This window comes from Rattus rattus, chromosome 15, assembly GCF_011064425.1.
Source record: "Rattus rattus isolate New Zealand chromosome 15, Rrattus_CSIRO_v1, whole genome shotgun sequence".
Lineage (NCBI taxonomy): Eukaryota > Metazoa > Chordata > Mammalia > Rodentia > Muridae > Rattus > Rattus rattus.
The window spans coordinates 3216680-3360858 of record NC_046168.1 but is presented as its reverse complement, the minus strand read 5'-3'; the positions used below and the strand labels follow the sequence as shown (position 1 = coordinate 3360858).

The window sequence follows — 144179 nt, the reverse complement described above, 5'->3', positions numbered from 1 at the left end:
TTGTGGTTTGGATGAGGATGTCCCCCATAGGCTCATATGTTTGAATGTTTGGCACGTCATTTGGTAGAATTTTTGGGAAGGATTGGAGGTGTGGCTTTGTTGGAAGAAGAGTTACTGTTTTTTTAGGGGTATGAGCTTTGAGGTTTCAAAAATCCACATCATTCCCAGTTAGCTCCCTCTCTGCCTCTTATTTGTGGGTCAGACATAAGCTCTCAGATACTGCTCTAGTTCCATGTCTGTCTGTCTACCCCTGTGCTCTCTACCGTGTTAAATAAGGACTTTAACATTCTAGAACATGAGACCTCAAATTAAATGCTTTCTTTTATAAGTTACCGAGGTCATAATGTTTTATCACCTCAGTAGAAAAGTAAGACAAATATCTAAAAAGCACACTTACATAGCATGACTTTCTGACAGAAAGATTAATAATAATAAATTTTTAAAAAGCAGATTTTCTTTTCTGTGCTGCTCAGGGATAGGTCCATACAGCATCATTCTTGATTCCCCATGTAACTTAAAGGGAAACTTACACAATGTCTGGAGCCCTTGATGTCCTGCAGATGAAGGAGAAGAATGTTCTCAAATTCTTTGCTGCAGAAACCCACTTAGGTGGCACCAACCTTGACTTTCAGATGGAGCAGTACATCTATAAAAGGAAAAGTGACTGAATCTACATCATAAAACTGAAGAGGACCTGGGAGAAGCTGTTACTTGTCTCATTATTGTTGCCATTGAGAACCCTGCTGATGTCACTGTCATCTCCAGGACCACTGGCCAGCGAGCTGTGCTGAAGTTTGCTGCTGCTGCTGGAGCCACACCCATTGCTGGTATTTCACACCTTGGATCTTCCTAACCAGATCCAAGCTGCCTTCAGGGAGCCACAGCTTCTAGTGGTGACAGATTCCAGGGCTGTTCCCCAGCCCCTCATGGTAGCCTCTTATGTCAGCCTGCCCACCATTGCTCGGTGTAACACAGATTCTTCCCTGCGCTATGTGGACATTGCCATACCATGCAAGGGAGCTCACTCAGTGGGTCTGATGTGGATGCTGGCCCGGGAAGTTCTCCGCATTCGAGATACTATTTCCCAAGAGCACCCATGAGAGGTTATGCCTGATCTTCATTTCCACAGAGACCCAGAGGAGGTTGAGAAGGAGGAGCGACTGCTGCTGAGAAGGCTGTGACCAAGGAGGAATTTCAGGGCAACAGAACCGCACCAGCTCCTGAGTTCAGTACTGTTCAGCCTGAGGTGACTGACTGGTCTGAGGGTGTGCAGATGCCCTCTGTGCCCATCCAGAAGTTCCCCACACAAGACTGGAGTGCGCAGCCAGCCGCTGAGGACTGGTCAGCAGCCCCCACAGTACAGACCACCAAATGGGTTGGAGCTGCCACTAAGCGGGCCTGAGCTTCCCTGCAGACACCTGAGCAGAGGGAAAAGGTGGAAAGAAAAGAAAGTTCCTAAAATCTGAAAAAACAAAACAACCGCCCGCCCCAGCAGCTTCTGGGTCCTCACAATGAGGCCCAGAAGTACTAAGGCATAATGAGCTTTACGGTGTGCTTACAGCTTAGAGACGTGTAAACAGAATCGATCAGGTGCTTAATTTGTCAGCTTTACAATTAAGCAAATTTTAATTAATTGCCTTATTTGTGGGAGTTTGCAGTATTTCATAATCTTCACCGAACGTGCCATTGATTTCAAATTGCCCTAATTCAAGGTTGCTGACGCTAGGAGCCCTCTGTTCTCGCTGTAAATCTTGCTAGTTTCTTTGTTGTTCAGACTAGTTGTCAGTAGAAAGTTGAGTCTCCTCATGTGCTTGGAGATTATTTTTCATTGCTGGGGACTGATCCTTGTCTATTCTACAAACACACTACCACAGATCCCTATCTCCAGTTGGGATTTTTTTTTTTAAAAATTCAGATTAAAATGTCTCAGAATGGGGTTGGGGATTTAGCTCAGTGGTAGAGCGCTTGCCTAGCAAGCTCAAGGCCCTGGGTTCGGTCCTCAGCTCCAAAAAAAAAAAAAAAAAAAAAAAAAAGTCTCAGAATTACTTGAAGCTACACTCAGTTTGCTCTCAGCTACATGGTTCCTACCATACCTTTGTTTCTGGTGCACCAGAAGCTGCAGTGACTAACACTGTACACAGGCTACCATGGCTCAAATAAAAACTCCGACGATAGTAAACGATGGTGATGATGTCAAGTCATCAGAAGTCTCGGACGTTGTTGGAGGGGATATGAAATGGTCCAAATGCTTTGGATGATTGTTCATCTATATTTGTAGAATTAAACATGTGTATTTATAAGAAACTACCCAAATAAAAGGAAACATATATCCTAATATAGAATTAGAGGTATGACCATATAAAGACTTAAATGTCCATATAAACGCATACATACACATAAAGCATAGTGGTATTAATATAAAAAGTGGAGCTATAAAATGTCAATTAGTGGGAGAATAGATCAATAATTTGTAGATTATCATACAGTAAAATGCTATTTATCCAACAACAAAAACTATAGATTCATTTAACATGAGTAAATTTAAAACAAAACAAAAACAACCCCCCCCCCAAATACTTGATACCATACAAAACCAAAATAGTTATAAAAGTAACTGTGATTCCCTTGAGATGAGAGATGAGAGGGGGCAAAACTTACTTATGGGGATAAAAGTCACGGGTGGGAAGGATGGGATTTACTGCGTAGAAACATGACGAACACTGGGGGAGAGCAACGATCCATGTTTCCTGATGCATAGGTGAACACAATTATTAAACTCAAAGTGAACACTTAAGGTTTGTTCACTTGTTTGGTTTTTTTTTTTTTTTTTCTTTTTTTTCGGAGCTGGGGACTGAGCCCAGGGCCTTGCGCTTGCTGGGCAAGCACTCTACCACTGAACTAAATCCCCAACCCCAGGTATGTTCACTCGTGAATCGAGAATTACTCTTGCTTAGGATGTGTGCTGAATAGTTTTATGCCAACCTGACACAAGCTAAAGTCTCTAAGAAAGGAACCTCAATTAAGAAAATACCTTTGTAAGATGGGGCTGTAGACACAAGCTTGTAGGGCATTTTCTTAATTAGTAATTAATGGGAGAGGGTCCAGCACATTGTAGGTGAGACCATCCCTTGGCTGGTGGCCCTGGGTTCTATAAGAAGGCAGGCTGAACAAGCCAGGGAAAACAAGCCTGTAAGCAGCACCCCTCCATGGGTTCTGCATCAGCAGCAGCTCCTGTCTCCAAGTTCCTGCCCTGCTTGAGTTTCCATTCTGACTTCAATGATGAACAGTTATTTGAAAGCATAAGCCAAAGACTCTCCCCCCAAGTTGCTTTGGTCATGGTGTTTCATCACAGTGGTGATAACCACGACTAAGACAATGTTTCCAAAGACTGGTCATCGTGGCATTCTTGATGGTTCATAGTCTCCACTATTTGAAATCACCATGGTTCTCATCTTGTGATGTTAGATGATGTAACGTCCAAACTGCAGATCGGGATCTCTTAACCTGTGACTCATTAATAGTTTTCAGTGGCTCTGTGAATGCCATGACAGGGAATGCACAGTTTGCCTGCCCATGTGTGAGTACTTCCATTTTCCCTCTGAACAAGTTCACAACAGCTGTTATATTCTCAAAAGGCTCTGTGGCCTCAAACATCTTTAGAATAGAATTCCTGTTAGAGAGTCCGTTTAGGCTGTGTAGCAACCCATATCAATAGTTAACAGCCAATGAACTAATAAGTGGAAACTGTTTCCAGTCAACACTCATGGGTCTGATCACCTAATAGTTTACAGATTAAAATGGAAAATGTCAGTGGCTCTGTGAAGCTAACAAAAAATTAGAATAACCTCTGACCCAAGAAATAGAATAAAATCCTGGTAAAAATAGGAAATAGTCAGTGTACACCCAAAAGATTTTCTGTCATTATTATAGAAAGGGATGTCTGTTTTTCAAGAATATTCTAGTATTCTTGAATTCTAGTATTCGTGTTAAATACTGAAATTGGAAGAACATAAGAAGCATTAATTATTTCAAAAATTACCATTTTTGACAAGGGAGTAAAAGCCAGTTGCCATAATCCATGCTAACAGAATTGTGTCTGGTTCAGCTTTGGCAATATTCAACAAAGAACTCAATTCAGCTGTGGGTAGGTAATGGCGATTTTCTAACTCCGAGTTTTGAGAATTATTTATCCATTCCCTGTCCCTGGCTGTGGGTAGACAAGGCGGTGTTGAAATTGATGGCACAGGGTTGTGAATCTATTTAAGATATGAAGTTGTTCCCCAAATATCTGAGAATGCTGGTTTACTTTTATGTGCAATTGACAGGTTTCTGGGGTCTGTTTTGTCCCATGTGTCTTGAGTGTGACATTGCCAGGCATTATGGAGAGTGTCTCTGTTGGCCACTGTTACCAGGGTCCTCCTTTGCATTGAGAATTGGCACCAGAGAAAGACATAAGATACAGGTAAGGGTAATTGAGGTATGTATGAATCTCAATCTTCATGAAAATTTGGATGCTTTTCAAACCTATGATTTCCCAAAGTGATGGGGGAAGGGAGAGAGAGAGAGAGAGAGAGAGAGAGAGAGAGAGAGAGAGAGAGAGAGGGAGGTGTATTGATGAAGATGGCTACCAATTTTAATTTCATACTTAATGGAAAACTGTGGGGGAAGAAAGTTCTGATTTCATTATTTACTAGGAGTTATTATTTAACTAAAACGCTGTATAGTAAGGGATGTTTCCTAGAAGAAATTATAACGAAGACTGTTGGTCAGCAGGCTTGGTCAAACTGTTGGCCAATTTATACTTCTGAGATGTGCTTTGATGCATAGAAATAGGTTATAGCTGTTCTCCCTGCCCATCTACAAAAATAAAACCACACATATGTCTCTTATTACTTCACGACAGGACAGATGGAATAAAACTTTATTTGGAGGATACACTCGTGAGGTCTGACTTAACGTGTAGCCTGTGTGGCACATGGAGACTTTACTTATAAGGTTCTCTGGGGTCTTTATCTTTCAGTAGATCCAAGATGCACAGACACAGATGGTCTTCAAAAAGGAACCTTTTGTGTTGGGCACAGACACAGATGCAGACAGACAGACAGACTGACTGACTCTCACACATAAATCTAGGTATTTTGTGGGATGCTCTCTAAAATATATTTTTACATTAAAAAAACAAGACATAGACTTACATAACTATTCAAATAAAAGGAATATACACATACATGCATGCATGCATACACACACACACACACACACACACACACACACACACACACACACACACACACTTGTACTGGCAAAGTTTGCCTGGAAATGTAACCAATGATTGTCTCCATGCAGGTAGTTGGATGACTAGGGCCAGCTCTGGGGGAAGGGAAGGGAGGTTTATTTTTTACTTCCCATCCCTTTTTACAATGGGTATTTGGGGCCATTTTAAGTTGTTATCTACTACAAAATGTTAAGTATAACGAGTCTAAGAGACACTATAATGAAAAATAGGAGATTTCAGTAAGAGGCACATATCAAGATTGAAGGGGCATGACTGTGAACTGTAGTTCTTGACCAGTCTCTGCTGGATACTTGGGCCACCTAGTGTCCGAAGTGTTAAGTGTCTTGGTGTCTTGGAAGCAGAGGGTGGGATGGGCCAACATTACACAGGTTCTTAGAGACAGAAACGGTCCTATATAATTTGCTCTTGCCCTAGGGGACCCTCTGTGAAGACTGGGTGATGGTGCATTGCTGCTGGCCTTTCTCCATCTGTCAGGTGGCCCGAGAACTTAAGATGAGAACCTCTCAACTCTACGAAATCTGTGAAGTCCCCGAACTCAAGGACACCCTGGTCTGATAGTTCCTCCTCCTCCCCCCCACTCTCCTACACCTTCCTCCCAAAGTCGTCTCAAAAAGATTGTTCTTTTGTTTGTTTTGTTTTCCATAGGTTTTCACTGGACTAGGAGAATAAATGATTTGCTCACTAGTGTATCTACTGTGTTATGATTTCACTGAGGTCTTTAGTATTTTCTGACTTTGCTATTTCAGTCCAGCCATGCACAGTGCCTTCTCCAGGTGAGTGATGTGTGCTCCCATCCCATGGGTTTTGGGAAGTTGACTTTTCTCTAGTGCCATCCTTTTACTTTTATTCTTTTGTTTTTTTTTTTTTAAATTGTGTATTTTGTCTTGAGTGTGCATGTGTGCGTGCGTGCGTGCGTCAGTGTGTGTGTGTGTGTGTGTGTGTGTGTGTGTGTGTGTGTGTGTGTGTTTGCACCATGTGCATGCTAATGCCACAGACTTCCTGGAACTGAAGTTACAGACAATTGTGAGCTTCCATATGGATGTTGCAAGTTGAACTTGGCTCCTTTAGAGAAGCAGCCAGTGCTCAGCCATTTCTCCAGATGCCATTCTTTCTATAAGAGGTGCCTGTGCAGCTGGAAAAATTACTCTGTATCTATTGTAACAACCCACTTTCCTCAATGTATCAGTGACAGGTGGGCATGATTAACTAAGCACCATCATCTTTGAAACAGTGAGTCACTGCCCTTCCTCTGATCCAAAACACTCATCATAGTTGCACAAGAAGAAATTCTGAAGTTCATGGTGGTCTTGAACTCTTCTTCAACACTTGTAGTATCTTTACTCTAGGCTCAAAATCACAATTGGGCAAAACTTGTGGGTTAAATTGTGCTTTCTGTTTTTCCTACACTCCACGAAAATGTGTTGCAACCCAACCTCTGGTATCTGTGAAGGAGATCTTATCTGGAAACAGTCTTTGCAAACATGATGAAATTAAGATGTCAATAGGGCAGGACCTAATGCGGCATGGTAATAGGTGACCTTTAAAGAAAATGTAGAGGCAGAGACACACAGGATGGTTATGGGAAGATGGGTGGAGATTGGAGTGATGATGTCATCAGGCAAAGACTGCTTAGGGACGCTGAAGCTGGAAGAGGAAAGGGAGAACCCTCCCCTCAGAGTTTTGAAGAGAACATGGTCCTGCCAATATTTTGCTTTTGGACTTTAGCTTCTAGAAAAGCGATAGAATAAGTCTCTGTTGTTTTAAGACACCAAGTTTGTGGCAATTTATAAAACAGCCCTAGGAAGCTAGTACAGCAGCCACCTACCTCTCGAAGTGAGTATGCCCTCCATCCAGGTCTTGCCAGGTCAAGGGCACATGGCTGAAGAGCCTGGATGTCTTTAATTGTGCATCTGTAGGCAGTTTGCTACCTCCGGTATCTCAGTTCCTCATGGTTAAAGGAGTGGTGGCAGCACCAATCTTATAGGGATGCGAGGTTGTGACAAGTCAAGCCACTGTGCTGAGTGCTGAGTATCAAGGACTTAGTAAGTGCACTCTTGATATTTTATATTTGTAGTAAATTTACTAGTGTTCTATTTACCATTGGCATATAAAGTTAACTGCTGATGTAAAGTTTCCTTTAAAATTAAAAAAAAAATCTTATGTGTATGGGTGCTTTTCCTGCACGTACCTCTGTGCACCGTTTGCATGCATGATGCCTACAGAGACTAGAAGACCCATCAGATCCCCCAGGAATAGAGTTATGGTTGGTTGTGAGCCACCATGTGAGTACTGGGAAATGAACCTTGGTCCTCTGTAAGAGTGGCCAACGCCTTTAACTGCTGAGCCCTCTCTCCAGACCTGTAGAGTTTCTTTTAAAATTAAATTCTAGATGAAAATTGAGTCAGTTAAATAGGAATGGTAGCTGACATCTACAATCCCAGCACTTGGGGGATTGAGGCAGGAGAGTGGCCATTATTCAAAATAAAATAAGTCCCTAGGACGCCTGGTATGTAGATGTAGCAAACAAGCTGAAGGGGTAAAAACTATTCAAAAAAAAATTGTGTTTACTGTTATCATTGTGTGCTGTGTTGTGTATTTACTCACAGTGCTTGTGTGCCGTGGAGTGCATTTGGAGATCAGAGGGCAACTTCTGGGAGTCAGTTTTCTCCTCTTACCATGGGTGACAGGGATCGAACTCAAATCCTCAGGCTTGCACAGCAAGTGTCATTATTGACTGAGCCATCTCAACGGCCCAACTTTAACATGTTAAAAGTGTTTTGCATATTCTGAGCTACTCAGTCCTCAACATTTCTTCCTGATGAACACTTCATAGAAGAGGTCTGAGCCCCGGAAATGCAAGTGACCTTCTCAAGGCCCTCCATGTTGTTTGCAGAGGAGAATTCAACATGGTCAGCCTTGCCAATGTTACTTGTTCCTGTCTGGGTCCCTAATCATTTCTACACACACACACACACACACACACACACACACACACACACACACACACACTCTTTTGAATGCTCAAAGCAGTTGCTAGGAGCTAGACTTCTTGAGAAAAAAATTAAATACTCCATGCTGATATTTACATTGTGATCAATTAACAACAGAAAAAAAAAAGCAGGCCTGATTGATAAGATGGTTAAATGAAGATAAATCTGGTTTTATTGTCTTGTGTTAAAACACATATTAGGCGTCACAGGCTCAAATTGGCAACAATACTTCATCTTGGTGAGGAAGCCTGGAGGTAATTCTGCCCTTTCACAATGGACCCTGTCTGAGGGAAGCAAAGATGGAGGCCCATGTATGAGACTCTGGCCCAGGCTGCCTCTCTGCTGATATGAAGGGTGGGTGTGCGTGGGAGTCCTGAGGGACTCCCTTTCCATATGCTGCTTCCAATCAGTAAAGAGCAAACAGTGATTGGTCAGACAGGTCTAGGCAAGTCAAACTCTGGGCTCTGAAAACATGTCTACCATAGGCTCATAGCACACAAAGCAGAATCTATAGGACAGTTCTTCACACATAGTACAGAGTCATGACTGAAGGGAGATGGCTTCTGGCCACAAGTTATGATTTTCTCCAAAAGGACATGTCAAGGCCAAGAAAAGGAACTTGGCAAAAATGTGTGCTCCCAAGAGCACCATTATCCAGTGCCAGACACTCAAGTGATAGATAAAGCTGACATAAGACATCGGTAGCCGCAGGCGCCCACCAGCTATGTGAGCTGGACAGAACAGAGACCCTGGTATGGCCTTAGGGAACAGTGTGTGTAGATTGGCTGGTCCTACTGTTGGCTTTTTCCCATCTGTCAGGTGTCCAGAGAATACAAGACAAGAACTTCCCAACTCTGTAATCTGCGGAGACTGTGAAATTTGTGGTACAAATCTGAAAATTATCCAGCGGTGGGCTTATCATATTAGAGAAATCCCTTTTGGTTTACCAGGATGCAGACTCTGGAGCGAAGCTCAGTGGCTCCCTGTGGGTCTGTGATTCCAACACAGAGACATTCCAAAGTAACCTGTACAGAATGTCATGCATCGTGAACCCAGGACACAAGCCAGCAGAAAGCTCCTCGGCACTCTTCTCTTTACAGAGCAAGCTAAGGACATCAGTTACATTCTGGAAATACTCTAATTTTTTTGGAACAAAGATATGAAAAATTTGAATGTCCTTGAGTGTCCATTTTTCCATGCAATCATTTTTATCTGTTTACATATTTTATACAGCTAGAATTTATTTCATATTCCATAATGACTTTTGCATAACACCCTGTTATGAACATTATTTACAAACGTATTAACTCAAAATATTCTATTCTATAGGTTCATTTCCACCTAAGTGATACCACTCTGCCTGACCAAATGCAGAAATAAGAAGCAATGGTTTTAGATGGCATTCAGACTGTCAAAGTTAGAAATCTATAATAAGCTAAATCATGGCTGACTTTATTACAATATTCAAACATTCCCCTTTGCTGTTGCCTCCACCACCTTTTGACCATGACTACTTGTGATTTGTGTAATGGAACTGAGTCCAGATATGAACACTTTAGAAAGCAGGGAGATTTTTCTAAGCTACTAGATTGGGTAAGGAAGAAAGGATTTTCCATCTTGTGTGTTCTTTGCTTTGGTTTACTGGATAACCAGGTTCAAAAGATTAGCTAGATCCCCATGAAACCCTTCATTCGAGCCATAGAAAGTTTCTAGAGACAACAAAACAAAACAAAACAAAACAAAGGCACATGTAAAAATGTGGAGAAAATTTCTGTTGCTCACATGGTCGAGAGTTGGCAGTCATCTTTGTTTCTGGAAAAGCAGGAGATGTGAACAATAGAGCCAGAAAGACAAGGCCCTATAGAAATATGATCACTGACTCTTGGGGACTAACTTATATTGTCTCTTAATTTTTATGTGGACCGCTTGTTTGACCTCAACTTTTCCATACACCATTTATAAAATTAAATTATCTCCCAAATGTGGAGTTCTGTTGATGGTACCCTGGTGAGCTCACTCACTGAGACGCATGTGGCTCGCACATGCTGCAGGGGCTGGTGTCATGTTGAAGGAAACTTTCTGTGAAAGGCTATCCCTTCCCCTAATCGCACTTTGGCTGGTGCTCACTCTTGTTCAGAATCAGGACCAGATGGAAGACTGAGCAGGATGCTTCAGTGTCAAATTAGAATCCCCCGACTTATAAATAATGAATGTACTCCATAGTCATCTCTGATAGGCAGGGTACTGTGTCCTTTTAAAGCCATCATCCTTAGCAATGTTTTAAAAGGCAGGGAATAGAAATGTATGGTTCAAAAAGACCTCATACAATTAATGTGGAAATTGTATTTTATAGTTTTGCACAAACGTGCACATGGATGCTCGTGCATGAATAGACTCTCTCCCAATGGCTTGCCTTTATGGTAGCTTTATAAACACACAGTTGCTTCTACTTAAAAAGCCTCTCTCAAGACACAATACTCCGTGGGATCTGTCTTGTGCAATTCTGGGGTTTTCTATAGGAGGTTCTTGGACACAGTTCTTTATTTCCTTGACCATTATGTTGTAACACCCAGCTTCTTTTTTTTTTTTCCGGAGCTAGGGACCGAACCCAGGGCCTTGCGCCTCCTAGGCAAGAGCTCTACCACTGAGCTAAATCCCCAACCCCCAACACCCAGCTTCTTAAGCTGTTGGCTGCCAACCCGTGTGGGCTTATGTAACTGAATGTCAGAGGTTATGAAATGCAGCAAATACAAATGGTTTCCATGCCCATGATGCATTCATGGTGTGACCTCAGTGGAGCTTCAGTTCTGAGCGTGCGTCTGTGCACTGAGTACATAGACATGCCATGTAATGCTGCATGGGCATCTTTGCTTAGAGAATATTAGTGAATTTCAGCATTTTCAATTCACATGGAAAGTTTCCTGCTCTCCTTGAATATGGAAAGCAAAGACTTGATCTTTTCTTATCCCCCCTCTGTATACAAACATCAAAGCTGCACATTTTTGGGTTGTTTTCTGTTGGAATGTTTCATTTTAAAATTTCTGTATAGTACAGCTTGAGGCCAGGGTTGTTGATTCCTCCAGAAGTTCTTTTATTATTGAGAATTGTTTTTGCTATCCTGGGCTTTTTGTTTCTCCATATGAAATTGAGAATTGCTCTTTCCATGCCTATGAAGAATTGTGTTGGAATTTTGATGGGGATTGCATGGAATCTATAGATTGCTTTTGGTAGGATGGTCATTTTTACTATGCTAATCCTACCAATCCATGTGCATGGGATTCTGAGATCTTCTCCAATTTCTCTCTTCAGATACTTGAAGTTCTTGTCATACAGATCCTTCACTGGTTTGGTTACAGATACACCAAGATATTTTAAATTATTTGTGACTATTGTGAAGGGTGCTATTTCTCTATTTCCTTTCTCATCCCATTTATCATTTGTATAAAGGAAGGCTACTGATTTGATTGAGTTAATTCTATATCCAGTCACTTTGCTGGAGTTGTTTATCAGCTGCAAATGCTCTCTGGTAGGAGATTTGGAGTTGCTTATGTATACTCTCTTATTATCCATAAATAGTGATACCCTAACCTCTTCCTTTCTAAGCTGTATCCCCTTGATCTCCTTTTGTTGTCTCACTGTTCTGGTTCTAACTTCAAGCAGTATATTGAACAGATACAGAGAGAGTGGGCAGCCTTGTCTTGTCCCTGATTTTAGTTGGATTGCTTCAAGTTTCTCTCCATTTATTTTGGTATTGGTTGTTGGTTTGCCGTATATTACTTTTATTATGCTGAGGTATGGGCTTTGAATTTCTGATCTCTCCAAGACTTTTAACATGAAATGTTGGATTTTGTCAAAGGCTTTTTCAGCATCTAATGAGATGATCATGTGATTTTTTTCCTTTGAGTTTGTTTATATAGTGGATTATGTTGATGGATTTTCCCATATTCATCCCTAGTATGAAGCCTATTTCATTGTGGAGAATTATTGATGATGGTTTTGATGTGTTCTTACATTCCATTTGCAAGAATTTTACTGAGTATTTTTGTATCAATATTCATAAGCTAAATTGGTCTGAAATTCTCTTTCTTTGTTAAGTCTTTGTGTGGTTTAGATATCAGAGTAACTGTGGCTTCATAGAATGAATTAGTGCTTCTTCTGTTTCTATTTTGTGGAGTAGTTTGAATTTTGATATTAGCTCTTCTTTGAAGGTCTGTAGAATTCTACATTAAAGCCATCTGACCCTGGGCTTTTTTAGTTGGGAGGCAATAGTGATAAAAACTGGATGATATTGGTATAAAGACAGACAGGTTGATCAAGATCAAGAGTAGAATAGAAGACCCAGAAATAAACCCATACACCTATGGTCACTTGATCATTGACAACAAAGCCAAAACTATACAAGGGAAAAAAGAAAACATCTTCAACAAATGGTGTTGGTCTACCTGCATGTAGAAGAATGCAAATTGATCCATATTTATATCCTTGTACAAAGCGTAAGTCCAAGTTGATCAAGGACCTCTTGTAAAACCAGATACACTGAATCTAATAGAAGTTAAAGTGGAAATAGCCCCAAACACATTGGCACAGGAGAAAATTTCCTGAACAGAACATCAGTGGCTTAGGTTCTGAGATTGGCAATTGACAAATGGGACCTCATGAAACTGCAAAGCTTCTGTAAGGCAAAGGACACTGTTGTTAGGGCAAAACAGCAACAAACAGATTGGGAAAAGATCTTTACCAATCCTACATCTGATAGAGGGCTAATATCCAAAATGTACAAAGAATTTAAGAAGTTAGACTCCAGAAAATCAAATAACTCTATTAAATATGGGGTATAGAGCTAAATAAAGAGTTCTCAACTGAGGCATATAGAATAGCCAATAAGCACCTAAAGAAAGTGTTCAACATCCTTAGTCATCAGGAGATGCAAATCAAAACAACCCTGAGATTCTATCTCATACCAGTCAGAATGGCTAAGAAAAAAACTCAGGTGACAGCAGATGCTGGCAAGGATGTGGAGAAAGAGGAATACTCCTCTATTGCTGGTAGGATTGCAAACTAGTACAACCACTCTGGAAATCAATCTGGCAGTTCCTCAGAAAACTGGAAATAGCTCTACTTGAAGACCCAGCTGCACCACTCCAGGGAATATACCCAAAAGATGCTCCACTATACCACTAGGGCACATGTTCCACTATGTTCATAGCAGGCTTACTAAAAATAGCCAGAAACTGGAAACCCAGATGTCCCTCAACTGAAGAATAGACACAGAAAATGTGGTTCATTTACACAATGGAATACTATTCAGCTATTAAAAATGAGGACATTATGAACTTTGCAGGCAAATGGATGGAACTGGAAAATATCATCCTGAGTGTGGTAACCCAGACCCAAAATGACAAGCATGGTATGTACTCACTGATTAGTGGATATTAGCCAAAAAATACAGAATACCCATGATACACCCCACAGACCATAAGAATTTTAACAAGCAGGAAGGCCCAAGTGTGGATGCTTCAATCCTACTTAGAAGGGGGAAGAAAATAATCATGGGAGGTAGAGGGAATGAGGAACCTGGATGGGTGAGGAGCCAGATAGGGGAGAGGGGAGGGGAGATGGAGTAGCAGACAAAAGAGAAGCCCAGAGGGCCAGGAGAATGAATGTAAATATGCAGCCTCTGGGTGTGGGAGGTGGGGGAACCCTCTAGAAAGTACCAGAGACCTGGGAGGTAAGAGACTCTCAGGGCTCAGAGGGGGTGACCTTAGCTAAAATTCCCAACAGTGGGGAGAGGGAACTTGAAGAGTCCACCTCCAGTAAATAGAAAGGGCCTCACGTGGAGGGATGGGGTTATCAACCCACAGTCAAAATCTCTGACCCAGAATCGTTCCTGTTTAAAAGAAATGCAGGGACAAAAATGGAGCAGAAACTGAAAGAAAGGCCACCCAGTGACTGAACTAACTTGGGATCCATCCCATGTGCACACACCAAATCCTGACACTATTACTGAAGCCATATTGTTCGTGCAGACAGGAGCCTGGCATGACTGTCCTCTGAGAGGCTCTAGCAGCAACTGACTGAGACAAAAGCAAATACTTACAGACAGCCATTGGACTGAGTTTGGGGACCCCTGTGGAAGAGATAGAGGAAGAAGTGAAGGAGTTGAAGGGGATGGCAAACACATAGGAAGAACAACAGTGTCAACTAACACAATCCCTCAGAGCTTCTAGAGACGAAGCCAAAAACCAAAGAGTTTAGCAGAGGACTGCCTTGTCTGGTCTCAGAGGGAGATGATGTGCTTAGTTCTGTGGAAACTTAATGCCACAGGGATGAGGGATACTGGTGGGGGTGAGGTGAAGGTAAGTGGGCAGGTGGGGGAGCACCTTCTCAGAGGTCGGGGGGATGGAGTGAAGAACTCAGGGAGGGGGATCAGGAAGAGGGCAAGTTTTGGAATGTAAATAAATAAAATAATTTAATAAAAAATAAATTGCTCTGCGGGTTGCTGATAGCTTCATAAAAATCATTAAATTAATTTTGGTTTGGGATTAGGACAGCATTTCTAACAGTTTATGAAGTGAGGCAAACATAGTTCTCTCACTGTGTACTGTGTATTTTTGCACAAAACAACACAAAATATGTGATGATCATAAAATCAAGATATGGATCAACTCAGAAAACACCGAAGATACTTTGTCATCCACTATCAAATTTTAATCCAAAATTAATTACTTTTTTGTTTTGTGTTGTTTTGACGACAGGGTCTCAGGTATCCCAGACTGGCCTTGAACTCATTATAGCTAAGCACGACCATGAATTCCTGATGCTCCAAGTCCTTTCACTTCCCAGGTTCTGGAATTACAGACATGAGCCACCATGCCTGGTACAATTCAATTCTTTATGTAACAAGACACACATCCATCTGAGTAGTATGCAAGTTTGCTTTAGCTTTTAACAAAGAGTAAAATTATATGTATACTAACTGTTTTAAAACACATTTCTTAATGATTTATTACCAGTGTCTGCTTCATACTTCTATTTACCTCTCTACCTGGAGTTGCATAAACATTTCTCAAGCAAAGAGGATTTAAGTAGAAAAAATTAACAAAGCAGTTTCCTAACAGATACCCTCTGAGTCAGGAGTTACCGCAGGAAAAGATGGAGTGGAAAAATATGGAGGAAAAGATGCTGGCTTCAGGGTAGGGAGTCATGGGTGGGGTGACACCATGTATGAGTGGCACCCTCTCTGGATCAAACCCGAGAGACAAGTATGCCAGTCCCTGCATTACCCTCAGTCACGAGCTGCAGAGACAGGCAGACACAAGGTTGGAAGGCATAGGATGAGAATTTTTCATTTGTTGGTGAGGTGCCAAGCATTGACAGCAGACAAGGTGGAGTATCCCTTTGACGACAGAGCTAGTAAAACAGGAGGGATGGGATGTGCAACCCATGGTCTTATGTGACCCACTTGCTTTTCTTCCTCCTGGCTCACCACCCAACACGGGTAAAGACAGATGTCCCCTGTCTTGGAGGCTGGACTCTTGCTTTCCGGTGCCATCTCCGATGTTCAGAGACTCTCATGGCCCACCCACCTTCCAGGGATTTCTTCTGTCTGGAAGGTCATTTGCTTCCTTCAGCTTCCTAAGCATCCCTAGCCTTTCCGGAGCTGATCGCCAAGGCATCTGTGAAGGTCAAAATAGATTGCAGAATCTATTAGGGCAGGGACACAGCCTGGAAGGACTGGCAAGCACTCTGGGCAGGAGATGGTGCTTTCTTCCTGCAGAAGAAAGTCTATGTCTGTCTGTGTCATCAGAAGGGGCTTAGGCTCGCGTTTCCTCAGTGCTGGCGATATTGACGAACCTTTTGATCCCTGAACTATAAAGTTGCCATCCCTCCCTCTATGATTGATAAACATCTTGGGAGGAGATGTTCCCTGCTTCTTCTAGTTGTAACCCAACTAGAGCTAACATCCATTGATGGTTCCTGTCTGAACCAGCTATTACTGCAGTGGCTGCCAAGAAGGGGTGTCTCAGTTCTACCCATTTCTCTTCACTTAGCATATGTATTTTATAGCAAAGCACTTTTTTCTTTATATCAGTACAGATATAGAGATCCCATTTGATCCATTGGATTAGTTCGTTGTCATCCAAAGTGACAATTGTGTCTAATGTCAAGGACATAAAAGAAAAATCCCAAATGAGAGATGTCCTATAAAATGGAGGGCGTTTTTCAAAATACCACGACAATCTCGAGCTGTAACAGATTGAAAGAGACTGTGGAGCTATGACAGTCGCCCTCCATACGTGAATCTGGAAGGGATCGGAGACAAGAGCTTTGTAAAGAAGATTCTATAAAGAAAAATGGGACAATTGGAAAAAGAAACGTAGTGCACCAACTGAGTAAGATCTGCAGACTAGTTAATAGAACCACGTGAAGCCTGCGCCTCACTTCCTGCTGAGGTTGTATATGTGCATACCCTTGTCTCTGGGAAATGACCTCTGGAAGGTTCAACCACAACTCACCATTTGTTCTCCAACCACCTCTCCAATGCTTCAGGAAGAAAAAAGAAACAGAATCAAACCCAGCAGAGTAAAATGTTAATGTTTAGGAACCTACTGGCAGGGTGCACGGAAATATTTTGTACATTTTTAGAAAACATTTATATAAGCCTGAAATTATTTTGGAAATAAGTTAAAATTCATGAGCTTCTAGCACTTCCCCGAGGCCGTAAGCGGTTCATTTTGAGTACTAAACCGGACCTGCCTCTTAGCCATCTTCTGTAACCAACGGGGCTCTGCTCAGCTCTTCCCTTGCTGCCCAGTCTTTTTCAGACTTTTCCTTAGGAAAAACGCCACCATGCCCTCTGCTGTTCTCTTACGCAGAGAGGGTAAGTGGCGTGGATTGGCGTGAATCAGCTGGTACCTAGGACTGTACCAGGGCATGCAACAAACCCATCAAACCTGGTAGGGCAGGCAAAGTCTAAACTCACCATGCCGAAAGGAAGGGACAGGCCTGCAGTCTGGTGACTTCTAAGACTTGCCTTCTCATATGCCTAGCCTTGGTTTGTCCACAAGATTCCATGAAAACACAACAGAGCAGAAGTAAGTAGTTTTCCAGGTCCCTGCCTACTTTTACCTAAAGCTTGACTTTAAATCAGGAAACATTAACTCATGTTAATGTAACGGGCTAGTTTGGCTCGACAGGCTAGTTTGGCTTAATTTTGGAAGACGTAGCAAGGACAGATGTTGAAAGCCGAGTTTGTGGGTGGTCTTATCACATTTACATCTGGAATTCTTACCCAAATCCCTTCTCTCTAGAGAACTATAATCCATGGCTCCAGAGACTGGAGGGACTAAGGTAGCCCACGTTCCAAACCTCCATCTGGTTCAAACCCAAGCTGCTTGGAGTTCTCACTGAGCATGCTCAGTGGAGCCCTTGGTCATCAGCAAACATCTCTACTCAGCACAATGGTGGTCAGAGCAACAGACATGCCGGGTGGCTTCTTCACATTTAGCAGAAGAAGCAGGTGTGAGCGTCCCCAGCTGAATTCTGTGCCACTGTGTCACTGAATCACATAGGAGTTGTCTTCACTACTCAACAAAGGCAGTTGTTACTTTCCCTTTCCCTGTCCCTTCATACACCCTCCTTCATTTGTTTGTGTTTTTGACACAGGATTTCTCTGTGTATCCCTGGCTGTCCTGCAACTCTCTCTGTAGACCAGGCTGGCCTTAAACTCACAAAGATCTGTCTGCCTCTGAGTGCTGGGACTAAAGGAGTTGTGGCACCACACCAGGCAAAGTTTAGCTCTTATAGAAGAACTTGTCAGTCTCAGGTACATCCTGACTCTAAGGTACATCCTGCCTCAGGCCAGAACAGTCTGCACATCAGTCATCTGAGGGAAGAGTGTCCTTCTGAGAGGGAAGGCAAGGTGACTCGAGATCACTGTGTGTGCATCCCATGAGAACCTTGTTGGTTTGTTTGCCTTTTTAACGGCATTGATTGTGATGTAATGCTTCTGGGGGTTCACGAGGGTTCATGCGAGGCCTGGGAAGCCAAAAGGAGGGGCTGTCAACGGAAGGCCACTGCCACACTAACTTGACATTCCAGGTTGTACTAAGTTATGTAGAAAGAATTCCAAAGCTGAGAGCAATTGACATTTTAATAGGTACCTGAAAATCCCATTAATTTAGGCGATGTGCATGTTCCTAGGCTAAACTCAGGAAGGAAGCTGCCCTTGCTAGTGCTACAGGCCAGGGCCCTCAGAGCTAGGCAGGTAGTGGTCTTCTTCCTGGGTGCTCAGGCTCATTGAGATGAGGTGGGAAACAGCTGTCATACACTGGATTCAGGCTGCTGTTTATTCCCCCCTAAACTTCATCAGTCACTGGCCTGTGACCCTGTGGGTATTAATGTCTGTAATCCTAAGATTCGCTATTGGTAACACAGAGATTGTCATAGCACTTAGCTGTGGGGGAGAATTTTAAAGAGCCAATACTAGTAAAGCACACAGAACAATGGCCCAAAGCAGGGGTTCTGGAATTATTGGCTCAAAGGTTTTATTATGTCATAAGAGACTCCTTGAAGGCTACTCGTCATGACGTCACTCCTTGATTAAAGGATGTCAAATCTGATACATGGGAACAGACCACTGCATGGTGGCTCCTTGTTACATGTATAACCAGAGACCCTTTCTCCATTAAAAAGAAAATACCCTGTGTTCGCTTCCTGGAGTTCTTAAAATCACACATTTTAATTTCTAAAACAGAGATACTAACAGCTAGGTATCTCTCTCTTGTATATGTGTATGTGTATATGTATCCTGTATTATTAATCCTGTTACATCGATGAATTGTCAGAGAGGTAAAGTGACTGCCTGGATTCACACAGCCAGTCGCACTTACAATCCAGGCTTTCTAGCTCTACAGCCGGGGCTCTTATGTGCAATGCCAGAGAACCTGGGGGAAGAGGAGGAGGAGGAAGAGAAGTGGGAGGAGGAGAGGACAGAAGAAAAGCAAGGGAGGGCAAAGACTCATCACTGGTATTTTCTGAGTGCACTGGTAGGTGTGGAACACCAGTAATTCATCTTGATGAAAGAGATGACATTTCAAGCCTGTCTACCCAATTCTAAATCACCATCTCACAGTTTTTGAACCCCAAACAGAGTTGTGCAGCCATTGCTTTAAGGAGAGCTTGGAGAGTAGGCTTCTTTGGGAAATGAGCACCTAAGACCCTGAAGATCTGGAATTCTGGTGCCTGAGGCCCACCCTTTGTTTTTAGAGATGGAGACTAGAGTTTCATGGAGGTGGGGGAGAAGAAAGGGGAAGCAACTTTTGTGTTGCCATGGTAACTCAAGACTGGCTCTAGAGTCATTTCCTACAAAGGCCTCTTTGGTCCCACTGTCCTTTCAAGATGTAATTACTGAAGTCAGGCGGTGGTGGCACATGCCTTTGATCCCAGCACTCAGCAGGGAAACTCAGGCAGATATATCTGTGAGTTCAAGGCCAACCTGGTCTATACAGAGAGTTCTAGAACATCCTGGGCTACATAGAGAGAACCTGTCTCAAAAAAAAAATAAGAATAGAAAGAAAGAAAGAGGGGCTGGAGAGATGGCTCAGAGGTTAAGAGCACTGTCTGCTCTTCCAGAGGTCCTGAGTTCAATTCCCAGCAGCCACATGGTGGCTCACAACCACCTATAATCAGGTCTGTAAACTACTTCTGGCCTGTAGTTGCATACATGCAAGCAGAAAGCTGTATGATGTATACATAATAAATAAATAAATAAATAAATGTAAAAAAAGAAAGAAAGAAGGGAAGAAAAAAGAGAAAAGGAAGAAAAGAAAAGAAAAATAGAAATCACTCTTGTGTGCTCAAAGGTGCTTGCTGAGTAGAGGATGGTGAGTGGGACCCAGCCCGGGAGCCTCCTGGCACCGTGAGCTACACTTGTTCTCTTCTCATGCCGCACGTCTGCTTCCTTCCAAGCCTCCACATTTAAATTAAGATGTCACTTTTTTGGAGACATCCCTGGCAACGCCGCAGCTCACACCTCTCAGCCATCCTCTGTCCCACCTCTCTGCTTCCTTCTTGACCTCTGTCCTGTTAACAGCTGTGTGTGTTCCCTGTGTGCTCCCTTCATGGATGTGAAAAGCTTGTTCACCGAGGTGTCCTAACCGTATACAACAATTCCTGGCACAGGGGAGATGGCCAGGGTATGGGTGAATGAAAAGCGACATTGGCGTTTACCTAGGAAGCAGGTGTCCTGGCTCCAAGTGGGAATAGGAAGCTAACAACTTCCAGCCAGATTCCACAGGCTAGGACGGTATCCCCCGCACAGTTATCTAATGAGCGCATGTGTTTTCTGAGCTATGCAGCATGCCAGAGACATATGATTTCTGTTACTTGGCACCAAAGAGGAGGAGTTGCTATTAAAACCATCAGCCAGCTGGAAGCTTGTCCTGTCAGACCTATTTGCAAATCAGAATGGACATTTCATAAGTCTTGTCGATCCTATAAAACTGCAAGTCCCCAGGGCAGATAACGCCAGTGAGACTACTGGCTGTACTGGGGGCTACGGACAGCTGCCCTAAACATTAATGCTCCATCAGATGAGGTGGTGACGGGGCAGAGATAACTGGAAAAGACTGGTGAGGGCGACGGTGTAAAACTCATTTGAGGTTAACTGTCCTATTTGTTACAGAGAATCTCATTTACTGGCTTATCTGAGAGGTAAAACAAGGTCGCCTGCTGTTCCCTAACTGTGACCTCGGATGAACGAATGGTTTATCCCCTTCAGTGGTTTGATGTGTGAACAGGGAGTGTGGTGCTTAATTCATGGGATGGTTCTGAGGATTAGATGAGAAAGTGCTTATGGGTAATAATGACAGCATTGCAGGGTGCTTTCTGTGTGCTGGGCACAGTGCTAATGACATTAGACCCATTACCATACTTATCCCGCCAGGCCATTCAAGGACAGCACTCTACACTTGCATTTTATAGCTGTCTCGCGCTTATTTGTGTAGGTCTCCTGAATGCCAATAAATAGCTTTGACAATCCCCTCCTCTGGTCTAGGAGTCTCTATTTTCATGGGAAGGCCCTTAGGATGCCTCTAGCATGCAACACCAGAGTGATCTATGGTAGTGAAAACCCTGACGTCACAGTGGCTCCCATTAAGGCCGTCCATTAAGCTAGCATTGGTTCCAAGGTGTCCACACAAACTGCACAGTCTGCAAAAAGAGGCCTCTGTAAATGCTGCTGCTTTCTCCCTGAGAGTCCTGGCTGACATCCTCTCTGTCCTTAGCAGACTGCAGTTCTTGTCCGTCAGCAGTGACCCTGTTTGCATAATCAGCTTGCATCTGTGGGAGCTGCCTTTGAACTTTGTATAAACACCAGCGCGGAACCACTGCAAGATGCCACCTCCGTGAACCATCTTGTTCCCTGAGATGAGAAGAGGATTTCTTTGGAAATCATATCCCTCTTGTTCTGGGAACTTGCTTTATGCCATTTAGCACAAGGACAGGCAAAAGCAGAATACTGTCAGGGAGAGGATGATTTGGGGAATGCAAAATGACCATTGTGCTTTGATGTTCGTACTGCTTCGTGCGCTCTGCTGTGGTTGGCTGCTCTGACGGAGGGTGGAGCTGTTTTCAGGATTACTTTTGGTAAAACCCTCTCAGTTAATTCCTTTCAGCTCAGACTTCTTAGAGAAGTCAGCTTAATGCTCACTGTTATTCCACCAGTGCCACACCTCATTCCTGCCTCTTGGACACGATCCCCCCCCCTCCCGGAAGGCTTGGCTTGCTGAGATGTACCCTCTAACTCGATCCTCGTGATCTCAGCACTACAGACCCTTGGACTCTCCTTTCCAACCTCAACCATATTAGAAGTATGTTTATAGCTGCCATCGAAGAAAAGGGAGGCTGTGACTTAAGATTTAGAGTTGCGGATTACGGTTTTTGTGGCCTTGAACAGGTCACTTGAGCTCTGATCCTTAATTCCTCATCCTATAATAGTATATATCAAATAGACAGCTCTCATCAGGTAGGCTAGGTTTAAAGGGAATGCACGAAACACATAAAGCCCTTGGCACGTCATAGGAACTAAGCGATGACATCATCAAATTCTCTCATTAGGTGCTACTTTTGTTTGCTTGGTTTTTTGCTTTTTTAATTTCTATTCCACATCCAACTGATTTTGTGGCCTTCCACAAGGAACCACATCATTCTGAGTCTCAGTGTTCTGATCTGCAGTTTCGGACCAAAATAGATGTTCTCTGCATGCTTCACAGGGTTCTGATGGGCACCAGTCCTTGTCACTGTCATCATGGAACTCAACAGCATTGTCTGTGTCGTCATCTGCATCATCTCAGCGGCACCACCACCAAGACACTTTTCGTCTCCGATTCCAGCAAGCCCCTTTGGTTTTCATAGTTGGTCATTGAGAGGTGCTAGGCAAAGGCTTGGGAAGGAGGTGTCAAAAAAATCCCATCCTCAAACAGTCTGGGCACAGCCTCAACTTAGAAGCAACAAACAGCTGTTCTTGGAAGAGTCCTTGAAAAACCGCCATGTCCAGCGTCATGTCAAAACTAGACGTGTCAGTTCATCTGTTCCCAGCAGCAAATTAAAGCCCTGGAACCCCAGGTGGGAGCCAGACAGGGTTGCAAATCCTCGGAATGTTTACAGCATGGTGCTGTGGCGGTCACTTGACTGTTTACTGAGCATGTCTACAGGGAGAGCTGAGAACTCTATAGAGCCCACGTGCAGGAACATTACTAGGCGAAGAGAAGCATGAAATTTCAGGACTGTTAGGTGGGATAGAGTAGGGAGAGGCACGTGGGATCTCAATAGCATTGGCAATTATTTAAGAAGCTGTGTGCAACATATAGTCGTTTTATGATCATATATAATCATAACACTGCTTAAGTATATTTTATATATGTAACATTTAATAATTAAAAGGGGAAGTAACAAAAGAAGCCCCCAATCTAGAAACATCAAGGAATCCCACACCGTGAGGGCCACCTGTATTTTTGCCTCTAGTTAACTAGTGTGTCCCTATCACTTCTCCTAAAGCCTGCTTCAAGGTGACTGATGGCTACTCTCGCTGTATGCCACACTGTTTCCAGCTCCGACTTGCCTGCCTTTGATTTGAAGGGATACCCTGAATCCCACCTCTGCTGTTTTCTATTTGTCAGAGTGTAGATCAGTGGACTGAGGGCCTCCTGGGAACATTTTGTTTCTGCTCTGGTCTAGGACATAACTCTGGCAGACAGCTTGATCATTTACGATTGCTCTATTTTAAGCAAAATGTCCTTGCGTGATTTATTCCCAGTGACACCAACCTGCAGCAAGAATCTTTGGCTTGGACTGGTCTAGGGCTTCCTCCTAAACACACACCCTAAGAGCTGTCCTTCATAGTCACGCCAGAAGCTGCTGCATCTGTCAATATTCTCTTCTCCCAATAAAAGGGAAGACTGGAGTCCTTCCTTCCAAGGCATAAACAAGGGAAGCATCTGTGGGGTCTTGGCGGGGGAGCTGTGAGGGCATATTTGCTATTCTTGTCCCAGTTCCTCACTTCCCAGGAATGGAGTCCAGAGGTGTGTGGCAGGCCTGTGACCGTCAGGGTTGAATACCAGTAGACGCCTGGTGAACTCTTTGAGACAAATGATTTCTTCACCTGCCAATACCATGTGTGAACAGGAGCTGGCCAGCACCCAAGCATTGTTTATGTCTATGGGAGGAAGTGTTAGCCGGAGGAGGCAGGCTCAAGGGCAGAGGTCGTCTTCACTCAGTCAGCTCCTTTCCTGAGCCAGGATATGGTTGGGAAGAATCCAGGGCTTTCTGGCAGTGTTCTCTGCTTGTGAGTGACCTCATTGGCCCTGTTCTGTATCATAGGGCAACAGTTAGACTTTCAGTAATCAGACATAGGCACTAGCCAATCAGAAGAAAAAAGGGCTTTTTGGTGGAGATTTCCATGTATTTAGCTAGCTGCTGGGTGATGGAGTGGAGGAGACGATCTGGGGTAAAATCTGGGTGTGGGGTGTGGCTGTAACTCACTTATTAGTACAGAGCTATTTTAATAGTGTAAGAACAAGTGTGGCCATGCTCCTGCTGGATGCCATTTCTGCTGTGCCCCTGACAGAGGGAGAGGAAATCCTCTTGCTTTATGTGCTTCTGAGCCACTGGAAGGAGCTTGTGAAAAACTTAAGAGTGCCTGGTCTTGATCTAAAGATCGCCAAATATGACTCCCAAGGTTCCAGATTAAGACCAGTATACTAGATTTGAGAATTCCAGGGCGACTAATCTTTAGTAATTTAGCTCAAACTTTGGAGGGGTTTATGACTTGAGAGGTGGAGTCCAAGGGGGAACTGTGCCTAAAGCAAGCATGGATCATGTGCATGGATGGAGTGGGCCTGTGGGATTGACTAGCTGACAGATTCCTGGCTATTTTATTGAAGCTGCCTTGATTCCCACCCAGTTACTCTAGGCTGCCAAAGCACCTGGTGTGAATGGTCATACTGACTTTTCAAGAGCTGTCGAGACTCAGAGTCCTTGGGTCTGTTTCTTGACTTACCAAGTCGACACTGCTTCAAATTCTTCTGCTCCAAGAGACACTCTTGGAGATGGGTGAAGGATGGGGATGCGGATGAACCCATGTAAGAAAGGAAGATGAGCGCAGATGGAAGATCTTTATGCTTAGTTCCTTTTCTCAGTGTGGAACTCGGTTGGTTGGGGCTCACTGCCATCTCTTAGCTGTCCTCCCTTTTCCTCCAAAGAAATCCTACCATTAACCCCTTTGGTGCTAGGGTCTGAGCCTGAGGCAATGAGGCACCTTCCAGGGCCTGTGAGTCTTACCCGGGAGGTTTGTGTATGTAACAGGAGAGCACTTTTTACTTGAGACTTGGGAGTGTTGCATCCCTGGAATGTTCTACTAAGGAGTGGATTTGTCAGTGGAAGTTAGCTTGATTGCTACATTTAAGGCCAGTTGCCAAAGCTTTCTGTCTACTTGGAAGCTTGTTTTCTCCATTGCCCGTTCTTTCTGACTCTTGCTTTTCTTTCAGGACTCAGTCTGTGTTCTGACCTCAAAGACCAGGCTGTGTGCATTTCCTTTTAACTCCACAGTGCCGGACAGACTTTCAGTTTAAAAATTCCCACCTGAGATTTTAAAGTTCCTTTCTGGTTTGCTTTGTTTTGAGATAGGGTGTCACTATGTGGCCTTGGTTGGCCTGGAACTTGCTATATAGGCCAGGTTAGTTTTGAACTCATATAGAGATCCTCCTGCCTCTGCCTCCCCAAGTAGTGGGATTAAAGGCCACCATATCCAGCAAGACAAAACAAAACAAAACAAAAACCCCCAGCCAACTCTAGCATTTGTAGGTATTCATTAAGCTTCGAGTTGTTTTATCATCTCAGGCAATCCTCACAATAGTTTAGTGAGGTTTGAGAATGGCTGCCTTTGAGTGAGATAGCCTTCCCACAAAGAGATAACGAAGGCCAGAATTGCCCAGCAGGGCCTTCTCTGCATTTGGAGCCAGAATTGCACTACGCTCTGGAGTCAAGGGAGGGCATCTGACTTCCTACACTACAGTTCCCAAGCAGGCTACATTATCAGGGATGCTTGCCTCAGCCAGTTTGTGGCCAGTTTTCAAGCTTCCATTTCCTTGGCTCTGTAACAGGAACAGTTATAGTTGCCCTACAAAATTTTACAGGAAGTGCACAGCCCTCATTGCTGTGTCTAGCTAGCACGGAGGTAAACGTCAGACACAAGTTGGTGGAATAAAGGAATGGAAGGTTCTCGTGAAATCAACGTTTACTTAGAAATATCAGCCCATCCTGTTCAAGCCCTCCCAAAGCTCTACAAGATAAAGGATGCTCTGGGAAGCATTTGGTTCTGGGAATGGATGAAAGGTTTGGTGCCATGGAGCTACCCCTTTGATGTCTTCTAAACAACCTGTTTGATAGCCACAAACATTAAAAAAAATATCTGGACCTGCTGCAGATGAAGAGTGGGCTAAGCATTTGGTTGGCTCATTATGATGGTGTATGTCTGCTCTACTTAATGAGAATGGTTTTCTGGGGTAAAGGTGAGGCATAGATTCTCATACTTGGACAAATCATAGTGTCTTTCTGTCCTTTTGAGTATCCCACTTCTCCATCTCCATGGCTGTCCTGAGTTCAAGGAGGCAGAGTTGAGTGTGTTGATTTCATGACCTACACATCTCTCAGAAGCGCAAGAACAACATGCTACTATGGACTCCACCGGTTCCAAAATTCTGGCACAAATGTCATATTTCTTGGCAGGATTATGGTTTCATTTTATTCTATTAATGGAAAAGCCTACAGATAATTCAGTTTGCCAAGTGTGTGGGTGGGTAAAAGATGTATGTTCACAATCCAGAGACCTGCAAGAACGGTCTGTAGGAAACGTCCAATTAGATCTGTCTTTTTTCTTTTAAGTGGCACCCAGCTTTAGTAGCAAACCACATTTATGCATCAAAGTGTCCACATTGATGGACATGCGATGAATGCTAAGTCACAACAATTACATTTAATGAGAACTAATGGGCTGTCCTAGATCGTGGCCCTGGCTCTCAGAGCTGCCTCCCACCACCGATTCCTCACCCTTTCACCAGGCTCCCTGGCTGGACCTGCTCCTTCCATCCCATCTGTATGGAGTCATCTAGTTTTGACCCTTTCTCCACTGCAGACTCTGGTCCTTTTTCCACCTTCTGTCAGTGTAAACATTGCTTCCACCAGACCTGTTTATATTCTTCCCTGAGAACTCCACTCTTTCCCCTTTCCAGCCTCTTTTCATCTATTTGTTTCATGCATGATTCTTCCTCTGTTCCTATCTCCCTCCCCCACCCCCAGCCTTCTCAGTACACTTCTTTTAGTAGCACTCTCCATGAAGCACTCCTTTCTGCCCTCTCCCATTGTCCTATAAGGAAAACTAGTTCCCTGCCCCACATGACTAAGAACCAGAAAGAACAAAAAATGCTGGGATACAGGCAGAATAGAGATCTGAACCCACTGCCTGTTCAAGGTCCCTTCAAGCAGGCTTTGAGAGGAAGGATGAAGTCTACAATACCACACACATCCTATCTGCCTTGCCAGCTCCCTGCTTATCTACCATGTAGAAATATATGGAAAGGGTCAGGCCAAGACGCTTAATGCATGATAATCTTTGGGCATTTGGTAGTCAACATTAGACTCTCTGGTCTTGGGGCAGCAAACTCAGAAAGTCACTCTCTTCAGTTTCAGTGGATGTCATAATGTTGAAAATGTCCATCTCATACCAAATTCCCCCTTTGTGACTGGAGTTGTGATTCTGTGGAGTGAAGAAGATATGGCCTCAGCAGATGGCAGAGAATGTTCTAGTGTGATGAGAAGAAAGGGGGATGGTGATGAGGTCAAAGAAGTCCTGAGAACAATTTCACCACTGTCACACTCTGGCTGTCTTTTAGGCTACAAAGAGGTTTTAGATTGAGGGCATAGGAAGAGAGGCCAAATCCTGAGTCCTGGAGGTGCAGGTATTGACACTTGCCTCATTCTTTGGCTTTAAGCAATGGGCTTGACTGTATTAACATTAAGTTTAGAAACATGCTGGTTGGTGATGCTGCATGCTTTTAATCCCAGCACTAGGGAGGGAGAGGCAGGCAGATCTCTGAGTTCAAGGCCAGCCTGGTCTGCAGTGAAAGTTCCAGGACAGCCAGGGTTGAAGTGAAAGGAGAAGGCCAGCCCTTCCTGCAAGTTAAAAAGGGAGACTCAACCTTCAAAGAACCATAGGACATTTGTGGTGGAGGCAGACTGTATTTATATGCAATTTACCCCTTTTGTGACTAAGAAAAGCCACTTGAAGAATCATTTGGTGGGAAATAAGGTCTGTGAGACTGAAGCAGTGGACACTGGGGGTGTGGTCTTGCTAAAGGCTGACTTTCTCCGAAGGTCTGTCTGTTGCCCGGAGTGGCAGCCACTTCGGTGGGCAAATAGAATGGTCATCTCTCCTTCTGAGGAGACTGCTTCAGGTTGAGACCCCTTCAAGGTGGCTGGCAGTTCATGCTTTCCAGAGGTGGGACCGGAGGCAGAGTGTTTGGTGGGCGGAGGGCTGTAATTCTGAAATCTCACGGTTTTGACTTGCTGTAAAATAGAAAGAAGAGCAAGGGACCATGGGTAAGATGTGTGCTCTGTCCCCAACCCTTTGATGATAGTATTTGTGTGGTCCCGCTACAGTTGTCTCCATTCAAAACACCTCATTGACGTGGAATTCATTCAGCAAATACTTATGTCTACTACTATGCAATGATGTAATGTCCCCCGTCAGGTGCTGTTGATCTGAGAGTGAACAAACTCAGACTGCCCAACAGGAAACACATGTTCACTTTTCCCTCTCACCTCTGTTTTTCCTTAAGGTCTATTTCAAGGCCTGGCTCTTCCTCATGAATTCTACTAATGACCCCACTCTGAGGTCTCCACAATTGCTCAAGAAATGCTCATCACAGACTTAGTGTCTGAACACCTGCTGCTGCCGTGTAGCCTTCCGAATGTTGACTGACTCCCCCATGCAGCAAGACCGTAAGATGAATATGCAGACCAGGCTTTACACACAGTATAAAGCTCTTTAAAAGGTGGAAGATTCAGAGCTAGCTGAGGTGGTAGTGTAAGCATTTGGAGGCTGTCCGTTTGAGGCCAGCTTGAACGATACAGTGAAAAATCTGTCTCCAAACCAAAATAAAAACCAAAAGCAAATATACAAAGAATCTAAGAGCTGGAACTGGGCCTATACCAATTCTGGCAGCACCAGACTGGGTTGAGGAATTGCTCCCTTCTTATTAGACTGTGTGTCTAACTTGCTTCAGGCTCTACCTCACTTTGCTTCCTCTGGTGCCTCCGAGGTGGTTATGTATTCTGCTCAGCAATTGCAGGTGTTTTAGCCAGTCGCTATTCCAGCACTTTCTGTGGTACTGCCTGGGAATTGCCCCTTGGTTCCATTGAATTCTATCGCTTTTGTTTTCAAGTTTCCCATACTTCCTGTTTCTCACTGATTCCTGTGGGACCTTGTGACTTGCTGAATGACTTCAGAGATTGGGGGCTGTGTCTGATGAATGGGGTACTGGACATCTGGGGCATGGAATCCTTTAGATCACATGAACCAGAAACTGGAAGACATTCTCCCAACCCCTCTGTCAGTCACCGTGACCTTTTCCAAATGCCTTTCCTTCTGAGCTTAGCAGGAAGCCTGGGCTTTCTTATAGGATACAGATGTCAGCTGTGTGGCTTTGGGCAATTTTGTTTAACTCCCCAAGCCTCTGTTCCCTCATCTGAATGAGGATGAAAAGACTATCTACCTCAGAGGGTTGTTGTCAGGGTTCGATGAGATGGAATCCATGGCGTACTGTGCACGGTGTCTTTAACACTTAACGAATAGGAGGAACGTCATCCTGTCCAGTTTGTAGGGAATGAGTATTGGTGGGATGGTGATGAGGATGCTAGTGTGGGGGATGATTGATGGGTGTGGTGACGCTCAGTAAGCTGAAGGCGTGTGATGAACATCACAGGACTCCTTTAACGTCACCTTCTCCATTTCATTACCTCTCTTGCTGGACCTTATGAGGATCCAAGCCTTCTAGGGGCAAATTGTCCAGACTAGATGTTAACATATCTGATGATGGATACCACAGAGGTCAAGTCAGCTGTTACAATAATCATTCGATGTGACTTTGATATCACCCAAATTCTCCTGTGTTTAGTTGTTCCTGCCATCTGATGAAAAAGCATGTGCAAAGCCTGTGCCAACACACCACACATCTTACACCATTCACTCTCATCTCCTAGCCTACGTGTGGCCATTATTATTTACTCATCATGGTTTGATTTATTTTTATTTTATGTATATAGGTGTGCTCTGTTTGCACATCTGTATGTGCACCATGTGTGTGCCTGCAGAGGTCAGAAGAGGGTGTCAGACCTCTCGGAATTGGAATCATGGGTGATCATGAGTCATCATGAGGGACCGAATCCAGAGAACAGGAAGTACTCTTAACTGCTGAGGCATCTCCCTAGTTCCTATATTATAATTTCTGTGGACTAGGTAAGCAAGTAAACAATGGATAAACAAAGGCATGGAGCAGTGAAGCATTTTGGCCAGAGCCACCTAACCAGAGTGGCAATTTAAATTGAGCCATGGTTTCTGCAGGCTGTCTCTGGCTCTCAAAAGAAGCGTGGATGGAGGCACACGGCTAGCAAGGAGAAGGCATGCTTGGTGTTAGCGGGATGAAAGTGTGTTGGCTGTGAGGATTTTGTTGGAGGCTGCCGGTGTGGTTGCCAATGTCCACCAACATGGCAGTCTTGTGATGTGCAAAGCGGGGAGGCTAAAGGGTCAGGCTTTCAATGTCACTTCATACCAAGTGTCACGCATTCCCAGTCATTCATAACTAATGCCATTCATGCCCAGTGTCACTCATTCTTAGTCGCTCACTCCCAATGTCACTCACGCCCAGTGTCACTCATTCCCAGTGTCAGACATTCTCAGTCACTCACTCCCAGTGTCACATATTCCCAGTGTCACTCATTCCCAGTGTCAGTCATTCTCAGTCACCCACTCCCAGTGTCACATATTCCCAGTGTCACTCCTTCCCAGTGTCAGCCATTTCCAGTGTCAGTCATTCCAGTGTCAGTCATTTCCAGTAATACTCATTCCCAGTGTCAGTCATTCCCAGTGTCAGGTCATTCCAGTGTCAGTCATTCCAGTGTCAGTCATTTCCAGTAATAGTCACTCCCAGTGTCAGTCACTCCCAGTGTCAGTCATTCCCAGTGTCACTCCATTCCTACCTTTTCAATACCATTTTTTGAATTTTCTGGTTTCACAAGGATGGAGGGTGGTGCAGACACAGGCGGCTTGGGTGGGGGCTCACTCTTGATGGGTGTTTCTTTGCCTTCCATGATGATGGAATTGCCTGCGGAGTGGGTCCTGGTCTTGCCACCTCTGTTGATGCAGGTCAGGACAGGTTCCCCAGTGGAAATAGATTTAGACCCTATCTCCACCATTATGGGTGTTGGGGAAGGGGTCATCCCCTGTGGCTGATAAAACTGGAACTTCTGAGGCCGGATCACCATGCCAGGACTGCACCTGAGGGAGCCCACCATGAAAGTGGGGATCCCTGATTGAACTGGTCTCTGCAGGGATCCATCTGGGGGATGACAGAGCAGGTATCAGCAATAGGGTGGATGACATCATTTTGCATTTAGGTTGCAAGGTGTTGGGTTTTCCCCAATAGATAGATAAATGATTTCCGAATGTGACTGTACTTAATCTCTCCTGGGGGCTTTCAAAGGTGACCTATCCTTTATTTGGTATTATTTGGGATGCTGGTAAAGGGTAACAGTCTAGCTGAATGCTATGTGAGGTGTCGGAAAGTATATTGCTTCAATTTACATTCCCCTCTCCTCTTCTCTCCAGTCCCCTCCCCTCCCCTCCCCCCTTCTTTTCTTTTCCTCTAGCCTTTTAAGATGGCTAGAGAAACAGACACAGTTTCACAGTGAGAAGCAGACACAGAGGCAGACAGGCCAGAGAGGAAGAAAGACAGAGAAACACAAAGTGCGCAGACAACAGAGAAGGAAAGCTAAACAAGAAAAAGATTACGGTCTGCTTGCTGAAGAAAGTGCTAATAGACACGATAAGCTTGTGGCTTAGGACAGCAGCTGGGAAAGCCACCTGTGCTCAGTGTCCATGTTTATTTCCTGCTTGGTGACGGCTCGGAATCACAGCAGTGTGTGAATTGCGTCTTACAAGATACACAAACTTCCAGACAGCACCTGAAGTCACTTATGTTTACTGGCCATCATTATTATATGAAGGACAGCACGGTGTGCCTGCCCTAGCAACACTAAGTCTGACGGTGTGGGTCTGTGCCTCACTGAGATAGTCCTTCCTCCAAGTCCTCCCTGAGAGGCTCTAAGGAGGAAGTACCATCCCTTAGACATAAATCATAGAGGTGACCATGGGAGTGGGAGGCTCTTTGTCTTTGGGGAAAAGATTGGGAGTTACTTTTGCGAAGCATTGTGGGACATCTCTCAAAGGGTCTCTAAGCATTTAGAGAACCACATATTATCCGTGATGGCCTTTCCTAACACCTCTTGCAGAGGTGTAAATCAAAGCCATTTGTGTCTAGCATAGAGGGCCCAGCCAAGTCCACACCCTCTGTGTGGTTACAACCACAGGAAGTAAACTTGGACAATGAGCCCAGGTTGTCTCAGTAGCTTGCTGCAAGCATGTTGCCACTTGCAGAGTTTGACCTTTGCATTTAGACATTCACTCTTTTCACTGACAGCTCCTTGAATGGCATGGGCCTTTGGGAAGACTGACAGCCTGACCTGTGTCACCTTGGAAAAAGGGAGAAAGGAAAGCTTCTGGAACTAGGGAAGGCAAAATAACACCAGGCCAATGTGTCCTTAGCTTTGGTGGATATGAGGGAAATTTGGCTTATTGCCTGTTTATCTGGTCAGTTTCCAATTTTCAAAAGATTCAATGCTCTCTTACTCTGTAGGCATATAACAAAAGCAGTCAAAGGTCCAGGTCAATCAAGACTTACACAGCAACACAGAAGGAGTGTATTTTTAAAATGTGAGCTGTTAAAAGTATACTTAATGCCATTCTCTGCATTACTAAGTGATCTTGGCTGAGGGAACATCTCAATCCTAAACAAGCCCATTCATGATATAGATGGGCATGTGTCATTATACTAGTAATGAACTGATTTATTTACTAATAATTAATGTTTATATACATATATATGTAGATATATGCGCCATGTTCTTGAGCACTTGTTATGTGGTAGACATGGTATTGTTATTTGTTAAATTTGTCTGTTAGTTAAATCTAAGGGGGGTACAATGCTCTTGCTAGCTAGCATAGGGATGGTGATAAGGTGAGTTTTATTATTTCCATTTTATAAGTGAGGAGAATAAAGAGAGTGGTAACTTATACAAGACTGTTATGGTGAATTCTAGGGGGCAGGAGCAGCAGGAAAGAAGGGGCTGAAGGCTGAGGCAGGAGGGTCCATTTAAGAGGCTACGCAGGTTGTGAGATGCAAGGACTGGGACATGGGTAGGTGAAGACAGTGTTTTCTTTTGTTTTTGATGTATACATATATTATGGATAATATATAACATATATAAACATAATGCCATATATAATGTCATATATATTACATATAATTATTTCTGTGTGGCACACTGTCCCTCGTGCCACTCTTATGTTTGCAAGGCTGCATCTCACATTTAGTCATTTGTTGAGTTTGTAGGAGAGACTGCAGGGCCTGCTTGATGAAGGGATGTTCCACACTTGGATTGTGACAGGGAGGAATCTTTGATGTCTTGTACAATGAGGTTTCAAGATTTTTTATCTCCAGAGGAAATGTCGTGCAGTTTAGTATAGTGAGATACTAATGACAGCACGGTGTTGCTGACAGCTCTGTGTGACCACCACGCCTTCAGTGTGGATGTTATAGAGGAGAAAGGAAGTCACAGGGCAGTGCAGACAGTGTAACCACTGGGTACCTCTATTAATCTTGAAAACTTTGGGCTTGGTGGGTTCAGGCTCCGAGTCTTGCTTTTGTATAACCTTTTCAAGAAGAACCCCTCTGCACACATTACACAAATAGTGTAGTAGAAAACAGGATTTTAGTACCGTCCCTAGCATTTCATCTTTGACCCCCAGCCCCTGCCCATGCAAGGGTTTCTCTAGAACACAGAGAAGCACTGAGCAGTATATCAGCCTTTGGCTGGTTTTTAATAAAAATCAATATAACTTGGCTATAATTCAATTACAAACCAGCCCTCAGCTTGGTATCATCCCATTTACCATATTATGTTTGAGTGGATCTGGACAGTGGCCTTCGGGTGGTCTGAGCTTCCCTCAATAAAAGCACTTGTCCCTTAGGACTTACCATTTGCAGAGGCTGAGTTCAAAACAAACACATCGTTCTAGTGACAAACTTCCAGTGTGTCCCAGTTGGCACCGCCATCATTAGCTCTAAGCTCGTACCTCTCGGTCAGTACTTACTCTTTCTCATGCTGCTCCGCACTTTCCTAAGAGACCCTTGTCCAGAAGTCCCAGGGCCAGGTGTGCTCCTTGGAGGGTTAACGGCAGTGGGCACAAAGACAGATTTGAAGGGTCCACTCTGCCGGGGATCACCTTCTGAAAAGCTACCCTGGGAGGACACAGAGGAGGTGGATAACGCCCATGTGGTGCAGACAGTGGGGTTCCGGGAATCAGGAAAACTAGATGTCTTTCTAGCTGTTGAGCTATTGTTTTTTAAAAAGAGAAGACATGGAGAAAGAAAATGTTCAGTCAAGAGTCTTTTTTTTTTTTTTAAGTCAGCTTCCTCATATGAATATAGCTTTCTCAACTACCCATCCCCACTCCTTTACCAGAGGCCTGACTAAATTGATCCCACTTCCCCACACCTTAATAACTATGTGGGCTCTGATAGCAAGGAAGGGCTCACAAGATCGGGTAGAACTTGCACACCCAGGCTTCATTCCTTTGTATGGCCCTGGTACCCCCTCATTCCACACTCCGTCAGACTGATTCAGGGCACAGATTGTACACGAGTTCACTGTTCTTTGCTTATTTTGTTTATCGAGTCTTCGTTTATTCAGTGGCTTCCTCACTAGATGTTGAACGCTTTGAAGGTGAAGATTTCTCAGGCTCATTTTGTAGCCTCTGTGTTCTGTGTGGACTGATGATTAATGTGTTTGTCCACTGGCGGCCACAGTGCTTTCAGAACTCCCTTCTAGTCATTTTGGCTAATACATGATGAGTGCTCACACTGGCCAGGTACTTCACCCATATTAGTGTGGGTTTTTCATAATGGTTTTCTGTGGTAGCACCAGTATGGCCATGGCTTTAGAGATGTAGAGATTAAACAGAGTATACGGGACTGGAGAGAGAGCTCAGTTGGTAACGTGCTTCGTGCAAAACCATGAGGACCCAAGTTCAGTCTCCATCATCCATATTCAAAATAGCCAGTTGTGCTGGTATCATGTAATCCCAGTTCAGGGAGGCTGAGACAGGCAGATCCATGGAGCTTGCTGGCTAGCCAGACTCCAGCCTAGCCTAATTGTTGAGTTCTAGGTCCCAGTGAGAGACCTCTGTTCAAAAGACACAGTGATGATTCCAAAGGAATGACACTTGAAGTTGACCTCTGGCCTCTATACCTACTTATATATAAATGTGGCTTCTCTTACACACACACACACACACACACACACACACACACACACACACACAGAGAGAGAGAGAGAGAGAGAGGCAGACAGACAGACAGACAGATACAAACAGACACAGACAGAAAGATACACACACATATACATACACATACAGACAGACAGATATAAAGACTGAGAGACAAACAGAGACTCATGGTTACTTGTCTAAGCAATTGCCAGACGGGAGGTTTGAAACCAGGTCAAGCCAGCTCTCTGCCCTACTTCTGACTATACCATCTCCAGGGCTAGTTAGAGAAGCAAAGAAAAAAATTTTTTTTCACCCAAAATAAATTAATGTGGCTGGTAGCCCTGAAGTGACTTTGTAAGATGCTATCACTTCAGTCTTAGCTGTGAGATCACCATCAACACTAACATTTTATAAACAGCAAGCTCATGGACACTGTTTCCACCCAGTGGAGCCTGAGGCAGTGGCCTGACATCCCCTTCTCTCACTCCCACTGATTCAGACCTGGTAGAAAGCCCTCCTAGTCCTGCCACCCAGTGACCTTCATGGCTTTCTTTAGGCTGTTTCTCCTTGCTCTTCCTTGTCCTCTTCCATTGGTTAGCTCATTATAAACCACAATGTGTATTATAATGAGCCATGGCTGAATGAAGGTAGGCTAGCTATTGTTTTACTGTGGCTAATGCTACGAGAAGCATAGGCTACCACAAGCTCTAGGACCTGACACCTGCTGCAAGGGACCTTTGATGCAGATCTGTCAACCTGCTCTGGTCTCCATGGCGTGGTCAATGAAGAATGGAGTAGTTCACCAGTGATTAAAAACAAGACTACATTCTAGATATGTGGCCTGGGTACTAAAGAAGATCTCTAGAAACTGGCTAACACCCCAGAGCGTGGCTGACTGTCTTTTGAACAAGAGGCCATTAGGAATTGCTTGCTGCGAAGTGCATAAGCAACAGGCAAGATTGGTTCCCAAATTGTTTCCCAGCAGAAGCAACAAAAGCAAGGACAGAATGCAGCTAATTAGGCTCAAGTCAATCTTATTCCACCGGTCCCTTTTCTGAGTGATGGTTTATGGCACCAGCTATAAGCTCATCACCGGGCTTGATTCCAGCAACTCCCGTATTGTGATTTTCCCACCCAGTTCTGACTCCCTCTATGTCTTTTGGCAAAAAGCTTACCACTTACCTAGTGTTTTCTTTCAACATCAAAGCACTTTGCTAACACGTATTAATTAATCCCCAGGAAACCCCAAACTTGAAGACATTATGATCCTTGTTTTCCAGAGGAGACTAGAAGACATTCTGGGCTTAAGTGGGAGGAGTGGATATTCTGGTTTGCTCTGCTAACAGGCCCCTATGTCCTTTTCTCTCTGTAATATTAGAGCTTATCCTATTTTCCAAGTGAACATTTCTCACAGTAGTTCTATTGGGCTTGCCACAGAAGCAGCCTCCTGTGAAGGAGAAAGGTTGACCCTTGGCCAACTTTGTAGAGTCTGTGTGGAGAATGAAAGGCCAGGCAGTGGTGGCCCTTGTTACTTTCCTCCACCCATAAGGCACAAGGCAGGCATATGTGTCTATGAAGGTTACAATAAAGAACTTCCTGCATAATTACATGGGAGGAATTTCTTGGGAGGACAGGAGTCAGGTGGAAAGGACTGGGAACAGGATTTGAGTGAGTACTTGAAGATTCAATTGTGGATTTGACATCGGAGTGTTGATGTCATTTGCTGGACTCACCATAAAGATCTTTAGCTTTCTGCATTCTTTTCTCCCTGGCTCCAGTTTCAAAGTCAGAAATAGGACTGTAAGATTGGCCAAGCTAAACTACCACGTGGCACATACGTGCAATCCCAGGTAGGGAGATATCTAGGGAGATAGAAGGAGGAGGGTACGTGTCTTAGGGTTTCTATTGCTGTGAAAAGATACCGTGACCATAGCAACTCTTATAAAGAAAAACATCTGATTGGGGCTGGCTTACAGCTTCAGAGGTTTAGTCCATTATCGTCATGGCAGGAAGCGTGGCAGTGTAGAGGGGAGACATGGTGTTAGAGAAGAAGCTGAGAGTTCTATATCTAGATCCTCAGGCAGCAGGAACACACAGAGAGAAATACTGGGCCTGGCTTGAGCATTTGAAACCTCAAAGACTACCCCCCAGTGACCTACTTCCTCTAAGGCCACACCTACTCCAACAATGCCACACCTATAGTGCCATTCTCTACGAGCATATGGGGGATTGTTCAAACCATCACAATAAGAAACTCGAGATGAGCTTCATCTATACAATAATATCAAGCCAGTCTAGGCAACACAAGACCCTATCTCATGCACTGACAACCTCCAAGAAAGGAAAACTAGTTGTGGTTGGAATGGGAAAGTTGAGGATCACCACCTACTGAGACTACACAGGAAAAGAGGCAAGTGGATGCCGATGCATGAAGGGGTTTGGATGCTGGACAGATGGATGCATGACAACTGCTTTGTAAGCCTGAGCCTGCTTATGTCTTCAGGGTCTAGGAGGAGAAGAGGCTTCATGGAAGCAGAGGTTTAGCCGAGATTAATAGGAACTAGATGTGTTGGTAGCTGAAAAAAAATATATATATTTCGGTATGAGTAGTTAAAATGTCCCACATATTGAATTATAAATAGAAATCTTTTTTTTTCATTTCTTTTGAGACAGTCTTGCTGTGTAGCTCTGGCTGGCTTGATATTTGCTATATAGCCTAGCCTTGTCCCAAACTCATGCCAATCCTCTTATCTTAGCTTCCCGGAGTGCTGGGATTACAGGCATGTGTCACAATGCCCAGTTCTGGTCAGTTCTTATCTGTAGTTAATCCCTAAACTCTGTCTCAGTTTGTAGGGCATGATGCTACAAGAGCAAAGGTGTCAGAGCCCAGGGGGGCATCTCCCATCTCAGAGCCATGGCTGTTAGCATTATACACCAAGGGAGTTAAAGGCACCACAGAGCTAGTATTGTAAACAGGAAACAGACAAGGGAGGCAGAAAGAGCAGAAAGGAGCCTTGCATGCATTGTCTCTCACATAGAGCCTGATGATAATAGCAGATACAGAGCTGACAATGGACAGCCTTTTTTTCAGTCTGAGAAACGGGAGGATGAAACTTACAACGATGGAAAGGTAGATATGAATAAGGGCCAGCTGTACCTGGCTGGACAAACTTGGCATACATCATCTACCTCTAAGCTTAGTGGAGTCAGAAGCTTCTTTGTATGAGAAATAGCATCAAGGAAGCAACACTTGGATCCTCTCTATCCTAATAGCATTTAGGGACAGAGAAAGGGACTTGTTCTTGTGCATGCCACTTCCCCATGAGAAAACTTCACCCCAGCCTTAGCACTTCATTATCTGCTAATGTTCATATTTCTGTGGACTTGGAGGTGGGAATCAGCTCACTGTCAGTCTGTGGTGCTAGAACCCCAACCCTGTCTGGCATGCACCCATTTCAGAAGGTTGAGCACAGATATGCATGACCTACTTGAGGGCACTGGGTGCTTACCCAAGAGAAGACCAAAGAGGGAGAATGGAAGAAGGCGCATTGGGAAGCTGGAATCCCACAAACGCGGTGGCCACACATCCCGATTGTCTCCGGAAATGGAGAGCTTTTCTCAGTTTATACTTCCTCAAAAATATTCATGTATGGATGGTAAATATACGACCACTCTTATCCATACTAATTCTTTGATGATCCATTTCAGACTCTGGGCTAACCCTGGCATATAAGCAGAGTTATTGGCAGTCAGCATGGGCCCTGGACTACTTAGGTCAGAGTCTATAGAAGAAAATGTTCTCTGGTGGGAATAGGTACCTTTCCTTGTCCATTATTAACCATTCATGGTTACTCCACATTCTTCTTAATACCTTCTAGCTCTGGTTCAGCTTACTACACTCTGCCATCCATGGCAGCTGTTGTAATCACTTTACCCTCTAGGTCGGACTCTCCTTTTACTCCTTGTGGATTTTTGTTTCTAGCTGCCTATTAGTCTCCTGACCCCTCATCACACCGAAAATGATCTCATCTAATCTCATGGCTTTAGTAAGCATCACAAGACCAGGGCTCTCTCTTCAATGCTTGACGTATACTTCGTGGCTTGCCAGCACTTTTACTTGGGTTACAAACAGGCACCTCACAATCTGCTGTGATGTAAGTGTTTGCTTGCCCACAGCTCAAGCCCATCTGCTAATGTTTTCATCACTGGCATCCTAATAAAGCAGATGCTCTATTGGTTAACCAGAGGAACAAACTCACACTCACCTTTAATCCTCTACCCATTCACACTTAATAGTTAATGTCAGAAAAGCCATGAAGCCTCTAGCTTTAAGGTATCTGTGGAATCTACAGCTTCCAATCGCCACCCTGTAAGCTGAAGACCTGGCGACTTACCCTCGCAGCAGGGTTGGTGTGGTGTTCTCTTAGCTAGATTTTCTGGCTCTACCCTTTCTTTTCTACAGTTTATTCTCAACCCAGCAAACAGAGAGATTATGGTTAAATGTAGATTAGATCATATTACTTTACTGCTGAAAAACTCTGGAGTTAAAACCAAACCCTTCATTATGACTTAAGAATTCTAGATGAGTTGGCCCCATTTGCCATTCTGACCTCATCTTCAATCGGCCTACCCATCATTTGCTCTAACCCAGTCTAGTTGGTTTTCATGTCGGGTACATTCCTACCCCAGGCCCTTTGAACTTGCGGTTCCTATGACCCGGAAAGTTCTTCTCTCCAAAATCATCTTGGCTAATTCCAAGATTTCCCCCATCCTCTCCCTTCTCCATAAGGCCAAATTCTTACGTGTGTGTGTGTGTGTGTGTGTGTGTGTGTGTGTGTGTGTGTGTGATTTACTAAAAATTTCCCAGGCTCAGGAAAGGTATGATAGCTGACATATAGTGAACATTAAGAGACTGGAGAGATGGCTCAGTAGTTAAAAATACTTGCTCTTAAAGAGGTCCAGATTTTGGTTCCTAGCCCCCATAAGGTGATTCACAACTATCTGTAACTCCAGCTCCAGGAGATCTAATGCTGCCTTCTGGTCTCTAGACCAGCACACGGTGCACATACATACATACATGCAAAACATCCATAGACACTAAATCTAAAAAAAATTCAATAAATGTTTAAAGAGATGAAAACATCAGTTATGCAGACTTTTAATTTGCTATTCTTCGAACAAATTCTAGGGATCTTACATCGAAAGGAATGATTATAATATCTTATCCCAACTTCTGTCATTCATATATATATGTTATATATGTATGTATATGTTATATATATGTATATATGACATATATACATAATCGCTTTCTTGAGGTGCTCAAGGACCTCATTTTTGCCTGTATTCTTCTTAAACCGGGACCATCTCCCTGGCCAGCCAGCTGCTGTATCCTTTTTTGGAAGCCAAGTCATCTAAGTTGTATCCCCTGCCCTCCTCCTCTGCTCCCTCATGGTCTCTGTCTAGCTCCTGGCACACACATCACTCACACCTTCTGTGTTCTACAGGTTAAAGCAGCCTACGTCATCAGTTTCTCCAATGCTGCAGTTCTTTCTTTTCTCACCATTATTGCTGCCCTCCTCTGGACACAGGGCCCCACCTAAAGGATGGTCTGCCAAAATGTCTCATGGAGTCTGCTGCTCTTGGGGTTTTTGACCCTCTGACATGTCACAAAGACAGGGTTTGACATGTGATAAGGGTCTCATTGCCTCATGGCTGGGCAGGTGATGGTGCAGGTAGGAGGAGTTGCAATAGATTTGAGGTCTGAATGAGTTTGTGGGCACAGTGTTGAAGAGGCAGGGCGGTTTGGTAGGTCACTGGGAGATCTGGGAGGGAAGGGCTCCTCCAGGGTAACTAGTCCTTCACCTGGGCATGGCTGGACAAGAATGGGTCTGAATGTATGGAAAATTTGCCTCTCAGTCGTGTCCTGAGAACCCTTCTGAGATGCCTCGGGGAGGCATTTAACCACAGTTTCCAATTGGTCTAACCGATGGTATTGTTTTGGTGTCAGATGTGATGAGGGAAATGTGGGACGTAGTCTCAAACCCAGTCCTAAGCAAGTCATTCACTGTGTATCAGTGACTTCATGTGGGGAATAAGACAGGTCAGGCTCTTCGGCATGGCCAGGGCATTAATGGGGGCAAAGCTGGGCAGTGTGGTTCACACCTGTAGTCCTAGCACCTGGGAATCTGAGGCAGGAGGACTGTGAGTTTGAGGCCGACTTGGCTAAGTTCCAGGCCAGCCTATAAATACATGGTGAGACCTCGGGGGTGGGACTTATAAATATTTTGTGTGTAAGTTAATGGGATGGGAAGGCAAAAGCTATTTCTTGGCTTATATTCTGAAAAGACACTGGGTCCGCCATCATCAGTTCTATGCACAGATGGGCCCTGGAGATGTACCTGAAAACGGGGATGACATAGTCGCTTGGAAAGACGCCAGTTCGTCCAGTGACTAAGGAGACGCCCCTCAGCCAGCCATCCTGATGCTTGCCCAGAACCCTGATACCTTCTCCCTTCTTCAGGTCCAGCTCTTCGGGTCCTTGGGCTGAGTAAGTGTGCAGGGCTACAAACCTAGAAACAGAAGGAGCTGGTGAGGGAAGTGGAACATGGTGGAGGAGGGCACAGAACCAGTGAAGGACTAAGGGGAGGCCATCCCCGTAGCTCACCTGCCAGCACCTAGCAACAAAAATCACTAAAAATGGAAACTTAAGTATGAAAGGCAGATGGAAGTGAAGCAACCTGGCTGGAATGCTGGGGGAGGAAGCAGGCCTTGGTCTCTCCACTCCATGTAGGTGGAAATCACAGATAGGTCTACATGGGCACTGTGACAATGAGGAACTGACCTCCAGCAGAGAAACGGCTTGAAGGTCAGGATCAGTGGCAGAGGTGTCTGACAATCTACCTAGAGCCGTCTCAGTTCTGTCTGCTGTGGGTCTGAAGACAGGCAGGCTCTCGAGACCAGAGTCATCACAGAAACGGAAACATTCTTTGGGCTGAGAGCAGGGTTTCTTTGACTTCTGGGAACAGCCTGGGAGACAGCTGGGCGCCGTAAAGTGTACTTTAGGAAGTGGGAGGCAGAGGTGATTCTCATTAGTATTTTCACACATAACGATTCCACTGGTGACTGGTGGGTGGAGGGGAATCGGGTTTGTGTCTTACAGAAATGAGTGAGAAGAAAGACGCTATTCTAAAGTTCACCCAGGAATCAGGTAGGTGGTGTCCAGGTATGAGTCACGGTTGTGAGGACAACAGGGAACGGTGAGGCTGAGCTGTGAGAAGAGCTGCCTCAGGAATGGCATTGAAGGAAGAATTTAATAGCTGTGCTGGATCCGGAGTCACCTGGGCCTGGCATGTCCAAGCTTATGACATTGTGACATGAGGTTGTCATCATCAAATCGTAAGCCCCAGGACTGTTTAGATCTGTATAGCAAAATAGATCTGGCAATGTTTTAAGTTAGCTTATGATTTTGTGGTGGGCTGCATCCTTAGCTGTGTTTGGCTTCAAGAAACATGTAGGCTACAGGTTAGACATGCCAGTAGTCCTCTGAGATCCTAAGGACTGTGAGATGCTCCTAAACTCTTTATCAAAGTAGTTATTTGCAAGTGTTTTTCTTACCCCAATGCCAAATATACTTTTTTTTGTTTTTGTTTTTTATTTTGCTGACTATAGCAAGTCAATATTCACTAGTGAGCCAATATTTGAAACCTGGAGTGAGACAATAGAGACCTCTCCATACCCATCTCCTAGCAATGTTGTGCTTTCTAATCTGTCGTTTTCTCATCCATGCTCACCATCAGTGGAAGAGAAGGAAGGGGTGTCGTTAGCTGTTTGTATGTTTTGGGTTGGGCATGGAGACTAGGTGGCAGAGGGGATTGCAAAGATGAGACCTCCATGCCAGAGACTGAGGGCAGGTTGACTCTGAACCTTTTACTCACATGTTCGTTGAGAGGTGTTGCTGGGAGCTGGGCACACTGACCATGGCTGTGGAATGTCCCGGGGAGGCAGGAGCAGGGTGAGAAGTGCTGACCTGTACAGGCAGAAGAGACAGCCAAGCAGAACCAGTGAGCACTACAAGCCAGGTGCATGAACAAGACACAGACCAGCTTAAGCCAGCTGAAAAAACCAACAGCCATGCCTGGCACTGCCCGTCCTGCCGCCCGTCCTGCAATTTCTCTGGTTTGCGGCTTTGGGCAGAGTGAGGTGGAGCAGATATCTTATGACCCGTCCAGGTAGTGTTCCAGGGCTGGGTTCCCAAAGGAGGGTAGTGGAGTCTGGCAGGCTGTCAACACAGAGCCAGCAGGGCCGTAAGCTTCTTCTGTCCCACCCCACCTAGGTCTTATCTATGTGGGAAGACCTATACGTGGAAAGTAGCAAGATAACTAGGAGGAACTCAGGACTTAGCTTCCCCTGCACACTTTATAAGTGCCTTATAAGTATCAACAAATTTAGTTCTTATCAAAGGTAGCTTATTAATTAGAGGGGACATTGTGGGGGACAAGAGTTACTTAACTAGGACAAACACAGTTTAAAATTGAGTCTATGATCCGAGTCTGCCTGCTCATTAACTACTGATAGTATTAAAACACACACACACACACACACACACACACACACACACACACACACACACACACACACGTCTAAGCAGAGTACTCAATAACTCACAGAACATGAATCTGAATCCCTTTCATTTTTCCCAGATAAAAACACAACAGCAAAGAGAGAAGCCTCTGAACTCTACCTGCTCTCTTAGGAAAAAAAGTTATTCTATCATCTATTTATCATCTATCTATCTATCTATCTATCTATCTATCTATCTATCTATCTATCTATCTATCTATCTATCTACCTATTCTCTCCTCCCTCCTCCTCCCTCTCCCCCTCCTTCCTCCTTTTCTCTCTCTCTCTCTCTCTCTCTCTCTCTCTCTCTCTGTGTGAGTGTGTGTGTGTGTGTGTGTGTGTGTGTGTGTGTGTCTGTGTGTGTACATGTGGAGGTCAGCTCTCTCTGCCTTATAGCTCCTGGGGGATAGACTTCAGAACTCAGATCCTCAGGTTTGGCAGCAAGCACTTTTACCTGCTGAGCTATCTCATCAGCCTTTATCTTGTTTTCCCTCCCCAATTTTGTTCTTTTGTGAGTCAGGATCTTTCATCGGGACCTGGGCCTTGCTGATCGTGCTAGGCTGACCAGTCAGTGAACTATGTCTGGGATTACAAGTCCATACCACTCTGTCTGGGTCTTTGATCTGGATTCTGGGGATTGACTTCAAGTCATCTCATTTGTGTAGCAAACATTTTAAAGGCTGAGTTACCTTAGAATATTTCCCTGCTTGCCTTTCCAGCCTTGCTTTCTGTTTTAGCAATAGAAACCCATTGCTTCAGTGAAACACCATGAACAAAAAGTAAGTTGGTGAGGAAAGGGGTGATGTGGCTTCCACATCACTGATCATCATTGAAGGGACTCAGGACAGGAGCTCAAACAAGGTAGGAACCTGGAGGCAGGAGCTGATGCAGAAGCCACGAGGGGTGCTGTTTCCTGGCTTATTCCTCATGGCTAACTCAGCCTGCTTTCGAATAGAGCCCAGGGCTACCAGTCCATAAGTAGAACCACCTACAGTGGGGTAGGCCCTTCCCCATACATCACTAATTAAGAAAATGCCCTACAGGCTTGTTTACAGCCCTCATCTTATGGGGACATCTTTTTTGTTTGTTTTGTTTTTAGGGATAGATGTTCACTACCTTTGATTATTATACAGTACGTGTAAGTACAAAGTTATTACAATATACCCCACAAAACTCATACAAATATATCCCAACAAAAACAAAGAAGAAAAGTACCACAATATGATATCTTCTTATCACAGAGTGGATGTTATTTACTGAAAATGGGATCCAAGTGAGGCGAACACCTGGGCAGTAAAGTGTCCCCTGGAGTAAGAGCAGGACTGGGAGATTAGAGGGATGTCTGGATGTACTGTTTCTTTCTGGTTCGGTACACAATATACACCAGTTGCTGTCTGTCTGTCTGTCTGTCCATCCCTCCCTCTCCTGTTAAAGAGTACACCAGCCTATTTGGGGGGTTAAGCCAGGCAGGAACAAAGCATATCCCTTATGCTTCGTGTCTCAGCTTCATTTAGGGGCTCTCTGCTCTTTTTTTTCTTTTTAGATTGTGTGTGTGTGTGTGTGTGTGTGTGTGTGTGTGTGTGTGTGTGTGTGTACATGTGTCTGAGGGGACTAAAGGAGCATGTGGGAACCCTCTGGAGATGGTGGTTGTGGGTCCTCCACAAGAGCATCGAAAGTTAACCACTGAGCCAGCTACCTGGTGCAGGCATTGTCTTCATTGAGGGTTCCTCTTCCCGAATGACTTTAGCTTGTGTCAAGTTGACACAAACCTATCCAGCACAATTGACCCCTTGTCAACTTGACACACAAGCACACCACTGTCAAGCCACAACTTTTCCTTTTTTCTTCATCCCCAAGATGAGACATTAATATCATTATCACAACATAAAACATTTTACAAACTTAAAAAGCCCCAGTCTTTACACATTCAAACACTTTAAATTCATTCTATTTAAAACATTCGAAGTCTCTTTTAAAGCCTAAAATCCACTTCAAAATTTAGTCTTTCAGGTGTGGGATCCTGTAAAATCAAAAATAAATTAAACACACTTTTACTTGGAGAGGGAAATACCAGGACACAGTCACAATTAGATCAGTATCTGGGCTCCTCCTAAAAGCTGGAGTCACTTCTCTAGCTCCAGCTTCTGTATCACACACAGCTTGTCTTCTAGGCTTGGACAGGATCTTCTTCCCACTGCTGCTGCTGTTCTTAGTGGTTGGCCTATGGCAGTGGCATCTCCAAAACGCTGGGGCCTTCTGCTATAACTTGGCAGCACTTTCACCAATGGGCTCTCTTCATGGTACAAAGCGTCAACTTTTTGTATGGCCTTTGGATCATGGGGTGTCAATGGCAACTGAGGCTCCCTCTTCACCCATCCTCTCCTCAGCTCTTACAGTACCAAGACTCAGCTGTTTCCATGAACCTTAAATGCCTTCAAAATAGTGCCATCTGAGCGACTTTAAACACTACCAAGTTTGGCTACCAACTTGAGGTACAACCATGGCCACCTCTGGAACACAGCTTCTGTGTGCTGACTTTCAGGAAACACTTCCTAGAATTCCCCTAGCGATGCTGGTCTTTTCTTAATCACCACTGATTTCTCAGCTTCAGCTGACCAGCATCAATTATCCCACTAAAACAAAGATGATTTAGTGGTTCTGCTCTCTTGTTAATCGGGGCCAATGCTTCAGCCCCAGCCGAGCAGAACCACGGAGCCTCATACGAATGGCTCCGGTAGAATCTTTGCTTCCCTTTGAAACTTGGTAAACCAGGCTTCCATCATCTGCACTGCTTCCAACATTCTTGTCTTCCAATCTCTGACAAAGCAGCCCGCTGAGCTCACAATACTTAATGGCTCTTCAAGTCCAAAGTTTCAGAGTCCTTGCACAATCCTCCCCAAAACCTTGTTAAGACTGTCACAGCGATACCTACAGTCCTGGCACTGACTTCTGTCTTAGTTAGGGACTTATCACTGTGAAGGGACACCATGACCACAGCAACTCTTAAAACGAAACATTTAATTGGGGCTGACTTACTATTTAGAGGTTTAGTTCATTATTGCTATGTTGGGAACCATGGTGACATACAGGTAGACATGGTACTATAGAGGTAACAGAGTTCTACATCTGAATCTGCAGGCAACTGGAAGAGAGCAATTACTGGGCCTGGCTTAGGTATATAGAACCCTAAAGTCCACCTCAGGAGACACACTTCCTCCAACAAAGCCACACCTTCTTGAACAAGGCTACACTTCCCAATGCCACGACCCAAGCATTTAAGTATGAATGAGTCTATGGGGGCCATTCTCATTCAAACCACCTTTCTCTACTCCTGCTCTTTATGTCTGTTGTGTGATCTTTTTGGTCATGCTGTTTTAGTCATTTACTTCTCACATCTTTCTTCTTCTATTTTCTATAAAAAAAATCTGAATCATAAATAATCATGCGCAAGGCAAGTGCATATGTAATTTTATGCATCACTTACATAACAGTGAAGTAATTCGTGTATCCATACCGCTCAACTCCGAATACAGATAGAAATAGGACACTGTGCAGCTCTCTGCATCTCCCTCAGTAACCAACCACATGGCTTCCCTCCTAGAGCAACAAAAACTTTTATGGTTGGGGTTGTGGTGGTTTGAATATGCTTAGCCCATGGGAAGTGACTTTATTAGGAGGTGTAGCTTTGTTGGAATAGGTGTGGCTTTTTGGAGGAAGTACGTCACTGTATAGGCAGACCCTAGATGGTTCCTATGCTCAAGCTCTACCCAATGTGGAAATGAGAGTTCCTCCTGGCTGCCTTCTGTTCAAGATGTGGAGCTCTCGGCTCCTCCAGCACAAGTCTGCCTGCACAATGCCATGTTTCTCACTGTGATGATAATGGACTGAACCTCTGAAACTGTAAGCCAGCCCCAATTAAATGCTTGCCTTTATATGCGTTGCCTTGGTCATGATGTCTCTTCACAGCAATGAAACCCTTATTAAGATAAGGGTCCCCGCAATACAAAGAACTGTTTTAAAGGGTCACAGCATTAGGAATGTTGAGAAACACTGCTCTAATCATTGTGCTAAAATGTGCGCTAGTCATCCCAGGACTTTTTGTGTAGTTTCTCCCACTCTGGCATACATCCTTACACAGACTTCTCTGTTTTGTCTGCTATGAACATCATAAGAAAGTACATGGGGCTGGAGAGATGGCTCAGCAGTTAAGAGCTCTGATTGCTCTTCCAGAGGACCTGACTTCAAATCCTAGCAATCTCATGTTGGCTCACAACCATCTGTAATGGAATCCGACTGAAGAGAGAGTGTACTCTCTTATAGAAAATAAATTAATTAATTAAAAAAGAAGAGAAAGTACATACAATAAGTATATTCTGTGACATGGAGGTTTGCTGGATATTTGTGGTTCTTGCCTCCTCTTTCACGGCAGAGTATAGCACCATGGGACTAATCAATCGCTTATCTGTCATTTGGGTGGCTTTTAGTTTGGGGCTATTATAAACAGTGTTGATATGAACATTCCCGTACATGTCCCCTGTGCCCATGTACAAGAGTTTCTCCAGGATATACACCCAGGAATGGAACTGATGGGCCGTAGGGTAGGAGCCTGGTCAGGTTTATTAGGTAATAACGAATTGTTTCCCAGTGTGGCTGTAACAATTTACAAGTCTGCCAGCGACATTGACAATCCCTGTTACTTTAGAGTCTTGCCAGCCCGAGGTAACATGCTCTTTAATACCTGCTCGTGTGGTGGTATGAAAGGCTAACGCATCGTGGCTTCACATTCATGTCTGTGGATGCCAGTGCAGTGGAACTCATTCTTTTCCCCTGGTTTCAAAAGTTTACTGACCATTCTTAGTACATGCAATGCCTGTTCCAGATCCTTCCTTATCCCACAGTTCTTGGGCTATTTATTATTTTTGCATTAAGTTGTGGAATTCTATTATTTTTTAGAAATAATTCCTTGCAGCATGCATATATATATGTATATACATATATACATATATATATATACATATATATATATATATATGATCCCATGTGGGATCTTTTGATGGACAAAATTATTTATATAATATATTCCTACACAGTCAGCACTTTTGAAAAATCTTGGGTAAAATGTGTTTTAATTTCAAGGTTGTGAGGTGTGCTTCTATGTTGCCTTTTGAAAGTTTTATAGTTTCACCTTTCATCTATATGTTCTTTAGTCCACATGGAATTGATTTTTGACGAGTGAGGAATCCAATTTCATCATCCTTTCCCCACACAGATACCCAATTAGCCCAGCGTCATAGCTCATTCTTCCCTTGTGACCTGCGGAGCTGTTTGCCATAAATCAAGTCTCCACACTGTCTGTTTCCAGGTTTTCTAGCATGTTCCATTGGTTTAAAAGAGGCTGGTGCTGAGTCCCAACCAAGTTAGTGACAGTAGTTTTAACTTAAGATGCGTGATATCTGATCAGCAGGCGAGTCACTCCGAACGAACCCCGCCCCCTCACTTTAGAAGTCATTTGACCCCTGGCGTTTTAAATGTTTCGTTTGAAACTTAGGGTTATTTTTTGCGTTTCATGAAGACAACTCCAGAGCTGTTGAATTTGGGGATACATTTTGGGGAGAATAAGTACTTTAAGATATTGAAATGTGTGGTGAGATCGGAGGAGTATGACTGAAGGCCAGCTCCTGCCTTTCGACTCCTAACCCCTCTTCCCAGGGGCATAGTTCATTCTTCCCTTCCACCGTTTGCCATAAATCACATCTCCACACTGATTTTCTTCTGGCGTTTCTAGCAAATTACATTGACTTAAAAGAAGCTGGAGCTAAGCCTTCCTCTCTCCCTCCCTCCTTTCTTATTTAATTTTCTGAGACGTCATACATCCCTGTTGCTCTGGATGGCCTAGAACTTGCTATGTGATGAGGTCGATCACATGCTTCAGCCACCTCAGTGGTCACACGGGTGGGCCGCCACACCTGGACCAGACACCATTTAAAGAGAGATACTGAGTTTTCTGGTCTAAAAGCCTGACATATTTCACTATCTATTTTGTCTTTTTTAGAAAACTTGACACAACAGTGCCTATCCTTAATTCCAGCACTGGGAAAAGCAGAGTCAAGAGGATCAGAAATTCAAGGTCACATTCTGCAACATACCCCGTTCAAGGCCAACCTGGGCTGCATGACATCCTGTCTGAGATATAAATCCTCTAACTTTACACCCAGTACTTGGGAGGCTGAGGCAGGAGGATTGCCATTTGAGGGCAACCTCCATTCCATGGTGAGTTCCAAGTCAACCTGAGGTAAAAAGTGAAACAATGAAAACAAAACAAAATAAAAAGCAATAGAAAATTACCTTCCTAGTTTTCTTTTTGGTGGATGGACATGCACGTTTATGATTGCCAGTTTGAGACTGTAACCTTGACAACGACACACCTGCTACAGTGAGTTATTCTGTATTCGTTTGCGTTTTGCATACAGACCATCGTATAAGATCAGTTTAACGATTCTTTTCTTCAAATATTCAACCTTTACTTCTTCCTACTTAGTTTGATGGCCAGGCCTCTAGGCAGGGTTGATCAGAAATACGCAGGGTCTCGTTCTAACCTTCAAGGACCCAGCATTTCACCATTAAGCAAGATGTTTGCTGTAGAGTTCAGATAGATCCCTCTCACTGAATTCTATTAAGGATTTTATTCTTAGCTTGATAAATTTTCTAGTGTATAATAAGTAGATATAGAATTCTGTCAAATATTTCCATATGTTATTTTTCCATACTATATTTTCTCTATATTCTTTAGGATGTTATATAAGCTTTTTTCTTTAACTAGTTAACGTGACACATTAGTGGAATTACCTTTCTTTTTGCTTATTTATATTTTATATGTATGGGAGTTTTGCCTGCATGTCTGTACATCATCTGCATACAGTTTCCACAAGGGTCAGAAGAGGGCATCAGGTCTACGTATGTATGTTAGCCATCATGTAGGTGCTGGGAATTGAACTCAGAGCTTCTGTAAGAGCCATTTCTCCAACCCTGTGTTTTTATTGTTATTTTTTATTTATAATATAAAGAATATCCTAGGATCCATGAAATACATGGAGCTTTTTTTCCCTTCTCATGTTTGGAAGAGTTTAAACATTATCTCCTCAAAATTATGAAAGAACTTAAACACACACCTCTCTGGGTTTTTTTCTGTTTGTTTTGTTTTATTTTATGGAAACTTGTGTAGAGGAATCTTTCCTTGATGCTAGGGTGGGCTATTCTCATTCACTTGAACTTCTAAGGAAGGTGGGGTCCAGTGCTTCTCTATAGCTGTGGTTTGAATTGGTGTATTGGGAAAAAGTACCAAATCCAGCCCATAGTCAAAGAGCAAAGGAAAAAAATCCTTTGCTGTGAGCTGAGTTGGCTCATTTGGTCAGGTACACTCCACCCTTTGCCTTTGTCTTTCTTAGGCTTTTCTGAGTCCACATATTTGCTGCCTTTAAAGCAAGCTTTGTGTCCCAAGACAGAGATGGTGGCTACTATAGTACATTTGAAAGATAAGGGCATATCATTACTTAATTGTATGTATGTATGTATGTATGTATGTATGTATGTATGTATGTATATATGCATGCATGTACGTATGTATTATGTATTTATTGTCTTTGAGACAGGGTTTCTCTGTGCTTCCTTGGCTGTCCTGGAACTTGCTCTGTATACCAGGCTAGCCTTGAACCCATAGATCTGCCTGTCTCTGCCTTCTGAGTGTTGGGATTACAGGCATGGGCCCCCAGCTACCATCGTCTGGCCCTTTAGCTACTTTAAGTGTTACAATTTATAGTGTAACCATGTTTCAGTAAGCAAAGTTCCTGTTGTGTCTGCTTTGAGTCCCCCTAGTGGTATTTATTCACCAACTATTATTGCTAAGGATCTCTGATGTCATGAAGATTTATGACAGGGTCATTAGTCTCATGCATAGGATAGACTATGTGCTAATATGACATCTGCCTGCGCAGGATCTCGTCCATATTTTTCAGACAGACCAATCCCAAGATATGACGTGTCAGAACATCTAGTGAGTCCAATGATTTACCCTCCCCTGACCCAAACAAGAGTACCCTCTATCCTGAGAAAGTAGCTTTTGTGTTAGAGTGGTGCCAAAGTACATTTCTCCAGTGGAGAGTTGGACCAAACCAGTCAAGGGACTACAAAGTTTTTTTTTCTCCTAGAAACTGGTTCTGAATTGCTAGGGAATGGGACTTTTCTGTTGCTCTTTTACCAAGCAATCCCAGGCAAGTGGATCTGTTTGTCCCTGAATTCTTCCATCTGCTTAGGTGTACTTTAATAGTTTTTTTCTGTAATGACTTATCAAGAGTTCATAAGTCTTAGAGTCTCACTTCAGGAGAGATAGTTGGGGAGGTAAACCAAAGTTAGTTAAAAAGAAAAATTAATTGAAAAAAATTGTTTTGGAGAAATTCAGAGAGCCCAGACGTCCTTTGGCAATACTGTGTCCATCTTTGTGATCTTTACAGAATTTACTATTTATAGTGTATCTATTGACACAGGAAAAAAACAAAAAGAACCAACCACAACTCCCTATGTTATCAAATCAGTTGTCCCTGTTCCCTTGGGGGATTTGAGTTCCCTCAAGAAAAGTGAGCTCGACCCGTAGAGGAGGGCCCAGGAGCAGCAGGTCCACCGCGTCTGAGACACCGCACCTGAAGGGACTGACCGGATAAACAGTTCTCTGCACCCAAATCCCGTGGGAGGGAGAGCTAAACCTTCAGAGAGGCGGACACGCCTGGGAAACCAGAAGAGACTGCACGCTGCACACAGTACTGATCCCAGAGGAAAACACCAAAAGATATCTGGAACCCTGGTGCACGGAACCTCCCGGAAGGGGCGGCGCAGATCTTCCTGGTTGCTGCCGCCGCGGAGAGCCCGTGGGCAGCACCCCGCGAGCGAACTTGAGCCTCGGGTCCACAGGTAAGACCAACTTTTCTGCTACAAACGACTTGCCTGGTGAACTCAGGTCTCACAGAGGCGGAGTTCCTCTGGGACCGGACACTTCCGGTGTTTGGCCAGACTCCGGGGCCGGCGGATCCCTGCCCTCAGCAGCTCTCTGCTCCCAGACCCCCTGGAGGGGAGTTCTCGCCGCCTGGTCGGGCGGGCTCTCCTGAGGCAGCAGAGCGGAGGAGACCACCAACACTGCCCACCCCTGCCCACATCCCTGGCCCAGGAGGAAACTGTTAACGGCCTCTGGGTACCCGTAGAGGAGGGCCCAGGAGCAGCAGGTCCACTGCGTCTGAGACACCGCACCTGAAGGGACCGACCGGATAAACAGTTCTCTGCACCCAAATCCCGTGGGAGGGAGAGCTAAACCTTCAGAGAGGCGGACACGCCTGGGAAACCAGAAGAAACTGCACGCTGCACACAGTACTGATCCCAGAGGAAAACACTAAAAGATATCTGGAACCCTGGTGCACGGAACCTCCCGGAAGGGGCGGCGCAGATCTTCCTGGTTGCTGCCTCCGCGGAGAGCCCGTGGACAGCACCCCGCGAGCAAACTCAAGACACAGGCCCACAGGAACAGCTGAAGACCTGTAGAGAGGAAAAACTACACGCCCGAAAGCAGAACACTCTGTCCCCATAACTGGCAGAAAGAAAACAGGAAAACAGGTCTACAGCACTCCTGACATACAGGCTTATAGGACAGTTTAGCCACTGTCAGAAATAGCAGAACAAAGTAACACTAGAGATAATCTGATGGCGAGAGGCAAGCGCAGGAACCCAAGCAACAGAAACCAAGACTACCTGGCACCATCGGAGCCCAATTCTCCCATCAAAACAAACATGGAATATCCAAACACACCAGAAAAGCAAGATCTAGATTCAAAATCATATTTGACCATGATGCTGGAGGACTTCAAGAAAGACATGACGAACTCCCTTAGAGAACAAGTAGAAGCCTACAGAGAGGAATCGCAAAAATGCATGAAAGAATTCCAGGAAAACATAAATAAACAAGTAGAAGCCCATAGAGAGGAGACACAAAAATCCCTGAAAGAATTCCAGGAAAACACAATCAAACAGTTGAAGGAATTAAAAATGGAAATAGAAGCAATCAAGAAAGAACACATGGAAACAACCCTGGATATAGAAAACCAAAAGAAGAGACAAGGAGCTGTAGATACACGCTTCACCAACAGAATACAAGAGATGGAAGAGAGAATCTCAGGAGCAGAAGATTCCATAGAAATCATTGACTCAACTGTCAAAGATAATGTAAAGCGGAAAAAAGCTACTGGTCCAAAACATACAGGAAATCCAGGACTCAATGAGAAGATCAAACCTAAGGATAATAGGTATAGAAGAGAGTGAAGACTCCCAGCTCAAAGGACCAGTAAATATCTTCAACAAAATCATAGAAGAAAACTTCCCTAACCTAAAGAAAGAGATACCCATAGGCATACAAGAAGCCTACAGAACTCCAAATAGATTGGACCAGAAAAGAAACACCTCCGTCACATAATAGTCAAAACACCAAACGCACAAAATAAAGAAAGAATATTAAAAGCAGTAAGGGAAAAAGGTCAAAGTAACATATAAAGGCAGACCTATCAGAATCACACCAGACTTTTCGCCAGAAACTATGAAGGCCAGAAGATCCTGGACTGATGTCATACAGACCTAAGAGAACACAAATGCCAGCCCAGGTTACTGTATCCTGCAAAACTCTCAATCAACATAGATGGAGAAACCAAGATATTCCATGACAAAACCAAATTTACACAATATCTTTCTACAAATCCAGCACTACAAAGGATAATAAATGGTAAAGCCCAACATAAGGAGGCAAGCTATACCCTAGAAGAAGCAAGAAACTAATCGTCTTGGCAACAAAACAAAGAGAAGAAAAGCACACAAACATAACCTCACATCCAAATATGAATACAACCGGAAGCAATAATCACTATTCCTTAATATCTCTCAACATCAATGGCCTCAACTCTCCAATAAAAAAAAGACATAGATTAACAAACTGGATATACAAGCAGGACCCTGCATTCTGCTGCCTACAGGAAACACACCTCAGAGACAAAGACAGACACTACCTCAGAGTGAAAGGCTGGAAAACAACTTTCCAAGCAAATGGTCAGAAGAAGCAAGCTGGAGTAGCCATTCTAATATCAGATAAAATCAATTTTCAACTAAAAGTCATCAAAAAAGATAAGGAAGGACACTTCATATTCATCAAAGGAAAAATCCACCAAGATGAACTCTCAATCCTAAATATCTATGCCCCAAATACAAGGGCACCTACATACGTAAAAGAAACCTTACTAAAGCTCAAAACACACATTGCACCTCATACAATAATAGTGGGAGATTTCAACACCCCACTCTCATCAATGGACAGATCATGGAAACAAAAATTAAACAGAGATGTAGACAGACTAAGAGAAGTCATGAGCCAAATGGACTTAATGGATATTTATAGAACATTCTATCCTAAAGTAAAAGGATATACCTTCTTCTCAGCTCCTCATGGCACTTTCTCCAAAATTGACCATATAATTGGTCAAAAAACGGGCCTCAACAGGTACAGAAAGATAGAAATAATCCCATGTGTGCTATCAGACCACCACGGCCCAAAACTGGTCTTCAATAACAATAAGGAAGAATGCCCACATATACGTGGAAATTGAACAATGCTCTACTCAATGATAACCTGGTCAAGGAAGAAATAAAGAAAAGAAATTAAAAACTTTTTAGAATTTAATGAAAATGAAGGTACAACATACCCAAACTTATGGGACACAATGAAAGCTGTGCTAAGAGGAAAACTCATAGCGCTGAGTGCCTGTAGAAAGAAACAGGAAAGAGCATATGTCAGCAGCTTGACAGCACACCTAAAAGCTCTAGAACAAAAAGAAGCAAATACACCCAGGAGGAGTAGAAGGCAGGAAATAATCAAACTCAGAGCCGAAATCAACCAAGTAGAAACAAAAGGACCATAGAAAGAATCAACAGAACCAAAAGTTGGTTCTTTGAGAAAATCAACAAGATAGATAAACCCTTAGCCAGACTAACGAGAGGACACAGAGAGTGTGTCCAAATTAACAAAATCAGAAATGAAAAGGGAGACATAACTACAGATTCAGAGGAAATTCAAAAAATCATCAGATCTTACTATAAAAGCCTATATTCAACAAAACTTGAAAATCTGCAGGAAATGGACAATTTCCTAGACAGATACCAGGTACCGAAGTTAAATCAGGAACAGATAAACCAGTTAAACAACCCTATAACTCCTAAGGAAATAGAAGAAGTCATTAAAGGTCTCCCAACCAAAAAGAGCCCAGGTCCAGACGGGTTTAGTGCAGAATTCTATCAGACCTTCATGGAAGACCTCGTACCAATATTATCCAAACTATTCCACAAAATTGAAACAGATGGAGCACTACCGAATTCCTTCTATGAAGCCACAATTACTCTTATACCTAAACCACATAAAAGACCCAACAAAGAAAGAGAACTTCAGACCAATTTCCCTTATGAATATCGATGCAAAAATACTCAATAAAATTCTGGCAAACCAAATCCAAGAGCACATCAAAACAATCATCCACCATGATCAAGTAGGCTTCATCCCAGGCATGCAGGGATGGTTTAATATACGGAAAACCATCAACGTGATCCATTATATAAACAAACTGAAAGAGCAAAACCACATGATCATTTCATTAGATGCTGAGAAAGCATTTGACAAAATTCAACACCCCTTCATGATAAAAGTCCTGGAAAGAATAGGAATTCAAGGCCCATACCTAAACATAGTAAAAGCCATATACAGCAAACCAGTTGCTAACATTAAACTAAATGGAGAGAAACTTGAAGCAATCCCACTAAAATCAGGGACTAGACAAGGCTGCCCACTCTCTCCCTACTTATTCAATATAGTTCTTGAAGTTCTAGCCAGAGCAATCAGACAACAAAAGGAGGTCAAGGGGCTACAGATCGGAAAAGAAGAAGTCAAAATATCACTATTTGCAGATGATATGATAGTATATTTAAGTGATCCCAAAAGTTCCACCAGAGAACTACTAAAGCTGATAAACAACTTCAGCAAAGTGGCTGGGTATAAAATTAACTCAAATAAATCAGTAGCCTTCCTCTACACAAAAGAGAAACAGGCTGAGAAAGAAATTAGGGAAATGACACCCTTCATAATAGATCCAAATAATATAAAGTACCTCGGGGTGACTTTAACCAAGCAAGGGAAAGATCTGTACAATAAGAACTTCAAGACTCTGAAGAAAGAAATTGAAGAAGATCTCAGAAGATGGAAAGATCTCCCATGCTCATGGATTGGCAGGATTAATATAGTAAAAATGGCCATTCTACCAAAAGAGATCTACAGATTCAATGCAATCCCCATCAAAATACCAATCCAATTCTTCAAAGAGTTAGACAGAACAATTGGCAAATTCATCTGGAATAACAAAAAACCCAGGATAGCTAAAACTATCCTCAACAATAAAAGGACTTCAGGGGGAATCACTATCCCAGAACTCAAGCAGTATTACAGAGCAATAGTGATAAAAACTGCATGGTATTGGTACAGAGACAGACAGATAGACCAATGGAACAGAATTGAAGACCCAGAAATGAACCCACACACCTATGGGCACTTGATTTTTGACAAAGGAGCCAAAACCATCCACTGGAAAAAAGATAGCATTTTCAGCAAATGGTGCTGGTTCAACTGGAGGTCAACATGTAGAAGAATGCAGACCGATCCATGCTTATCACCCTGTACAAAGCTTAAGTCCAAGTGGATCAAGGACCTCCACATCAAACCAGATACACTCAAACTAATAGAAGAAAAACTAGGGAAGCATTTGGAACACATGGGCACTGGAAAAAATTTCCTGAACAAAACACCAATGGCTTATGCTCTAAGATCAAGAATCGACAAATGGGATCTCATAAAACTGCAAAGCTTCTGTAAGGCAAAGGACACTGTGGTTAGGACAAAACGGCAACCAACAGATTGGGAAAAGATCTTTACCAATCCTACAACAGATAGAGGCCTTATATCCAAAATATACAAAGAACTCAAAAAGTTAGACCGCAGGGAGACAAATAACCCTATTAAAAATGGGGTTCAGAGCTAAACAAAGAATTCACAGCTGAGGAATACCGAATGGCCGAGAAACACCTAAAGAAATGTTCAACATCATTAGTCATAAGGAAAATGCAAATCAAAACAACCCTGAGATTTCACCTCACACCAGTGAGAATGGCTAAGATCAAAAACTCAGGTGACAGCAAATGCTGGCGAGGATGTGGAGAAAGGGAACACTCCTCCATTGTTGGTGGGGTTGCAGACTGCTACAACCATTCTGGAAATCAGTCTGGAGGTTCCTCAGAAAATTGGACATTGAACTGCCTGAGGATCCAGCTATACCTCTCCTGGCATATACCCAAAAGATGCCCCAACATATAAAAAAGACACGTGCTCCACTATGTTCATCGCAGCCTTATTTATAATAGCCAGAAGCTGGAAAGAACCCAGATGCCCTTCAATAGAGGAATGGATACAGAAAATGTGGTACATCTACACAATGGAATATTACTCAGCTATCAGAAACAATGACTTTATGAAATTCGTAGGCAAATGGTTGGAACTGGAAAATATCATCCTGAGTGAGCTAACCCAATCACAGAAAGACATACATGGTATGTACTCATTGATAAGTGGCTATTAGCCCAAATGCTCGAATTACCCTAGATGCCTAGAACAAATGAAACTCAAGACAGATGATCAAAATGTGAATGCATATAAGCTCCTGAGAGACACAGCCAGAATACAGCAAATACAGAGGCGTATGCCAGCAGGAAACCACTGAACTGAGAACAGGACCCCGTTGAAGGAATCAGAGAAAGAACTGGAAGAGCTTGAAGGAGCTCGAGACCCCATATGTACAGCAATGCCAACCAAACAGAGCTTCCAGGGACTAAGCCACTACCCAAAGACTATACATGGACTGACCCTGGACTCTGACCTCATAGGTAGCAATGAATATCCTAGTAAGAGCACCAGTGGAAGGGGAAGCCCTGGGTCCTGCTAAGACTGAACCCCAGTGAACTAGACTGTTGGGGAGAGGGGAAGCAAGGGGGAGGGTTGGGAGGAACACCCATAAGGAAGGGGAGGGAGGGATGTTTGCCCGGAAACCGGGAAAGGGAATAACACTCGAAATGTATATAAGAAATACTCAAGTTAATAATAATAAAAAATATATAAAAAAAGTCAATTTATAAATACAAGTGCTCAGTGTCCTCAATTTAATCCTCAAGGACTTATCTTAATAAATAATATCTTAACTATATCTTAATAAATAAAAAAGGGGAGTTATCCCTGTATGCTAAAAAAAAAAAAAAAGAAAAGTGAGCTCACAGCCTTTGAAATCATAGACATATTTTTCCCTGCAACCTGAAGCTGCCTGATACCTTCTTGGTGGCAGGACAGCTTTCCTCTTTGAATTATTTTATGGGAGGCCATTAGAAAAACACCCCGTATTCAGGCTGAGACCTTGGTTGGTTGTGAAATCTTTCCTTCTTCTGAGACTAAATAGAGATCAGGGATTCGAGGCTCATTAACAGCCTGGCACACTCTCTAGAGACAAGCCTGGGTGTAGACATGGAAGGACTTTTAGCATTTTCTCCAAAGCCATCTCTTAAAGTCTCTTTCTGCAAGCGTAAGGTGGTTTTGTGCGACTCTGAAGTGCAGGAGAAGCCCATGCTCCACGTTTCTAACTGGATTTAAGCAGCTTGAATCAGCTGTCCCACAGACCCACCATCTTCGCCTCGATGGTCCAGCCTGTGGCAACTCTGCAGGTAAATTTCTGCTGTCTTTTCTGTCACTGAGATTACTCCATGAGCTCAGAGCCCAAGGCTTTTTGGACAATGGCTACCTCTCACCTTCCAGAGTTCTTCTGTAACCGATAGGCATAAAGGGAGCCTGGAACATTTTGGACCATCTGTTTCCAAATGTTCTTACCTCATTGTGCTAAAAAGGCATGAGAATGTGGATCTGACTCAAGAGGAGGAAATCTATAGAACAGATAAGTAGCTTTGCTGTCTGTACCCCAGCTTGCAGAGCATACCTGAGCACCCCACAGACGTTCACGGAGTTCTTCCAAGAAGACGTGTCTAAAGCATCTGGGTTTAGATGCTTTCTCTTTCCCAGTTATTTTGTCTATCAGTGTTAAGGACTCAGCAACACCAGATAATTGAGGTGCATTGGAAGTTAGGTAGTGTTGTTCTTTGTTTTGATTTTTTTTCCTGAATATTCTCTGACTAGGCTTCTTTCTCCAGTGGATGATTTCCAACAAACACGGGTATTATTTCTCTCAACCATGGACCTGGTCTGGTACTCAAGGATTCAAACAGATAGGCATTTGATAATATATGGTGTCACCTGGGCATGTCTGATCCCTTCCAGTCAGCAAGTGCTCTGAGTGTCTGAGTTCTAGGTGACATCATCTGTGAATGAAAAGGGTTTGAAAAGAAAGATCCAGTTCCCTTGTTTTAAGGGTTGTGTAATCTCACTGAGATAAAATGGGAGGAACCAAAATATATCTCTGAGAATGCACCTGCCACAAGAGCTGGTATTCATAGAGGCCACACATTCCTAATTTATTTTCTCATGTAATCTTTATAGTAAGTAAAAAAAAAAAAACCCAAATGCTATTTGTGTGTGTGTCCCTGGGTATATATAGATGTTCATGTGGAGGTCTGAGGTCAAACTTGGGTGTTATATCTCAGAAACCATCCCCACCTCTCTTTTAGATAGGTTCTCTGTGATATGAATCTGGTCCAATAGGCTAAGCTGGTTGACCAGGGAGCTCCAGGGACCCACTTGTCTCTGCTCCTCTTACTTTGGAAGACTAAGCATTACTATGTCTTCCTCATTCCCATTTTGCTGACAGGATTGTTAAGCAAACACGTATTACAATAATTTGCCAAGGGCCACAGGGCCAGGTAGTTGGAAGAGGTGGGATCTGAACTCGAACAGTCTGGTACAGAGTCCATTCCTTTAGCCTCACTTGCAATGAATAAGGCAGCGAGTTTATTTTGGAGGTAGGATCAAGGTACCAGTGATAGGGCTGGAGGGTTCTAGGAGGACAGGCAACAGTGAGGGCGGGACCTACAGGCAACTCACCAGCCTCTGGGATCCTCGGAATCTCTCAGTTCCTTATTTGTGAGGCTGAGCTAGGACGGGTTTGCCCAGTTCCTGAGAGACCTACAAAGGCACCTGAGAAATTTCCCAGCCATCTCTCCCCTGTAAATTTTATGAGTAGATTTCACAAGACAGAGGCAACAGAGCAGAGCCTGAGGGAGAAGGGCGGCAGCCTTTGAGTTGGTTCGTACACTGTGCTCACTGGTCAAAGCAGATGCCACCACACCTAGGGCCACTTTGCTCCTGGTCAATGGCCAGGTTAGATGGTCCTCCCTGTCTAATCGTCAGATACTATTTTTTAAGAATTGTGGCCAAGGGCCTTTGGCTTTTATTAATTATATGAATCTTGAAAAACCTAAAGCCCCTGGCTTGCGAGCCATACAATGTGGGTACTGGGACTAAGCTTGGGTGCTCTGCAGGAAATAATCTTAACCCTAGAGCCATATCTCTAGGCCCAGCCTCTGGTTTTAGAGACTCAGGATGTGAGAGCTGGAATGAACCTTAAAGTCAATTTAATCCCCAAGCCTCAAAGAAGGCAAGTGGCATGCTGACGGTCACTGGCAGAGTTTAACATCAGTCAGGCAAGGCCTACCACAGCGGGAGGGACCATGTCCCAGGAGCTGTTTGAGGCAGGTGCTATATATTCCTAACACTTAATATTCCTATCAAACCCTTGGGGACTTTCCCTGTGCACACCTCTGCTTTCCTGGTACCTAAGCTCTAGAGAGCACAGGCAGCACAACAAAGCGACTAGAAGGGACTGAGGCTAGGTAAAGGCTTTCTCTAAAGGATCTGGAGATGGAGAATGAGTGAGAACTGTTTCTGATGATCTTTTCCCTTTTGACTGTTTTATTCTCTGGCTGGAATGAACTTGGCTAGACTCGCCTGGCCTGAGGCCCAGGGTAACAGGTGACTTTGTCTGTCTGGGGACAGAACCCAAATATAAAGAAAGCATCAAAGCATGGGCACACTGTCCTCAAGGGAGGGCATAGATTAGGCTCAAAATTGCTGGCAAGGCATGAGCCAGGAAGGCAAAATTGATGAGATGGGCTGAATGGAGCACCAACACCCTTATCTCCTGTGTGGCCCACAAAGCCTACATTCACTTGGCGCTCATCTGCCCTAGGTGGAGACTTCTCTTCTTTATTGCCTTATCTCTTATCCAAGTCCTCGTCCATACAAGAATTTCCTCACTCATCCACATCTCTCTCTTATCCAATCTCTCCATCACTAAGTGTCCCTTCATTCTGCCTCTTGCTCATGTTCCGTGGTTCACTCCACAGATACATTCAAGAGGCTCCACTCAGTTGTCTATTTGTGTATTCAACTCACATTTATTAAACGTCTTGCTGGGCCAGGTTTGGCTGGACTTAACCCTGGTGAAGTTCCAGTTACCCTGGCCTTGTGGAGTTAAAATCAGAAAGAAAGCACCTAGGCAAACTCTCAAACGAGGTGGATAGTAAGAGAGATGTCTAGTGTGTGTAGTCAGCCTGTGAGTGTGGGGTATTGACTGTTCCTTCCTCCCTACAGGGTTCAAAGTGACCAGACACACATGCTCACAAAGCCTTATAGAAGAAGAAAGATCAAGGTCTGGGGCCAACCAACTTTTTCTGTAAAGGGTCAGAGGGCAAGTATTTTAGGTTTTTCATTTAGTTTCAGTCACAATCACCCAACTCTGTCATTGTGGTGTGAAATTGGCCACAGACAATACACAGAGTGAGCCTACCTGTATGACAATAAACTTTATTTTCTGAGCAGCGAAAATGAGATTATTCTTGCCTGTTATAGAGTATTATTCTTTTGATCTCCTCTGCACCACAGCTCCAAACCAGGGAGCAGGCAGTACTTGTCCCATAAGCTGTAGATCGTTGGTATTATTTTAGGTCAAAGAAACAGGTGATTTGCAGTGCAACAGTGAGGTGATCAGTTCTTCCCCGGGGACCCTGTTTTTCAGGTTGGTGGCTGTAAAGTATCTGATACTCAGGAATGAAGGCCAGGAAGTCCCCAGTTATATTCTGCTGCTTGAACTAAGGTAGTTGCGTGATTAAACCAGTAGACTGCTCCAGTGTACACCTGCTCACATCTGTCCAGGGACTGCTTTCCTGTCTGTACATCCAAGTGTGGCACGTCACCAGGCCTCAGTCACTTGTAACCAGATGAAGACCTGATTAGCACATGTCTAATGAAGAAAGTGCCCCATTTTTTTTTTCTGGGAAATTTCTCTATCTTTTTTTTTTTCTTAGAATATTGTTACTCACCGAAAGTAAGATTGCTAAGTTATTAACAAGGGACTGTGGTGGAGAACATGTTTATTCTTTCCTAAGAATAACAATAGAAAGTCATGCCCATCTTTTACCCCATAGAAGTGCCACCCTCAAAGAAGGTCCTCCCAGAGAACCTTGTTTGCTAAACAAACTTTCATGCACCCCCTAACTCAGTATGGCCACTGCAAAATGACAAAGAAAATGATTGTAGCCTTAGAGAATCTTAGATTATAGACTTTTCACATGGCACATATAATTCATTTCCTATGTCTGGGCATGACAGACATTACTAATCAATCCCATAATTTTTCCCACTGTGCCTGTCTACTTCCCAAGAGTCTTTTAAAAGCCATTTCTGTGGACAGTTTGAGCTTCCCACTTCTGTTGCTGGTGTAGGGAAAGACTTGGAAGATAGCCAACGTGGGTTGAATAACCCTGAGCTAATTATGGGTTATTTAACGAGGGGTCTCTCAGTTCATTTAAAATAAAAGCAATGCTATTTATTAGCAACATCCAGAGGTTGGGGGCGGAATTTGGGACCATAGCACTGAATCTGTCATAAAAGGCGTTCCCTTTCCTCTGGGTTGAGCTGAAGTGGAAAGTGAACCCATTTTGGTGACTCAAGCTTTCAATTCTTTCAGCTTCTTTCAGGCCTGGGGTAGTCTGCTTGCCCATTTCCTGGGACAGGACACTGACAAACCTACTTGTCTCACCTTTAAAAACTTCAGGTTTCTCCAACACCCCCTGCCCCCTGCCCGGTCTCTCAGTGTGTATTTGAGATGCATGGCTGTCTGGGGTATTCAGAATAGGGCACTGTCTCCACACAGGCCTTGCCTTAGCTGCTGTTTATATCACATTTGTTACACATCTGGTCTATACTTTGCCCATCTGGGGAGACTGTTTCCAGGGAATGTCTAACAATATCTGGAGAGATTTTTTTTTTTTAAAGTGCCACAGGAGGGTGACCAGGTCTGCAGAGAGAAGGTGTGTGCATCTCAGGTCCCTGGGGGACGAGCCCTGAGTTCAGCCTCAGAGTTCAAGAATCTCTGTCAAAATGCTGAGGTGCAGACCGGGCCACTCCCTCTTTCACCCAGACAGGGTTGGGTCTCCTTAGTGGTTCACCGGCCAGGATTAATTGGGCAAAGTAATGATGTAACGTTTAACCACTCGTTGGAGAAGTGCTGAATCAAGGAAGCCAGGGAGAGGTTAATTATGGAACCTGCTTTAGTCACCAGAAACCAGGCTTTCTCTAGAGTGTCTTGGGGAGCTGGGGCAGGGCTGGGGATGGAAGTGTACAGAAGTAACTGTGTACCAGGAGCCCTGTACTGCTCGGAGACCAGGCTGCTGGCAGGGTTGGCTGTAGCTCCTGGCTTGCCTCCTTCATTTACCTGTTTGACAGCTATTGACCTCCAGGTGTCCATCTGCACACCGTTTCTCCTAGGTGACCTTCTTGCCTCCCCGACCAGGTGGACCTTTCATCTCAGATTTTCTTCATGCCTCACCTTCAAACCTTATAGCATTTTGCATACTTATAACTATGAAATCAATATTCAATACTTTAGTATGTGTCTGCCTTGAAACCTTGCAGCTTTCTTAAGTGTGGTGACCAAGTGCCTCATTTGCTGAGTGTCTGGCTCAAGTGTTTTGGGCATAGTGGATACCTAACAACTCTTTATTGACTGTTCCACTGACAATGTAAGAAAAAACAGGGCTCATTCTTGGCTTAGGGTACCTATCATCAGGTGAGGACAGGATTCCCAGAAAGAGCTAAAAGGGGTGTGTGTGTGTGTGTGTGTGTGTGTGTGTGTGTGTGTGTGTGTGTGTGTGTGTGTGTAGAATAGTGGACAGGGAGATGGCCCTACCTCGGCCATTTTCCAGTCTTTTCTCTTATGTGTATTTTTACTTTCTTCACATGTGTTTGTATGGGATTATAGGTGAGGGTCTGAGTTTAGCACTGCAATTGTTCCAGGAGACACATGGCTAGGATATCAAATTAGACTCCTGCACTTTTGGAATTATCATTGCCTGTCAAGGAAGCAAAGGGGCTTTTGGAAGCCTTCATACTCCCAACTCCAGCAGGTCATTCTTCTGAACGACTCACTCCTAGCAAGGCTGGTCTGTATAGGTCAACCCTGGGGCAGCAGAGAGGATGCTTACAGTTTCCTGGTTTGACCTAATAAAAACAACAGAGGACATTTACTGGGTTAGTTACCATTGCTAAATCCAGGTCACCGTTCCTGTACACGGAAAACTGAGGCTCTGAGACAGGAAATATTTTTCTGAAAGTCCTTCTGTTCAGGAAGGAGCAGTGAATCCCTTCTCAGCGTCTAAGGATCCCAAAGCCCATAGCTTTGCACAGCTCTTTGTCTCAGGGAAGAAGCCTTTCTGAACCTCACCGCTCTGAGGCTGAGAACACTGCGTTGCTGGGAACGGAATCAGATGTGACTGCCTGTAAAGCTGCGTGTGAGCAGGAGAGAGGAGGCTCCCAGCAATGGCCGTCCTAACCTAGATAACAGTAGCAGCTCCTCTCAGGTCTGTCTTCAGAACGTGTTATCAAGTAGTTCAGCCATCACTCTCTGTCAGGTAAACGTCAGCAGTCTCCTTAGCAGAGGAGACCAGGATGAGCTGGACACCCGGAGGGCCACACACTGACAGGATCCCATGTGACTAGTGTCACATCCGTCATGCTTCTTGTGCAGACAATCACCACTGCCACTTGGGATCGTGCCAGGCACCAGATTTTACACACGAAGACTCTTATTTCTGTTTTGAATTGCAACTCACTGTCTATTTGATGAGTTGGGGAGGCTGAGTCTGTCAAGACAGGACCACTTCCTGCCTGTTTTCTTACACGTAAAACAAGATTAAGCTGCACTCCCACCTGATTAAACTCCTTTGACCCACCACCCACCTGATTTTACTAGCGGTTTCAGGGATCTCTTCAGTTTTACAGATGACAGTAGCTACAGCGTGTCCAGCCACTGAACACCTTTGCAAGAGATTCTTCAGGGAAAGACTTAGTCAATTTTGCAAATGAAAACACAGATACCATTTAGTTTGTAGCTGGAAAAGCCATGATAAGAAACTTAGACTGAGTCAAAACCTTTACCTTTAACTCCTTAGCTGCCATTCTACAATCAGTCAATCAATCAATCAATCAATCAATAAAAAAGGAGGAAACCAAAACACAATAGTACCGAGTGCCCAGGTTCCTCTAGGTTTTCTATATGTGGTGCCCAATAGACCATGGGATAGTAGAGCTTTCTCACTATCCCTGCAGCCTGTATACTTTGATTTATGTTCCTTTTTGCTGCTGAGCACACTAACATAATTCTAATATGCAAACCCACATTTGGAAAATAGAAGCTCATCCCTCATCCCCACATCAACCTTGAAGCCAGTTCATCTCCAGATTGCACAAGCTCAGATCTCTTTCTCCTGGTCTTGGCCCAAACATGGAAACCAGACCTTGGGGAGGGTACAGGAATGCACACATAGCCAAGGAACCTGGGACACTTGGGCCAGCCTGAGGGCAATGATAAGGATGTAAACAAGGAGATTGGCACAGATGGTCAGGGCAATGTTAGTCCAGCTGGCAGCAGCCAGTGGAAAAAAGGGTTAGCAGTTCAGTTGTGGCAAACATGCCAGGCGGGACACTGGTGAGAAGTGAGTCTTGTTTTTGAGCTAGAGAACGCTCAGGAACAGATTGGGGGCAGAGATCAAGGATATGAACTTTGGAGTTCCTCATGTATGAGCTTTGGATGCAGGTGTGGGGTCTGGGTTTTTAGCTCAGAGAAAGGTCTCTGTGTAGTGTCTGACACACAAATGCTCTCGAAAGCGAAAGTCAATACTACAGAAGTGCTGCAGTTTAATAAGAAATCCAGCAGGAAGTATGGTGACATCAAGAAGGTGGTGAAGCAGGCATTGGAGGACCCACTAAAGGGCACCCTGGGCTACACTGAGGACCAGGTTGTCTCCTGCAACTTCAACAGCAACTCCCACTCTTCCACCTTTGATGCTGGGGCTGACAATGACAACTTTGTAAAGCTCATTTCCTGTTATGACAATGAATACGGCTACAGCAACAGGGTGGTGGACCTCATGGCCTACATGACCTCCAAGGAGTAAGAAACCCTGGACCACCCACCCCAGCCCAGCAAGGATACTGAGAGCAAGAGAGAGGCCCTCAGTTGCTGAGGAGTCCCCAACCCAATTCAACCCCCAACACTGAGCACCTCCCTCACAATTCCACCCCAGACCCCCATAATAACAGGAGGGGCCTAGGAGCCCTCCCTTCTCTCTTGAATACCATCAATTAAGTTCCGCTGCACCCTCCAAAAAAAGAAAGAAAAAAAGAAAGAAAGAAGAAAGATGGATGGATGGATCTGGAATGTCACCAAGAATGAAACAATGTTCAAATCATTAGGAAGAAAGACTGATGGGGAATTTGGGAACCAGTGGAGCAGGCTGGTGGCATCTCCATTTGAAGTCATTTTAATGCAAAAGGAGATGCAGTCAAACATATTGAACCTCTTGATGTGTTGTGATAAGTATTTAAGTTTTGACAAGAGTGTCAAGTTAACAGAATGAGAATGTGATGCCCTTTTCAATAAATGCTGCTGGGACAACTGGATATCTACATGAATAAGAATGAATTTGAACCCCAATCTCATAACATATACAGAACCCAACTGCAGTTGGGTCCTAGACACAAGAGTAAAACATAACATGGTAAACACCATAAGTTAAATCTTACATTTTGTTTAGTATGGCTAAATTAGACATTACCATAATAAAAACATTTTGTATTTGAAATGATATTATGGAGAAAGTGGAAAAGCCACCCACAGAATGGGAAAATTTTGCAAATCATGTATCTGACCCAGGACTTTTTGCAGAGTATGTAAAGAACTCTTTTACAATTCAATTAATTTTTAATTTTTTTCTCTTTTTTTTTTTCAGAGCTGGGGACCGAACCCAGGGCCTTGTGCTTGCTAGCAAGCGCTCTACCACTGAGCTAAATCCCCAACCCCTACAATTCAATTAAAAGAAGACAACCCAATTAAAATATGGACAACACACAAAAAATACTTCAAAGAATATTCGTTCAGTAAAGTTATGAACAGATGCCCAATGTCATTAATTATAAGAAATGCAAATCAAAACTACACTCAGATACAGCTGTATGAACCCATAATTTCAGGACTTGGGAGGTTGAGGCAGGAGGATTGCAGTTTCAAGGCCAACCTGGGTTACACTATGAGATCCTACCTCAAAACAAAAAGCAAACTCCAGGAAAGCCAAACATACAAAGTTTTACAATGAAACACTGTACTTCACATACACTACGGTGGCAGTTGTCCATAAGATAGACAGTAAACACATGTTGGTAAAAACGGAAACACTTGGAATCATTGTGCTGTAGTGGTGTAAATGTAAATGTGCATTCAGTTTGGAAAGTAGTTGTGAGTTTTGCAAACAATTCTGTGAAAGAGAACCACTGTATAAACAATCATGTGCATGTGAAAATGTTCCTAGACAAAATCTTGCATGCAAATGCTCCTAGCAATATTATTCATAACAGACAAATAGAAACTACCCAAATGCCCATCAGCTGATGAATGGATAAACTAAATCTTATGGCATTTCCATACACTGGAATGTTATTTGGCCATAAAAAGGAATAAAGTACTAATACAGACTGCTTATATGGATGAACTTTGAAACACAGATAGTATGAAACATTGTCACAAACTAACAAAAATCAAAAAGCACTGGGTAGCAACTGTCACTATCCAGAATGTTTAGAGTTTAAGAGGACAAGAGACTTGTACAATGCAAGGGATGAGGAGGCCAGTGAGTGCACTGGAATTTGGGGAACGTAGTAAGCCAATGCAAAGGGCTTGCTTTATCTGTGTCTCATTTATTTGTTTGTAAGGCAAATGTAGAAACAAACATGGGATCTTGAAAACGTAAAGGACAATTTTCTTTCCTGTTTGCTAATGTTGTGATTGTGTTAAAATATTTTAAAAGACACAGTTACTATAATAGATAATTTGACCCGATGTTCAGGCTTCAATTTATTCCTTGGAGGAATGAGGTAGGGGGATAAACTGGCCCAAGAGTGTGTTCATTGTAATATTCCTCTAATTTTATATAGATTTGAAATATAGTGTTCATGATCTGGCTACAAGTCACGTCCCAGCAGCCTCAGCTCATCACGTAGTTGTAAACATACATGGACACTAGTCCGGGATAATGTAGAAGGCAGAGTTTATCTGGACGTGGTAGCACGCATAATCCCAGCACTTGGGAGCTGGATGCAGAAGAATCAGGATTTCAATGCCATCTTTGGCTACATAATAAGTTTGAAGCTAGCTTGGGACTGACCTCATGAGGCTTTGTCTGAACACTACCCATCTGCACACACACTAAATTTGAAATCGTAGGAAAGATTGGACAATAATACAGCAACTTATTACTAAGAACATTTGACTTCAAAAGTTAAAATAAACAATAAAGCTGGGAATGAAGGTCTTATTTCCACATTTACCATCTTTTGAGCATGGATTGGTTGAGTGAGAATCATGAAATGAATGAACTTTATATGGGGAGGTATTAATTTAGAAATATTAGCATTATTCATCTCTGTGCATTATCTTAGATGGGGTTAGCTAAGAATGTCAAGCCTAAATTCGCATTGAGAAAGAGAGAGAGAAGAGAAGACAGAGTCGGCCCAAGGGGGAAAACTATCTTAATACTCAGTAAAAAACCATCTTTCATGCAGACCTGAGCATCACATTAGGATGAGTCCCTAATGAAAGATGGGACACCCACAGAATGGATCCAGACTTAGAATAGTTCTAGAAACTACTTCACAATCTTCTTCTAAGACACAGGGCTAAAAGGAGAGGTACATTTTAGATCTCAGAATTCTCCATGATACATGCTAGCTCATTTCTCTAGGAACCCAGGGAAGATGCCTGGACTTGCTGCTATTACTCAGGCAGGGGTGGGAAGGAGAATTACATTCCTCACACTAACTTGCCTTTGCCCTCTCTGTCTTTTCTACATTGCCTAAGTAATAAAAACAAGAGGGATTCAGATATTCTACAGTGACATACGTGAGCAAACCAATATCCCCAACCTTGAGAAACTGCCAACCTATTGAGCAATGTCATCAGATATATGCAAACTCTCTTTATATACTGATGTTCTAACATGTTGCTTATAACAACATGTCATACAAGCGTATAAACAGTGTGTAGTTAATACGGAAGAGACACTAACCCTTTCAAAGGATGACTGACAAGAACTTCCTCGAAGAAACATTATGCATTTAGGGCTTAAGGGATGGGTACTTCTGAAACAGGTGAGTGAAGCAGAAATACATTCCAGGGGGAACTGTATTATTTAGCCAACAAAAAAAAAATCTGTTCATTGTCCAGAATAACTCAGGCCTTTTGAGGGGTACAAGACCAGAAGGAGGAGTGAGGTGGCGAGTGCGTATTGCCCTGTAGGCATGGAGCAGAGCACTGCAGCATGCACACAGGTAAGGATGCTTTCAGACAAAACCTCGTGTGGTCAGTTTCAGGCTGGTTTCAGACTTACTGTGTAGCCAAGGATGAGACTGAGTTCCGAATTCTCCTGCAGCTCCCAAGTGCTGGATTATGAGTGCTGTCACATCTAGATTAATTCTACCTTCTGGATGATCATGGACTAGTGTACATGTATGCTTATATGACTGTAATGAGCCAAGGCCGCTGGAATGTGAATGGTAGCCAGACTGGACCATTTGATACCACACTTAAGAACTCTCTTAGGGGAGAGAGAACGAGTTGCACTCAAACTCTGACTCAGTTTTAGCCTTGAGACAGATTACGTCATCTTTTCCTCACAGAGATTTGCTGTTTGTTAAAGGCGCACATCAGTGTCTCTCCAGAACGGTCGCACATCATGATGTCTTTAAGTCCACTTATGGTTTTTGGCTTTTAGTAGCCACTTAATAAATTGCAGATTTATTATTACCATTCCTTAGGACCTCCTGGAACCACTGGTGATTTGGAAAATAGAAGTGGCCAGAAGGATTTAAATTTTAAACAGTCACTATAAAATTATATTTGTAAAAAATGAGCAGTTGTGGGAGGGGCTGCACCAGGGTGATGTCATGTGATTGAGCATGGCTCTAGGAGGCCGGGAAAGAGACTGGAACTATAGTTTAGACAAGAGACAGGATTCAAAACTAAGAAAGTGTCAAGGACTGGACACAACACTGACTATTTAGGAGGCAAAATGGGCTTGCCAAATAGCTGTAGGTAGGAGGTGGGGAAAGAGGTTTTTAAATAGCAATTCTTTTACCTGGCTTTGACGTACAGTAAGAGGGGACTCTGAAGGGGATTTACAGAGCTGGAAGTGGGATGGAGATGAGAAGGGAGGAAGCAGAGAAGCCAAGGGAGCAGGTCTTCTTACTACAGAGAAGGAGAATGGCTCAGTGCACTGTGAGTGTGGCAGACACAGTTGGGAGAGGCTTCACATCCTGAATCACAGGGTCAGAGAGGACCTTGTATTTGTGACCACCCTAGAGAGGGACTGTACCGCCAAAGGACTTCTTTCATAAAGTTGTATGTCATACGCTTGGCTTTTTTTTTCTTCTTCTGACGTCCTAGTGGGAATTCCCAGGCTTTCCTGAAGGTCAGGTGTGTTAGTGCCAAGACACCCATTTGATCTTCTGCACCAAAAGTTGCACAGAACCTGCCCCAAGTACTCAGGTCTGACTCAGTCATTTTGAAGTGCAGTTGTTTCTAGCCCACACATCATCTTTCAGGTTATTACCACATGGTCTACCCAGGACTGGCAAGTGGTTGCTTACAGGTAGGAAGACACAAAGACAATGAGAAAATGCGATCCCCTTTTCTGGCTCCTTGGCGTGAAGGTAACAATTACACAATGACGACTTGGGCAATTCCAGCCTGGTTTCTTCACAGAGGGCACCAGAGCATTTAACAAGATTGGCTTCTATGCTGACTCTGTAAAATAACTTCCTGCTAGCCAGACTCCTTTTTTTTTTTTTTTTTTTTTTTTTGTCTTGTTGTTGGGACCCACATGTGTTTTGCAACCTCCCTAAAAGAAATGTCCTGGATCTTTCACTGCATAAGCATACAGCAAAATAATATTCAGTGATCCCTGGCAGGGAATAGTAGTACATGCCTTTAACCAGCACTTGGCAGGCAGAGGCAGGCACATCTCTGTGAGTTCAAAGCCAGTTTGATTTACATGGTAAGTTCAGGGACTATATGGTGAAATTTTCTCTCAAAAAACTTCAAATATCTTTCTGCCAGGCAGAAGGTTAAAACACAATGATTATCTTCCCATCTGTGTCCAAAGCCATGCATGCATGTTCTGTCTACACATATGTTCACTTGGGATCAGCATGATCTAATCTGTACTGAATCATATCTTCATAGGTATTTTTCTGTGTCTATGTAACATATGTACCCTCATCAACTTATTGTTCTTTAAATATGCAAAATTTAAATTTAAATCAAGTATCCAAACATTTGTATGCCTTCCCTTCTGTGAACATAAAATTAATATCACTTGTAAGATTTAGAGAGTTGCTACCACATGACATAATAGAAGCCAGGTATTTTTCAACTTAGAAGTGAGGCAGTAACTTCCTGTAGGATCTGAGGCTGTTCTCTCTTTTCCTTAGTTAGAGAGAGTAACCAGTGCTTGAGAGGAGTTACGGACAGAGGGAACAGTGCTGAGACCTTGTTATCCTAAAACCACCCCACAGAATACCCTGTGAACATGGCGTGGAATAATTCTGGAGCACCCTGCAGAAAACTGGGGTGTGTTTTTCAGTCTGTTCTTTTGTATTAATAATTTCTGGGTCCTTATGTCACCTAAGGCAGTGTGGGGGCCATCAGGGATCTCACCTCACTTTAGGGAGCCCAGTCTCTACCACTGTTAGCATTGAGTTTAAACTCTATGACATTGACTGTGACATTCCTTGATAACATCTTATTCTTGATAGCCTTAGCAACATGCACCATGAATTCTTGGACACTGTTGGTAGTTTGTAAGGAACAACATGACAGTAAATGAAAGCCTGTAGGTGGAGAAGAGACAGGGCTTTTGTTTTGTTTCTGTTTTCCCCCTGGGAGGTATACAGGGAAGAGCAGTGGAAAGCCTTGTGGTCAAAAAAGACCAATGAAGGGGCTGGAGAGATGGCTCAGCGGTTAAGAGCACCTGACTGCTCTTCCAGAGGTCATGAGTTCAATTCCCAGCAACCACATGGTGGCTTACAACCATCTGTAAAGAGATCTGATGCCCTCTTCTGGTGTATCTGAAGACAGCTACAGTATACTCATATATAATAAATAAAATAAATATTTAAAAAAAAAAAAAGACCAATGAAGACAACCAGAGAGGATGCAAACTTAAGGCAAACTACACTGGCTTACGGTGATGCTCAGGCTGTCTTTGCTGATGGCACAGTGAAATGCCAATCTTATGTTTTAGTACTAGACAGTACTAAGGTCAAGGCAGACTCTACTAACAATATGAACTTGGCCAAAGCATTTTTTATCTGGGTCCCTAATTACCTTAATGTAAGGAGTTTATAACTCTCCCACAAAGGTTCTACCATATTTGTAAGGTGGAGAGGCAGGGCTTTGGAGACTGGACCTACCCTATCAGAGTCTATCATGTATCTGTCAGTCTATTATCTATCACTGTCTGTTTGTCCATCTATGTGTCTATTCATCTAATATGACTATATCTATCTATCTATCTATCTATCTATCTATCTATCTATCTATCTATCTATCTATCTATCTACCTATCCATTAGTTTATGCCTCTATCATTTCTTTATCCATCTGTCTCATATTGGTTTCAAAATATTTTAGATTATTACTGCCTTGTTTTTGGAGCAGGACTTCACTCAATATGATTACTAGTACATACTGCTCACTCTGGATATTTGTTAGTTGAGTAAAGTGATCTGGGAGCTGTACAAAAGATTTGTTCTCCCTTTCAGGTTTCCCTGTGTGTGTTACCACCTGCCCAGATACTTAAGTAAAAAAAACATTATTTGATTTGATTTTTTTTGAACTCCTACTTGGGTATAAGTATTGTGTGAAGGGAGAACCCAGGCTCTAAATGAGGCTCTCAATGATGTTAGAGGAAAAGGAAACAGGAGAGGGAGGGAGGGAGGGGAGGGAGAGAGAGGGGGGAGAGGGAGAGAGAGAGGGAGAGGCAGAGAGAGAGAGAGAGAGAGGAGAGACAGAGAGAGAGGGAGAGAGAGAGGCAGAGGCAGAGGCAGAGGGAGAGAGGCAGAGGGAGAGAAGGGGGGAGAAGGACACACACACACAAACACACACACACAGAGAGAGAGAGAGAGAGAGAGAGAGAGAGAGAGAGAGAGAGAGAGAGAGAGAGAGAGTTGATGCCCCTGCTTATATTTAGGTAAAGATTGTATGTGGGGCTTCTGGGTATGTTTTAACAGTACCTGTGCCATCTAAATGGAAATATTCACTGTTTACCGCCATTGCATTGATGAAAGGCTATCACTACTGCCCAGTGATTGCCTGTGAATGCTGTGGTTTGGAATTATCATCCTTTGTGCATGCTTGGAAGGAATAAGATTTGTTTTGAGTACTAGTGGTCTTCACCCAGTCTGGCTCATCCTCTCAGCAGATGAGGTAAAGGTCCAGGAATAAGAATTTCAAAGGCACAGGGAACATGTCTCTTGGATACATCTTTTGAAGAGCCAACTCCTGGCTGAGCTCGCCTGCTTATTTTTACAGCATGTGGGCAGCACTTTACATACCCAGGCCTCTATATAAAGAATCCTTTAGAAACTTCTCACTTTTTGGCTTCATGTGAGTCATCAGGTTCCTGTTTTAGAGTGTTCGTGTGTTTGTATATGTGTGTGGTAGAACAACTCGATAGAAAGCATGTATATGTTCATAAAATGTGTTTAGAATGCATGCCAGAATTTTTTTCAATGTCAGAAGAGTATATTTGGAGAGAGAGAGAGAGAGAGAGAGTGTGTGTGTGTGTGTGTGTGTGTGTGTGTGTGTGGGGGGGGGGGGGTACAGTTACATGAGAGGCTGCCCTCTTAGCAACCCAGACAGTACTATAAGATAGAGTGTTAATGGAGGTGATTGTTTTCCTTGCAGACCAGCATACAGGTCTTTGAGGAGCCCTTGACTTTCTCCTTCTTCCGTGTCTTGTTATAAAGGGATTAAAGTCCAATTAAGCCATTTAATCCCGAGGTAGAAATTCATGTTTAAAAACAAGATTTGCAGCTTCTTCTAAGGAAAGGAAGACATCAGCACAAGTTGAAGTTTGTCCTTTCAAGTTGCCACCTGCGTGGTTCCAAAGAGTGTTTTTTAGCTGAGCACCCAACACGGCATCCTCCTTAATTACCTTGCCTCATCCTTCTACTCCTTTATCTTTTAAAGTGCCCTTCAGCCTAAATAGCCACATGCTGTCAGAAATGCTTCAGCTTCAGGATAGCTACAACTCCCCTTGGCTTATCTCTTCTCAGCATCTCAGTGAGGAGGGCTAATAATAAAATGTAGTTCGCAGAGCCAGTGCTGACTGGGAGCTTAGCATGCGCAGACATCCTTACAGCAAGTGCTTTACGCCCATTACCTCATTAGGTGCCCACTGTAAAAGCACCCAGACTGACTCCATGGGTGTGTGACTTGTGTAGTCACGCAGGGCCATCACTTGATTTAATGTGCTTGCTGCTGCCATCTTGAAATTTTTAATCGCTTTCTGAGTAAAGGGCTTGCGTTAAATCAAAGGACGGATGAGACTTAGCTGTTGTACTATGTCAGAGAGAGTAACTCCCATCTGTCCTCTTATCGTTGGCTGAAAAATTTAGAAATGGGCATTGGACCCACAAATTATATCATCATCCTAAGAAACGCCTGCTAACCCACAGGTCCTATTTACTTTCCTCCTGTGCGATGTCCAGGCTATTGCAGAAGACTCGGCATACAGTCCCAAAACCCGGTCTAGAAAATGGCTGCCAATATCTCCTTAGAAGAAAGTTTCCTGATGAACAGGCAGCCATGAATACCACAGGACAGAAAAGGGAAATGTATCTGGGCACGTGGGCAAGTTGTTTAACCCTTTGAACTCTCTGTTTTCTTAACCTGTAACTTAGGAATTAATCATGATCATACGCAACTTGCAAGGTGCTTAACGATAAAACGAGATCACAAACATTTGATAGACAGTACACACGACCCCAGGTAATATTCATGCATTCTGAGCGCCTGCCAGGTACTCAGCATCCAACAGTGCTTGGGACATGGTGAAGCTTTCTTGCCCCGGTGCCCACAGATTCATTCCCTACCTGTCCTGCAGAGCTGGCAGGGAAATCGGCTCTGTCCCCATGCTGGGTGAGCATAGAGGGACTAGTAGAGCTGATGAGCACTGGGGTTCTGATTTCCACCATCTGGTGACCTTCAGGAGAATGGACCATGCGGTTGAGTGTATTCAAAGCTGTAGTCATGGCGAACTGCCCGGATCCTTTCCTCCTGGACCCTGGGCTCTTGCGGAGAGTGGATGTGTTGGTTGCTTTGCCTCTAGATGGTGAGGACATCAGGGACAGATGTTTTGTGCGTGATAACTGATGCCCTTTGCTCTTCTCTAGGAGGTGTCTTGCAGAGAGGTTTGGCTGCAAAGATAAGAGGAGAGATGAGAGTTATTCTCTCTGGCATAGTACAATAGCTAAGTGTCCTGCTCAGTGGCAGCTGACGTTACCGTCTCAGTCCCTGGCTTGGTAGGCCATCCTTTGGTCCGTATAATAACAAGCTACATCTTTTATCCATTTGAAGTCCGTCCCTACATTTCGGTGTTTGAGACAGAGTAGACGCACATTTAGGACCTTGACGACATCCTTCTGCTGATCCTGCTTCTCCTATTTTGAATACTGCCATCTCTTCACTTCCCTCTCCTGTTCTTTGTCTCTGAAATAGTTATTCCGGTTAATTAGCTAGGAAAAAACAAAAACCAAGAAAGGATGGAAAAACCCTGGCGTGTAGCATTATCGATAAACCAATGGTTTAACAGCTGGCTAGCACAATTTCCGGAAAGGGAACAAATGCCATGTCTGATGTGGTGCCAGCCAGCCAGTGCTGTGTCACTGCAGACTTCGCCGCCGTTCCATTAAGGCCCCCGGGGACTCACAGCCTTCGGAAATGAGAAATCAGTCGAAAACAATGAGGGTTCCTATGAATTAACGCTGCAGTCTCAGGATGATTAGTTAAATTCCTATCATTATAATAGTCACCAGTGGCTCTCCAAAGCCACACGTCTCATTCTAATTTAGAAATTTAACTAGAGAGGAAAAAAAAAAAGAGTTTTCCCATTTAGGAACTTTTAAAATGACAATGTGCAGAGGTTTAAAATAGCTAAGACAGAAAACTTTGAAGGAGAGGTGATTCTCGTCTGAAAACGCTCTCCATATTGTACAAAACTCATTGAGTAGGAGGTTAGTGTTATTATGTTCGTATTTGTGTGTGACTTTCCACATATCTGCATGTGTGTGCACACACATATGTGCACATATGTATAAAGGGCAGAGGTCAAATTCCACTGTCATTCCTAAGGAGAAATCCCCCTTGTATCTTCAGGTAGGGTCTCTCATTGGCCTGGATCTCACCAAGTGCACTTAAAAAAAAAAGCCCAATTCAAAGATTAGGAAACTGAGGCCTAGCAGAAGAGCACAAGTGACAGAGCTGTTTGTAAACTAATGAACGAGAAGCTATCAGATGATAATGATCTTTCAGTCTAAGAGCGAGAGCATCCAGGGAAAGTGGCTACTTTAAATTGGTTGGGAGAGGATCAAGGAAGAGCCTTCAAGAAGGTGAGGCAAGTGACAAGAAAGAGCTGGTTGTGTGGAAATGAGGATGTGAACAGGCCAGGCAGAAAGAGGCGTGGGGAAGGACGGAAAGGAGCAGGTGAGGGGACTGGAAGAGGCAGAGGCTTGGCGGGAGCTGATTGCACAAGGATTCAGGCGGCTTTGGCTTATTTTTAGTGTAACAGGAAGCTCCTGGCAGGATCCGGGAAGAGGAGTGACACGGTCTGATTTATGCTTTTTAAAGCTCATGTTACGGTTTGGCAGTTTCTCATAGCTAAACACATACTTAGCATCGGATCCAGCCATCCCACTTCTGGGTAATTACTCGAAGAGAGAAAAATGTATGCTCAAACCACAGTTGTATTCAGAGTTGCCAATCGGAGGAAACAACCTCGATGTCATTTACTACCGATTGATGGTTTGCATATGTGTATGTGCATGTGGAGGTCAGAGGTCACCCTTCACTGTTGTTCCTTAGGAGCTGCCCTTCTTGGATTTTAGGCAGGGGTTTCTCAGTGGCCTAGAGTTGGCCAGTGAGGAGGGCTGGATGGCCACTGTCCCTAATTCCCCAGTGCTAGGATGATAATTGGCTTTATTTTTTGAAAAAAAAAAAAAAAAAAACAACAACAACAAACTTGGGTTCTGGGATTTGAACTCAGATCTTCACAATTGCATGGTAAGACTTTACAGATGAACTGTCTTCCCAGATGCCAATGTCCTTTAAATGTTGAAAATGCCATCTTTGGATTAACTGTGCTTCGGGACGCTAATAAAAAAGTGAGCTCTGGACATAGATGAATCTCAGATGTGCTAAGCAACACAAAGGAAGCTGTGTTCTGTGGGGTTCCATTTATAGAACACTAGAAAAAGAAAGCCGTGGGAGCAGAAAATAGATCACTGGTTACTAGGTATTGAGAGTCTGAGAAGGAACAGACAATGGGGGGTGCAGAATGAGGGATTTGGGGGGGACACACTGGAACTTTTCTATATATCGACTGTAGTATGGTTACATAGTTATATATGTTTGTCAAAACAGAGATCTGGAGATATAAGAAAGCAAAGAGATATTGCTCCATATACATAAAAACCTCATTATTAATGTTACACAGACGTGATGACGAGAAGTGACACCAATTAGCAAGATATTGATCCTGTTCTAACACTCTCTAATGGTAGCCTGGACCAAGGACAAGGCCTTGCAAGGCCCCACAGCACCTGCCCCTCCAGGGCTTGCACAGGAAGAGGTCAACTGATGCCTTTCATATGGATTGAGTGATGTTTCTTACTGCCCTCTGCAGCTGGAATAACAAACGTTAATTCTTTTGTATTTGTCCTGCTTCTTCTGGCTCCAGATGGGCACCACCATCACCTTTTAAATTTATTTGTTTTTATCAGTAACACCAAACAAAGGGCCTGGTGGGACTGCTTCTGTCCTGTCCTCCACTGGTGTGATTGATAGTTCTGCAGGGGAAGGACTGCGGGACTCATTTGAAACAACATCCTTGAAGTTCCTTGGGCTGGATGAGGCTTACAGACTGAGGCTGCCCTCTGGAGAAGTCCAGACAAGAGTGGGCAGAAGCTCAGCTTTTGTTTTACCACAACTTTGTGCAGGTGCAGTTCAATAAATCAAATGATGCAGTAACAGGAAAAAAAGAGCCTTATTTATGCACAAAAATTCCATGTTATCCTTTAAAAAAAAAGCCTTCCTTTCAACTGCTCTGCATGGCACTGCCAATACAACTTGAGTTCTTAGCACATGCTGGTCTTAATGAAATTACTGGAGTCAAAACTTTAAGTACTGCTTTAAAAACTCAATTTAGATTTGAAGTAACATTTGAAAAGTAGGTTCCCAATTAGACAAACCACTCGATTATCTTCTTCTCCCCCTCCTAGCAATTAGAACAAGTAAAACAATGGCCAGTTTAATGATAATTTTGAGGGATCTCATAATTACTAATTTTAGAGGTAAATTTGTAGTGAGATTATCCAAATGGATAATCATTAAATACAGAAGTTTTGAGAAAAAAAGTTCTCAGAAATGGGTGATAAAATTAATGCTAAGCCCCTCACCCCAGAGCTATGAAGAAGCATCTCAAAATTCTGCAGGAGACCAGGCCAAACTCTCCCGCTTCCTGTGCTCGCTTAGGTACCAAATGCAGGTCCTGGGAGAATTAGCTTTGTCTCCTAACATCCTTACTGTTTCCACTTAGCAAATGGCCCCACCACTGAGCTAGGCACGCAAGTCATAGAGTGTAGATGCTTCAGGCTGCTTTCCGGTGTCCCCAACCTATGCAATTCCCAAGCCAGCTCTCATAAGAGGCAGAATCTGAACTTGTCAACTCATTTCCAGTCTAGCAGTCAGCCTTGCACCCTATCCTAACTGAGCCATGAAGTGGCGCGGCAGCCTGCTCATCTGTCCGGCCACATTTTTCTCTCCTCTTTAGAATTTTTTCCCCACTGTATCCTGGATACCTAAGTCTGGGCCTGGTCGCTCCCATCTGTGACCAGAGCATTTGGGAACTGAAGAAGGTGAAGGCTAGCCTGTGCTGTACATTCAGTTTCAGGCCAGCCTGGGATAAACAGTCCCTGTCTGAAAACAGAATAAACAAATCAATTCCTAGTAACCAACCTACTGAAAAATGTCAAACAAAACAAAATGAACCTGATCAAGTCACTGTTTTCCTAAGAACCTTCTATGGCTTCTGTGGATCTCTGCGTTAGATCTAAGTTTATTATAGCAGATGGAGAGAGTCTCCTCCGTGAATCCACATGGTTCCCTTGCCTCTGCTGACTTGAGCCATGTGCCTGGTTCAGGCCAATGAGCAGTGAGTGAATGTGGGCAGTGTTAACTCGGAGGTCCTCAACCGTGAATATATAACCCACTCTCCCCTCCCGTAGAAACCAGGAAGGACACATGCTCCAGATGTTGCAGTCAAATGGTGGCCCGGTTTTATTAGTGTCGGTTCCCAGGTAGCTGTGAAGAGAGCCACTCGGCATCTTGTGCTGAACATACATTTTAGGTAGGAAACACCATTTTCTTTGTGACGCCACTGAGACTCTGGGGCTGTTTAGTATGACAGCATTGCCTCACCTTTTCTGACTATTCACAAAATGGCTCCTAATTTACTATAATTTACTTCTTTGGCTTGGTGACTTGGCTTCGGATCTAGTCGTCTCTGGGTCCTTCTGGTGCTACTTCTATGTCCCTAGCTGCTTTTCCCTCCGTTCATACACGATCGTCCCTCGATTGCTTCTCAGTCAGCTCAGATGGGGTTTGCTGACTTCCCTGATAAAGCCGCACATCCCAACCCCCTAACAGTTCCCACATCCTACTCTCTGCATCATCCATCATCCTTGTAATTCGTTACTCAGGGTCCCAACTCTGTGACCTCCGGGATTAGGGACCCATATCTCTCCTGTATCTTTAGAACTCACTGAAGAGCCTGCTAGAGCAGGTGCCAATGAATGATTAAGTAAGTGAGAGAACCGGACAGGGTCAGAGCGAATGGTTCATTTATTTTTTTTTCCTAACCACCTTCGAATAGGTTTTCATTTATTCATTTTAATGCTTTAAAAATTGCTGCATTGTTATTGGATCTCAAGGCCTTATATAAACAGGGCAAACCTATTGTTTTATGGAGAGCTTGTTCTGTGTTAGCTGGCTTGTAAAGTCTGACCAACACGTGTTCAGAGAAGACAGAAATCAATCAATGCTCACCTGGCTGCTGACATTTTCCGGACCTTCCCCGCCCCCCAGCAGAGCCTCATAAAATGAGTGAAATCTGAGCAGGCAGGAAGCACTGGGCAGGTGGGCCAGGAAGAGAAAGTCTCCAGGAATGAGAGTACCTTTGGGCGCATACACTAAAAGCACAGCCGTTCTGCACGGGCTCTCCCTCCACCCTTCCCTCTGCTGTTGCTTTTGGCTGAGTGAAGGACAGACCCATATCCTTGAAAACTGGACAAGGCCTAGGAGACACCCTTTATTGCAGAACTTGCTCTGGCTTTCATGCATGCAAGAATTGGCTTCTTCCTAATTCTGCCTCAGTTCTGTTCCACCACCCTCCTGAAGGGTGGGGCCTCTACCTTGCCCTTGTATAGCTTTCTGATACTCTTAATGCTTTTATGCATGGTAAGCACCCTGTAAATGCAGTTAAACAATGAAAACTCCCTTTTGAATTTGCAATGACTTGCTTCGAGCTAGGGTGAGGCTCGTGGCTAGTGAGGTTAGAGACTAGAGGTTAGATAATGACACTAGAGAAATAGATAGCCCAGCTTGTTTATTTCAGTTGGTTCCCCCGCCACCCCCCAGAAGTAAGGCTGAGGAATTAGCTCAGTAGGCAAACTGTTTGCTATACAAAGGTGAGGACCTGTGTTTGGAGTCCAGATCCTGCATAAAGGCTGTGGCAGCACATGCCCCAGTGCTGTGGCACTGAAACCCCAGTGTGGTGGGGAAGGGGTGGACGCAGGCAGATCCTGTTGGCCAGTATCAAACAGCAAGCTCCAGATTCATTGACAGACTCAGAAACTACTGTGGAGAGCAGTAGAGGAAGACACTCGATGTCAATCTCTGGCTTCTATCTGGGATTTTAGCCTCTAGTGCTCACTACTCCCACTATGTTGGTACATATATGTTGGTGCATGTTATTGCAGACCCTTGCACACTTTATGCACAAACACATTTGTAGAGCCGCTTTCAACTTAGTCCAACTTTATTTTATTGTGGTAGAAAACACATATGGCACAGGGGGGCTGATTTAGGTGCCTGATCCAGCAGTGTTAAGTATATTCACATTGTGATAACAGATCCCAGCATTTCTCTTGAGGATTTGGAAATCTATACTCATTTAATTTGTTTTCAATTCAATGGTAAACCATATATTTCCTCATAATATCGAGTGCTCTACAATATTATTCTTTAACGTTTTAAATGTATATAATTTTTTCTAGTCCCCTAATTAAGAGTAAGTCAGGTATGGTGACCCACACCTTTAATCCTAGCACTCAGATGACAGAGGCAGGTGAATCTGTGAGTTTGAGTCTAGCCTGGTCTACACAGTGAGACTCTGTCCCTCCCTCACGGTGAGTGCTTACTGTTGGTTATTTTGATCATTTCCACATTTCCACCATTATGTACAATACTACGGTGAGCATTTTGTATGTTTTGTATGAACAGTCTTACGTGTTTGTTTTGCTATTTCCTTATGATCCCATCTTCAATTGTGTGATTGTTAACATAAAGTGGTGCACACTTTGTGCTTTGTTTTGTTTATAGGTGAATTTTCATTTTGATGTGAGAAACCACTTTACATTCCAAGAAAAAAAAATAGAAAAGACTCATTTCTCTACATTCACCAAAATTGGGAGTTATTGTGTAGAATGAGCCTCTTTAAAGGCTCTCGTGAGTTTTGAGCCTCATGTTAAATGAGAGTTTTTCTCAGGCATCACTGGCATACAGACCCTTTTGAGCAAGTTCAGACGGGAGAGTCACGTACCTCTACAAACAAGATGGGGAAGATGCCCACTTTATCTCCGAGTTTTCCTTCTGCCCAGTTCTCGTCTACTCGGCTGATCACTGTGATGACATCATCCTGAAAGAGAAGGCCTCACGTCAGCTCTCCCCTCCATTTTCAGGTGATAAAACCTTCCTTGGAGATCAGTTTGAAGCAAGGAGCGAAGGGTGAGCTCTTGAGTAGGTTGTGTGGGAAATATTTCTGGCATCATAAAGGGTAGTGTTTGGGTCACCAAGATTTTCAAGAGGAATGGAAGTGATTTGAGGATCAATGGAATTTATAGGAAAAACCAGAGTACTCCAATCACTAGCAGAGTCTGTGGTTTTCTTTTCTTTCTTTCTTTTTTTAAAACATTTAATTATTATGTAAAAGTACACTGTAGCTGTCTTCAGACACAACAGAAGAGGGCAGCAGATTTCATTAGAGATGGTTCTGAGCCACCATGTGGTTGCTGGGATTTGAACTCAGAATCCCTGGAAGAACAGTAAGTGCTCCTAACCTCTGAGCCATCTCTCCAGCCCCTGTGGCTTTCATTTAAATTAATTACATGGAGAAGTCAAGAGGGAAACCATAGGTGATATAGCCTGCTTGGTGAAGTGGAATGTTGTTCATTCGAATTTTGAAGACTTTCCAGAACCAACTCAGTTTTAATATATCAAAAATAAAGCAACTTTCACTTAAAAGTGTCTACCTATAAAAGATTATATATAAAGTTGCAGAAACATTTTAAATGTTGACAAGAAAAACATGTGGTTTCTACCCATGCTATCTGCTAATAGTGTGGTTGACTATTTTTCTAGATGCTTTTGTAGTAAGATAAAAGATATATACATATAAATATTGACTTAAATCCTTTTCAAGACATACATATATGCATTCAATAAAGTTCATAAATCTTGGAAATAAGCTGGAACAATCAGCCATAGCCATAAACCCCCACCCAAATTAAAATATAAAACTCTACATTTCCTTTGTGCCTCTTCCCACACTCAAGCATCATGACCTCTGACCTCTGATATTGTCTACTTATTTTGTCTACTTTCCCACTTCGTACAAATGATGTCATACTTAATACCTCAATAGCAACACTTTCTGTTCCTTTCCCACCCATGTGTGTGATATGTACCATGGTGTGTGTGGAGGTCAGAGGGCAACTTGTGAGAGTTCTTTCTCTCTTTGAACCCTGTGGTTTGTGGATTGAACTCAAGCCATCAGGTTTGACAGCAAGTACGTTTTTCTTCTGAGACATTTCCCTAGCCTCCACACTGTCTTTTTGTTGTCTCTGGAGCCCAGGCTGGCTTCAGTAATCCTGCCTCAGTATCCCAAATGCTGAGATTACAGATACAAATACATGTCACCAGAGGGAAGATCTTTGGTTGACTTTGAACATACTGGATAAGACTGTCTGAGTTTAGATTTTTCTAATAAAGCTTCAGTCTTCCATAGTGACATAATAGACAAAATTCTCTGATCTGTCATCATAACTTCCCATTGTGTGCATGTGTCTATTACTATTAGATTCCCAGCTCAATCGAAGGAGGGATATCTCTCCATTACTATTCCAAGTAACTGAATCATCAGTTGGGGGACTGGAGTGATGACTCAGTGGTCAAGAGCACTTGGCTCTTGCAGTGGACCCGGGTTTGATTCCAGCACCCACACGGTGGCTGCTGTAAATCAAGTTATAGAGAGACAATGCCTTCTTCTGGTTTCCATAGATACAGGCACACATATGGTACACATACACACACACAGGCAAAACACTCATCTATATAAAATGAAAATAGATTAAAGATATGTTTAAAAGAAATTGTCAAATAATGGATTTACAGAATGAATAAGAGTATGGCACAACTGTCCCTGTTTGCAAAGCAGATGATGTTCCTTGCTATGTCTTCCTTGGAACTCAGTGTCTAATGTGTGCTAAACAGTTGATACTTGGTAAATGCTCATGACATTGTACTTTCTATAACTGTCATCTAAGTGTGAAGTTCGTAGTTTAGCTCACAGAATGACCTTGCCAAGAATGTTCTGAGGAACCAAGAAAATAAAGATGATCATCATTTCAGAATACGCGGGCAGTGAGATGATTCAGTTAGAGTGAATCTGAGGTGAAATCTCATTTCTCATAATAGTAAAAACACAAACACTTTGCAAAAGACTTTTACTGAGGAATTATAACAGCACCACTTTATGTGCTCACATGCTAACCTGTCATAGAGGGAAAGAATAAAGTTACCCCAACTTAGGTTTCTATGAGAGGACTTGAAGAGCCTCTGAAAACACAGCTGAAGTCCCAATTAAATGCCTTCTTTTGTAAGCATTGCCATGGTCTTAGTATATTTTCACAGCAATAGAACATTGAGATAGTGTCTATGTAGTTGAGATTATATACATATATTTGTGCACACACATATACGCATTCAGATGTAATATGTGTACTCTTAAAAATCAGTATTACACAATGGACTCTGGGTTCTGCCAGAGTCTGTATGTGCTCTGTGACTCTTACCTTGAGGAAGGTCAGGCAATCCTGGTTCTCACTCTTATCCTTGTCTCGAAGGTCAAAGTTGTAGAGGGCTCTGCAGAGAGGGGGTGGCTGGGGCAGCTGCTTGATGACTTCCACAGAGCTGGCTGGGAAGAACCCACTGACCCCATTGATCTCCCCCTGGTACCAGTTCTCATCAAGCTGTCTCCGAAGGAGGATGACATCTCCTTTATTAAACTTCAGGTCGCCAGGATTCTTCCCTCTGTAGTTGCACAAGGCCTTGGCTCGAGGCACCTGTAAGTGACACAGGACAGCAAATAAGGAACTGAGCTTAGGGGTAGAGAATGGAATGTCTTATGCCAACTACTAATGATGGTTGTGTGTGGACCACTTGTCTCATGTGATGTAAATAGTTGCCTTAGTTTCTCTTCCTGTTCTGTAATGAGGTACACAGACAAAATCAATTTTAGGGAGAAAGGGTTTATGTTGGCTCACAGTTCAAGGTGTCCATGAAGATGGTGGAAGGCACGGTAGCAGAAACTTGAAGCAGATGCTCATGTCACAGTTTTGGTCAAGAAACAATGACTACTTCCAATTTTCTCAACTCTCTTTCTCCATTTGGCACAGTCCAGGACCTCCTCCTTTCTAAGTAATTGTCCTACTCACAGGTTCCCCCCCATATCAGTTAACATAATCAAAATGACCCCCACAGGTATGCTCACTATCCGCTGTCCTTTCTTAGATGATTCTAGATCCTGTCAACTTGTCGATTAACAGCAACTGTCATAGTAACTTTTTTGGACAATTTTTTTAAATTTTAAGACTATAATACAGTTACAACATTTCTCTCTGACCCCTCCCTTCAAACACCCTCATAGTCCTTGCTCCACTCTCCTTCGGATTCATAGCTTCTACCTTTACCAATTGTTATCTCATGCATATATGCACATGCATGTACACAAATACAACCTGCTCAGTTTATATAATGTTACTTGTATGTTTTCAGGGCTGACTGGCCCTGGACAACCAACTGTTATGCTCTAATCTGGGGAACACTGCCTCTCCTGTTCCCAGCTTTACTCAATTGGCTGTAGTTCCTTGTGAAAGATTGAGGTCTCATGGGCTTTTCCCCATCTACCTTAGCAGCACCTTAATTTTATACTTTGATTTGGATAGTGGTTTGTAGTTATAGTTGATTGTTCCCATTTATTTATAGCACTTTATTGAAATATTCAATATATATATACATATATATACATATATACACACGCACACACACACACACACACACATATATATATATATATGAAAGAATTTTAAATCAGTGTTTATATGCAGTTATCTTTTATCTTCCTACAAAGGTATTTGGAAAAACTAATGGTATCATCCTAGATCAGCTTATACTGGGATAGAATGTTGGTGAAACTTCATGGAAACAAACAGCTTCTGATATTACAAGGAGACACAATTTTGCAGCAAACTCCTTGATCTCCTGGCCCTCACAATCTTTCTGCCCCTCTTCCACAATGTTATGCAAACCTCAGATGGGACATCGCTGCTCTGCTCACAGTATCTAGGAAATGGAAACAGCAGAGTAACTGTTTGAGACAGAAGTTCGTCATCCAATTTGCTGATGAAGCCGGCCATCAGTGGTTTGGTAACTCGCATAAGGTGACAACACAGTTGGGGTAAGAATCAGCAAACATTAGCTCTGAGCCTGGGGCACCCGAGTCTAGAGCTTTTGTTGTTAATCCTGATACTGGGAGTATGGGCTAGGATTGACTCATAGCTATGTGACTTTGAGTGAATGTCTTAGTCAGGGTTACTGTTGCTGTGATGAAACATCTTGACCAAATGCAATTTGGGGATTAAAGGATATAAACCCTTTGACTTATACTTCATATCACTGTTCATTATTGAAGAAGTCAGGACAGGAACTCAAGCAGAGCAGGAATCTAGAGGCAGGAGCTGATGCAGAGGTCATGAAGGGATACTGCTTACGGGCTTGCTCTTTGTGCTTACTCAGCCTGCTTTCTTATAGAACCCAGGACCACCAACCCAGCATGGCACCACCCACAACGAGCTGAGTCTTCCCACATCAGTCACTAATGAAGAAAATGTCCTACAGGTTTACCTACACAGCCCTGATGTTATGAAGGCATTTTCTCAATTGAGGTTCTTTCCTCTCAGATGACTTTAGCTTGTATCAAGTTGGCATAAAACCAGCGAGCACAGTGAACCAACGATTCTTTCTGGGTCCATACTGATTTTGCATTCTGGTTATACCTCTTTCTAGTTATGTGATTAGGGTTGTTTAATATTTTTTGAACTATGCTCATGTATAAAATAGGATGTTAGTAGAATGTCTACCTCATTAGGGCTTTTGCGAGCAATAAATACTATCCATAATACATTGAACATCTTGCCTAGAATATAATATGTGCTCAGTGAATGTCTTCCCTTATTAGCATCATGTATAATGGGGAACTAATGACAGCAGTTCTACCTACTCCTCAGCATTGATGGGAAGAAAATGGGAGTGGAAACCACCTGCAAATAGGAAGTGGATTGGGAGGGTACTGCAGCTTAATTTGTCTACAGCCTTCTTCAGAGCTGTAGACCTCATGAGCATCTGGATCATTAGGAAACTCAACTGAGACAAGGAAACAATTAGTCAGGAATCAATCATAGCTTTTGAATAAAAATCAGCTCGTGAATCGTCATTTGTCAGATCAGTTGTCTGTTTAAAAAATTGATACAGTCAAATGTTCGTCCCCCAACCCCCATTGAGAGTGGTTTCTCCACATGGGAATGACCTCAATATGCTTTTATTTGAGGTTGCTTGGCACACTGAAAGTTTAATGACTCAGCTTTCAACAAAGGCCTTTTTCTCACCAGAGATACATGTGTGTGTTTTTCTAAGCAGTGGGATGAAACAGTTCCCTTGCTATCCCCAGGGAAGTCAGGAGAATTTAATTCAGGTCTTCCAGCATTTTTGTTCTTCAATGCTCATTTGAAAATACAATTCCAAGCAAATTGTAGAGAGACACTCTCACATCCCCTTGGCAATGGATAACAGGACTGAGGATAGTGTGAGGAAAGCCTGGGACTTAGAGAAATACAAGAACACAGCTCACCCTGGGGAAACTGGAGGGTAAGTGAGCAAGGCACGTGGACGTGGTTCAATAAAGTATGACACACATCCACATGCTGAGAGTTCTTAGTCATTAAGGCTGACGTTTAGCATGGAGCCTCAGTATAAAAGAAGTCAAAGACAGGCCTGTGGACTAGATTATCGTCACATGTTAGCTTAACTACTTTGGAAAATGTTAGCTGTCTGAACCTCACAACACAGATCATTTCTAGAGAACAGTGTTTTCCCCCCAAGGGTTTAGTCCTGGTCTTTAAACTTTCATAACAAAATGATTGTGTTGCCGATTAAAATCAGACAAATCTGGGAGGAAAAAAGAATGGGGTAAAGCTCATAGGTGAGGGTGGAGCTATGGAAGGAATTTGGAAAGAAAATGAAACTTAGTGGGATAGGTGACCATGACCTGTGCTGAAGGAGATGCTATGTAAGAAACTTGCATGCAGAAGGACGAGTCAGAGGATGTCCAGGAAAAATCTAAGTCTGTGAGGCATTGTGGGACCATGAAAGGCACCCTAGTTCCTGGTTGAGCTAAGGCTTGAAACCCTGGTGACCCTGAAAGGATGGTAGGTGTTTCCCCTGACTCCTGGGAAACCAGGCCTTGTCACTAGCCACAGCCCTCCATAGATTTGTGGCCATCCGTCACATAAGGGCAATGCCCCAAGCCCCTCCACAGGTAGAGAACTTGAGTGCAGGTTACATGGGCCTCAAGACAGATCTCCATTTCAATGAGGTACCTAAAGGCCTGAAGGCTTAGCCAATGAGCTTTCCTTCCCAGACACTCCTCCCTGCAAAAGATATTTAATCTCAGGCCCACCCGGAGCAGGCAGGTATGGTTTTACACATCTACTTTCTGCCATGACAATAACTGTCTTAAAGCCCTGGACTGACTTTTCATAGGGATCCACTGTGTGAAGCCACAGAGAAAGTCTTCACCTATAGAACCGCCATCTAATCTCCTGTAGAAGGCCTCCCTGTGCTCCCAGCCATGGCTATCACCACCACCAAGTCTCCAGCCTCCACTCATCAAGCCAAGGACTATCCCCTCCATACCAGCTGGAGCCCCCCCTTCCCCTCAACCCTGGGCTAGATTCAGTCTGCAGGCCCCCACTTTATTCTCAGCTCTTTTGTGGCTTCCAGTGGCGCCTGGATGCCCAAGGCCCGAGAACCCAACAGTCCCAGCCTCCTTGCAGGCCTGGGGACCCCCTCACTTCAGCCAGCTCCAGCTGTGTCTCCCACCTCAAACTGTGCCTCCTCACCTCTGAAGCCCTGTCCCAAGGCTTCCCTATGGCCTGACACCTGCTCAGTGACAGAGTGGGGTAAGTGCGGTCAAACGTTCCACCTCCTGCCTCCCCAAGCAGCCATGGTGGAGCAGACACGAGACCCCAACAAACCTACAAGGCATCCTGGGTCACCAAGGGTCAATACCTATTCTTCCAAATTCCTTCTCTACTACCTACTTCTACATCTCAAATACCTTTTCTACTACAACATGGGTCACATTTTTCTGGGCTCATGACTATATGGAATACTGGCTGACCACACTTTGTCTTTCTAGCTGCTGAGTAGAAGCCTCTCAGAAAAGTCCTTCTGAAGGAGACTTGTCTTGCTCCACACTGCTGTGCAGGATGCACCTGGAGCTCTGACTGACATCCTGAGTAACGAGAATGAAGGCTACTTCTAAACAGGGGAAAGACCCTGCCACATGTCCTTGGACTACTTCCATACCTATACGTTTATGTTGATATATTATTCTTTTTGATTTATAAAAAGAAAAGAATGAAATGATAAAAGAGAATCCAAGTCCTTTACACAAGGATGCTAATATATATAATAGTTACTATTATTTTTCATATATATAAGCAATATTATTCCATAGTGTATTCATTTACTTCTCGCAGCAACCTTTGAAGTATATATAAATTCAAATTCCAAAAGTTAGAAAATTTGAAATCAGAAATGTTCAAAGTTGCCCAAATATACAAAATGAGGTAGTGGGGGATTCAGGATCTGAACACAGTACTACTCTTTTTAAGCCTAGGGTCTTAACCATTAAGCTCATGTTTCTCGAAGTAAACTTTGTGGTTTACCTGTATCAGACTTATGGAGGGTGTTGAAAACACAATATCCCAGGCCCCAGGCCTGAACTGTTTGCTCAGTCTTTCTTGAAGTAGGCTTCTTCTTTTTCTGTAGCTGCCTTTTAATTTTTATGAAGCTAGCCTTCACCCAGGTTTGAGGATGCTCATTTAAGCAACATCTTTTTCAAAATCAAATGGGGGCAATGGAATTTGATATAAGCTTGTAAATTACTAACCCACTTTCTTCTTTTCCTTCCGGGAAGATATTTCTAGTGCAAGTGGCATACGTATTTTAATGAGTACCGAGGGAGTGTATTAAAGCAAAGTGGTAGAAAGGGCTGAAATTCCTTTGAAGCTACCTCAACATTGAAACTCTGTGATGGTCCTAACAGCCCACCTTCCTCACTTCTCTTCCCCTTCTTCCTCAGCGCGGGAAGCCTCATGGACATGAATTACAGATTCTATACTCAGCTCAAGGCTCTCCCTCTTTGTTCCTCTTTCCGGATAGTATGCCCATGGTATTCTTGGTACCCCATTATAGTGACAGAAAACATTGTCCTCCATTACAGGAAGGATGGAGGGAGGTAGGAGGGGGTAGGGTGGGAGAGAGAGAGAGAGAGAGAGAGAGAGAGAGAGAGAGAGAGAGAGAGAGATTCTAAAGAGGGGAGGAAATGAACATATCTCAGGGTTCTTCAGGCCACTGAAGTTTCTCTTACGTTATCGTACTACTGAATTTTTCATGTTAATCTCACTCATGTGACCTCCACAACCCTACGAAGTAAGTGATTTCATCCTATTTTATTGATTGTGAAATACAAATTCTGAGATGGTAAATGTCACCAGATGAGGTCTACACTCAGCCAGTATACACCGGGCCCAAGAAAGACTTGGGCTCATCTGACCCCAAGGTCTTGGTGCTTCTGCCACACTCCCTCCATGTCAGCTGAAGTCACTAGAGTGTTTTCTCATCATTAAAGTCACTGGGGCTGTTCAGTAATCAACATCCGGATGGAGTATGAATGCCATTGGCTTGATGCTGACTGCATTACCATGAATTATTGAACTCCAGAGCCCTTGCATAAAAGCTAAACACCTGAAGAGTCTCAGATAGTTGATTCTATCCGGTCCTCAACCGTTTCCTCCAGGGAGAATGACTCCAAGTTCTGCATCTGCTGTTACCCGATGTGCGGTTGGCACCAGCTTTTACAGCTCATAATTGCTGGCATTTTTTTTTGTCTCTGCAGGTGCAGGGGTGAAGGGTGGGGTGGGGCATAGTATGGAGGACTCAAAGGTCATTATCCAACTTTGTCATGGTGTTTCATAGAAGAGCCCTTCTTGGATTCTGCCTCATGTGCCCCTTTCCATCTTACTTTAACCCGTATTCTTTAGCTAGAATAGGCCAGATTTACCAATTTCCAGTGATTTGTTGAATGTGGAGGCGTCTTGGGGCCCTTGGACACACTTCCTCATGGCCATGTTGAGAGGACTAATGAGACAAATTATGTAGACTGCCTAGTAGAGTGTGCCGCAATTCTGAATACTACAGAAATTAGGATGCTTAGAAATTCTTGCCCGAAGGAAGAGAAAGGAAGAATCAGCCTGCGTTAACATCTGGCTTGACTTTCTCAGCTCTACTTGTCAGTCGTTTATTTGGTTTTCTTTCAACAAATATGATTTGAGAACCCATCATGCCAGGCATTATACAAAGCATTTGATTGATCTCATATTCCACTTGGTTAAATGAAAATCAAAGTTATACAAATAAATATAAAATTGCAGGTTAGAGTACATTTAATAGAGGAAAAGAATAGTGGATAAGAGTCGTTGAGGTAGGAAGGAGGCAAAGTGCAGGGAAAATTAGCCTTCCCTTATGTCTCTCTGTAAACCTCCATTCTATTCTTTCATGTGTCTCTCCATCTGTCTGTGGCCCTCTGTTCTAGCCTGCACTTCAGCACCAGGACATCACAGGGCTCCTTCATGTACCCATTTCATGCCACAGAGAGACATGGCATCCTTCCTTCAAATTCCAAGATGATGCCAGCCAAGGGCTCAGGACGTGCCAGCCCTCTTGCCCTGAGTCCTGCCACTTCCAGATTGCTGTGGTGGGAAGAAAGGGAAGGGAAGCAGATGTTTGTATCATGTGGGCAGAGATCAGTCCGCCCAAATCTATGACTGCCTTTTAAGGTTTGCTATTCATGTACTTCCCCGCTTTCTTCTGAAACATTATCCCAGTGTTTGCTTTGGAGTGATCTCATTTATCTATCCCTGAAGGTAATACCAGAGATGTCCACTTCCATATCCTAGGCTCTAAATACAAGCTGGTTCTTAGGCTGTAACTCAGGATTGTTTTGGAAGTGGGCTATGTGCCAAATCCTGCAGATATTCAAATGGATAGCATTGAACTCCTCAAAACCCAAGATTTCTCTCACCATCTCTTCCTCCAGGAGGGCACAAGGCACCTGTGGGAAGGTAAGAGGTTCACAATAGCCTGAAAGACTGGGAAAGCACCAGGCCCCTCAGTCTGGCAAACAGGTCTACTCTCTCCCGTTTCTTCTGTTTCCAGAGTAAGTTCTCCCAATAGGTGTGACCTATGGCAGATGCCTCTTTTTCCACGTGGCTGGAGAAATGAGCCAAATCCATCATGTTGATCGAGGAAAATTAAGCCAAACGGTATTCTAGTTACTGTCTTCCGACTAGCATAAGAGAAAAGAGTGTGCCAGCAGCTCTCCTCTGCCTTGGTTCCCCTAACTTAATTGGTCCCCCATCATCTCCATGTGGAGGGATTTGGAGATGGAAAAAGAACAGTGAGTGACAAGGCAAAGAGCAGGGCATCTCTGAGAATGGGGCCATCCAAGATGAGGTTCTAAAGGTGGCCCCTGGATGGGATCCAAGCTCACATAGCACGCCCTTGGTTGAAGCAGTAAATTCTCTGCACCTCAGTTTCTTCTGATCCGAAGAAGGTAATTATTTATTTATTTTTTTTTACTATTTCTTCCAACTCTAAAGGTAAGAGAGCTTCTTTTCTATTTTAAGTGAACGATTCTAGAAGTATCTTTAAAATATACATAACACAAAGTTAATGGGTGAGATGAAATCAAATTGTCCAAATGATGATGGTTGGGCTGGAGTCACAGGTAGAAGGCAGTTCAGTATGTTATTCAGTTTTTATGTATCCAGTTCTTGGAATTGCTGGTGAAGGTGTCTCTACCTAGACAGGCTGTTACGGCAAGGTAAGAAATGGCTACAGCTCCTCTCCCCCCGCAGGCCACTGGGGAAAGTGACTTCCAAGAGAGCTAACCCTGATGCACCTGGAAACATCTGTTACAAAGTGACAGGTCTTTGAGAGTTGCAGGTGTGTGCGCATTGCATGCATGTGACCAAGAGGTGTGATCTCCTTCCAGGCTGTCTCCTAGGTAACACTAAATCCAGGCGTGTCAACATTGCAGATTACTCACCATAGGACCTATCAAGGCATAGTCCTCTGTACCTTCTTCGTCTTCTTGATACCCCTCAACTGGATTGAGCCTCCTGTCTTGTGAGCTGTCCTATACTTCTTTGAGTATAGCATTCATCAGCCCTCACTGTAATTGCCCTCACGTGTCTGCATATCAGCCTGAGTTCTGTAACACTAACATAGTCACTTCCTACTCTTGTACCTAGTGACATACACACTCATGCAGTCATCAGAAATTTTCTGAGTACCCACAATAAATAAGATGGACCCAACTTTTGCCTTCTTGGAACTCACATTCTAACCAGGGCCTAGCAAACGCTTGTTAATTTGCTGAACAAGTGACTGAGCGAGTAAACATTATTTAATCAAGCCATCCTACTTAAGTACCACTCAAATTTTGGCATTTTGTTTACAGCATTCTTCCAATAAAAGTTACATCACAAACAACTAATTATTTCCTTAAAAGTGGGGACAAATCAGACATGGTAACCACAGATAAATACTGCATTTTTATAAACTGCCCATTGAAAAGATGCCATCATTTTAAATGTGTTTTGAATTATATCTGTGTCCAGGGTTTTCTAGAGGCATTTGCCTGGGAAATTCTTGCTTGTGGTAGACATTTTCCTTCCCATCATTCCCCTCTGCATTAAGTCCCTGATCTCTGGGGCAGGTAACCATGTTGAGTGACCAAAATTGACAGATGGCAGCTCCAGTGAAGAGAGCAGGCAAGAGCAAGGAGCTATCTTTTTCTGTCTATTCAGAGCATTGAAATCCAATTTACTGCTAGCCACGTGTGCCAAAGAAAGCAGTTCTCAGCAGCTGCTGACCTGAGAGGCCCCAGCCTCATCTCTGCAGGCTGGGTGCCACTGATACTTCTTGGCATGTCAGGAAATAGGTTGGCATGAGGAAGTGGCCCTCCCGGTCTTCTCTGAGAGAACTGGCTTGGGTGGGCCTGTCTCATGTGACAGAGAGTTGAATGTAGCACTGCTCTTTCAGAAGTTACAACAGATCTGTGTCGCTCTTTGTTATGGTAAAGCTTTCTTGTGTCCAGGGTCTCTATTCTTATCATCTCTTTCTTGTGCACGCAACGCTGTGTGTATATTAACTTTTGCAGAAGGACTCATGCCAAACTTCCCAGTGTGAGCAATCCTACTTTGTTTACCTACGTGACATCACTGAGCATGGTGTCCAGAAGAGACAAGCACTTGAGAGTGGGCGGAGCTGTTCTGACATCCCCATGTGGGGCTCCCTGCATTCACACTCAGACATGAAACACTGCTGTAGCCCGGCACCATCGCCCTTCCTCAGGCAGGACGTTAAGATACAGTTTGTATTATTCTTCTGTACTTGCTGTCACTGGGCTCCGGATGACATCATTATGCCTATTTGGGAGCAGAGGAAACTGAGGCATGAGGTCACATGACTTGACTCAGGTCACACTGCTGAATTTCTTCTGTTCGTATCCATCTCTGGGCATCTTCCTCTCACTGACTACTGCAGTCCCTTAGAGCTTCTTTTTGTACTACTTATGCCTCATAATTTCATACCTCTTAAATGTTTTCCAGAATATTCTCCTTCTCTTCCTCTACTGCTCAGTTGCTACTTGTTTAGGTCTCAGTGTAAACATCACAGTCTTAAATAGCTGGGTTGAATAAAGGATCTTCCCTCTTGCTTTAATGACATTCTCCACATGGCGTTGTCAATTGACATTAAAGTGCTGTGGATTTGCCTGACTCTTATACTAAACTGTACACTTAGCAGGGACTGAAAGGTTTTATTTATCTAGTACCGTTAATGCCTAACACAGTATCTGGCCCAATGAGTGTTTTTCCCCCTTTTAAAGACAAACGAATCCACTGACAATGACATCTGAACCTAAAAATTTCCACATTCTTTCTTACCACAAACCACCAAAATTGACCACAAGTCTCCACAAATTGAGATGTTTACATTTTAAAAACATTTCTTTCTATCTATCTATCTATCTATCTATCTATCTATCTATCTATCTATCTATCTATCTTCTATCTATCTAATTTATTTATATGTGTGCATTTTGTTTGTGTGTGTGTGTTGTGTATGTAGCTGCCAGAAGAGGGAGTCAGATCTCTTGTAGCTGGTGTGAGATCAGGAGGTCGTGAGCTGCCTTACGTGGGTCCTGGAGTTGAACTTGGATCCTCTGGAGGAGCAGCGAGTGCTCATAACTGCTGAGCTGCCATCTCTATGCTATTCATTGGTTGAGGTCTTTTAGGAGCTGGTGAGTTTTCTGCCGGAATTCTCCATGGGGTGGCTCATGTACTCTGTCTTGACATGGCCCCCTTGGGCTTTGCAAAGGGTCATGGGAGGAAGCTGAAACCTACTCAGTGTGCTATGAAGTGTGCTTGGTGCACCCATGCCAAGACAAAAATACAGCAAGGGAGAAACCTCCAGAGACACCTGCAAGGAAAGACTGTTCTGGAAGCAGCAAGCCTTTTAATAACTGAGTCTTGCGGATAGCACGGATTCTCTCAATTTCCATCTGAGGAGACAGGAAAGGGCCAGACTGTTCGTCTGCCGGGAGCTGCTGGCCTTTTGTCACATAGTGAAAGCTCTCCTTATAGCATCTAATCACCTTCTGTAAACACAGATGCTGCTACTCATAGCAGGCAGGAATAGAGTCTGCTTCCCTTATATGACCTGAGCATGCATGTAAGTTCGGGGTGTTCCTCTTTGCTCTTTAGGATACACAGGGAAAATGAGGTGGCAGGCATCAGATGATCGATTCAAACTTCTAGAGTGCCGCTGTTCAGTAAACTTCCTACTGTGAGAGAAACCTGCTGTAGAGTAGTACTTGCCTCATGTAGTTGTATAGCATTGGAACTGAGTTTCAGATTTCATTTACTTCAAATTAATGTAAATGAAGACAAACCAATGTGCTAGTGGCTACTGCACAGGGTGGGGTAATGTGTGTATCTGTCAGCTTAGGAAATGCAAGGACCAAAGAACAGATCCAGGGATGCCCCAGGGACGCAGTAGACGAAGAGATCCCCTGATGCCCCAGGGATACGACAGGAAACATTTCAGGGGTTGGAGCCTCTCAGGGAAATCTATTCTTTGCATATGAAAAAAATAGGTTTGTCATGGGGATGAGCCTATAGATTAAAAATATGAAGAGATGTATCGATCAACTACAATACACAGAACTTGGGGGATCTTAATTCAAGCAACACCTATCAGTTTTTTTTTTGAGGGACCAGAAAGATGGTTCAGTGGGAGAAGGTGTTTGCTGCCTAGATTGAATTTTTATGTGCTTGTGACATGGAAGTTGTGTTAAAAATAGATCTTTATCTTTGAAAGGCAGCTGCTCAAGGGCTTACTAATGATGGGAGAGTGTGATGTGTGGGTTATGCCCCAATTCTATTCTAGTTGGAGGAGAGTGAGCGGGGTTGGGGATGGAGTAGGAAGGACCTCGGGTAGACAGGTGCTGAGGACTCACCGTTCCTTATCATTGTCTTCTCCTTTAGATTTACAAGTCACCAAAACAAAGAGCTCTCCAAAGTCAGAGGAAGATCAGTGCTGCCGGAGGTGTGCACAGATGCCTCTCTTCTAGAACGCTTAAAACTTCCTAGTGCTCATTTGTATACATTGGACAAAATACAAACTGCACGTTGCCATGGACCCGATAGCCCCAGCTTTATGAGTATTTTCTGACAGATTCATGCTAGAATTACTGGAAACAATTGTGTAGTACAGGTTCTTTCATAGTGGACTGAAAGCCTAGACTGGTAAACAGGCCCCAGAATGTCTTCAATCCCAGAGCTTTGGAGTCACACTCATTCTCCCACTTGCTACCCATTTGACTTTGGACTAATAATTAGAGTTCAGGTTCCTCACACATGAAGTGAAAAGAATTATCAGTGCCCTCGTCATAGCTGTGAGGTCTCAATGGGACAGTGCATGCTAAGTACCCAGAAGGGATAAACACTTGATACATTTCTGCTACTGAAGTATATGTGTATATACTTTAAGTATAGTGTATATATATATCTGCTTTCCTGTGTTCTCATTTCAATTTTCTGATGACCCCTGTGTGTCAATACTATTTCTATCCATCCATAGTACAGATGAAGAAGTAAAGTCTTAGAGTGGTTGTGTATTAGAGTTCACTTCTCTGGACTTATGAGAGTCAATTGCTGAATTTTCTTGAAAATTTCCAGTTGGCTGACAGCATATTGATTGTTTGAAAGCAGTAAAAGTATTGATTGATGCCTTGGGAATGAACAGACATGGCATTCCTCTGAGTCACTTGTTAAACTTTCAAACACTAAGATCGGTTAGGTTACGTGTCTTGGGCTCCATAACTGCACAGTGGCTAAGCAGAAACAAATTGTGTGGCTATGTATAAGTGTGCTTCATTTAAATCAGCTCCTCCTTCGGTTCTATCCTGGGTCAGAGTTACTAAGCTGAACACCATGGCCCCAGAGAAGTGACGCTTACCCTCAAGAGTGTACTGGAATCATCTTGAGGGGTTGTTCAAATGGGTTGCTTCTTCCCACCCACTTACTTACACAGTAGGTCTGAGGTGGGACCCAAAGAATCTGTACATCTGACCAGTTCCCAGGAGTGACACCTCTGAAGTTGTGTGTTGAGCATCTTGTCACAATTCTATTGAGGGTCTCTTTGGAGACCAATGCAGTAGGACAATTCTGTGTCTCCATAAGTTTGAGCACAGGAAGATAAGACCCAACTCTCTGTGCCTCTCTTTCTCTCTAGCTGGCCCTCATTTAACTCTGGCGGGTATCCCAGGAACTGGAACCTCTCTCTACACATAACAGTAGGCAAGTGAAAAAATAAACATTTTAAGTCTATCTTTAAAGCCTGGCAGAAAGCTGCCCTATAATTACCCCAAGTGAACTAGTTACAGTTTCTCTCCTACGGAGGTAGAATTATGTGATGGCTTATTCAGTCCCATGATATTCAGCAAATGAATTTAGAATTTAGAACTGATTAAAACATACACACAGACATGCACACAGACAGACAGTCTCTCTCTCTCTCTCTCTCTCTCTCTCTCTCTCTCTCTCTCTCTCTCTCTCTCTCTCTCTCTCCTGGATCCCAAATAATATAATTGTAAAATACAACCAGGAAAGAAAATAAGATTAACTCCGAGTTGATGGTTCTAATCTGAGCACGTTTCTTGAAATGATGGCTGTGTTTAGAAGAACAATGTTCTATTTTTCTAAGTATCTTCTGTTTGCAAATGCATACAGACTCTCTTTGAGAAGGCCATGGGTACACATAGGAGGTGACCTGACACCCCTTTTGTACAATTAGCTTTCCTTGCAATAATGTCTTCTCATGTAACTCCAGACCAAGTAGGAGGAAATGGACCAGTCCGATGGACTTGGCTGGTCATATTTGTAATCTCTAGTTGGGATACAAAAAAGCCACCACTGGCTTAAAGTGTACTAGAGGGCTTTGTCATCCATACCTGTGTAGATTCAGGGAGTCAGAGAATACGAGTCTAGAAATAATTGCCTGTTAGAAACAGAGTTTGTTTGTTTCTTGTTGTTTTTAAGTTCTGGAGATCAAACCCAGGGCTTACAAATACAAGCAGGCACCCTACCACTGAACTGTACCTGTAATTCTAGAGTAGAATTCTTACAGATAATTAGAATCTCCATTTCTTGAGAGTAGGAAGTAAAACTTAGTACTAATTATTATAACCACACATTCCTGAGCACATAATTGGTGTTTAATAACCTACACACACACACACACACACACACACACACACACACACACACACACACACACACACACTACAACAAATAATTATAAAAGACTTTCTGTTTGTTTGGGTGGGTGGGTAGTCGGGTGGTTGGCTTTTTGAGACTGGGTTTCTCTATGCAGCCCTGGCCCTCCTTGAACTCACTCGGTAGACCAGGCTAGCTTTGAACCCATAAAGGTCCGCCTGCTTCTCCCTCCTGAGTATATTAATGACTTATAAATGACAAGATACTATTGTGCAAAGAGCAAGGGCTTTATAGCCAATGTGCTTTGCACTCAAATCCCACTTTGTACTCAGCGACAATGTATAATTTAAAAACAAGTCATTTGTAGCTTCTTCCATATTCCATTTTCCCCTCTGTAAAGTGAGGATCAGATAAGTTTTACCAAGTGCCTGTGTGTGCTAACACTAGAAGCCAGGGCTAGCCAGTGAGTATGACAGTCAGAATTCCTGTGTCCAAGATGTGTGTAGACGTAACACTGCCTCTCAGGAAGGTGAGCTGTAGGCTATGGATCTGCCTACTGGCAGTCATTCCTGTCGATGCCTACCACAGTACCACTTACTGGCTGACAGCAGCTGAGCCTCAGTGTAGTGAAGTACATTGTGTAAGACTCATAATGACCCATGAAGGAGGGACCTTTTGCTATCTCCCCCTGACAGGTAAGGGACATGGAACACAGAACAGGATTGGCTGGCAGCCCTGCAACTAGAAAATGGCTGAGCCGGAAGTTTCATGACACAGGTTTGAAAACACAGTGTTTCCTGCTACCTTTTCTTCATGATAAGGTCTCAGTGCTCCTGCATAAAGTTGGAACCCAATCCACATTTATCAGTTGGTTAAGTTCCAGGAGGGTTGGTTGGGAAACACAGAATGCAGTTTTGCTGGGCTTTCCCTTTGGGTGGGTGTATTAGATAGATGTGGAGGGTTGCCTAGAGTAAAGGCAGAGGGAAGACTGGATTGGCTGACCTGCCTGTCCTGGGCTGGTATAAAAAGGATCTGGTTTTCAAATCTCTTCCTTTCCCCTACATGGCTGTGAGTCACCTCTGTCTGCATGAGGCTTCCCATGGCATCTGCAACTATCCCTTTAAGACACAGGCTCAGCCAGCTAAGAGAGGAGTCGGAGCTACGCCGTGCCCAGCCATCCTTCTTCTAGCAGGTGCTGGAAAATATTGGCTTCCCCAGGCTGACACTGAGCAGCACGTCTGGAGCCATCTCGTTAAAGTGGCTATTGGGACATTGAGCTCTAATGTCAGTTGGGAAGGACAGAGTGTTCAGGAATAGAATGGGACATCGCAAATGAGCTGTGAAAAACAAACCTAGGCCTTGGCCCTGCTGCTGGAGCCCAGATGTGCTCCTGCAGAAGCTTGGCAGAACGCACATGGAAGACGCCGCCTGCCTGGGCTGGGTGTCCAAGTTTGTGCACACAGCTTGGCTGCGGTGTTTGGCTCTAAGTTCTGATAAGCTAAGGTGGGCCAGGAAGGTTCAGAAGCATGAGACACACCCAGGTTCCTACAAGCTCCAGTTCAAACCTATGTGTTTAGTAGGGTTTGTACAAACTGGACAATATAATGTAGACCTATGAATTTTTTCCTTCCGTCTTCCCTCCCCTCCTCTTCTTTCTATCACTTTGGATAATGTATAATGCAGTTCAGGCAGGCCTGCAACTTACCGTGTAGTTGACGTTGACCTTGAACTTCTTATCCTCCTGCCTCCTCCTCTGAGTTCTGGGATTAAACCTAGGGCCCTTGGCATGTGGGGTGAGCACCCTAGCCACTGAGCACTCCAGGTGACTGCCAGTTCTTTCAGGAATGAGTTTACAAATGGCTTAGAAGCCTTGTGCTCTCTTGTTCTGTCTTCCACACCCTCTCCTATTCTCTTCTGGTATTTCCCTCACTTCTCAGACTAAAGTACACAGTGAAAGCGTGGTTTATGGTCCACCAGAGACAAGCATGGGCCTTGCTTTTTCCTTTTTACATGTGTGAGCCTGGAAGATTTGCTTCTCTTTACTGAGTGCTGGTTTGATCTCTTGTAAAGTGGTCAAAATAATGAACGGCCACACAGGGTTTGGAGAGAGATTAAATGAGTAATGAATACCTTACAAGCAGCATGTCATTAATAAACGTTATGGATATGTAGATACATTCCCATCCTCTATTTCCCTTTTCTCCTTGTTCCTTTCCCGCTTCCAATTCCTTTTCATCTATGGCGGACAGACTAAGGTGGCCTCATGTCCCTGCTATAAGCATGGTCCCTGTTCATCCTCTGTGTGATTCCCTTCACCCAGGTGTAGGCAGCAACCGTGAACTGCTGCTAGCCACCGGAGCAAAGTCAATACCAGGGAGCTCAGTGCTGGGTTAGTTTATGTTCACGACTATGTTGTGGGAGCTGCGTTGCTAAATATTTCCATCGCAGGCTCCGAAGACGTGCATGGCTGTGTTGTCAGGTCTGTATGGCAAGGAGCTAAGAATGGTCTTTGGGGCCTCAAAGTGGCCTCCAGTCAATATCAGCAGTAACCTAGGTGTTATGGATGTGCAGAAACGGATTCTGTGATAGGAAGGTTTGATCCTTCTGCATGCGTTCAGATGAGAACCCATCTTGACTGTTCTCTAAACTGCTGGGGATCGAACTAGTTAGGTTGAACTCTATTAGCTACAGAAACAGTAAGCTTCAACATGTGTTTGTTCTTTTATTCCCCTATATTTGTGATGATTTTTATACAACATAGAAAAAGAATGAGGCACCTCCACATTCTTCAAACACTTGCTTTTGTACTTAAATCTCTCACAAGATAGGCTACCAACATGGCTGAGGAGCAGAAATGAAGTAAAAATAAAGCCCTTACTGTCCTGGTAGGATGCTAGAATGTTCCTTTCCCTCTCTGTCTACCTCCCCATTTCCCTCCCTCCTTCTTCCCCCCTACTTCTCTCTCTCTTCTTCCCTCCATCTATTCCCCTTTCCAGATGAGTTGACGCTAAGTTAAATAGCATGTCCGAGGTTATTGGCTTGTGGGTAGTAGAAGAAAAGTCCCAACAAAACTGTCTCTGTTATCTGGACTCACATCCTACTTTAAGGTAGGTGACCTCGGCCTGTGTCCTCCCCTAAGATGAGGACGGTGGTAATAACAGTAACCGTATGCTGTTCTCATGGGACTCAGAAAGAAGGTGCATGTATCCGACCAGAACTTAGTAAACAGTCTCTTAGCCCCTTACATTACTGCTTCTCTGTCTACTGAAGCCACAGGCGCATCGTGGGTCCTGACTTCGGGCTTGTATCAGTGTGCTCATTCTACTCATGAAAGCTCTGCCAGAAGCAAGTAAGTCCACAAAAGTTGCTCCTTTAGTACCTAGCACAAGATAGGCTATGGCTGGCATTCTGTCAATCCTTGTGGTCTGACTGATGAGGTGTTTGAACATCATTTTTATTTCAACCTGGAACTTTATATTTTTGTTTAACCTCTCTTGTCCTGGTGGCCAGCACAGTATTAAGCAACAGACACAAACTTTGTGTCCATTTGACTGTTGAAGTCCATGAAAAATGACCAATCTAGGTCAGATTTCAGTTTCCATACCTGCCATCTTGGTATAGTCATTCTGAAGGTGAAATGATGCACAAGCACTCATCCCTCATCTTTTCCCTCAACCAGCTCCTATAACCAGAGCAGGTATCTTCTGACGTCTACATCCAGGAGGGAGTCGCAAAGGCAGACTGTTGCTTTTTCAGCTTGCTGCTTTTCTCTCTTACAAACCAACCAGTCTGCTTTTGGTGGTATAAAAAAAAAAATCCAAGCCCAAGGGCTTAATTTTTAGACAGAACAAATATGGGTCTTTGTAGAGCTTTCAGGTTCTGTGGCAGCCACAAAGGTGATAGTCACAGGATGCTTTAGGCTGGGTTTATAATTTCTTGGCAGAGGAAGCAGAATCTGGTCAGAGAGGAACCAGTCCAATCTAAAAGGAACCCCAAAGGCTACAGAGTGTTTAGGCTTGACACACAGGCCTTGGAACAGGGCACCCATTAATATTCCCAATGACTAGAAATGACCCAAAGACTGCTTTCTTCCGTTTTTGATTGCTCTGGAATAATGTGAAGATCAAATTGCATTTACAACCATCAGTGAAAATTACACACTCATAAGTTATTGGCACTTTTCCTACTGTACACCCAATCCATACCAGATCGCCTTTTCCCCCCTGATTCTCTTTCAGTTTGCTTGGGGGAACAGAGGGCACAGTTGATACTCCAGTTCCAGCCCTTACAGGCAGTGGGAATGGGAACAAAAGAGTCACTTACTGTTCTCAAGTCTCCATTTCCTGGTCTTTAAAGTGTTCTATATGAAGAAAGCTGGACACTAGACCACTGGTTCTCAACCTGGGAGTCATGACCTCCTTGAGGGTCCAATCTGGGATTACAGAATGAATTGTGACAAGATCCAAACTCAGGTTGAGTTTGTGTAGCAAACTCTTAATTGGCTGAGCCATCTCCTGGCCCCTCTTTTTAGCTTTAACATAAACCTCACAAATGACTCACATTAACAGAATAAGAGCAGAATGGTGTTCCGAATTTTTCTCTATGAACATAAAATCCCACATAGGTGCACAATTACATATATTACATTTTGAAGAACAATCTGTAGGTGTGTCCCGCCATTTGATTTCTGTGCTTAACTGTGGTGTGTAGAAATACTTGTTAGTGCACTCAGGGCTGCTTCATTTAAAGCACAGCAAAAAAGATACAAGGTTATTTAAAACCCTGTAGATATAGTTTGGAGTATTTCTGAAGGTTTCTTTTTATTTCATGAGCAATGTCGCGTGGTGTTTAAGGCTGTGCACAATTCTGTTAAACAGTTCACTAGGGGGCTGGAGAGATGGTTCAGTGCTTAAGAGCTCTTCCAGAGGTTCTGAGTTCAAATCCCAGCAACCACATGGTGGCTCACAACTATCTGTAATGGGATCTGATGCCCTCTTCTGATGTGTCTGAAGACAGCTACAGTGTACTTGTAAATAATGAATGAATAAATAAATAAATCTTTAAAATAAAAAAAATAAAAACAGTTCACTAGCATTTCACAGTGACATTACTCAATTAGCAAGTAAAATACTTTAAACCTTGAGAGATTAGACTGAATCTTTAACATTTTGGGGACATGGACCCTCTTGAAACTCTGAAGAAGACTATGGCTATCTTTAGGACAGTGCCTCTGGGTGAACACATCTGTGGTTTTTGTTTTTGTTTTGGTGTCAGGACTTCATGGGTATCCTGAATGCAGTTAAGGTTTTTTCCCAGTGAAATATTTCATAGTAAAAGTCCCCTGATCATTGGCTAGAAAAGACAGAACAAGTCTCATAGAGTCACATATGACCGCGTAATCCTCATTTGTTATTTACAGAGTCTATAATCATGTGGCTGTACCTGAGACGCATCTAACGTCGGTCTCCTCCCCCTTGAAACAGTGGAACAAAAGCCTCTCTCAGGGGGCTGGCACACATGATGCTGGCACCACAGATGCTGAGTAAGTGCTGCTCTCTTTTTGGCACTTCTGTCATTTGTTTTCCTTGAGGCACCTGTGGTTTCTTGGACCCCACCCCCAGGAGACAGGATCTTTCTGCTCGGCCCTGACAGTCCTGGAGCTCACAGGCTGGCCTTGAACTCATAGAGATCCACTATCTCTGCCTCCTGAGTGCTGGAATTAAAGGCGTGCACCACTATGCTCATTGCACCTTTGTTTCTTCACAGAGTCAATGGAACACTTGTTAGTTCAAAGCTAGTGGTGTGAGACTGATTTAAACTGTGTAAACGGGGCACGTGTATGCCATGACACACATGCCCTTACTCCCCAAATAAATAAGATGTAATTTAAAAATTTAAAATCCACATAGGTTGGCAGAGAGGGATCAAATACGCATTTAGAGTTTAAATAGCTGGAGCCCCTTTTCACATTACCTATTGTTTTTTTTTTTTATATTTACCATAATAAAAAATTTATTGTAATTTTAAATAAACCTTTTTGAAAGAAATCAGAATACAACAACCTTAAATAAAGAAAGAGAATGAGAAATTAGATGCTAGATTACAGACCGTAGAACAGAGATTAGAAGATCTGCAACTACAACAGAAAAGAGAGTTCCAGATGAGAAAAATCCACAAAGCCTTGAGAAATTAGAATGAGAACCCATAGAAAAACAACATATTAAATGAAGAATCCAGATTTTGCTTATTGATACTAAGTTAAAGCAATGCCACAGAATAGACTATGTGGGTTTTTTGCTTTATTAATATATTTTTATTTTTTGTAGAGTTTGGAAAAGTGAGATGTGTTTACGTGCTGATATATCATAAAATTGATACATGCTCAGAGTTCCAATATTACCTATTGTTTTAAAGTAAAAGTTTTAAATAAAAGCCTTAAATAGTGTCGAGCTCATATTTAGAATTTCTGTCGCATTAGAGTGTTTTCAACTAAGTCACAAAAGGCGTTGTTGGCTCATTCGGTCTCTACTTATGAAATCATTGCTTCTAAAGAATCATCATCATTTCTTCACTTGCATTCCTGAAGTCGTTCTGGGTGTCAGACCATAGTTCTCCTCTCTTGTGTGTTCTCCCTCAGTGCGTGGACCAGCGCTGGATATGGAAAGCCTATTTCTGTTCTTGGGAACTAGAATGACTTTCTTGGGGTTCTCAAAAGAGAAGAAAGTGAAATTTTATGCAAGTACTATCCACTGTCCCGAAAGCACTAATCTGAACACGAATGGAGTGCTTTCAGTATGCCAGGCGTGAGCTTAAGACCAGCGTGTACTTGGATTGCTTCCTACAACCCTGGGTACCATGCTCACCACTGAGGGTGAGCCTTCAGATTTCAAATACTGTTACTATGTCTTCCTGTGTCACCTGCCCTCTTTTCATGAAGATGGCCAGAACGATCTTTACAAGATGCAAATTGGATACTATACTTCATGTTTATAACCAGTTAGTAGCACCCCAAATTTAACTGTGTAGGTTTTTGTTCCCCGGCACTTGCCCTATGACCCCCTTTTCCTTCCTCATAAGGACCTATCTTCTCACAGCTCAGAACCTTACTGGAGATTTTTTTCCTCTCTGTTTTGGACACTTCTGCCTAATTCTTTAGTTCTCATTTTGACCTATCCCTAATCTCTTAGGAAGTTCACCTTTTAAACCTTGATTTTAATTCTTTCCTATTTAAGTCCTGCTGCCCCAAATATTCCTTGTGAAATATGTCAGAGTTCTCAGCCCTTTCCCTTCTACTCTTCCTCCTCATTATTACTGTTATTATTTTTACCACCACCACCACTACTACTGCTACTACTACTACTACTACTACCACCACCACCACCAACTACTACTACTGCTAGTACTACTACTACTACTACTACTATTACTACTACTACTACTACTATGACTACCACCACCAACTACTACTACTACTACTACCACCACCACCAACTACTACTACTACTACTACTACCACCACCACCAACTACTACTACTGATAGTACTACTACTACTATTACTACTACTATCACCACCAACTACTACAACTATTACTACTACTACTATTACTACTACTACTACTACTACTACTACTACTACTACTATTCTATTGTTTTGGGTTTTTTGAGACAGAGTTTCTCTATATAGTCTTGGCTGTCCCGGAACTCACTCTGTAGACCAGTCTGGCCTTGAACTCAGGAAGATTCATCTGCTCCTGCCTCCTGAGCACTAGGATTAGCAGCGTGTGCCACCCCCACCCAGCTCCCTTCTTATTTCTAACCATACTTTAAAATGATATAATTATTTGTGTGTCTGGCTACTGAACACATCTCTGATGAGGACAGAGACCAGCTACGTCTCTATTTTTCTCTGTGTTTACCAATGGCTTCACAGTCTGTCTGGCATGTGGTGGTTGACAAGTAAATATTTGTTAAAAGGGTGAATGACATTTAGAATAGTTAGTATAAATAATAATTACCTTGGCTCTTTTCAACCTTGAAAGCCCACAATGGCAAGTCTTAAGGCACTTTACGTAATAGGCAATGTTTGTTTAAATGAATACAATTGAATTCCTATTTTCTTCTTCTCTTAGTTTAATAGAAAACTGCCACAACCCCAGCCCAAAACAATGATGATTCCAGCCAGTGACAGGCTGGTGTCTCAGAACAGTTCTGAGTTGTAACTCAACCTGTCAATTGCCCATTTCTCTGGGGCTAACCTCGGCCCACACATCATTCTTCCCTTGATGTCTGTCTACCCAGTCAGACTTAGCCTGAAGGTAAATGGCGTTGACAAAACAGGACAATGGCATTTCCAAGAGAAAAGCTGGAAGAAAAAAAAAAAAACCAATACGCTTGGTCACGGAAAGATAATTCTTCTGTTTTTGTTTTTAACAGTCTTGTCAGAAATAACAAAATAACGAAATGAGTCTGCCACTCTTCCATTATTCTCCCAGCACAGGAGGAAATGTCTTTTTACTGACGTGTGCTTTAGGAGAACCAGAGGGAGTCCTGCTGTGGACTCTGAAGGAGATGTGGGCGCACTAGGCCCAGGGCCTGACTCAGCTACAGTCCTGCAGCTTAAGGAAGACTGTTTGTAGTTCAGGGACTTCCTAGTGATAAGGAGACACATTCTAAAAACCCTGCAGCTGAAGGAAATTCCAGGGAGTCCTGGAGCTGGTAGGAAATAAAGTACTTCACATTATTTGAGAAACATCTTTGGGGGAACTGGGAACCAGTTACAGTCGGAGGGATCTGGGCTCTAATCATCAATACAGAAGAATGCTTTATGTGGAAATGGAGTCTCCCAGGCAATTGTTAAGATGAATCATTTTCTCTGAGTTTGAGGCCAGCTTGTCTACATAGAGTTTCAGGTCAATCAAGGCTACACAAAAAGGCTCTGTCTCAATAAAACAAGACAAAACAATTCATTTTTGATCTTTTTTCACTATGGTATTAATACCTTCTAGTATGAAATGTTTATTATGAACTCATTGATATTAACCTCTTTATTCTGTAGCTGTCTTTCTCAGCAGAACCCAGGGAAAGTTTGTCAGAAACCACAGTTAACTCTATGTAGTTAGTAATTCATACATCTAGTATGGATTCAGTATTATTTATTTACAAATATAATTCCATTGGCCTTTATCATACATTTGGAGGATATTTTCCCTTCCCAACACCTCCCAGACAACAATAATAAAACAAAATGAAAGGTACACACAAAGAACATGGTGTCCAGTTGTGTTGTGTAATTACTGCTAAGTTCGAGGCCTGGCCTGCCCTGAAGTGTGGCTGATAAACCCAGAGTCACTTCACTGGAGAAAACTGATTTTCCCTCTTCTAGCAAACATCAATTGCAAAAGCTTCTTGGTTAGGAATGGGGCTCTGTACCCACTTCTTGCCAATTTTGTGTGTGTGTGTGTGTGTGTGTGTGTGTGTGTGTGTGTGGTCTGGCTTGAACTTGTACTGGTCTGTGTGGTCTGTGTGCTGTCACAGTTGTATTTACTTTAGTGCAAATGACTTTTTTAAGGGAATAGTTGAATATTGCAGAGTGAGTGTCAGTTAGAAGCTCTAGGATGAGAAACCTGTAAGACAAATGCCAAGGCCTGGGGAAAGGGCTCAGTGGGTAAGAGTGCTTGTTTTGCAAACATGAGGATCTGCATTTGCTCCCCTGCACCCACATTGGGCTTAGTGCTGTTAGCTTAGCTGAAGGAAGGCTAAGTGAGATATCTTAAGGGAATTAGGCAAAGAGTGATACAGCAGGAAAACTAAGGCCACTGGCCTCAACACACACATGCACACACATGCACAATACACACATACACATATATCTACATTCATGCATGTGCACACACATACACCAACATACACACATGCACACACATACATACCCACACCCCAACTCACACACACACACACATACATACATATACACATACACACTCCCACACACATACACATATGCATACACATATGTGTACACATACATACACATGTACACTCACACATATACATATATATATATACACACCCCTATACACATACACATACATACTCTCATTGCACACATGTACACACAAATACACATGCACACATATACCCCCATACACCCACTCTCACACACATATATACATATATACACATATACCCCATACACATGTATACACACATATACACACATCCCTGACATATACGTATACACATACACACATGTGCACACATGTACATGCACTCACATACATACATGTGCATACATATATCCACACACCACACACACACACACACACACACACACACACACACACACACACATACACACCAAACTAATAGGAGACAAATAAGAAGGAGATTGTTAGAACAGTTGAAATGCTATCCCAGGCAGGCCTTTTTCTTCCTTCTCCAGTGTCTCCCTTACTTTCTCTTATAACATGGTGGTGAGGGACAGGGCAAAGAGCAAAGCACACCTAAATGAGACAAGGAGGGAAAGGCAGTGAATGGGTGAAAGGGTGCTTCTTGTTTTCAGGTCTGAGAGGTAGACAGTCTTAAGCAGGCTAAAGGAGTTCCTTTCTAACTGGGTGGTGCTTGGACAGAAAGAACACACATACACATGTTCAGTTCAGTGGACTTAGTTGTTGGGTGGTAAAGGGGTTGGATAGAAAGCTAGATAAGGCTTCCCAGAACTCAGGTTTCCTTTTGAAGTATTGCTAACTCTGAACATACTCAGGACTTCATTGTATTTTCCTAAGAGAGTTCATCTGCAGTTTCTTCCTTTTGTGAACCATTTTCTATATTTGTCCCTTAGAAATTCTGTCTAGTTCATGGAGTGTCAGTTGACCTAACTCACCATGTCCAGGCCTCTTGGCTTCAGGGGAACCAGTGAGCAAACACAGTGTTCCCTATACTCCAGCATGGCTTGCAGAGAAATAGAGAGTCCAGCAAGGAGAGAGAATAGGAATGTCCATGGTAGAGCTGTCATGGAAGACACCACAGTTTCCTTATAATTAAGCACTTGGACAATGCTGTAGACATTGGTTGTGGGCATCTTGTTCCCAGAAAGAATGGGAACGAATAGAACAACAGCAGACGGAGCTGAGAGACAAAGAATCCCTACGTCATGAACACCTTCCTTAAGTCTACTTGAGAAGAAATTTTACAAATTACATTAAAAAATTTCCTCCCACACAGAGCTGATAATCTGTGTCAACACAGAGAAATTGTCCCTGGATAAGTTGATCTAATAGGCATTAACATCTGGCCTGGGCCACTCTTCTTTCTTGGTGAATTGTTAGCTTTAGTTCATGACTTCCATTAAAGTGGTAAGACCCCGGTGGTCACCACCTACTAGAAGCCAAGTGGCTGCTGCAATGTCTTTAAATCAAAACTATGAAGATTCTTTTCAACTCATTATGTTGGTTGCATCGTGTATTTTAAGTATCCAAGAACTTTCATTCCAAATAATCCTCAAACAGTTTCTGAGCTGCAGCTAGAATCCTGAGAAGAGTTACTTCACCCACCTTTGAAATGCTCTCTTCAGCTCTCTGGTTTCCCCTAGGGCCAGACAGAGGTGATGGTTCTTAGAAAGAAGTTTTCGAGAAACAAAACAACTAGTCATTCCTGTTCTCCTCTCTGTTGCCAAGTAAGGGAAATCGCCACAGTGACAGCTGAAGATGACCCCCTCGGGTCCCCCCACTACAGTTCCTTTGAGATTGTCATGGGAGTAAATAAACAAAGATGAATGTAGGAAGAGAGCTCCTAAAAAATCCTGCTGTCTTCAAGAATGTTAGCAATTTGCCCTCTCCATTTTCTCTCCATGGGTGACTTGGCAAGAGTCAAGGTTGGGCAGTGTTCGAGCTCGGTAGGAGTATGTGTTAGCAAAACGCATTTTAGCATTTGTAAAAAATTTCCATCAGTGGCTTGCTGCTTCCAAATATGACACTACCTGGGAAGGCTCTTTGAGGGGTGGTTCTTTACACTCCCGCCCTGTTACCCAGTGAAACAATATTGCCAACTGTTTGCCTGTTGGGTTCTTTTGATCCATACTTTGTCCTGGCTAATGAATCTTTGAGTGCCAATAGCAATTTTCCATCCTGTTACTATTCTTCAAAGGTAATCTCATTTTCTATTTCGTCAGAGTTCTAATGGCAAAAACTCCAGTTCCCCTCCTTTTCTTTTTTCTTTTTTTTTGAAACAAATATTCCTTTTGTCTTCTGCTCACAAAAAGAAAGTAGGTTAAATCTAAGTGAGGTAGATACTGGGGACATGAAGAAAATGTGTGTGGGGAGGTAGGATTTAGTTTCTTCTTAGGTTTGTCAATCTTAGATGCCAGAGAGTGTTTGTACTTAGACTCAAGCCTTATTTGTTAAGCTTTTGGATCATATCAGATCAGCAGACCTTAATTAAGCATCACTCATCAAATCAGGCAATGTTGAAAGAGGCTTCCTTACGGAGTGGTTGTTAGCATTTTGTCTAAGCTCCTCCCCACAGTTACCTGGCAACTGTCAGGTATGCCTGACTCACTATAAAAGGGGCTGCTTGCCCCCTTTGCTCTCTCTTGCTCTCTTGCCTTCTTGCTCTCCCTCTTCTCTCTTGCCCCTTCCCCTCTCTCTCCCCATTCTCCTCTCCCCTGTCTCTCTACAAGTTCATGGCCAGTCTCTACTTCTCTGCTCTCTGTCTTCCTTTCTCTGTCTCTACTACCGTCTCACCTCCCTTCCCCATGCCCCGAATAAACTCTATTCTATACTATACCATCTTGTGGCTGGTCCCTCAGGGGGAAGGGATGCCTCAGCATGGGCCTGCTGAGGCACCCTCCCCCTTCCCTCATACCTGACTACACATCCACCAAACATATTCCTTCTCTCCTTATCTTTTTATAAAACACTACAGAGGTGGTGCTAAAATTACATGAGTCTCAGCTCTTTGATGCCATGTTTGCTGTTTTGTGTTGTTTTGTGTTTTGTTGTTGTTTTTGTAGTTGTTTTGGGTTTTGGGGGGCACTTGCTTGTGATTATTTTGAGTTTCCTGCACCAGAACCTCTCTTCTGCTTTGGTAACTCACCTACCCACTTCAGTGTGTTGGTGACTGGTAGGATCTGCTTCAACCCTGAGAAGCTGAGCACAAAAGCTGCGTCGCTGTCACTAGTAACTAGGGGTCTAGGCTGTGTCAGTAGGATGCCCCGGACTTGACCGTCAAGTTGGGAATTGATGATGGGGAAAAAAGATATCACAGTGTGAGCAAGGTTACATGCAAGCCAGCAGGGCTCTTTTGGAACAATTGTTCCTCATAGGATAGTCTTCAAGCAGCTTTTCTAAGTCCCCCCAAAACTGTGACCGCCTACCATCTTTAGTTTGGTTGATTATTTTTTATTCTGTCTGCTCCCCCACTAGTAGACTTTACTAAAAGTCCTGGCAGAGTTGCCCATCTTCAAACTAAATCATGGAGAACATGATTTTCAGATGGAGAGAATAGTTCTCATCCATGCAAGATGTAGAAGCAAGGCAGAGGGCAGTAGTCTTCTAGAACTGTGTGGGTCCTCAGAGGCATTGAGACCAGCTTAACTGAACTTTCCAGTCTAGCAGCTAACAAACGCCTACACTTGCTTAAGCTCATTTGAGGTGGTTTCTGTCACTTGCAACTAAACGTTTTGGCAAACAGAGATGAAGCAAATTAATATGCCCAGAGTCTCAAAATGCTCACCCCTTTTGCATCCCCATCCCCAATTCTTTGGAAATCATTTAAAATGGCAAACTATTTAAAATGTTAGAAAAAATAAAACCAGGCTGGAGAGATGGCTCAGTGGTTCAGAACACTGACTGTTCTTCCACAGGTCCTGAGTTCAAATCTCAACAACCACATGGTGGCTCACAACCATCTGTAATGAGATGTGAGGCCCTCTTCTGGTGTGTCTGAAGACAGTTACAGTGTACTTATATAATAAATAAATACATCTTAACAAAAAAACCCAAACAGTTAGTCATACTGGGTAAATGGGTACCCCAGACATGCTTTTAGATAATAGTATCAATAAAGAACAGAGACATTTACTAAGAGCTCTTGAGTACCTTCTTCTCCACATCTATATTACATTTTAAAGATAATCTTATTGCTGCTTTTCTGGACAGTTAATCCGTTGTACTTTTATGGGAGTCTTAAAAAACTGCCCTTTGAGGTTCAAAATCGGCATAAACCACAAGGTCATATAAACATTTGTTTGCTGAGCTCAGGAGGTCTGAAAACACCCCATTGCCAAGCACCACCCAGAACCTGCATATATTCATATTTCAAACATATCCCTTAGGGTGCCACCTGCTTTGGAGACAAATCAAAAGGCCTGTGGCAGAGGCAAAGCAGGTTGGGAAAATATAAAGAGCTCTGCCCAAGAGCGAGCCAGCCTGAAGTTGGCTTCTTGTGAACGATGACTGTCGAACTGTGTGACCTTGGAATCCGTTTCTCTCATCAAACTGCATATTCCACATTTGTATACTCCACATCGAAGCAGATGCCTTTTTTTTTTTTTTTATTACCCTCTCTTCTTTAAGAGTTCTTAACACCTGCCTTTTATGATTCTTTATCAGGTACATTTTAAAGGAAAGTTATCAGAGAACTTGGTTTAGATAGCCCTTGCGATACTCAGGTAAGACTGGGTCTCAGGTAGTCATGGGAAGAATCTAGTCAGATGAGTTCTCCTAGGAAGGCAACATGCTCCAGGTCTTTAGAGTGAAGTCTCCTGAGGCAGCTCCAAGGATTTAGGCTTCACTTCACTGTGACTCTGCTCTTGGCTGAAGGAGTCGGTGTTCCACTTCTATTTCCTACCCTTTCCAGAGCTGTCTCTCATTTCTCAGGCAACAGCCTAAACATGGCCTCCAGAGAGGCTTTATTTGACCACCCTCAGCTAAGGTCTTTTTGTCTTTTACTTTGTGATGCTTGACGTCAGCAGACACATTGCAAGTTGTAATCATTTCTGGGGTGGTGGTAGTGGTAGTGGTGTGGTGGTGGTGGTGGTGGTGGTGGTGGTGGTGTGTGTGTGTGTGGGTGGGGTGTGTGTGTGTGTGTGTGTGTGTGTGGGTGTGTGTGTGTGTGTGAGTGTGTGTGTGTGTTTGTGTGTATGTGTGTGTGTGTGTGTGTGTGTGTGTGTGTGTGTCTGTGTGTGTGTGTCTGTGTGTATGTGTGTGTGACTGTGTGAGTGTGTGTGTGTGTGTGTGTGTGTGGTGTGTGTAATGTGTGTGTGTGTGTGTGTGTGTGTGTGTGCACATGTTGTGATGCTCTTTCCAGTCCTTCTAATATCTCTTCCAAGCCCTTCACTATTTCTATTCCAGTCAATTCTCTTCCTTCCTTCCTTCCTTCCTTCCTTCCCTTCCTTCCTATCTTCCTTCCCTCCACTTCTTCCTCCTCTTTCTTTAATTTAATAACTTTAATGAAAGTAAAATTCAGGCTTAAGCATGAGACATTTGGAGTCTAAGATAAAAAAACAGCCATTTTCAAAACAAGTAAATAAATCTACATAAACACACATTTATTAATAATCAGAAAATCCTTATGCATTATGCTAATTAAGAGGGTTCTAATAGCGTGTTTGGTCAGAACTGGGTTGATAGATTGAAGAGAAAAGTAGTAAAAGTGACTTCAACAGATGACTATTGCGCTGTCTAGCTTTGTGTCGACACAAGCTAGAGTCGTCAGAGAGAAGGGAACCTCAGCTGAGAGAAAGCCTTCATAAGATCCAACTGTAAGACATTTCCTTAACTAGTGATTTATGGGGGAGGGCCCAGTCTACTGTGGGCGGTGCCATCCCTGGGCTGGTGGTTCTGGGTTCTATAAGAAAGCAGGCTGAACAGGTCGCGTGGAGCCAGTAAACCACACCCCTCCATGTGCCTTTGCATGTCCTCCTGTCTCCAGGATCCAGCCCTACTTGAGCTCCTTTCCTGACTTCCTTCGATGATGAGCAGTGATGTGGAAGCATAACACTTCCTCACCAGACTGTTTTTTGGTTTTGGTGTTTCATCATAGCCATAGCAACCCAAAGTATAAAAAATAAAAAATAATAATTTTGACCAAAATATTTCACTGCATTTCTAAAATGGAAATCTCAAGCTTAAAATATTGAGAAGTACAAATTTCTTTTTTCCCCCAGGCAACATTTTACTTCATGAGCTTTACTTCATCCCGTCATTGGTTCACTAGCTCCATGATGAGAAGGGAATCAGCCACCCACAATAATGTTATTAATGGGGATGTGGATCAGTTTCACAAAGAAGCCAGTGAATCCCATGATAGCAAATCCTATCACTGTGGCCATGGAGTTCTTTTTTATCAGGTTTGGTGCAGCTTTTAACCAGCTGAATCAAGTCCTTTACAAACTGCCGACTTGACTCAACAAACTGGATTACCTGTTCCATGTTTGTGGGACGACAGTTTGAGAAGGTAGAGAAACGTAGCTTAGGAGAGACTTGAACACAACGGAACCACACAAATTTCTTTTAAATGTGAACATAATTTAACTCAATTGCATTTATAAACACATTATTTATAGGGATAAATACATGAGTTAATTTCTAGTAGAATCAGAAGCTGGTAATTCTTAAGTAACCACCAAAGTAAAAATATATGAAAGATTTAAGATTGGTCGAGAGATACGGAGGATAGAATGCAAGTAAAAGTTACTGTGTAGGGATCATGTTGGAAGAATTTCCCAGGACTTTTGGAAAGCACTGTGCGAACTCTCTGTAGCTCTTATAACAAGTTGCTGGCTTAGAACAACAGAACTTTGTCTGCCATTTCTGGAATTCTACAGAAATTCTACAAGAGTATCACTGGGCTGAATTTAAGATGGTGGCAGGGGACGTTAGGGGAGAATTCATCTTGCAGCTTCCAGCTTTCAGGAGCTGTCTGCATTCTTGGGCTCCCTTTCTTCACCTTCAAAATCAGCATAAGTAGGCTGAGTCCTTCAACATCAGAACACTCTGACCACCTCTCCTGTCTGCATCTCCTACTGTGTAAACATAGTTGATTCTACCAGGTTTACCTGGATAACCCATGATGATCTTTTCACTTGGGGTCATCTGTAGTGACCTAAATTAATCTACAATGTTAACATGGATTGTTTACTGGGGACTAAGAGATGGGAACCTTTGGGGAGCTAGTTTTCTTCCCATCACAAATACAGACATCAATCTACAGATTTAAGAGGCTGTATAAACTTCAAGAATGATCTCTCTCTCTCTCTCTCTCTCTCTCTCTCTCTCTCTTTCTCTCTCTCTCTCTCTCTCACACACACACACACACACACACACACACGCATTCAGCATGAGTACACTAGCTCAAGGACATTATAATCAAAGTTCAGACTAACAGATAGAAAGGAGTGATATTTGATAGACCCAGCTAAGAAATAGGTTTCCTTAAAAGAGTAATGAAGATAGACAACTGTGTATTCATAAAACCACCAATGAGATGCAGAAAGTCTTAGAATAATGTTGTCTGTGTGCAGAAGAAATACTACTATTAGCATGCAGTTGAAAGCTGTCAACAGTTACCGGCATGGTATTCTGTACTGTGTAAATAAGTTTTTTCATCTGAAACAGAAGTCATGGCTGTCCTGGAACTAGCTCTGTAGACCGGCCTAGCCTCAAACTCAGAGATTCACCGGACTCTGACTCTTGGGATAAAAAGTGTGCGCCACTACTGCTGGGCATATTTTCTTGTTTATATCTTATTTATATCTTCTTACATTTTGTACCTTCTAGTCTGTTGCTTTAAAAAAATATTTAGAATCACAAAAAATAACTAGGGAAACACAAAAATGTCTTATATAGCCTGTATATAACCACACCTATGGCTTAATGTTTTATATCCAGATTGGTAGATTTAATATTAATAAACCAGTATTTATGAGTTATTAACTAAAAGTCATACTTTATTCAGACTACATTTGCTGTTTAAAGATTGATTTATTGTGTCTGTGCCCCCAAATATATTCACTTGCTCCTTGTGTGTGCTCACTTTCTGTGATCAATTCCTGTAATTTTTGGAACTCTTTTCTTTCTAGAGCCTGTTTTGCTCCTAAGGGTGACATCATAGACAGGGTTGGGGTGGGGGTGGGGTATAAACATACCAGACCTATCACCTTTAGTAGAATTTATCAACCATCTCCCAGAGTTTCACCCCAAGGACTAAGAGCCAGGTGGCAGCTGGCACATCCTTATTGTTCCCCCTCTGTTCCCCAGATGATGTCCCCATACCCTGACAGTGTTCTTATGTAAGAACCATAGTGAGACCTCAGGTGTTTGTGTGAGCATGCACGCATGTGTTTATGTGTTATTCTTTCTACATTTCCTAATAGAGCAAGTATCGATCTGTCTTGTTCATGGCTATCTCCTAGTGCCTAGTTTATGCCTAGTTTACTATCCAGTTTGCAGAGAGTATTCAGTGTAGGTTTTCGTAACTGATGAATATCAGTGGCTACTGTTATTGAAATGCAGAATTTCTTCATTTCACTGCACTTAATTTATATTAGTCTTCTACACACACATAATGACAGACGCTTTCCAAAATGGAAATCTGTGGGGCCAGGGAGCCATGGTACTTGGAGAAACAGGATCCGTTGAGGTGTGTCCAAACCCTGGAAATCTCGTCCTAAGATTGGCAAGAGTAGGATCACTCCCCCACTGTCCTGGACCTGTGTTTCCTGATGTTCATAGCCCTTCACCCCCACCATCATCTACCAGAGGAGATCACAAAGCAGGTAGACAGATTAAACTTCCTCTCCCCTTATATGGACACATCCAGCAGTTGCTAGAATTCTTTTTTATGCAAATGAGGCATCACCAGTGCTGTGGGCCCAACAATAATGTACACTCATCATGAGATCCCTCTACCAACCTCCCAAAGGTTTAAGTAATCTTTGTTCCTTTATTAAAGAAGCTGTCTCCCAAGATTCTGTTTTCAATGCCATCTGAGTTCTCTTGTGCCTGAGGTCTCTTTCATTTCCAGCCATACTGCTTGCTTCCCCTCTCAGGATCCCGTGCAGATGCTGCTATGGGTGGGGAAGCAGAGCCTGACTAGCAGAAAGGCTGTGAAGACTAGTATTCCTGTTAAGGTGTTTAAGCACGGTTTGATATACCCAGAGGCTCTTCACAAGCAAAGGATGTAAAAAAGGATTCTCTTAGGAGTGTGACACTTCCTGTTGGAGGAACTCAGTGTGTTCCACCTGGTGTGGGGCCACTTCGAGATCTTTAGCAGCGAAACCGCAGCATGGTTACTAGTGGGTGCTTTTAAACAGAAACTAACTGGACTTTGGACAAGTGCATACAGTGAAATGAGATGAATACTTGTATAGAAGGTATGGCAAAAAATAAAATAAAATAAAAATCAGGAACACAGGCTAGTCCTTGACTATATTGGTTATTTCTGAGAACTTATGTGTGGTGTGTTGGATGTTACCCCCATTCTTAATAAACAAGAAGAGAGGGAATATAAAGCCAGTTATGATTACTTTGACACCTCCTCCACCTTCACACACACACACACACACACACACACACACACACACACACACACACACACAGCCCCCACCACCACTCTCAACCATTGCTCTATACTACCCCTTGTGTCAATAATACTTAAAACTAGCTCACTGGGTGAACTCACTGAAATCTTCAGTTTGAAAAAACAATAAAATGGAGAATAAGATATTATTGGCAATAAAATGCACCTGTTTTGAGCTGCCTTTAAAAAGTCATATGTTCCTATTTAAGATGGGGCAGATGTGTTTTATGACTGAGACATTTCTCATTGTTCTCCAGAGGTGGGTGGAGGGAATAGGTCCTGGAAGTGGACCTTTCTCTGGAAGCCAAAGAGAGGATTGAGGTATGAGAGAGAGAGTCAACTGGCTTTAGAGGACCCTCAAGATCTCTTTTAGATGTCAAATTCCAGAATATAAGAATGAGATAACTTACCTTCAGTGTGTGGTTGGGAAGGTTTAAACTAGTAAGGAGACTTGAAAGAAATACACAGATGCATGGTAAGTAAACACCTATGTATTACACATGCTCTCTGTACAGGTAAGCAGAGCTTCACCAGGAACCCCCTAGTGTAGGGGTCTAGAGCAGTCATTCTCAACCTTCCCAACGCTATGACTAGTTAATACAGCTAGTTCCTCATGTTGTGGTGACTCCCTACTCATCAAATTATTTTTGTTGCTACTTTATAACTGTAATTTTGCTACTGCTGTGACCCCAGGAGGTTGAGACCCAGGGATTGAGAACTATTGGTCTAGTATGTGGCACTGCAGTCAGTGTATGTAAGTGGCCTTAGACAAATGTCTTACTTCTCCTGAGCCTTAGTTTTTCTGTTGTGAAAAGCTATTGCTCTGTGGTTTAAATGATCCCAGGCCGTTGAAAACTGGAAGGCTTTGAGATCGTAGCTATTTTTGTTTTTTACTTGAGGACCTTTACATTAAAAGCCTCCTTAAAATGATATGTATACAGATATTTCTGTTTCTTTTGCATGTTCTCTAAAATTGAAAGGGGAAGACTTTAAATTTGGAATGCTAGAATATTCAGAATGAGAATTTGAAACTTTCCCCCCAAGCCATAGTTGTTGCCAAGGTTTGGCAGTGCTCTGATGAATTTTGTGTCCATGGTTGCTTCTTTTTTTTTTTTTTTTTTTGCCTGAGACAGGGTTGGTAGCTGAGTTTCCTGACGTTCGGTCTTGGCTTCATGCCACCTGTGCAGATGACAGGTTTCTGTAGGGAATGGAACATAAATATTTTGCTCTAACTCTGTTTATATTTTGGGGAAGGCAGACTAGTTCCGAGACAGTGCTTGTCATATCTACCAATAAAATATCTCCCCCCATTTTCCCATCCTTGAACATCTGATTTCCTATTGGCCTTCCTCTTGCTCTCTTTGTACTTGACTCCCCCAACCCCAAGCTCTAGACCTCCCACTCATCCTTCCAATCTCTCTCCTTTATCCTTCTTTTTCTTCTCTACTTACCTAGACTTGTTTATTTAAGATTGAAATTCTTAAATTTCTGATCAGGCAGTCCTAGTTAAGACCGAACACATCATTGCCATGGAGTTGAAATAGCTAAGGATTGAATCACTCTCTGGAAGTTTCTGAGAAGCATTAGCATGGAGAATTAGGTGCCAGCAGGAAGCGACCAGCAGTGGCAAATTGTATATGTGCCACAGGGTTCCAGGAAACCATCCCGTGGGTCCTGGTCCCTGTGGTTTCCCTGCTAAGTGCCCATGCCTTGATTCAGGCAGATCAGGTTCAAGTCCTGGCTCTGCCACTAATTAGCTGTTTTTGTTTTAGCTGAGAGAGAGAGAGAGAGAGAGAGAGAGAGAGAGAGAGAGAGAGAGAGAGAGAGAGAGACTGACTGTAGACCTCTCCAGGGAATAGTGGAGGGAGTAGAGAACATGTTTATTTTGCACATTGCCTGGAATATGATACATACTGTATGCTTCCAGTCATTGGCAAGGTCATGATTAACCATAGCATTCAACCCCTTTCCTGCTTCTTTTTCTAGTCCTCCTACCATTTCTCAAGTAGTCACACATTAGTCAACACTTGTCAACACTTGCCTTGACTAATTTTGTTCCCCTCTCCAGGTCTTGAGATGAGACTAGCAGAAGGTAGGAAGGCACCACATCTCACCTCCAACCTAACTTGTGGAAAAACACAGGCCTCAGCAAACAAAAATAAAGCTGGGTCGTGGTGGCCCACCCTTTAACCCCAGCACTCAGGAGGCAGAGGTAGGCGAATCTCTGAGTTTCAGTCCTGCTTGGTCTATAAAACAGGTTCCAGGATAGCCTGGGCTACACAGAGAAATCTTGTCTTGAACTTCTCCCCCTGCCCTAACCCTCAACATAAGAAAACAAAAATGGCGTCTCTTTCCACCCTCCCATCCCGTTCCGCCTTCCTTTAAGCACAGAGACAAATGTCTTGGATTTTCTCAGTCCACTGGAATTCATTCCAAGGAGACACTTGAGCTTTGGAAGATCACTGCTGTGCTTCTCCAGAGAGGAGGTAGGGGAACTTTTCTCCTTCCACGCTCCCCTTCTCTTATTTATCTAAAGTCCCAAATAAGATTTATTGTCACCCAGGGTTTCTCATATCCAGGCTGCTTGTTAATATTTCAGATAAACACCGTTCCTGAACACAACCCTGCACGGTTCTATTCCTGTTCTGTGCCCAGTGATTCAGTAGCATTGCCTTGGCAACCAATTAAAATACTCTGATGTGTATGGCGATATCATTCCCAGTTCTGCAAAAACCAGGGCGACCTTCTCAGAAGCCATGCCAGTCACTGGCGTTCTTCTTGCAATCTGCTCCATTCTGGTTTGAGTTCTTTTCTCTCTTTCTTTTTCTTTTCTTTTGTTTTTACTTTCTGAAATCCCATTACCTTGAACCCTCTGCAAGCACTTACATGCCGTTGCTAGCACACCTGGCCTGAAGTCAAGAAACACCAATCAACCAGACAGCAGCTGGTACTGATTCTGGGAGCAAAATGGTTGGCTTTCTGGTAGCTCTCCAGCCTTGAGGCTGATAAATCTGAATGTAGTTTCCTACAGAGTGGCAAGCATTAGGCATTCAAATAACTATTTAGCGAGTGTTGGTTGCAGTGGAGAGACTGTGCTAGAGAGAGAGGGAGATAGGACACTTTCTTACCTGCAGAGTTTAAGGTCATTGGGAAAGAGTAGAGTGCAACAGGGAACCCTGGGAATCTCAGGAGGCACATAAGACTGACCTGGGGTGTAAGCAGAGGACTTGTTTCCCAGAGGAATGAAGGCTCCATAGACCTCAGAGTGAGTTTCAGACAGCTACGTGGGGTCAACTTGCTGATTAGGAAAAAGTCACATTTTTGCTCTCCTGTCTGTCCCTTGGATGAGTGTCTTCAGCTTGGGTGGTCTGTTTTGAGCTCTCTGGGATTATCTGCTTTATTTCTCCTCCAGGGTGGTATCCTCTTATTTGCTTTTGGGGGAAGGGCTATACCAAATGCTCTAAGTTCTTTAGACTCTTTCTCTTGACTGTGAATGACAACCAAAGACACATTCTCCAAGGCCGGAAGCCTTGGGGCTGTAGGTTCAGGACTCAATACTTAGCATATGTGTCTCGGTGTGTTTTGAAGTTTGTTGGCTTAGTGTCGTCTATCAGTGCTTAGATGATTAGTGACCCAAACCATGTGCATTTAAAAAAAAAAAGATTCAACTCAATCACTTCTCCGAACTCCCCACAGCTACTGCACAGGGATGCTAAAATTTGACCTGTAATCTTATTCTCTATAAAAACAATATCCACACCAGCTGAGCCTGGGGCTACTATATTCAATATATTCGAGCAGCACGCATGTCTGTGGCTGCGTGTAGATTGGGAGTCTTTGGGCTGGAGAGATGATTTAGTGATTAAGAGCACTGGCTGCTCTTCTAGAGGGCCTGGATTCAATTCCTAGAGCCTACACAGTGGCTCACAACTGTCTGTAGCTCCAGTTCCAGAGGACCTGATTCCCTTTCTTGGCCTGTGCAGGCACCGTATGCATACATATGGTGCACAGATATACATTGCAGACAAAATATCCAAATACATAACAATAAATTCATTTTTTAAAATAAAAAACACATCAAATGAGAATCTGTGGGTTGAAGTGTTTTGACCAGGAATGACACTGGAGAGGTACTCTCTACATGGACCGTGTTGGCAGAGTGGACCGGTCCCTCCCCTGTTACCTTAGCACACAGTGCTACTTTTAGGAAGTATGAACTCCTCGCCGTGGCTAGTGTGTAAGGCTCTTTGAGGACAAGGGTCGTGCCTCATTTGCTTTCGTCTTAACTGAAGCCAAAGAGAAAGACTAAAGTACAGTGCCTACAAGAGCTCACTACCCATCAGGCCCTGTGGTAGGTAATTCCTAGAAGTTTTCTTGATTTATGCACCAAGTGGCACCAGGATTGTCATTTTATTTATTGTGTGGATGCATGAGTGAGTACCTGTGCATGCACGTGGAAGCCAGAGGAAACCTCAGAGGAAACCCCAGGCATGATCTTTGGGAAGGCCATCTACTTCCTTTAAGACAGGGTCTCGGGCTGGAAAGATGGCTTAGTGGTTAAGAACACTGGCTGCTTTTCTGAGGGACCTGGATTCAATTCTCAGCACCCATAGGGTAGCTCACAAGTGACTGTGACTCCAGTTTCAGAGGATCAACACCTCACACAGACATACATGTAAGCAAAACACCAATATACATGAAATAAAACATTAAACACACACACACACACACACACACACACACACACACGAGAGGTGGGGAGACCTATGCACACACCAGGTGCTAGGGGGAGACTGAGAACTACAGTGGGTCCACAGTTTTATGTTGAGATGATGGAAAAGTTCTAGAGATAGAGTGACTGTGGTTGCAGAAGAGGAACGCTGTCTGTGCTGCCGAGCAAAGAACACAGAAGGGCCGCACAGGGCAGACGTAACACCATGTCTGCTAAAGTTAGGATTTGGGCAGCAACTGAGGTCCCCAGCCATGTGCTTGTCCACAGTGATAGTGGAAGTCAGGTCAGTTCACCCTGTAACTCGCAGGCACATTATTTTGGAGCCCAGTCCTTTCTGCGACTAACGCCAATTAACTCGGATGAAACATGTCTACCAAGAACCAAGGAGTGCGTGTGGACTCGTGGTATGCAACCAAGGAGGTTAGCTTTGTGGAGAGGGGCAGTTCCTGTCTTCAGGTTTGCGGTCCATGACCCAAGGGATTGTGAGCCTGACCCCACCATGTTTTTAACAGAGTGATGTTCATCCATCAGAAAGGTATTTAAGGAGGTGACTCACGTCAAGAGCAATTCAGGCTCCATGTGCTTTGCACCTAATGTAGTGTGCAGCTCATTCCTCACATAGCTCTGTAATAGCTTAATTCATGAAGGACTCATTCCTGCCCCAAGAGGAGTTAGCCCTTGGTTCCAGAAAGTCTACCAGACACATGAACTCATCCATTTATTTACTCCAACTTTCAATAAGCATTCTGGAGTTCCTACCGGGGGTGAGGCTGTAGACGAGGGGCTCTGAGCACAGTATTGAAAGATGAGGCAAACCGTAGTATCTTGAAGAAAGGCTGAAGAACTGACAGAGATCTGAGCTGAATTCAGTGAGCATTTCTTGTGACTTGGCAGGACAGGGCGGGTGTGTGGCAGGCACTGAGTACTCCAGCTTCTGCGCTGGGGCTCTGGGGCTGAGTCAGCACTACTGCTGATGCTGACAGAGACCAAACTGCAGGAAGCTGCACACAAAGGACTGTGTCCTGTGCTGTTCTGTCACTAATGTTTTGGGTGCTGTGGCTGGCGTTCCTATGCGCTGGGTTTACTTGGTGACGGAACCATGGGAAGACTGAAGATTGGCTCTGCTTTCTGCTGCTTCTCCATTTCCCAGTGTGCTTAGCCATCACCTTGGAGCACCCCGTCTCATTTAGCTGTATCAAATCCATCAAGTCTCTACTGATGTAGCTGCAAGGCCACATGCTGACATGTAGCCAGTTTGGCATGGCTGTCGGAGTGACTTTATTACGGGGAGCAACTGACATACACCTTCCACCGGATAAGAAGGCAGGGCATCCTGCCTCCTCTCCATCTGTTTCCTCCCTCCCAGCTGCTGTTCTAATTCAGCACATCTCTGTCTGCCTTTCCGTGCAGCCCATGTGCAGGTCAGACCCTGCCTTCTCATCCCTCGACCCCATTCTCCTTCGATCTCTAAGAACGCCTCTCTTGTGCAAAGTTTCTTCAGATTGACCAAGCTTCATTCCCCTCAAAAATGATCTACCTCATTACCTGACATTCTCATAGTATGTTTAAGTCTGTGTCTTCTTTGTCTTAATCAACTTTATTGAATTATAACATACATGTAGATGCATCCATTTAAGTAGAAAAAGATGGTGAATTTTGGTAGAGCTCCATACAATTACACTAAACATTTTCATTAGCCTCCAAATCATAATTCATAGTTCATAATTCTGTATTTTCTGGAACTTTATATAAATAGAATGAGGCAATACTCCATTTAGCACCCCCCCCCAGCATTCCTAAAACTGGACGTGTCATACAATGCATGGCTAATATGGTTATGTTTCTTTTTCCCCTATACGTCATAATAATACAATGAGTCTTATAATGGATGCCATCTTACAATCAATGTCTAATTTATAAACAGACACATGTTATACCTGGGTTTGTATTCCTGTATGCTGATAGCTGGGTTTCTAGCCAGTTAGGGGTGGAGACTTAGCCCTGGGAAAGTAATACCCTTACTGTGCTGTGTTGGTTACCATAGCTCCTGTGGCTAGAAACCAGTAGAAAGGAAATCCCACAAAGGATGGAGATCGTGGGTTTCAGAGCTGCTTAACACTAAGGTCTGTGTCATGACTGAGCATGTGAACTCTGAGGCAGTGCTTCTCCAAGTTTGTTCTATTGCTAAGGTCCTGACAAGAATGTGGCGCAGTACTGTGGAGATGTGGGGAATGAGTTCACCCTATTTCCCCAAGCCTGCAATGTTGGCTGCTTGGAGGCTGAGGCAATGGGACTGGGGGCTCAAGGCCCATCTGGACTGCGGGTTAGACTCAAAATGAGCTGGGCAATTTATCAAGACCTTTCCCTCAAATAAATAAAATGAACAAGAAAGGACGGGGGGAGGGGGAGGGAGTTCAGGAACTGAACACTTGCTAGGTGTGTGCAAGGCCCTAGGTTCAATCCCCAGCACAGGACAGGAAGGGGAAGAGAAGTTTGGGAATGGTTTTTATTACAACCTCCCACTTGGAGATTCCCAGTTCATCAGAGGTTAAAGTCTTTTGAAATCTCAACAGCATTCTGAAGTGAAGTTTATAGTTTTGTGGTTTGACTCTGGAGCTCTGTGGGACACTCATTAAGGGTTTATAGTGCACACATGTGAAAGGCTGGTCGCTGGACTAAGCAAAAATGAAAAGAATGCAACAGATAGCAGAACCCTGGAATGGGTCAGATGAGGCTACTCTTCATGGGTCATCAGCAACACAAGTACTTTCTCTCGCAAACCTCTTTACAGTATGATGAGACATGTGTAGCAATCTTTTGTAAGCAGAAAGGAAAACAACACAAAAATATGCATATGCTAATTCCCAAAGTGGTGTTTCCCTTGTGGTGGATAATTGATGTCAACTAGGGAGAACCTCATGCCCCACCCACCTGCCTTAGAGCTGAGGGCTCTCCTGAGGAATGAGCCAGACACCTTTAATCAGCCGGAGCAGGTCACGTCACACTGGGCTCACTGAAACAGTGCGGAGCCCCCTGCAACAGGCATCTAGGATGTAAGAACAGAACTTAACAAAAAGTAGTGCGAACAAGGAAAACCACCATATTGAAGTTGGACAACCCATGCCAACAGAAGAATAAAGAGCCCCAAGAGGAGGTACCCACTTGTTTATACTTTCAGGAGTCTCATCACAGTACTAAAAGAAAAGCTATATTATATATGCAGAGAGCCTGGTGCAGACCCGTAGACCCTGCGCATGCTTCGGTCTCCATGAGTTCATTGCTCAGTTCTTTCAGAGGGCCTTGCTCCCAGCAGTCTTTTCTGTGGCTGATGCTTTATCATTCACTGTTGCTAATGCGTCTTAGCACCTGTTGGGTACCAGGCACTTAGGATAAGCTCTCAATATGCAGCACCACATTTTAACTTCATAACGACCTTATGCTCTATGCATACCGTAATTATCTCTACTTTACAATACAGAAACTGAGGATTACTGGCGGTAAGTGACTTGCCCAAAGTTTCACAGCTAATAAATGCCAAATCCCAGCCCAAAGGCAGCTTCGTCTGACCAGAGATCCGTGAGCACAGTTAGCAATGGTAAGGAGAATGGGATATAACTAGCGACTGGTGGGTGGAGGGCAGGTGGCATCAGTGACCTCAGGACCCTGTGCTTTTCCAAAGTTGTTGGCAAATAAAGGTGAGTAAAGCCGGAGAGTCACCGGTGTCTCTAGGTCCCTCAACCACAGCCTCTACATACTTGAATCCTTCCATCTGCGACATATGGTCGTCCCAGGTGTCACCCGACTGCTGTTTTCAGGGACTGGAATGATTTCAGTTTCTTTGCACACTTAGCAAAACCCACCATCTGTATTACAGCTTAGAACACGTCTGAGACCCAAGAAAGAGTCACAGCCACCTTGTAGTTTCTGCCTGACCTCAGCTCCCTCAAGTGCTTTCTGACCTCTTTTTTTTTTTTTTTTTTTTCTCCTCAATTGCTTGCAAGAACAGCTGAGGAAGTTTCTGTGACAAAGCCACCTGGTCTGTGCGTGGTGACAGCAGGTGTGCTCTCACTGATTTGGGGTATGATTGCCACCGTGCTTAACAACGCAGGTAGGAAGTCCAGCCCTGAGAGACCCAGGTTGGTGACAGTTGCACTGAGGAAGGAGGTGGGACAGGGAAAAGAGAAAATGCAAAGTTCATGAAGAATCAGCACTGCTTGGGAGGTGAACCAGATTCTTGCTTTCTGTATATGGTTTTAAATTTTTTTTTTTTTCCGGAGCTGAGGACCGAACGCAGGGCCTTGCGCTTGCATGGTTTTAAAATTTTAACTAACTTTTTGAACTATTCAGAGAAGAGAAGCTGGTGAGCTCTCTTTGACCATCAACCCCACAGATCCCTAAGGGTTCTGGAATGGAGCCCTCAAAGCCAGCTCGCGCTGAAACAACATATACCTGAACTGTGAACCATAGAGCATTTAGAAGAAAACCAAACCGGTGGATAATCAGGGTACCAAGAATCCTTTTGGGGGGTGCTTAATCCACAAAGGGGTGAGCAAGGGCGGGTAGTTTTGAGTAGAAAGTGCTGAGTCACTTGGGTAATGATGGCAGCTAATATTTATTGAGCCAGTCAGTGCCCTAAGAGTTAATGGGTGTGAATCAGCTCCTTATATCTCGCAACAACACTCTGAGGTAGGTGCTACTATTATCTTCAATTTGCTGATGAAGAATTGAAGGCCCCGAGGTTTAAGTGACTCAGTCAAAAATACACAACCTCTGAAGGAGGAGACTCGGAGTTTGGAGTTTTAATTTCTCAATACCTTTATCTCCTGCCCTAATTCAGAAATATTATAAAACTGAACGAGGAGGAACGAGTTGCTCTTTGGCAACTCAAAATCTTTTCGCACGCTCCTGTAGTTCCTTTGGCTTGGCTGCATTGTGAGGCAGACCGAGAAGCTGAGGGATTTGTACCATAAGGAACCCACCAGAGCTTCCAATCTGGGCGGAATAATTGCATGCCGCAAAAGCCCATAGCCACGTCTCAAGTTTTCTTTTTACACAATCAACTTGGGAGGGATTTAGATGTGTAGGCACAATGGGCTAATTTTTCCTCTCTCTCGGGCTGGCAGCATGAGGTGTGACTATTGGCTCCACCCTAGCGTACTTGCTGGCACAACAGGCATCAGGCCTCTTCGAGCCAACAAGAAGGATCCTGATGAGCTTGTTTGCTGGATGAGCCTGGGCGAGCAGAGCAGACTTTGGGCTTGTGGGTAGGAAGTTAAATGAACTCCTTCAGAGTGCCAGGCTATCAAGGAGGCCTATGAAAGAGGTGTTTTACAAAATGGTACCCTATGACAACAGATTATTTTCTCTGCTCAGGGGAGTACTTTGACTTGGTGTTACCCCAGGTTCACCATAGACTCATGTTTAATGACAATGCCTGTTCCGCTTTGCTTCAAGGGCTATAACTCCTGTGTTTTTGCAGAATGCCTCACAAATGGCAGGGCACAATAAACAGTCAATAGTGATGTTTACTATGATAACGATCTTCCAATGCCTTTCATCTGAGCCTCTCAGACTGCTTTGCAAGCACTAATTAGTTAGGTGTTAAGGTGGCTCTCTGTTTTTACAATACATTTTTCCCATTTTACAGAATTTTAAATTGAGACCCAGCCAACTTAAGTGGCTTGGCCAAAGTCATACCAAGAGTTTAAATTAATGATAATGATGGTGCTTTGCACTTCCCTAGCAGATGTTGTCCATGGTGATACAGCATGTTGCAAAGATAATTTCACAGTGCCTTAGAGAAGGAGTGGGGGAGCGAATATTACTGGCTATTGGCTTGGTTGGATAAACTTGAGGCAGAGAGGGAAATAACTCTCGGAGAGGGGGGTGGTTGAATGATGTTCCAAGTCCATTCTCAGAATGACTGAGCTGGAAGGCATGATGGTTTCATGCTTTCATACACACAGGAAAGATAGTTATATTTTTTTCAAGCAGAAACAAGTTGTGGAATGTCACCATTTTAACATCCGGGAATCAGCTTGTTCATATCCCAGCAGGAGGCAAAAGGCATGAGATGAATACTTCACAGAAAGATATGAATGAATTGGAAGTGCTAGTGGTGGGCTGCCAGCTCCTCTCATTGAAAAAACATGTTTATTAATTCAGATTCTCTTGGAAAGTATAAACTTTCAAGGACTCGAATCTGTGTTCCAGATTCTAGTGACAGGGCTAGGTCCGGGACAGCTTGGGAGTAGCAAAGTCATATCACTGTCTCCCTTGTTTCATGTCCCAAGTCCTCAAGAAGAGGTCCCAGGACACTCACTTTCTTAATGTCTTACATATCATCTCCCTTGTGGAGGAGCATACTCTGTAACTCTAGCATGGTTCAACTCCTTGATAACTGTGGAATCACTTTTCTTAGCAACATGGGGGAAAGATGAAAACCTAAACAGAAGTATTACAGGAAACCTGCCTCCTTCCAGGCAACATCCCCACAGTGATGATGAGTATCTCCTGAAAGGCAAGTCAGACTTTCCTAAGGAACAGAAGAGAAGAGGCTTCTAGGTGTTAGGCGTTCAAGGGAGATTTGCCAACCTGGAGACAGATAGCTTTTCTCTGTTAACAAGGCCTGTTTGAATAAAGTTTGTTCTCCACCCTACTTAACCTTTGGAAGCCTGTGGATTCTGATCGATTGAGGAGACTTCCAGAGGAGTGAGCGCCCATCCCTTCTCTGGAATGTGTTCACACACACAAGCACAGCAGCAATAAAAAAAAAACTTCAGCGATGAAACCGCACCAACTTCCCGCTCTCATTTTTGAATACTTACACACACAACTCTACCACATGGTTGTCGTAAAGGCATGAACTCCAAGAGACTGAACTCTCAGAAGAAAACTTTTAGGAAATAACTGATAGTGCACACTCCAGGCCTCTTCTGTGAAAGGAGAGAGTCCAGGGCCAAACACTAACTTGTACCCACTACAACTCTCTGGAACAGTCTTGGGACTGTGCTGCTAGCATTAAAGTTTGCTGTAGGCAGGGCTTCAAAGAATGCATCTTTGATGACTTATGTATGCCAATAGTCTAAGCCATAGTGTTATGTCCATTTTGGTTCAGGGAGTCTGGGGATGACAATGCAAATAATCTGGGTGCACTCACAGGACTGAGTTCTCCTCCAGACTTGTGCTCTTGCACAGCGGCCCAGATAATGTTCTTAGGATGTGCTATCAGGGTTAGATAGGAGTGTAGGAGGCTTTACTTGGTAATCTATATGGTTTGACTGGGTCTGTAGTATAGCCCTTGCCCTGGTACGCATTTTGTGTGTTCTCCTGCTTTGTAGACACACAATGGCGGCGTTCACATACACATGGATTCTATTATATATCCTAGCCTTTGCCATCAATCAGTTCACTCGCATAGACACTTCCCTCCTGTGTGATTTCACGCATCAAATATCTCGAGAGATGTACTTCAAGCACACCATGAAAGAGCATCCTCTTAACAGCACTTTAAGACAAGGGATTTAGACAGATTTCAAGCAACACCTGATCTTTGAAAACATCTCAGAAATCTCAAAAGCAACTTTCAGTTTTTCTTTGTTCCTCACCCCCCAGGTCATTTCCCACACATTGGTCTGGTTCCTGAACAGCACAGGAGAAAGACCAAGGACGATCATCTACAAGTGCTTTCCTCATTCAACTCCCTCTGGAAAAGAACTAAAGACAATCTAGGAAGCCTTAAAGGTTCTGAGGCTAATTGTCAGATAGGTTAGACAGGCTTCCGAGTTCCCGTTGTGTCTCTGTAAAGTGATCACAGCTCACACAACTGATTTCTAGGCAGTCATCTATCTCCAGCACTCTGGTGGAAGCCTGTCTCTACGTGGCTGAAGGAAATCTGTTTCCTAGCTCTCGGCATACACATAGCCAACCTCCAAAGTGCACATGATGTGAGCAAGCAGGATTTCTCTTACCCCATCCATGTGGATCCTGACAGTGGGCCCCAGCCGGAAAGGGCTGGCCTGCAGACTTCTGGGGCTGCTCTTGGCTTTCCTGTTGTCCTGCAAGGTTAGTATTCGAGGCCTTCGAAAGGAGCCTCCTCTCCACGAGTTGTGCCCGGAGCGCACTCCATCCAGCAGACGCACCAGCAACAGGTTGGCTGGCAGAGCCTCGATGCTGCAGAACACCAGGGTCCTGCATTCCGGGCACCTCAGCTCCTTGTGGGCCTTGAAAATCCGCTGTAGACATGGTTTGCAGAAGGTGTGCTGGCAGGGGAGAACTTTGGCTGTAACATCGAGCTTTTCAAAGCACACAGGGCACTCCAGGAGATCAAGTAACGTCAAATCATCCATTTTATTTTAAAACTCCAGTCCCAACCTGGAGAAGCAGGATCCACATTGTAGGGGCAGCCGAACCGAAGGGGTAGAGCCAGTCTTTTGGGAGCATCAGAACTCCCTGCCTGTTTGAAAGAAGGAGGAAAAAAAATGTGACTGCCCTGAGAGGTGTGTCCCACCTACATGGAGGCAGTGTCTTGGGAGGCAGCTGCAAGTACTTTGTTCCGGGAGCGTCAAATGACTCATTCTGTGCGGCAGGTTAGAAGACTCAGCTTGTTCCTGCTGCAGGGATCAGAGGGAATTCTGCACAGTGACGGACTGCTCCTTGCCTGAGTGGAGGGCCCTAGCAAGGAAAGAAGGCTGTCTAGCTGAGACAGGGAGTTACTTTTCTACTGGAGGGGCTGGAGGGATCCTTTCTCCTGCCTGGAGCACAGTCAGTCTTAACTTAGTCTAAGGCCCTGATGATTTCTGTGAGGATATCTACCTACCTTTCCTTGCCCGCCCCCACACCGCCAGATCGGTTTGTCTTCTGAACTCCAGCAACACAGATGAGCTTAGTGAAGTGTTTGTCAGCTCCCGTGCGGATGTAGACTTCTATCTCTCATAGGGGAGCTTGTCCCACTATTTTGTTCTAGCAATATACAAGACCAGTTCCTACTCCCCAATATTGTTTGGTCTTAACTCTGTCCTGTCCTTCTCCTTGTTCCCCTGCTTTGCCTCCCTGTGTTCCTCCATTCCAGATTAGTTTAGTCAGAGACATTCTTCCTCCTACCAGGTGAGGTCCTGGGGCCTGTTTAGTAGCTTTGACAATTGTCCTGGGTTTCAACTGAAGCAGAAAGGAATTCAGGCTCATGATTACAGCCTACAGAAACCCAGAGAGCCCAGTGTGAGTGAACGGGCAGGCGTGTGTGTGTGTGTGTGTGTGTGTGTGTGTGTGTGTGTGTGTGTGTGTCCAAAACAAAACAAAATCCTGGCTTTAGAAACAGTTTCATTTCGGATGCCCCTCCCCCACAAGTCAGTTACACCCAGGCTCTGGTGTGACCGCAGACATCAGGGGTGGGCTTGGTTGGCAGGAGGGCCAGTGGCCCTCAGCAGTTGTCAGAGCTGAAACGTCTTGTGCTGAACAAAGGAGGCGCCTGGGGTGGCAGGGTGGGCGTGGAGGTGTGGGGGTTGTCTTTTCCAGAGCTGTCAGCACACTGGTGAGGTGTGTGAGGCCACTAACCTTGTGCCTATAACTGCAGTTACTCTCTGCTTGCTGGGTTCTGGGCTCGGCTGGAGCTTGCTCCTTGTAACTGGCCAGCCTTCTTTCCTCTGAAGGGTTGGGCAGCTGACGGCCAAGCTTTGAAAACTTCTACAAAGTCCTTCCAGTTTCAAGGGATCACCTTACCCAGCCCTGTTAACACTGTCACTGCCGCTGCCTGCCAGCCTCACTGTGGCTGACCTATCCTTGATGTCACAGCACAGGGACAAGCAGTAAAGAGTTTGCGCGTCCACTTTCCTTGCTTTTTTTCTCCCCTTCACAAGCAGCTTAAACTTGCTTAGTTAGAAACATGCCAGAGTGCTCATACTTAGTTTTAAACTTTTATAAGTATTTCCTGAGAAGGTCAAACATTTTCACGGTAGCTGTGTTGCAAAGATAAGCCAGCCTCTCATAAAATACTGGTCTTAAAAGTAATAATCACTCCTTGAATTCTGAGATGCGAGGCACTTCAGTAATCTTTGGCTCAGTTTCTTTCAGTTAACAAAAGAGTGGGGTGTGCATGCGCATGCTTTGAAAATCGAAACACAAGGAGGTCTTTAAAAAAGGCAAAAGTAATGGTGGCAGATCTGTTGTTATTTCCTGTAATCATTCCACACCCCTAAATGATGCTGAAGTTCCAGTTTTGATTTATCAATAATGTCTCATGTGAAGTTGCAAAGCATTGTGATGTAGAAGATAGCATCATGTAACAGCAGGGTGGCCCCTGTCTCGGTAAGCAACTACTCTAAATACTTTACCTGGATTCACCTGCTTCACCCTTACCTTAACCACCCAGATGAGGACGCTAAGACAGACAGGAAAACAGGTCATCAGACAAGTGGCATCAGATGGAGGGAAGGTGGTCTGTGCTCTTAACTACTGTGCCACAGGGTAAGCAGGCTTTAAGAGAAGAGAGGTTTGAGGGCACCCAACCTCATCTAGGATGGCAAGAAGTCAAGAGAAAATGACCCTGACTGACCAATCAGGATGCCTTGCAGATGAGGCAGCTGTGCCCAGAGAGATCAAGAGATTCTCTCAAGTTGCCTAGTGAGTGACGTGAGGATACAGCTGCAACTAGAAACTGGATCTTCCGCCTCCTCCTTTTCTTGTTTTCTTCTTCTTCTCCTTCTTCTTCTCCTTCTTCTTCTTCTTCTTCTTCTTCTTCTTCTTCTTCTTCTTCTTCTTCTTCTTCTTCTTCTTCTTCTTCTTCTTCTTCTTCTCCTCCTCTTCCTCTTCTTCTTCTTTCCTCTTCCTCTTCCTCTTCTTCTTCTTCTTCTTCTTCTTCCTCTTCTTCTCTCTCCTCTTCCTCTTCTTCTCTTCTTCTCTTCTTCCTCTTCTTCTTCTTCTTCTTCTTCTTCTTCTTCTTCTTCTTCTTCTTCTTCTTCTTCTTCTTCTTCTTCCCCTTCTCCTCCTTTTTCTCTTCCTCCTCTTCCTTCTCCTCTTCTTTATCTTTCCTTCCTCTTCCTCTTCTACTTCTTCCTTCTCCTCTTCTTCCCTTTTTCTCCTTCTCTCTTCTTCCTTCTCTTCCTCCTCCTCCTTGTATCTTTTAGCTCCGTGTATGGTCCACACCTGTAATCCTAGTACTGAGAAACCAGAGGCATACCTTGAGTCCAGTATCCTCGACTACAATGTGAGACTCTATCCACCCCCCAACACAAATAAATTTTCTTTTTCTCTTTTTTCCCACACTTTCTATCTACTTAATTAATTTTCTTATGTTTAAACAGAGGGGTAACAATCTTTGGGTGGGGGGGCAAAGCAGGGGTTGAACCTAGGGCTTCATACTTGCTCCAATGATTCTATCACTGGTCTGAATGCCCTGCCTGATAATAATTATTTATCATGTAGACATGGCTTCTTTGAAAGTCCTAAGAGAGAATCAGGGAGTCTGTATGGTTTGTCTTTCAGTGTTTCTCCATGTCAGTTCAAAAAAAGGAAGGACGGAAGGAAGAGAGGAAAGAAGGAAGGGAGGAAAGAAGGAAGGAAGGAAGGAAGGAAGGAAGGAAGGAAGGAAGGAAGAAAGACACTCAGAATGAAGGGAGTATCATAAATGAGTGGGGATAGTCTTTTCTTCTGGTCTCAGGCCTTAACTTCTACCTATGTTCAATTGAGAGAACACTCATAACTCTTCAAATTTCTCCCTTTGAGCTTCAGCAGTAGCCCATCCCAGTCAGCTTTGCTGTGTCTGACCGCATGGGCATTTGAAGCTCTCTGCTAGGTCTTCATTCTCATTTCCTCTCAGGAAAGCTCACCTCCTCAGAGAACTTTCCTGTAGTTCCTTTGCCTTTTAGAAAGCACTGCTTCAATACCGGCACTTCTGCAGTAGGATCTGGGAGTGTCCCCCACTTCCCTCTCTCATTCTCAGATACACTCTATCTCCCTGACAACCCCCCATCTGCACACATATACAGTTAAGCTTGAACTGGAATTGTAAGGGTCTATGACTTTCCAAAGAATGATACACTGTATTCAAATAGTATATAAACACGAAGAGTGTTTTATTCTGCAGAATCCCAGCATGCTGGGGTCTCCCATTACCAAGATAGAGAGAAAACCAAGTGAGCTCGCAGGCCATGTTTAAAGCACTTTAGGGAAATTCTGGGGCAGGTGACCTTTATCTTGCTCCATCTCTAGAGACATTCCACCAGAACCATTCCTGGGGTGTGGGGGCTGGAAACTGTTGCTGGGGAAGTCTGGAAACTATTGCTGAGAAAGTCTGGAAACTGCTGCTGACTCATTGTCTTTGCCTCAGGCAGGGGGGTGGGGGATGGGGGCAGCTTCTGAGGCTTGGACTTGCCTGGACTTGCCCAGTTCTTGGAAACAGAGATTTACGCCTCTTTTCCTGAACTGCCAATTTGAAGCCTCTCATGGAGTCAGCCTAGTCTTCTCAGTATATAACATTTGTAAATAGGTAATAAATGCATAGCAACAATAGAAATGTTATAGATAACTTAATATATGCCAGATACCAGTGAGAAAACTTTAAGCAAACTACCTCAGTGAATCTTCCAGAAGCTCTAGGTTGTAGGTACTGTAACTTTTCCAGTTACAACTTTTGACTTGAACCTGAGTTTTTAATGTTACAAACTCCTGTACTACAATGAGTCTACTCAAAAAATTTTACTATGTAAGTCCACACATATTTACACATGAAGTCCACTGTGTATCTATCACAGACTGCGGAAGCAACCCAAGAAAAGTAAGAATAACATTGTTCTCTGCCTTTCCCTGAGCTAGGCCAGTCATGATGGCGGTGAAGACCCTAAATCCTAAAGCCGAGGTGGCCGGGGCACAGGCAGTGCTGGTGGTGAACATCAGCGCGGCACGGGGCTTGCAGGATGTTCTGAGGACCAACTCGGGGCTTAAGGGCACCATGAAGATGTTTGTATCTGGTGCTGGAGACATCAGACTTACTAAAGATGGCCATGTGCTGCTTCGTGAAATGCAAATTCAACACCCACAGCCTCTTTGACAGCAAAAGCGGCTACAGCCCAGGATGACATAACTGGTGATGGCATTGCATCCAATGTCCTCATCATCGGGGAGCTGCACAAACAAGAGGACCTCTACGTTTCTGAAGGTCTTCATCCTAGAATAATATCTGAAGGTTTTGAAGCTGCAAAGGAAAAAGCACTCCAGTATTTGGAACAAGTCAAAGTAAGCCAAGAGATTGACAGAGAAACACTCATTGATGTGCAGATGTCTTGCAGAGGCTATGGTGGACTCCATTTTGGCCATTAGGAAAAAAGATGAGCCCATTGACCTCTTTATGGTTGAGATCATGGAGGTGAAGCATAAATATGAAACTGATACAAGCTTAATCAGGAGGCTTGTTTTGGATCATGGGGCACGGCATCCTGATATGAAGAAAAGAGTAGAAAATGCCTACATCCTCTCATGCAACATGAGAAGACAGAGTGAATTCTGGGGTTTTTTGTTTGTTTGTTTGTTTTGTTTTTTTGGGTTTTTTTTTTTACAAGAGTACAGAAAAGAGAGAAACTAGTAAAGGCTGAAAGAAAATTCATTGAAGATAGAATTAAAAAAATTATAGAACTGAAGAAGGAAGTCTGTGGTGATTCAGATAAAGGACTTGTTGTTATTAATCAAAAGGGTATTGACCCCTTTTCTTTAGATGCCCTTGCAAAAGAAGGTATCATAGTTCTGCTCAGAGCCAAGAGGAGAAACATGGAAAGCTGACACTTGCTTGTGGTGGGATAGCTCTGAACTCCTTTGATGACCTGAATCTTGACTGTTTAGGGCATGCAGGGCTTGTCTATGAGTATACACTGGACAAGGAGATGTTCACCTGTATTGAGAAATGTAACAATCCCTGTTCTGTCACTTTACTGGTTAAAGGACCAAATAAGCACATGTTGACTCAAATCAAGGATACAATAAGAGATGGCCTGAGGGCTGTCAAAAATGCTATTGATGATGGCTGTGTTGTCCCGGTTGTCCCTGGTGCAGGTGCAGCAGAAGTGGCACTGGCAGAGGCTCTGATTAAATACAAGCCCAGCGTGAAGGGCAGAGCTCAGCTTGGAGTCCAGGCATTTGCAGACGCCTTGCTCATCATTCCCAAGGTTCTGGCGCAGATCTCTGGTTTTGACCTTCAGAAAACATTAAAGTTCAAGCTGAACATTCAGAATCTGGTCAGCTTGTAGGTGTGGATCTGAACACAGGTGAGCTGATGGTGGCCACAGAAATGGGTGTTTGGGATAACTACTGTGTGAAGAAGCAGCTGCTTCACCCCTGTACTGTGATTGCCACCAAAGTTCTCCTGGTTGACAAAATCATGAGAGCTGGGATGTCCTCTCTGAAGGGTTGAAGTCTGCCTGTGATGCTACAGAATGTTGGGGGAATGGTTATTTTTGTCCAACTTTCAAGTGATTTGGAAACGAAGTTTCCCTTCCTGATTGGAGAAAAGGAACAGGACATTTGGCATCTATTCAAATTATAATACTGTAAATTTTAATTTAATTTTTTTTGCATTGAATGAACACACTCAAAGCAGGTCTTTTTAAATCCACTGAACCAGATGTTATCGTTACAGTGATACAAAATTACATAATAAGATAAGCATTGTTGTCTACCTTGTTCCTTAAGTGTTCTTTGAAATTTTGTAACCGTTTTCTCCTAAATAAGGCATGGTGGTGCCTGCCTGTAAGCCTAGTACTTTGGAAATAAAGTCAGAAGTTCTGCACCAACTCAGGCTACAGGGAAAAAAGAAAAGTAAGAATAAAGGAAATTAGAGTTCTTGGCTCTCTCCTCTCACAGCCCCTCTCTGTTTCGGCAGTCAGGGTGGTTGCAAACTTCTTTGGAGCCTCCCATTACTGAGAAAATTCAATCACATCTGCTCCCCTGAGAAGGCAGGCAGGAAAGACCAATGAGTTACCCCTTTCTAGTGCATTTGGCATTTGGAAATTCAAAACCCGCAGAGTGAGGGTGGAAGATTTGGAGCAGGACAAAGTTTACACTAACTGGGGGTCAAGGGTTGGGCTCTCAATTCATACCTGTAGGTGATCCCCAACCACCCACTGAGAGGTTAGTCTCTAGAAGAACCTTTCTTTTGAAGCCTTGGAAGACTGGGTTGGGGGTGGGGGGATGGATTTAGATGGAGATTTTAGTTTGGCTTTCCCAAGCACTACCTTGGCATCAAATCAGACAAACAGCTTAGTTCCTAACAAACAAACAAAACCGTGAACTCTGCATCCTTCCCAGACTCCAGGTCCCCTGCACCACAATCGATTCATCAACTCCTTACAAGCCAGTTCCTGGCTACCTGCCTGTTTAATGTCTGCAGCACTTAGGTTTACGCTGCCTGTATTCACATGTCGGTTCATGCTAAAAGTAGGCTAATCTGATTGTTTTGGTTCCCCGTTCAACATCCTTCCTACTGGCCTTAGGCTGAAATCCAAGTCTTTCTTCTGGCCTGCAAGACTGTGTATGATCTGGCTTATCTGCCTGAGCTTGTGTGAACATATCCTCTCTGTATTCCAGAGGCACTGCCTTTTTTTCCTTCAACCTCTCTCTCTCTCTCTCTCTCTCTCTCTCTCTCTCTCTCTCTCTCTCCTCCCTCCCTCCCTCCTCCCTCCCTCCCTCCTCCTCTCTCTCTCTCTCTCTCTCTCTCTCTCTCTCCTCTCTCTCTCTCCTCTCTCTCTCTCTCTCTCTCCTCCTCCCTCCCTCCCTCTTTGCCTGTTTCACATTCTCTGTAACTTTGAGCTTTAATTAAATGCCCCTTCTTCTGGGAAATGGTCTTGATTTCTGTGAGTAGTGAGTTTGTCATCCTCTTTCATAAAGGTTTTCACAACTGCAACTCAGCCCTGTAATCATCCATTAATGTCTAACGCTCCCAAACAGAGCAGAGGGGAGCAAAGCACTTATTTGGCCAACTATGTGACTGGTATGTAGTTGGTGTTTATATGAGTACAAGTGAACTTATGAGTGGAAAGGGGAAATGCATGAATGGATGAATACTGTTTTCAAAGCGTTGTGTTTGGAAGTCAGGCCTATGTTGAGTACTAGATTATGAGTTCAAGGCCAACTTGAAAGACTATCAAAAAATCATATTTAGGGCTCTATACCACAAACCTGTATTATATCAGACACATCTTTGGAGTCAAACTGAATACACTGAGCTCCACCTTTTACTTGAACTAAGAATTTTCACTAGATTTAAGTAGATGACACTTAGCAGTGTTAAGATCTTCCCATATACTGCTTGCCTCCAAACACAAATGTTGTCTGATGGTCATGTAGGTCACCTTTGAGAACCTGATCACACTCCTAGGGCCCTGATCCAGAAGCAGAGTCTTCTCAGGTGGTGATGGCTTATGGAGAACATTCTCATCTCTTGTCTCCTTTCATGATACTTCTGAGATTTTGGTAAGTCCTGTGAGCAGAGGTAAGTTTATGTCCAGAAGGTGCCACACAGAATGACTGCCTCTAACTTCTGTTGCTGAATAAATTACCAGCCTTTCTCTCAGACAAAGAGAATTTCTTTCAGTGTGAAAATCATAAAATAAATGCACCTGGTTTGGATATAATTTTTGGAATTATAATTTTAGTGGTATGCCATCTAAAACATACTATTTGGTAGTATGGCTTGTGTCTGTGTATGCCTGTGTGTCTGTGTGTGTCTGGTATGTGCATGTGTGCCTGTGTGTGTCTATTTCTATGTATGTGTGTGTCTATGTGTCTATGTGTCTTTGTGTAGACACAAGTTGTGCGTGTGATGGCATAGGTTTGGGGATCAGAAGACAACTCCTGGGAGTCAGTTCCCTCCTTCCTTCAAATGGTCCAGGAGTTAGATTCAGAAGGTCAGGCTGTGGAGCAAGTGCTTTTGCTACTGAAGTTATCTCAATGACCCACGTAAATCATTTTTCTTTTCTGCTTTTAGTGTTCATAACCTCAGGATCTCTACCACAGCGTTAATCATTCCGTAATCCATTCAAAGAGTTCCCATAACCTCTAGCTCTCTGCAGCCAGAGTTGTGACCTTAAGATGGCCTCTCTTGGCTCTCATTGCATTTTGGAGGAGGCTTGTTCTTCTCACCCTCTTCCTTTAGTGCATAGTATAAATTTGCATATTGATTTATAATATTTAAATAGAGATGCGCTATTTCCTGATATTAAATTAGCCCCTGTGATTTGATTTTTCCAGTGAGTTCTTGGGAACTTTTGGAGCTCTTCAGGAAGTAGAAGGAAGGTAGAAAAAAGGGCACCTTTCTAGCAGTGGATTTGAAAGCAGTTAGAAGGGTAGTCTGGCTGACAATGGGGTTCCATCCTGTCTTTCTTTGAAATGAAGTTACCTGAGGGATTTATTTCTCATCAGGAGATGTTTGTAGGTGAGGAGTGTTACTTTAGTCTTGTGCAATCATTGGGCCTGCAGTAAAGTCATTTAAGTCTGAGACAAGGTAAGAGTTATTATTCATGTTCTCAAGAGGACTTGTGGTCCTTAAGTTAATGAGAAGCAATTTGAACCCATGGCAAGAGCATAACTGGGGACTCCTACAAACCTGATCTGAGTTCCAGCTCTGCCAGTTGCTTCATAGCCCACTTCATTCCTCTCTTCTTTGCATTCATGTAGCAAATGAGGTTACTTATGGGATACACCTCATGGATTCTTCCCAAGGAGTCTGTTGATTCAGTCAACAGGCACTTACTAGATGTAGGATTCTTCTCTTCCTCCTCTTTTTATTCCTTTTTGGTAAACAGACTTTTGAAAAAGTGCCAAAGACTTTTCATTCTAAACCAAATTAACTCTAAGGAAGAACATAGCGGTCAGTATGTGCAGCCACCCAGTTCCCTATCGAATGGAATGCTCCAATCAATAGAGGCACGGCTGCTTCCACTCTCATGCCTCCTGTCATAGGAATACACTTAAAAACATTAAATCATCTTTTTCTGATAAAAATTTATCTTAAAAGGGAACTTCAAAAATAATTCTGCAAATGAGCCAAAGATTCACTTGGTATATTTGCAGATGTAGTTTGTGTAGTTATGGCTAAAAGGGGACACTAAAGTGTCCTTGGTATAGTCAGGAATGAAAAAGGGAGGTAGGAAGGATTCCTCACCCTGAGACTAAGAGAGAAGGACCCTGGGTTAGGGTACCTGGCTTTGAGATGCTCTGTACTGGCATCTTATAAAGAAGTGTATCATGAAGAGTGATTTGGCCATCTTTACCTCTGGTGAGAATCTTCCTCCCGATTTTCAGTGGACTAGCCTGATAAGTGTACCTATGTTTTCTCTCCAGACTAGAAGACTTAAAAGGCATCATGTGAGAACACAAACTAGAAAACTAGGTAAGAGTGCATCTTATCATTCTATCAATAGTGAAAAAATGACTCTGCTTCTAAGTCCCAGTCAACTGTATTCCCATGTCAGTTGGCTCATGTCTATTATGACCTAGAAGATGCCATTACTGAGGAGTGTTGGAAAGTGTACAAGGGGTCCTCTGTATCATTTCTACAAAGTCTCCTGAAAAAATTCCTCATAGAGTTACAGCCCTAAGAATATAACCTGTTCACCCACTGCCATGGTATATCTAGAAGTTTATTCTAATGTGAACAGACACATACCCAAGTGTATTTCTCACAGCACTAGTTACACTTGTAACCAATTACAAAGAGCCTTAATATGAAACAATGGGAAACTAGTTAAATACATGTGATATGAGAATGCTCTGTAACTTTTAGTAATGATAGAGGGAAATTTATTTTATGTCATGAAGAACATTAACAACTAACTGAATAGAAACGTGAAAAAAAATCACATGATTCCAGGATGCTTCCTTTTGTTTAGTTAGTTTTTTTCTTTTTTGGAAGGTGTTTCTTTGTTTGTTTATTGAGACAGAGTCTCACATTGTCCCTCAGGGAAGCAAT

The 144179-nt window shown here is 43.5% G+C and overlaps 2 protein-coding genes and 3 pseudogenes across 2 annotated transcripts in view; 3 read left to right on the top strand and 2 right to left on the bottom strand.

The window, feature by feature from the left end:
• Positions 1 to 5946, top strand: part of Plac8l1 (PLAC8 like 1) — a 16885-nt gene extending 10939 nt beyond the window's left edge. Inside the window, exons 3-4 of the mRNA XM_032886038.1 lie at positions 4326 to 4462; positions 5711 to 5946. Coding sequence (XP_032741929.1) covers positions 4326 to 4462; positions 5711 to 5851 — 278 coding nt within the window. The 3' untranslated portion in view covers positions 5852 to 5946. The remainder of the gene's footprint in view (positions 1 to 4325; positions 4463 to 5710) is intronic.
• On the top strand, positions 534 to 1402 carry LOC116884805 (annotated as a pseudogene).
• A 22114-nt stretch (positions 5947 to 28060) lies between the features above and the next one.
• Sh3rf2 (SH3 domain containing ring finger 2) lies at positions 28061 to 133730 on the bottom strand. The gene is made up of 9 exons (XM_032885871.1): positions 133201 to 133730; positions 86525 to 86794; positions 83995 to 84090; positions 76994 to 77317; positions 43444 to 43535; positions 41908 to 42078; positions 34331 to 34572; positions 31099 to 31457; positions 28061 to 28407 (listed from the first exon to the last, which is right to left on the bottom strand). The coding sequence occupies exons 1-9, from the start codon at positions 133576 to 133578 to the stop codon at positions 28132 to 28134; spliced, it is 2208 nt and encodes a 735-aa protein (XP_032741762.1). The 5' UTR covers positions 133579 to 133730; the 3' UTR covers positions 28061 to 28131.
• On the bottom strand, positions 117155 to 117350 carry LOC116884689 (annotated as a pseudogene).
• Positions 133731 to 138044: 4314 nt separating the features above from the next.
• Positions 138045 to 139625, top strand: LOC116884801 (annotated as a pseudogene).
• Positions 139626 to 144179: the final 4554 nt, after the last annotated feature.

Bases quoted from the DNA above. Each gene is read 5' to 3' on its own strand.
- Sh3rf2 (XM_032885871.1), bottom strand. From the start codon at position 133,578: ATGGATGATTTGACGTTACTTGATCTCCTGGAGTGCCCTGTGTGCTTT. The intron at 77,318-83,994 runs GTACGTGACTCT...TTATCTTTGCAG, and splicing joins TCCCCATCTTGTTTGTAGAG to CCAAACCTCTCTGCAAGACA. The intron at 42,079-43,443 runs GTGAGTAAAAGG...TTCTGTTTCTAG, and splicing joins CAACACCTCTCAACGAACAT to GTTTGTAGCCCTGCACACTT.